This window comes from Semicossyphus pulcher, unplaced genomic scaffold, assembly GCF_022749685.1.
Source record: "Semicossyphus pulcher isolate SPU_LCO1_2020_fin unplaced genomic scaffold, fSemPul1.0.p SCAF_6, whole genome shotgun sequence".
Taxonomy (NCBI): domain Eukaryota; kingdom Metazoa; phylum Chordata; class Actinopteri; order Labriformes; family Labridae; genus Semicossyphus; species Semicossyphus pulcher.
Genome location: NW_027211737.1, coordinates 13,918,592 through 14,054,091, shown reverse-complemented (window position 1 = coordinate 14,054,091; position 135,500 = coordinate 13,918,592). Strand labels below are relative to the sequence as shown.

The following is a 135,500-nucleotide window of genomic DNA, read 5'->3' as shown; positions in this document are numbered from 1 at the left end:
GTTGTCATCTCACTGTGTCATTGTACCCGTCATCCCGATATGTCGTCTTACTGCGTCATTATACCTGTGGTCCTGGTTGTCATCTCACTGTGTCATTATACCCGTCATCCCGATATGTCGTCTTACTGCGTCATTATACCTGTGGTCCTGGTTGTCATCTCACTGTGTCATTATACCCGTCATCCCGATATGTCGTCTCACTGCTTCATTATACCTGTCATCCTGATGTGTTGTCTTACTGCGTCATTATACCTGTGGTCCTGGTTGACATCTCACTGTCTCATTATACCTGTCATCCTGATGTGTTGTCTCACTGCGTCATTATACCTGTCATCCTGATGTGTTGTCTAACTGCGTCATTATATGTGTGGTCCTGGTTGACATCTCACTGTCTCATTATACCCGTCATCCCGATATGTCGTCTCACTGCGTCATTATACCTGTCATCCTGATGTGTTGTCTAACTGCGTCATTATATGTGTGGTCCTGGTTGTCTTCTCACTGTGTCATTATACCTGTCATCCTGATGTGTCGTCTTACCGCGTCATTCTACCCGTCACCCCGATATGTCATCTTACTGTGTCATTATACCTGTCATCCTGATATGTCGTCTTACTGCGTCATTATACCTGTGGTCCTGGTTGTCATCTCACTGCGTCATTATACCTGTCATCCTGATGTGTTGTCTTACTGCGTCATTATACCTGTCATCCAGATATGTCATCTTACTGCGTCATTATACCTGTCATCCTGATGTGTCGTCTTACTGCGTTATTATACCCGTCATCCCGAAATGTCGTCTTACTGCGTCATTATACCTGTCTTCCTGATGTGTCGTCTTACTGCGTCATTATACCTGTCATCCTGATGTGTTGTCTAACTGCGTCATTATATGTGTGGTCCTGGTTGTCATTTCACTGCGTCATTATACCAGTCATCCCGATATGTCGTCTTACTGCGTCATTATACCTGTGGTCCTGGTTGTCTTCTCACTGTGTCATTATACCTGTCATCCTGATGTGTTGTCTTACTGCGTCATTATACCTGTCATCCTGATATGTCATCTTACTGCGTCATTATACCTGTTGTCCTGGTTGTCATCCTACTGCGTCATTATACCTGTCATCCTGATGTGTTGTCTTACTGCGTCATTATACCTGTCATCCTGATGTGTTGTCTTACTGCGTCATTATACCCGTCATCCCGATATTTCGTCTTACTGCGTCATTATACCTGTCGTCCTGGTTGTCATTTTATTGTGTCATTATACCTGTCATCCTGATGTGTTGTCTTACTGCGTCATCATACCTGTCATCCCGATATGTTGTCTTACTGCGTCATTATGCCTGTCATCCTGATGTGTTGTCTTACTGCGTCATTATACCAGTCTTCCTTATGTGTCGTCTTACCGCGTCATTATACCCGTCACCCCGATATGTCATCTTACTGTGTCATTATACCTGTAATCCTGATATGTCGTCTTACTGCGTCATTTTACCTGTGGTCCTTGTTGTCATCTCACTGCGTCATTATACCTGTCATCCTGATGTGTTGTCTTACTGCGTCATTATACCTGTCATCCAGATATGTCATCTTACTGCGTCATTATACCTGTCATCCTGATGTGTCGTCTAACTGCGTTATTATACCCGTCATCCCGAAATGTCGTCTTACTGCGTCATTATACCTATCATCCTGATGTGTCATCTTTCTGTGTCATTATACCTGTGGTCCTGGTTGTCATCTCACTGTGTCATTATACCTGTCATCCTGATGTGTCGTCTTACCGCGTCATTCTACCCGTCACACCGATATGTCATCTTACTGTGTCATTATAGCTGTCATCCTGATATGTCGTCTTACTGCGTCATTATACCTGTGGTCCTGGTTGTCATCTCACTGCGTCATTATACCTGTCATCCTGATGTGTTGTCTTACTGCGTCATTATACCTGTCATCCAGATATGTCATCTTACCGCGTCATTATACCTGTCATCCTGATGTGTCGTCTTACTGCGTCATTATACCTGTCATCCTGATGTGTCGTCTTACTGCGTCATTATACCTGTCATCCTGATGTGTTGTCTAACTGCGTCATTATATGTGTGGTCCTGGTTGTCTTCTCACTGCGTCATTATACCTGTCATCCTGATATGTCATCTTACTGCGTCATTATACCCGTCATCCCGAAATGTCGTCTTACTGCGTCATTATACCTGTCTTCCTGATGTGTCGTCTTACTGCGTCATTATACCTGTCATCCTGATGTGTTGTCTAACTGCGTCATTATATGTGTGGTCCTGGTTGTCTTCTCACTGCGTCATTATACCTGTCATCCTGATATGTCATCTTACTGCGTCATTATACCTGTCGTCCTGGTTGTCATCCTACTGCGTCATTATACCTGTCATCCTGATGTGTTGTCTTACTGCGTCATTATACCCGTCATCCCGATATGTCGTCTTACTGCGTCATTATACCTGTCGTCCTGGTTGTCATTTTATTGTGTCATTATACCTGTCATCCTGATGTGTCGTCTTACTGCGTCATTATACCTGTCATCCCGATATGTTGTCTTACTGCGTCATTATTCCTGTCATCCTGATGTGTTGTCTTACTGCGTCATTATACCAGTCTTCCTTATGTGTCGTCTTACCGCGTCATTATACCCGTCACCCCGATATGTCATCTTACTGTGTCATTATACCTGTAATCCTGATATGTCGTCTTACTGCGTCATTTTACCTGTGGTCCTGGTTGTCATCTCACTGCGTCATTATACCTGTCATCCTGATGTGTTGTCTTACTGCGTCATTATACCTGTCATCCAGATATGTCATCTTACTGCGTCATTATACCTGTCATCCTGATGTGTCGTCTTACTGCGTTATTATACCCGTCATCCCGAAATGTCGTCTTACTGCGTCATTATACCTGTCATCCTGATGTGTCATCTTACTGTGTCATTATACCTGTGGTCCTGGTTGTCATCTCACTGTGTCATTATACCCGTCATCCCGATATGTCGTCTCACTGCGTCATTATACCGGTCATCCTGATGTGTTGTATTACTGCGTCATTATACCTGTTGTCCTGGTTGTCATCTCACTGTGTCATTATACCAGTCATCCCGATATGTCATCTTTCTGTGTCATTGTACCAGTGGTCCTGGTTGGCATCTCACTGTGTCATTATACTTGTCGTCCTGATGTGTTGTCTTACTGCGTCATTATACCTGTCATCCCTATATGTTGTCTTACTGCGTCATTATACCTGTCATCCTGATCTGTAGTCTTACTGCGTCATTATACCTGTCATCCTGATATGTCGTCTTACTGCGTCATTATACCTGTCATCCTGATGTGTTGTCTTTCTGCGTCATTATACCTGTCATCCTGATGTGTTGTCTTTCTGCGTCATTATACCTGTCATCCTGATATGTCGTCTTACTGCGTCATTATACCTGTCATCCTGATGTGTTGTCTTTCTGCGTCATTATACCTGTCATCCTGATGTGTTGTCTTTCTGCGTCATTATACCCGTCATCCCGATATGTCGTCTTACTGCGTCATTATACCTGTCATCCTGATGTGTTGTCTTTCTGCGTCATTATACCTGTCATCCTGATGTGTTGTCTTTCTGCGTCATTATACCTGTCATCCTGATATGTCGTCTTACTGCGTCATTATACCTGTCATCCTGATGTGTCATCTTACTGCGTCATTATACCTGTGGTCCTGGTTGTCATCTCACTGTGTCATTATAACTGTCATCCTGATGTGATGTCTTACTGCGTCATTATACCTGTGGTCCTGATGTGTTGTCTTACTGCGTCATTATACCTGTCATCCTGATGTGTAGTCTTACTGCGTCATTATACCTGTCATCCTGATATGTCGTCCTACTGCGTCATTATACCTGTCATCCCAGTATGTTGTCTTACTGCGTCATTATACCTGTCATCCTGATGTGTTGTCTTACTGCGTCATTATAACTGTGGTCCTGGTTGTCATTTTATTGCGTCTTTATACCAGTCATCCTGATGTGTTGTCTTACTGCGTCATTATAACTGTCATCCTGATGTGTCATCTTACTGCGTCATTATACCTTTGGTCCTGGTTGTCATCTCACTGTGTCATTATAACTGTCATCCTGATGTGTTGTCTTACTGCGTCATTATACCTGTGGTCCTGATGTGTTGTCTTACTGCGTCATTATACCTGTGGTCCTGATGTGTTGTCTTACTGCGTCATAATACCTGTCATCCTGATGTGTTGTTTTACTGCGTCATTATGCCTGTGGTCCTGGTTGTCATTTCACTGTGTCATTATACCTGTCATCCCGATATGTTGTCTTACTGCTTCATTTTACCCATCATCCTGATGTGTCGTCTTACTGCGTCATTATACCTGTCATCCTGATGTGTTGTCTAACTGCGTCATTATATGTGTGGTCCTGGTTGTCATTTTACTGCGTCATTATACCAGTCATCCCGATATGTCGTCTTACTGCGTCATTATACCTGTGGTCCTGGTTGTCATCTCACTGTGTCATTATACCTGTCATCCTGATGTGTTGTCTTACTGCGTCATTATACCAGTGGTCCTGGTTGTCTTCTCACTGTGTCATTATACCTGTCATCCTGATGTGTTGTCTTACTGCGTCATTATACCTTTCATCCTGATATGTCATCTTACTGCGTCATTATACCTGTTGTCCTGGTTGTCATCCTACTGCGTCATTATACCTGTCATCCTGATGTGTTGTCTTACTGCGTCATTATACCCGTCATCCCGATATGTCGTCTTACTGCGTCATTATACCTGTCGTCCTGGTTGTCATTTTATTGTGTCATTATACCTGTCATCCTGATGTGTTGTCTTACTGCGTCATTATACCTGTCATCCCGATATGTTGTCTTACTGCGTCATTATGCCTGTCATCCTGATGTGTTGTCTTACTGCGTCATTATACCAGTCTTCCTTATGTGTCGTCTTACCGCGTCATTATACCCGTCACCCCGATATGTCATCTTACTGTGTCATTATACCTGTAATCCTGATATGTCGTCTTACTGCGTCATTTTACCTGTGGTCCTGGTTGTCATCTCACTGCGTCATTATACCTGTCATCCTGATGTGTTGTCTTACTGCGTCATTATACCTGTCATCCAGATATGTCATCTTACTGCGTCATTATACCTGTCATCCTGATGTGTCGTCTTACTGCGTTATTATACCCGTCATCCCGAAATGTCGTCTTACTGCGTCATTATACCTGTCATCCTGATGTGTCATCTTACTGTGTCATTATACCTGTGGTCCTGGTTGTCATCTCACTGTGTCATTATACCTGTCATTCTGATGTGTCGTCTTACCGCGTCATTCTACCCGTCACCCCGATATGTCATCTTACTGTGTCATTATACCTGTCATCCTGATATGTCGTCTTACTGCGTCATTATACCTGTGGTCCTGGTTGTCATCTCACTGCGTCATTATACCTGTCATCCTGATGTGTTGTCTTACTGCGTCATTATACCTGTCATCCAGATATGTCATCTTACTGCGTCATTATACCTGTCGTCCTGGTTGTCATCCTACTGCGTCATTATACCTGTCATCCTGATGTGTTGTCTTACTGCGTCATTATACCTGTCATCCTGATGTGTTGTCTTACTGCGTCATTATACCCGTCATCCCGATATGTCGTCTTACTGCGTCATTATACCTGTCGTCCTGGTTGTCATTTTATTGTGTCATTATACCTGTCATCCTGATGTGTTGTCTTTCTGCGTCATTATACCTGTCATCCTGATGTGTCGTCTTACTGCGTTATTATACCCGTCATCCCGAAATGTCGTCTTACTGCGTCATTATACCTATCATCCTGATGTGTCATCTTACTGTGTCATTATACCTGTGGTCCTGGTTGTCATCTCACTGTGTCATTATACCTGTCATCCTGATGTGTCGTCTTACTGCGTCATTATACCCGTCATCCCGATATGTCGTCTTACTGCGTCATTATACCTGTCGTCCTGGTTGTCATTTTATTGTGTCATTATACCTGTCATCCTGATGTGTTGTCTTTCTGCGTCATTATACCTGTCATCCTGATGTGTCGTCTTACTGCGTTATTATACCCGTCATCCCGAAATGTCGTCTTACTGCGTCATTATACCTATCATCCTGATGTGTCATCTTACTGTGTCATTATACCTGTGGTCCTGGTTGTCATCTCACTGTGTCATTATACCTGTCATCCTGATGTGTCGTCTTACTGCGTTATTATACCCGTCATCCCGAAATGTCGTCTTACTGCGTCATTATACCTGTCTTCCTGATGTGTCGTCTTACTGCGTCATTATACCTGTCATCCTGATGTGTCGTCTTACTGCGTCATTATACCTGTGGTCCTGGTTGTCATCTCACTGTGTCATTATACCTGTCATCCTGATGTGTCATCTTACTGCGTCATTATACCTGTCGTCCTGGTTGTCATCCTACTGCGTCATTATACCTGTCATCCTGATGTGTTGTCTTACTGCGTCATTATACCTGTCATCCTGATGTGTTGTCTTACTGCGTCATTATACCTGTCGTCCTGGTTGTCATTTTATTGTGTCATTATACCTGTCATCCCGATATGTTGTCTTACTGCGTCATTATGCCTGTCATCCTGATGTGTTGTCTTACTGCGTCATTATACCAGTCTTCCTTATGTGTCGTCTTACCGCGTCATTATACCCGTCACCCCGATATGTCATCTTACTGTGTCATTATACCTGTAATCCTGATATGTCGTCTTACTGCGTCATTTTACCTGTGGTCCTGGTTGTCATCTCACTGCGTCATTATACCTGTCATCCAGATATGTCATCTTACTGCGTCATTATACCTGTCATCCTGATGTGTCGTCTTACTGCGTTATTATACCCGTCATCCCGAAATGTCGTCTTACTGCGTCATTATACCTGTCATCCTGATGTGTCATTTTACTGTGTCATTATACCTGTGGTCCTGGTTGTCATCTCACTGTGTCATTATACCCGTCATCCCGATATGTCTTCTCACTGCGTCATTATACCGGTCATCCTGATGTGTTGTATTACTGCGTCATTATACCTGTTGTCCTGGTTGTCATCTCACTGTGTCATTATACCAGTGGTCCTGGTTGGCATCTCACTGTGTCATCATACCTGTCGTCCTGATGTGTTGTCTTACTGCGTCATTATACCTGTCATCCCTATATGTTGTCTTACTGCGTCATTATATCTGTCATCCTGATATGTCGTCTTACTGCGTCATTATACGCATCATCCCGATATGTCGTCTTACTGCGTCATTATACCTGTCATCCTGATGTGTTGTCTTTCTGCGTCATTATACCTGTCATCCTGATGTGTTGTCTTTCTGCGTCATTATACCTGTCATCCTGATTTGTCATCTCACTGTGTCATTATACCCGTCATCCCAATATGTCGTCTTACAGCGTTATTATACCCGTCATCCCGATATGTCGTCTTAATGCGTCATTATATCTGTCATCCTGATGTGTTGTCGTACTGCCTCATTATACCTGTGGTCCTGGTTGTCATTTTACTGCGTCATTATACCTGTCATCCTGATGTGTTGTCTTACTGCGTCATTATACCTGTCATCCCTGTATGTTGTCTTACTGCGTCATTGTACCTGTCATCCTGATGTGTTGTCTTACTGCGTCATTATACCCGTCATCCCGATACGTCGTCTTACTGTGTCATTATACCCGTCATCCCGATATGTCGTCTTACTGTGTCATTATACCTGTCATCCCGATATGTCGTCTTACTGCGTCATTATACCCGTCATCCCGATATGTCATCTTACTGTGTCATTATACCTGTCATCCCGATATGTCGTCTTACTGCGTCATTATACCTGTCATCCCGATATGTCATCTTACTGTGTCATTATACCTGTCATCTGGATGTGTTGTCTTACTGCGTCATTATACCTGTCTTCCTGGTTGTCATTTTATTGTGTCATTATACCTGTCATCCTGATGTGTTGTCTTACTGCGTCATTATACCTGTCATCCCGATATGTTGTCTTACTGCGTCATTATGCCTGTCATCCTGATGTGTTGTCTTACTGCGTCATTATACCAGTCTTCCTTATGTGTCGTCTTACCGCGTCATTATACCCGTCACCCCGATATGTCATCTTACTGTGTCATTATACCTGTAATCCTGATATGTCGTCTTACTGCGTCATTATACCTGTGGTCCTGGTTGTCATCTCACTGCGTCATTATACCTGTCATCCTGATGTGTTGTCTTACTGCGTCATTATACCTGTCATCCCGATATGTCGTCTTACTGTGTCATTATACCTGTCATCCCGATATGTCATCTTACTGTGTCATTATACCTGTGTTCCTGGTTGTCATCTCACTGTGTCATTATTACTGTCATCCTGATGTGTTGTCTTACTGCGTCATTATACCTGTGGTCCTGGTCGTCATTTTACTGCGTCATTATACCTGTCATCCTGATGTGTTGTCTTACTGCGTCATTACACCTGTGGTCCTGGTTGTCATCTCACTGTGTCATTAATCCTGTCATCGTGATGTGTTGTCTTACTGCGTCATTATACCTGTGGTCCTGGTTGTCATCTCACTGTGTCATTGTACCCGTCATCCCGATATGTCGTCTTACTGCGTCATTATACCTGTGGTCCTGGTTGTCATCTCCCTGTGTCATTATACCTGTCATCCTGATGTGTTGTCTAACTGCGTCATTATACCTGTGGTCCTGGTTGTCATTTTATTGCGTCTTTATACCAGTCATCCTGATGTGTTGTCTTACTGCGTCATTATACCTGTGGTCCTGGTTGTCATCTCACTGTGTCATTATACCCGTCATCCCGATATGTCGTCTCACTGCGTCATTATACCTTTCATCCTGATGTGTTGTCTTACTGCGTCATTATACCTGTGGTCCTGGTTGTCATTTTATTGCGTCTTTATACCAGTCATCCTGATGTGTTGTCTTACTGCGTCATTATACCTGTGGTCCTGGTTGTCATCTCACTGTGTCATTGTACCCATCATCCCGATATGTCGTCTTACTGCGTCATTATACCTGTGGTCCTGGTTGTCATCTCACTGTGTCATTATACCCGTCATCCCGATATGTCGTCTCACTGCGTCATTATACCTTTCATCCCGATATGTCATCTTTCTGTGTCATTATACCAGTGGTCCTGGTTGTCATCTCACTGTGTCATTATACCTGTTATCCTGATGTGTTGTCTTACTGCGTCATTATACCCGTCATCCCGATATGTCGTCTTACTGCGTCATTATACCAGTGGTCCTGGTTGTCATCTCACTGTGTCATTATACCTGTTATCCTGATGTGTTGTCTTACTGCGTCATTATACCTTTCATCCCGATATGTCATCTTTCTGTGTCATTATACCAGTGGTCCTGGTTGTCATCTCACTGTGTCATTATACCTGTCATCCTGATGTGTTGTCTTACTGCGTCATTACACCTGTCATCCCGATATGTCATCTTACTGTGTCATTATATCTGTCATCCCGATATGTCGTCTTACTGCATCATTATACCTGTCATCCTGATGTGTTGTCTAACTGCGTCATTATACCTGTGGTCCTGGTTGTCATCTCACTGTGTCATTAATCCTGTCATCGTGATGTGTTGTCTTACTGCGTCATTATACCTGTGGTCCTGGTTGTCATCTCACTGTGTCATTGTACCCATCATCCCGATATGTCATCTTACTGCGTCAATATACCTGTGGTCCTGGTTGTCATCTCACTGTGTCATTATACCCGTCATCCCGATATGTCGTCTTACTGCGTCATTATACCTGTCATCCTGATGGGTTGTCTTACTGCGTCATTATACCTGTAATCCTGATGTGTAGTCTCACTGCGTCATTATACCTGTCGTCCCGGTTGTCATCCTACTGCGGCATTATACCCGTCATCCCGATAGGTCGTCTTACTGCGTAATTATACCTGTCATCCTGATGTGTTGTATTACTGCGTCATTATACCTGTGGTCCTGGTTGTCATTTTACTGCGTCATTATACCTGTCATCCTGATGTGTTGTCTTACTGCGTCATTATACCTGTCATCCTGATATGTCGTCTTACTGCTTCATTATACCTGTCATGCCGATATGTCGTCTTACTGCGTCATTATACCTGTGGTCCTGGTTGTCATCTCCCTGTGTCATTATACCTGTCATCCTGATGTGTTGTCTAACTGCGTCATTATACCTGTGGTCCTGGTTGTCATTTTATTGCGTCTTTATACCAGTCATCCTGATGTGTTGTCTTACTGCGTCATTATACCTGTGGTCCTGGTTGTCATCTCACTGTGTCATTATATCCGTCATCCCGATATGTCGTCTCACTGCGTCATTATACCTTTCATCCTGATGTGTTGTCTTACTGCGTCATTATACCTGTGGTCCTGGTTGTCATTTTATTGCGTCTTTATACCAGTCATCCTGATGTGTTGTCTTACTGCGTCATTATACCTGTGGTCCTGGTTGTCATCTCACTGTTTCATTGTACCCATCATCCCGATATGTCGTCTTACTGCGTCATTATACCTGTGGTCCTGGTTGTCATCTCACTGTGTCATTATACCCGTCATCCCGATATGTCATCTTTCTGTGTCATTATACCAGTGGTCCTGGTTGTCATCTCACTGTGTCATTATACCTGTTATCCTGATGTGTTGTCTTACTGCGTCATTATACCTTTCATCCCGATATGTCATCTTTCTGTGTCATTATACCAGTGGTCCTGGTTGTCATCTCACTGTGTCATTATACCTGTCATCCTGATGTGTTGTCTTACTGCGTCATTATACCTGCCATCTCGATATGTCGTCTTTCTGCGTCATTATACCTGTCATCCCGATATGTCATCTCACTGTGTCATTATACCTGTCATCCCGATATGTCGTCTTACTGCGTCATTATACCTGTCATCCTGATGTGTTGTCTAACTGCGTCATTATACGCGTCATTATACCTGTCAGTCTGGTTGTCATCCTACTGCGTCATTATACCCGTCATCCCGATATGTCGTCTTACTGCGTCATTATACCTGTCATCCTGATGTTTTGTCTTACGGCGTCATTATACCTGTGGTCCTGGTCGTCACCTCACTGTGTCATTATACCTGTCATCCCGATGTGTTGTCTTACTGCGTCATTATACCCGTCATCCTGATGTGTTGTCTTACTGCGTCATTATACCTGTCATCCCGATTTGTTGTCTTACTGCGTCATTATACCTGTCATCCCGATATGTCGTCTTACTTTGTCATTATACCTGTCATCCCGATATGTCGTCTTACTGCGTCATTATACCTGTCATCCTGATGTGTTGTCTAACTGCGTCATTACACCTGTCGGTCTGGTTGTCATCCTACTGCGTCATTATACCCGTCATCCCGATATGTCGTCTTACTGCGTCATTATACCTGTCATCCTGATGTGTTGTCTTACTGCGTCATTATACCTGTCATCCCGATATGTCATCTTACTGTGTCATTATATTTGTCATCCCGATATGTCGTCTTACTGCGTCGTTATACCAGTCATCCTGATGTGTTGTCTTAATGCGTCATTATACCTGTCATCCGGATATGTCGTCTTACTGCGTCATTATACCTGTGGTCCTTGTTGTCATCTCACTGTGTCATCATACCCGTCATCCCGATATGTCATCTTACTGTGTCATTATACCTGTCATCCTGATGTGTTGTCTTACTGCGTCATTATACCTGTCATCCCGATATGTCATCTTACTGTGTCATTATATTTATCATCCCGATATGTCGTCTTACTGCGTCGTTATACCAGTCATCCTGATTTGTTGTCTTAATGCGTCATTATACCTGTCATCCTGATGTTTTGTCTCACGGCGTCATTATACCTGTGGTCCTGGTCGTCACCTCACTGTGTCATTATACCTGTCATCCCGATATGTTGTCTTACTGATTCATTATACCCGTCATCCCGATATGTTGTCTTACTGCGTCATTATACCCGTCATCCTGATGTGTTGTCTTACTGCGTCATTATACCTGTCATCCCGATTTGTTGTCTTACTGCGTCATTATACCTGTCATCCTGATGTGTTGTCTTACTGCGTCATTATACCTGTCATCCCGATATGTCGTCTTACTTTGTCATTATACCTGTCATCCCGATATGTCATCTTACTGCGTCATTATACCTGTCATCCCGATATGTCATCTTACTGTGTCATTATACCTGTCATCCCGATATGTTGTCTTACTGCGTCATTATACCCGTCATCCTGATGTGTTGTCTTACTGCGTCATTATACCTGTCATCCCGATTTGTTGTCTTACTGCGTCATTATACCTGTCATCCTGATGTGTTGTCTTACTGCGTCATTATACCTGTCATCCCGATATGTCGTCTTACTTTGTCATTATACCTGTCATCCCGATATGTCGTCTTACTGCGTCATTATACCTGTCATCCTGATGTGTTGTCTAACTGCGTCATTACACCTGTCGGTCTGGTTGTCATCCTACTGCGTCATTATACCCGTCATCCCGATATGTCGTCTTACTGCGTCATTATACCTGTCATCCTGATGTGTTGTCTAACTGCGTCATTATACCCGTCATCCCGATATGTCATCTTACTGCGGCATCATACTTGTTATCCCGCTATGTCATCTTACTGCGTCATTATACCTGTCATCCCTATATGTCGTCTTACTGCGTCATTATACCTGTGGACCTGGTTGACATCTCACTGTGTCATTATACCTGTCATCCTGATGTGTTGTTTTACTGCGTCATTATACCTGTCATCCTGATGTGTTGTCTTACTGCGTCATTATACCTGTCATCCCGATATGTCATCTTACTGTGTCATTATATTTGTCATCCCGATATGTCGTCTTACTGCGTCGTTATACCAGTCATCCTGATGTGTTGTCTTAATGCGTCATTATACCTGTCATCCGGATATGTCGTCTTACTGCGTCATTATACCTGTGGTCCTTGTTGTCATCTCACTGTGTCATCATACCCGTCATCCCGATATGTCATCTTACTGTGTCATTATACCTGTCATCCTGATGTGTTGTCTTACCGCATCATTATACCTGTCATCCCGATATGTCATCTTACTGTGTCATTATACCTGTCATCCTGATGTGTTGTCTTACTGCGTCATTATACCTGTCATCCCGATATGTCATCTTACTGTGTCATTATATTTGTCATCCCGATATGTCGTCTTACTGCGTCGTTATACCAGTCATCCTGATGTGTTGTCTTAATGCGTCATTATACCTGTCATCCGGATATGTCGTCTTACTGCGTCATTATACCTGTGGTCCTTGTTGTCATCTCACTGTGTCATCATACCCGTCATCCCGATATGTCATCTTACTGTGTCATTATACCTGTCATCCTGATGTGTTGTCTTACCGCGTCATTATACCTGTCATCCCGATATGTCATCTCACTGTGTCATTGTACCCGTCATCCCGATATTTCGTCTTACTGCGTCATTATACCTGTCATCCTGATGTGTTGTCTTACTGCGTCATTATACCTGTGGTCCTGGTTGTCATTTTGCTGCGTCATTATACCTGTCATCCTGATGTGTTGTCTTACTGCGTCATTATACCTGTCTTCCTGATGTGTTGTCTTACTGCCTCATTATACCTGTGGTCCTGGTTGTCATTTTACTGCGTCATTATACCTGTCATCCTGATGTGTTGTCTAACTGCGTCATTATACCTGTCATCCTAATGTGTCGTCTTACTGTGAAGAGGAGTGGACCAACATTCCACAGGCCACAATCAACAACCTGATCAACTCTATGCGAAGGAGATGTGTTGCACTGCGTGAGGCAAATGGTACTGACTGGTTTTCTGAACCCCCCCCGACCCCCCAATACAGTAAAACTGCACATTTTAGAGTGTCCTTTTATTGTGGCCAGCCTAAGGCACACCTGAGCAATAATCATGCTGTCTAATCAGCATCTTGATATGCCTCACCTGTGAGGTGGATGGATTATCTGGGCAAAGGAGAAGTGCTCACTAACACAGATTTAGAAAAAATTGTGAACATTATTTGAGAGAAATAGGCCTTTTGTGTACATAGAAAAAGTCTTACATCTTTGAGTTCAGCTCATGAAAAATGGGAGCAAAAACAAAAGTGTTGCTTTTATATTTTTGTTCGGTGTATATATATATATATATATATATGTATATATATATATGTATATATATATATGTATATATATGTATATGTATATATGTATATGTATATATATATATGTATATGTATAGTGTCAAACCATAACAAAACTTATCTCAGGACACTTTACAAAAGGAGCAGGTCTAGACTGTTGTCTTTGTTATGTTATTTAGAGAGACACCCAACATGTGTAGTGCACAAGTCACTCTGCAGTACAATAATGACCTCAAACACCTCAAGGCTCTGCAAGAACTATTTAACGACGAAGGAAGACCAAAAACCCTGACTGTCAGGGATTGTCCTCCACAGTCACCTCATCTCAACCCATCTAGTTTTTATGGGGGCACATGAAGACCGAGGAAGCCAAGCATTCTGTGACACCACAGGAAGCTCTTTGTCAAATCATGCTGGCATAAAAAGGGTCATCAGGTCTCAACAAACTTCATGGAGTTCATGTCAGCTCGAGTGGTTCTTACTATTCAGATTTTGACTGTATATAAAAACTACAAAAGCACTTTATGCTTGTGGTGAAACATTACAAGGTTCTGTTCTTATTCAACATGTTTGAAAAATGTGTGTACACTAAGAGGGATATTAAAATGCACTGGACCTACAGAGGGAAGAATGAGTCCTATCATCTGCAGGTAGTGTCGTTTCTGATTGTTTCAATTTAGTTTTCACCTGTTACTTTTTTTTCCTATGTAATCACACATATCTTTGTTTTCTCTCTTTAGGATTGATAAATCACGTTTGGGTAGATACATTTTGTACACTTTATATGAAAGGTGTTACATGACATAATACATGTTTTTATTACACACAGGAGAAGGATAGGAAACCACACAGTGAATGGCAGCCAAAACTAACCGTGAATGGAGTTGTCAAACGCTACACTTACTAAATGATTATCATTTCGTTGTTATCATTATTTTAAGTCTAAATGCAGCCCTTGGTTCTATCAGATAACAAACTTTGATGTGTGTTCAAACAGACCTTGTGACAGTTGTGATGTTACACTGTTCAGAATGAAGCAGCAGCTCAGTTCAGACTTCTCCACAGTGAAGGACACTTGAGAGAGCTCATCTGCGCTGCACAGCAGCATTTTCCCTCGAGAGAAAAACACAACTCAAACTTTGAAAACCTGAAAGCTCAGAGCGAGAAAGACAACATAAGTAAAGTAATTCTACTGAAAATGTCTACACAGAGAGAGGTAAGTAAGAGCACTGCACACAGGCTTAAGCCCTACGAGATTTTAGTTAAAACATTTTAAAAAGTGATGATAGTTTTTGTATTCTGTGAAGCTGCAGCTGTGAGTGAGTTTCAGAGTCAGGTGGAGCATCTTTTCATCTGTCAGGCTCCACGCAGAGACAAAGATAAAACCTTACAGCTGTGGTGTCTGTTGGGTTTTTGTACATCTAATGTACAAGAACAAGAGTGACGTAAAGCTGCGTGTTTTTATCACAAGGTGAACTTAATATTTTCTGCTCATTTAAAGAAAAGCACCTCAACTGTCTCAACAAAAACGTTCTTTGCAGTTAACTCTTATATTCAACTACCTAGGCCTACTTTTTATTTACATCACATTTACAGATGAATAAATTGATTACGTGAAAATGCCGTTTACTATGATAATGTGTAAAATTACATCTGTTTAACAGTTTACTGTATAACAAATTCAAGAATTTAAAACTTCTACTTATGTTTAAGTTAAGGGTTTCATCACCTCTTCTAGCACAGCTTACAGTTATCCATGTTTGTTTTTTCGCCACTAGATTCCTGTTTGTAACATGGACAAAGAGGCCGACAGCGTGGATGAAATGTCCAGCTTCTCTGAGTTCTCCTCCGAGTGTGTCTCAATGGTCTTTGACCCGACTGCTGCAGATGTAGAAGAGCTGATGAATTGTGATGACCTGTTAGAGGACAGAGACGACAACTGCATTAGCAGCTGCTCAGACACCAACAAGGACAGTGAATCTCAATGTTCCTCTTCTGCATGTGGATCTGAACGCTCCTCTTCCTGGTCTTCCTTCAGCGAAGTGAGCAGGACCACCTGCTCCTCTTTTGACTGCTGCTCTGAATCAGACGTCTCAAAGATCATATCATTTCACCAAAATGTTGATGATGTCATTTCAAGTGTCATCCAAAGCGTCTTGTTCCCAGAGAACCTGGAGACAGATGAAGAAGACTTTGAAGAGAAAGAGAAGAGTGAAAGACCTACCTCCTGTTCCTCTTCTTCCTCCACCACCACAGCCATCACTGAGGCAACTGAAGAGGCCGTCAGTACGCTGCAGTCCACTAAGGAGGTAACAGCCATCAAAGATGTGGATGCCCTTCCTCATTCAGACCTGAGCTCCAGCCCTGTGAGGCTCGTTGAGGAGGAACAGGGTGTGACACCAGAGGATACTGTGAACGCTGTTCCATCTCCGACCTCCACAGAATGCTTTCCAGAAGTTCGGGTCACTGAAGCGGTCACCTCTGTCCTCTCAGCGTCCTCACAAGCCTCTGAAGAAGTTGAGTCCTCTATCTCTGAAGCTGCCAGCTACCTGTCAGAGGTCAGAACAGCCAAGACCACCTTGGAGGATGCTTTCTTCAGAGCTGCTGTGGAAGAAGACCTAAGGTATTTAGAATATCTAAATATGGATGGCTCTGGAGTTAAACAATGTCATGATGACAGCTATTACTGCCAAACCACTCTAAAGTTCAGTGCGGCCAATATGATGTCCACTTGTATGGGGAGCATCATAAATGCAGAACAAGGTATTTTAGGGCTGAGCCGATTAAAGTTAATTTGCTTTGAATATTAGGCGCTGCTTCTAGCAGTAATGGCTTAGGCAACATTACACAAGTCAGGTAAAGTCTTTAGACCAGCTGCCCTCTGATAAAACACACCCACCCCACTATCAGAACTATACAAGCCTCAGCTAAATCCAAAAATACTATGAAAAGATTAAACATTTTATTTTATCGTGCAGCAGAGGAAACGTCAATCATCAAGATTATAGCAGTTTCAGAGACAAATGTAAAAGCCAAGATGATTATGGGTCTTTAAAGGCATCATAAGTTGCCTACTTTGTACACTTACATTCATTTTTATAAGCTATATGTCCATAACTGAGACAAATGACTAAATGACTAAAAATGATTAAATGCTTTATATTGCATTATATTATATGCTGTCACACAAATGTCTCTGCAAATTACCCTAAGTATAAGATCAATGGAAGGAGCGGGTACTTTCCATTGTTTTAGGGTCTTGGTCTTCACCAGAATATGAAACCTTATTTGCATATTTACACAGTCTTAGAAGATTATCACAGTCGCCATCAAATTGACAACTAAAAGAATCACTGGATGAGCCTCAATTGTACTAATTTGAATATGTAAGTTTATTACAGCACAGATATGATTTCAGAGAAGGTGGACAGTAAGATACCAAAAGCTTGCACATCATGAAATTTCTGCATTTTATAGGAGACAACCGGGAGGAGGCGAACATTGGGGCTGTTTTATAGTTGGCCATAAGAAGAGTCTAGAACATAAAAAGGTCCCATATTATCCTCCTGGAAACTTAAGTCTCCAACATAAAGCCATCCAAGTTTGAAAGCCTGTGAGAGGCCTCAAAGTTTAGCTCCTTTATCCCTGCAAAAATAAACATTCGTTCATGGTCATAAGTTCCTCTCAGACACATCAAAGCTGGAGAAACAGACCCTTTGATCCTCCCTGTTTGAAAGGTTTGAGGCAGTTTTTCTGTGCATCCAAGAGTTAAGGGATGAGTGCCTTAAAGTGTATTTAATTCCTGTTTCCCACAAATAGATGTTTCAGGCTGTCCGTGTTATCGTATTGTCCTGACATGATAGTGTAAACGGATGGAATTCCGGGAGAGAAATAATCCTAAAGTAAATCTGGTCTAATCCCCTGAAACGTCTGGAAAGGAATCATTGATAAGCGGTAGCCATAAAGGAAACTAGATAAGGCCTGTATCTAAAAAAGACTGCAACAGCCTCTTATCAGCTGTATTATAAAACTAAATGTCCTCTTATCGGTTATTCGCTGTTTAATGGCACTCAGAGCAAGGTGAATAAAGGGGGAAAATGACACAGGAAAGGTAAAGCTGACTTGTTCCTGGGAACAATGAACGTGAAAGCACAGAAAATCTCTGATTACAGTGTGTGCAGAGTGGATGGACTGTGCATGTGTGTTTGCATTGAAGGGCATTGATGGAAATTTAAGTCGGAGTGGCTATTAGTAAAGAGATGAATTCAAAGGAAAGGCACTTAAACTAAGAGAGCATACAGACAAGACACAGGAAGAGGATTACAATCCTGCATTTAAATGAGAGGAAGTTGTCGCAATGGGTTTAATTTCCCACGCCTCTTCTATCCGCTCTGTTCATCTCCAGTTTTTTACAACACAGGTGAAGATAGGTACAGTCAGTGTTGCAGATCTACTTTTAAAAGCATATTTTTTTTCTAACACTATAAGAAGTCGAACTACAGCAAAGCTACCCGAGGGCGAATTTTACTTTGGCTAAGTAAAACTACTTCAAAAAAAGATATTATATATAAAATATATATATAATAAAAAATTCTTTGAAAATATACAAAAATGTCCTCGGGTCAAGATTTGGAGGGCTAATCCATGGTGATGCTGTTACTGTGTCAGCTCTGTGTAAAACACCAGCCCTTTTGCACATGCACTACAAAGGTCAAGTGTTTGGTGCTGGTGTGGCCTTCGCTGCCGTCAGGATGAAAGAAAATGGGGTGGGGATAGTCAAAAGGGGTTCAAACAATGGAGAGTTTAAATTACCTTGTATTACCTACAGTAGATTAAATTGACATCGCTTTAGGTGTACGCTATATTTTTAAACATTTCACTGCTTCACCTTGTCATAAGACAGCACTCAAACAACCCTTGTATCCCTCCGCGTGCCACGCACTGTATCAGATCATCTGTCTGAGTTCTGCATTTTGGCTCCATGTTGGCTCCAGAAGACCAACATGGCGACGGCCAAAATGGCAAACTCAAGCGCTGTGTCTCAATTCAGAGGCTGCATCCTTTGGAGCACATTGTCTACAGAGGATGAGTCTTTCATAGCCTGTATGAGCCGCTAAGGCCGAACTAAAATGAGCTGCTCTGGTCTACGGAGGATTTCCTGTTCGCATCACTAGCTGTTCCTGCCTTATCCTTGCGTCACCAAATGCGGCGCCTGTTGCCTAGAAACGTTTTTTTTTACATTTGTATCGCTAGCTATTCGATAGAGTTGAAACTAAAATAGTTTACATTTAAAAGTGTATTCCTCAGAGGTTTAAGAGTCCACCATCTCATTTGAACTGACGCTCAATAAATCTCGGGATACGTGGGGCCACGAAGGATTCACCCGATGAACCCTTCGTGGCCCGGAGGAGGCATTTGTCGTCTGCATCCATGGGACAGCTTTCGGTGCACCGCTGTGACCCAATCGGTCTTCAAATTCGTCCTTCGAAGGATGCAGCCCCTAGATTGGGACATAGCTAAGGCTTCAAATGGCAGTATAGAGACCAATGGGTGATGTCCTGGTAGCTACATTATTTATGAATACAGTGTGTGTCCAAACCCCGCCCACAACAACACAAAACGTAGCTTCTGCGTCGGTACTCTGACCTGCTTCTTCACAAGGGTCTGTGTTAACTGCCATCTACTGTGGGTTTACACTCACTATAAAAAGGTACCTCATACAACCTCACTTAAGAAACTCAGAACTTTACAATGCATGAAATGTCAAAAAAGTTAGTAAACTATTTGAATCAATGCAGATTAATGTGGCTGATCTGCCAGCAAGCTTCTGCAAAATGTTATCAAATTACCAGTTCAATTTCATCGTTAACTTCTCCCTGACACTGAGCACAGCAGCAAACACACAGTACTACCACCTCTCAGTTTATGTGACAGCCCTGTTAAATGAGGATAAGATTTACAGAGCGACATAATTATCATAAACATTGTGGCAGAAATCGAAAAACTCATTTTGAACCTGTCGATGAATCATTTTGTCATCACACAAAACACATCGTCTTAGCCCACGTACCGCAACAGAAACAATGGAAACACATCTGTGCTTATGCAGTTTGACTAGAGATATCGGCAGAAGAGCATCCCGCAAGCTTTATTCCCCACCTATGTTTACAGCAAGCGGGGAATTTCCCTCAAGCATTTGGTTATCTAGAGGTCTTACAGTTGCTGGAACGCCATATGATAAAATCAAATCTTTGCAATCAAATCCCCATGAAGATGAATCAATACCTCTCAGACAATATCACCACGAGAACTGAACAATATAAGCTTTATAAACATGCATTAGTTTACGCTGCAGCGAGCGTGCAGTGTGTTGAATTATTCTACAGAGATGTTCGTGTTCACACTGTGTGGGAAAACAGCAGGTCAGCAGATTGTTAATCTACTTTTGAGTTTCATGCAGCTGCTGCAGCTGTGACTAAAACACTGAGAGCTGAGAGAGTGTTTGCACTCAAAGTACAGCGCTTTCTCTTCTTCATTATGTGTCGAACAAGTATGTGTTGGTGGTAATAAGCTGAATGCAACCCACTAAAGCCTGAGATTAAGTTGTCATTAGTTAATTTCGACATAACACCTAATTGTGTGAGAGTTGTTTGACTTCCGCGCAACAGCGTGGATGTCTGTGAGTCTTTGTTCGATATGGGCCATGATAATCACGCTGTCTGCCTCTTGACAGATGTTTGACAGTGTGGTTACAGGTTCACTGAAGTACCTGTTAGTGGAGTGTGTGATCAGAGAGCGGAGTACGTGGAGTGTAAAATCACATTTACTCACCCACACACACACACACACACACACACACACACACTCACAAACACTTGAAACGTCCTATTTTTTTCTAACTCTCCCTTCGACCTCTCTATCGTGCTCAATCTCTGTCTCTCTCTGCTGGTGGCTGATTAATATTGGACGGCAACACTTTTCCTGCCAGAGAAAGGGATTAAATGGTTGAATATTATGCATGCATTTATCTGGGAAGGCGCTTGTATGTCACGTCTCAATTGTGGTCCACTATGACACTAAAATAATTGTGGAACTCATGCATTATAATTCCTTTCTGATCGCTGCAGCTTGAAGGAGAAATGGGTTCAGTAATAAAAAGGCTCACATTTTCGCCTCTTTATAATAACAGAGGCAGCGTGGTAAGCTTCCAGTTTTCTCCGTGGTGAAGTGAACAGCAATCTAAAAGCTGTTGGCAGGGAGGAGTCCTCAACAAGAGGTTTATGGATGCCCTGTGGATGGTGGTTTAAATTTTGCATTATAGAGGATTTGCAAGTATAGGGAAGGATTTTATCAGCCACTGCTTCTTATTTGTGATTTTATGACTGGGAATGCTGCCTGTTTGATAAACATGTCACACAGTAGGGATAGGGGACGCTTGGGTGTATTTTCTCTGTGAGCATTTAAATGCAAATTATCACTTCAGTGTGTATTCTTTATCAGTGTTTCGCACACATGACGCCAGTTTATGCTTAGGATATACTGAATTGCTGTTTGTGAGCATCCTCTTCAGTCAACGTTACTGTAGGCTGACAGCTACCGCACCAGTAGCTAGCAGGATTGCAAACTCGACATGGTGAAAACAGATGGTAGGCTGTAATTTGTGTGTTTTGAATGTGTTTTAATTGAAAATATATTAAAATAATGTTGAAATAACTCGTAGACACGTTTTTATTAATAAATAGCTACAGAAAACCTCTTCCCATCTGGGATACACCAAAACAGAGTGCGTCTTATATTCCGGTGCGACTTATATTCTGGATTTAACGACACTTTAAACTGGAACAATTGCTCAAACACTTTATTCAGTTCAGTGCTGAATACCCACAACACGCACTGAGCCACACAAGGTAAACATTTCAGTGTAAAGAATCATTCACAGCTCTCGAAATGAGATGAAATACTTTAGATTGCATCTCAGCAATCAATAACAAAAATCTGTTAAAATATTTAATTACTTAAAAAAATACCTTCATTCTTATGCACGTCCGATTATGTTCTCACCAGAATCAAACCGGACCGTGGTTCATTTGGAAACAGACTGAGTCCCGTGGTCACTGTGGTGCGGCAGGTTGGTCCGCTCAAGATTTCGAATGCGTGTTCTCACCTGTCCAAACGAACTGGACTTTCGGAGTACAGTCTGACAGTGTGGACCAAAGCTGTCAGGTCTGAATTCCCCCTCCGACTTGTCTTCGGGATCATATGATGATATGAAAACATGTTTGTTCTATTTTTTGTGGATTCTTACACCCCCAAAAAATCATCCAGATGAAAGAAGAGATGCAATTGCTCTTTAACTTAACTCCACAACCTGAGATTTGGCATGCTTCATTGTTTGTAAAGGTCCACAACCTGTCTGTCTTTGGTGACTCTAAAGTAGGAAGAAACTTATAGTTCATAATTTAAAATTTGAGATACATTTCAAAGTATGTACGTTGATTTTATCTTCATTATACAGCCTGCTATCTAAAATTTTAAGTAGCAGAACAATCCTTTATTGAGTACAACAAAGTCATATAGCTGCCTGTCACGGTGCATTAGACCAGCTGAGTTTGGTTTGAGATATTCCCGTCCCGTCGTTTTTGCCGAGGCGTGGAGTCAGCTTTGTTGTAGGCTTTTTGGATTTCCCCCTCCATCGAGTGTGTTGGAGTCGTGATGGCAGGCTGTGCTGCGTGTCCAGTATGAATAGAGGGATGAGAAGTGAATTGACACCTGCAGCTGCTGACGTGAGCAGTGTGGAGGAAAATGTGGAGAGATTTAAAAATTACTCAGCAACTCCTTTCATTTTTATCATCCTGGAAATAAAACCCATACGCATCTTAGATCTACAGTTCGGACTGTCTTGGCCTAATCCTCTTAACTCTTTAGGTCTCAAATAGTCATGCTTCATCCAGAGGGAGAGGTCAGACTCGCTTTAAAAATTCATGTCTCCTTCTGCTATCAGGTACTGTAACAGATCGTGTAGGAGAGCTGTTCCCTCTCTGTTCTCTGCCACTGTTACTACTAAATCTGTCTGTTCTTGCCTCTACTTAAGCATCTGTGTGTGTGCGTGTGAATCCACGTGTTGCATACTGATATCATTATTCTTCTGTTCTTCCCCTACCTCCCTCATTCGCCCTCCTTTTCATTGTCTTCCTTCCGATCCCTCTGTGTAACTGTCTTTGGTTTCTGAAGCCTTTTGATAGCAGGAATGTTAATTCGGCACACAGCTCCTGGCCACCCACCTGCGAGAAAGATGTGCTAGACAATTTTGGAGGATTACTGCGGCGGAGTTTTCTTGCAGAGACGTGCGGGAAACTAAACGGCGCACCGAGTGACCTTTGAGCTTTTATCCTACTCAATTAGCAGCCATAAGTCCTTCCTCTGATTACATTGTCTGTGAAAGAATTCATCATCACACCTTCACCCCCCCCCCCCCCCCTCTTCCTCCCCCTCCTCCCCCTCCTCTTTTACTTGTGACAGGTGGAAAATAACTCAAAACGATTCGCCTGGTGTTGTGCAAAGCGAGGGCAGAAGGCAAAGAAAGTTGCTAGTGTGGAGTTCATTGACAGTCATCTGTGATTCTGAGGTAAGATGCAGGCGGAGGAAGAAGAAGGAGAGCCGAGATAAGAGGAGAGGCAATCTCACGAGTGAATACATTAAAACGCTGAAGCACTTTGATGAAAGTTGTCAGAAGCTATGAAATACATAACAATGAACAGCAAGGCGGGCGCAGCCCTTTGTTCTGGGGTTCATAAACTAAAGCAAGGTTATCGGTAATGGTGTTATTTATTAAGCACCTTTTTTTAGTGATATAAAACATACATTCCTGCTGAGTGATTTATTTATAAGATATATTGTTGGAGTGGTTTGTAGCTGACCTCTGCTGCAAGTTTGACTGAAATGATTCATATTTAGCTGTTTTATTGAACTGCAGGCATATGGAGGCAGGCTCAACAGTATAAAGAGGCTCTATATGTCCATGTGACGGCTGGTATTAGTCTCAGTGATGCATGAAAACTGTATGGCAACTCCACTACACACACACATCATCCTCCATCACTCCTCTCTCTCTCTCACTCTGTCTTGCACTCTTTTTGCTCAGGCACCCATAATCCCCTGCATCAATGTCCTCCTGTGATACTTACATAAACACTCATGGCACAGTGGAAGGTAAACAGCAGTTGGTCTTTCTTGGGCAACAAGGGGTCAAACCAGCTTTAGAGGATTTAAGGAACAATCGCAGCCTAAGCCTTTGAGGGAGAACATGACTTCAGTCCACAGACGGGCATGAACTGCTTTCTGTCACTCTCTTGTTTTTCTCTCTGTTTTTCTCTGTGTCTGTGTGTTTTTTTTTGGTGTTCAGTTCCACTTGTGTATCTTCCTCAGGAGCGTGTATGGCTCATGAATACGAGGATGGAAAGGAAGTAGGTGTCTAAGTTTAGTCTTCATCCCATTTCCTGTTTAAGATAGCTCCGCATACGGCTAAGCGTAGTGCTCCTTAAATGATCCTAACATTCAGACTCGATGGCCTCAGGGACTTTGTGTGTGTGTGTGTGTGTGTGTGTGTGTGTGTAGGCATTCTAAACCCGGTGTGAAATTTGATATTGATATTGAACTGGGCCTGTTCTGAGGTAGTGGGCGTCGAGGGGAAGTGAAATTTTTCATCAACATGCTTCACAGGGGTGGAAATAACCGTTTGTCATGCTTTATATTCGATAGGCAGAATCATGCAACCAGACACACACGCACACACACACATTGAACACAAGCACACCAAAACCTATACTTCTAACAGGGTGTTAAAGTGGACAAATTTGCACAGCATGTAGCTCCCAGCAGGACGCAGAAATGTGATCGGTAGCATTACTTTCAGAGCCCTCCATCTGTCATTGAGATGTGTAGGCTAGAGTAAACAACAAAGCCACGACAGGTAAATGGTACGTATTAACTTACTCGCAGCCCAATCTCGGATCCCTCTGACGACGATATAGCCTCTGGGGAGGTGAACATGCCGGTTAAGCTAACGGTTAGCGATAAACGACTTCCAGCCAATACTTCCTTTTCCGCCTTTGCTGAAATTTCAACATCATCAAGTCAAACTGAAGCTTTGTCTGGTCTGTCCTTAAGAGGAGAAGAAATTGACTTATAAAATGCTCGTTTGTTGAGCAGATGGGCGGATCGATCGTTTCTGATGCATTCGAGATAGTCGGGAAATCTGAGCGCTGAACAGCTTCCGTGACACAGCGTCAAGGGAATTTATCTCAAGTTGAATTTTTGATCTTGAACAGATTGTTAGCTGTTAGCATACAGATGTCTGTTTATAGAGATTAATAAGAAGCTTATTCATCGTCAGATAGCCGCTGATGCTCTCCACACAGACTGATTTTCCTGCATTTGCCGCGGCCTATTTCTATATTTCTATGAATAATCTGTAAATAGAGATTACTTGCAGCCAGTTAATGGTGCTACAACAAACCCTGAAGCCCTTTAATTGTATAGAATACATAACATTGTATTTTGAACATTTTACACACACACAGGCAGGACAGTCCATAACCATTTGGCCTGAAGTACAACAAAATGTATCTGACAGCAGAGATACAAATCATTCCGTATCCGTAATTACTTCCTGGTGTGAGTTTACATGTATATGTGCTGCTTTGAAATGGCACCTCAGTCTTCATCTCAATTTTCTTGCCACAGGCTTATGGACTGTATGGCGTATATGTCTATATAATAGTGTATAGTATACATATAAATGGCAATGATCACTGTACTTAAGCACAGGGTTGGGAAGAGGAATGGTACACACATCACCGAGGGATTTGAGATGAATCATTGGCTAATATTAGTTGGCTCAGTATTTGCTGCTGGCCTGTATAGATGCATTATTTCTCCCGGGGGATTTTACTGTGACAATAATCCCTTGTTCTTTGGGAGGATACAGACAAAATGACTAGAATGACAATTTCTATCCACAGATGCTGCCCGTGTTATAACTGAGATAAACAGGCACTGCTTTCAGGTAGTGATACGGGCTGTTTGGGAGAAATGCTCTGTCTCGTAATATGTTCATTTCATAAGGTGTAGTTTAATAATATATTAGTCACTAGTGTCTATTTACAGTGAAAGTAATGCTGCTCATATTTAGTTCCTTTTAAAGTATGTCTATGCGTTGGGGCTTTTTTTATATTCAGCGTTACAGCCCCATTTTGTTATGTAAAAGTACTCATGTTAACAGAGGAGGCATATTTTCTAACAAAAGAACAGTGGTGTTAGTGTATTTTGATAGAAGAGGAATCTGACGACAACAAAGGTGCTGTGGCAGGGACAATACTGAGCAGAAAAAAATCTGTTTTAATATGGAAAATACATTGTTGTTCACTCTGTTGCAGGGCACTGGAGAGTGGAGGTCCTGCATCCACAGATGAATAAGAGGTGAGTATCATGTTTCCTGAGATAGGAGGCGTCTTTGGACCTCCATCCCACCAAAGCATTGTTGTGACTACATAGGAAGGTGAACATTTCCTCCATATCAGTGTTTTTTGTCAATTTTGGAAGTTTATCATGATAACAGGATTCAGCTTGTGTCCTGTGAGCTCTTGTTCTGTGTGTGACACAGCTACACTTAAGATTTTAGCAGAGGGAAATGCTTCCACATGAACACGACTTATGGGGGACATTGGTTTATGCATTTGGACAACACTAATTGTACCCTTGTTTTTGTCGGAAATCTGACATCACCTGCTGCTGTTCATAACAATTATACCTTCAGGCTGGAAGACCGAAGAGACAGTGTCTAAGGCTCTTATCTATTAAAGTGGTAATCTCGAAGATCTCAGTTTCGTTCTCTTTGGCGGCACCTATGGCCATAAACAGAAATTGCGGGAGCTCCCAGATATCCGAACAGTGTTGCATTTGTGACGTCCACGGTTGTAACTCTTGATTTTCCTAACTGACAGTCACTTCCCTTTTTAGACTGTTTGCCTTCATCTGAGCATCGAATTTGTTTCTTCTTCTTTGGATTTTCACTTATTTTTGAAGTTGTATCTGTAGTCATCGATCTTTTCTTTGTTTGTTCAGCCATAGTAGATTACTGTTTACGCGCAACACTTGCAGAGGCCGGAAAAGCAGCCGCTTAGCTCCGCCTACCCTCTCTGGCAGACCAACCACTGCTGGGTGATGGAAAACGCGTCACTAACTGGGCGCCACTTGTGATTTTTTTCTGTGAAAGTCGCTACAGACACCCGGTCTATAATTCTGCAAATGCAAAGGCTTTCATCAGTGGGCCATAGGATCAATCACCATTGTGTTAGCTCATTCAGCGATAGATAGTGACTTAACAGACATTTATTTAAATGAAAATCTTAGACATTATCACTTTAACAGCCCTGTGAAAGCATGTACATTTTAAAGAAGATACATTGTCATGAGATTATTGCGATGGGTTTTGAGACTGCTTATTGGCCAATACGTCTCCATAAGGAAATAGTAAATGGACTGCTCTTACATGGCGCTTTTCTAGTCTTCGGACCGCTTAAAGCGCTTTTACACTACATGTCACATTCACCCATTCACACCCTGTTGGCAGAGGCTGCGACGTAAAGGGCCCAACAGTCAATCAGTCTTCACATTCACACACCACCGGGAGCAATGTGGGGTTCAGTGTCTTGCCCAAGGACACTTCAATGAGTAAACTGAGGGAGCTGGGAATCAAACTACCAACCTTCCGTTTACAAGCAGACTGACTTCATCACTAAGCCACAGCTAAAAGTGTTCATCCATGCAACCAAACCCATTCAAACATGACTACTCGTACTTCAGACTACAAAAGCTAGCCAGAATTTCTCTCAAACCAGAGCTCCCTCAATCATCTACAGAAACTGCATTCATATGCAAATACATTTTGAAGAAATTCAAGGCTGAGTGCTGTTTCCTAAGTGCTCTTAATGGAGAATCTCAATTGATATTTAAAGGTTTTTTGCCTTGAATTTCTTTCCTTATGTAATACCAGTGTATTGTATCAGTTTCCCTTGTTTAGGAACTTCCTTTACTTCTTGAACAAGCACGGACTTACCTGAATCATGGTAAGCATCCCCACACCCCCCTGGGCTGAATAACTTTGTCTAGATTCAAAGCAAACTGCAGCATCTGATGCCTTTGACAGGACTTCAAATAAGCAGATCAATATTGGTTTTGCTTTGTAATCTCTATTCTCTACCTTAAGAATGGATCGACCTCTTGCCTTAGTTAGATGGGGGATAGGTGTAGCCTTGAGTGGCAACAGGCGCGCACTGCATCATGATAGGAGGGTGTGCATAAGTGAGAGAAGGGGCCTTGAAAGTCTGGTCAGTCTGTGTTTACCGCTCAACCTCCCCCTCCAGTCTGAAGAGACCACCAGAGGCACACACGGACATCCAATAATCATCACAGTCGTCGTGACTGATGGTAATGGAAAAGCTGGTCGCGTCATTATCATTATCAACATATGAGAGGGGAGTCCGTCTGGTATCCCACGCACCATTCTCCATCTGCACCTCCTCTTGGTCACTGATAGGCTGCTGTCATTATCAAAGGAGTACAATATTTTAGACAGGAAAGCGTTCAGTTGACCTTCAGTGAGTGCACAGACATGGAGAATATTTTCTCACTGAGGGGATTGAAGAGTTTGTTCACAGTCAAACTAGCTCGATGCATTTCCAATCTGCTGTGTTGTGCCACACTCTTACCACTGCCTGATGTATGATAGCAAATTGCTATAAAGTACAGAAAATGTGTCTTTTCCTGCAGAAAGTAAATGGATTCTTGATGTTTTATGCCTATGCATGTATGCTTGTTTAAAAGCTGTTTTAGCATTGAAGGTGAACATAATGGTAATGAGAACAGTTTCCACTCCTCGTATAGCTGCATGGTAATGGACAGTTTCAAGAACTTTCCAGATAAACATGCTGACAGTGCTCATACGTCTTTTCTGGTCCAGGAACCTGCAGTCATTTATTATCCGTGATGTATGGCGCCCCTCTGATGCACTGTTCATTCTAAATGTGTTTCTATGTGTGTGTGTTTCTGTGTGTGTGTAAAACTGATGCTTTTAGATTTTAGCAGCCGGGACCTGTTCCATCTGACTCATGGAAACACACACACACACACACACACACACACACACACACACACACACACACACACACACACACACACACACACACGCACACACGCACATACCCACACCAGATATATCAGAAAAATCCCATTCAAGTGTGTGCGACTCAATATAAATCAACTGTGATGAATCTGCTTCCATCTTTTCTATATGGTGTGTGTATTATATCCCTGTATGTGTAGATAAGGGCATCTTCACATACAGCTACGCAACCGAGCTGCTTTTAAATAAATTAACAGTCTAATGGTCTTAGTGGTAGAAATAGGAACCCCGGCTCACACTCGCATCCACACAGCAATAAATGTGATTGCCTCTCACACAAACAGCGCTGCTAGGTCTATTTGTGTGTATGTGTGCCAACAATGGCCTTTAATTTCAAGACACAGGCTCTAAATCCAGCTTTAGCTAACGTTATTGCGCTCGCAGTGCCACTTTAAGTTGTGGCTGTTTGGTAATTTCCTGGCTCACACCAAACCTGCTTATGTCGATCTGAGTGAAGTGGTGCAGCTGAGGATGTGTTTATGCAGATCAGCCTGCACAGCGCAAATGGGATCTTGTTTTAGCTCAGCAAATGCAATTTTGTTTCTGCCTGGTCAGGCTGTCTCTTATGCAAACACTGGCACACGTTTTGTAGAATCAGATGGCGAAGGTGCACAAGCAGACCTCTCCAAAACGACACGGAAAAAACATGTTTTAATTTGTATCAATTACATTCTAATGTGATTTTTGAATTGGCAGCTTGCTCTAATAACATTGTCTACAAAGCATCTCCCCTCTCAGCTGACCAAATGCCCGGAGCCTTCATAGAGCAGCTGACCCCTGCTGTCCCTCCCTGGTGACCCCCCGCTGCTCTCTCTCAGCATGACTTCTTATGTGTGCCTCAACTGGTCCCAAATGCAGGAAAGGGTTTCCATAGAAATGGTTGAAGCAAAAAAAAAAGCCACAGAGGGAGAGAGCCATACAGACAGACAGAATGACAGGAAAATATGGAGTAACACAACTCTTCCATATTTCTACAGTTAGGTGTTCCACACGTTCTTAACGACTGAAACCACCTTCATTTGGCACAAACAGAGAAGGTCATTCTCAGCATAAATTATCATATTTTTTCCTTGCAGGGTTTTATTTTAGCAATAAATGCATTTCTATTTTAATGTGATTAATATATATGTACATATTTTTAAGATGCCTATGATTTGACTTTTTTTAAGCTTGGTTTAGAACTGCTGCAGTATTCAACCTACTGAAAATACATAGCCTGAGCAATACCATGACCTGTTGGAGTTGATAATACAGCACATTTCTTATTTCAGGGGGCAAGAAATAATTAAATCCTGTTTTCAATTTTTGAAGATGATTGCCATATTCCTGTATTATTTGACCATAACTGACCTTGGTGTAGCACATTGAAAAGCTGGATTTTCTAGCATTGCCTTACAATGTAAATTGAATTCAAAGTGTAGGTGAGTGAGTCAGCTACATCAGCCGCCCAAAATGTCAATGCAATTACCATTCCTCTTCCTGTTGGTAAAAACATAAGGCATACATTTGTAGGTAGAATAATACTCTCCTGTTTACGAAGCTATTTACATTTTAACATTTGCAGCCTTGAAAAATCGGACTGCACTTTCATAATTCTCTCGTTTTATTCGCATTTCCATTGTTGTCTGTGGTAAACATGACCAAGCTTGCCTCAAAAAGATAAACTTTACACAATTCAGTTATTTTATAATCCAAGCTTTTGAGGAATTCCCAAACTTTTCACTGCAATGGAACTTACCTTATCAAGGTAACATCTACGATATGTTCACTGAAGTTGATCTGATCTCACTTTCTGACACAGTAGATTGCATTAGCTGCAAAAATGGATTGGCAAGTCGGATTTTTCGTGCCAACGGTATCTCACACTCATCCTGTGCCTTTCGGTGTTGCACAGGGAACAATCCTAGGTCCTCCTTGGTTTTAAATCACATGTTGTAGCCATTTCTGTTAACAATACATTTAAACTTTAATATATTAATTTTTTGCTTGCCTTAAATCTTTATATTAATCTAATGATAAAATGTGTTTAATTTTGAATATAATTTTATATACTTACCTATTTGATTCTACAGAGGCGTAGGGTTTTGTCAGGTGACTGACTCTAATTATAGGTCACGCCCTATGGCTGCTAGTTGTCAGTCTAGCAATGTCGGACGGGTTGGACTGTGGCTCAATGCCAATTTTGACCACACACACTTGTTGTCACCAAGCTGCTTTAATTTCTCAGTATAGCACAAGTTTATTCGTTAATTTATTCTTTTCGTTATCTTTTGAGTTTATTTAGAATTTTGAGATCGTTTTTTGTCACCATTTTTTGCAAAATAAATAATTCAAAGTGGAACAAGATCCTGGGAGTGCGTCTTTAAACCCTTGGACTCTACCCGTTCAAGGCATCGATTTTACTGCCGATACATCACACATTCCCTTTAGGACATAGAAGTCATAAACATGTTTTTTTTCCTAGCTAATCATGAAGACATCCTGTATTCATAACCCCAACTGGAGTACTGCAACAACCTGCATTCAGCAAACAGTAAAAAACAACCATAACAAAATAATGTTGCCCCAGTACAGTCTTCAACCTGGGGGCTTTCTTTGGTCAGTAAAATATACAATGAACTTCTTTTGAACTTTTTTTTTTACGATATCACCTTTGCTCTTTCAAACTATTATTGAGGCTTTAAGCCAGAACTATACGAAGTTATGTAATGGTAGCAGCTCCTGTGTGAGGTAAACTTCCAAAGAGACACGTTGTTGAATCTTGTTTTAGGAATTTCATTTGTATTCAGTGAAGAGAACACCGTCTTCCAAAAACTTGCCTCAGGTACTGTTGAAACACACATAGCTTTCACACTTTACTACAATTGATCCCTATTCAGTTTTACCAAGGCCTCTCGTACTGTTAGATCCTCTTTTCCAGACAGATTTCATGTCGGAGTTGTTTTTATGTGTCTGAGGTAGGGTGGATAAAATTTGGATAGGAGCCCCTGTGGAGCTTTGTGAGCAATGCGTGAAATGATTTGCCGTGTGGGTCAGTAAGAGAACCAAACCTGTCAGTCACTACCTACCTTCTGTTTCTCCGATTGGATGATTGTCTGTGCTTCACATGCGGAGCTCGGCTCATCTGTTGGATGTTTGTGGGTGTCCTCTGTGTGTGTGTGTGAGTGTGTACTTGAATGTGTTTCTAAGCGCATGAACGGTTAGCTGTCTCTTTTATGTGTTTGTGCAGTGCTGTGGGTTGGAATCAGTTCAATTCAGGTGCATTGATGAACCCAGAGGCCTTTCCTGACAGACTGACAGACAGAAATGATGTGATGAAAATTGCCCATGACCACCTTTTGTTTCTCGCCCACCTCCATCACCAAATGACAGACCATGATAGACAATCAGCTGTCAGCGGCTGCCGGATGCTGCTGACTTTTGAAGGTCCTCTGTGGTATGAGCACACAGTCGGTCTTTATTTTGTTGCATTAAATAGTTGATTTTGTCTGCAGATAATACATAAATGTATACAATTTGTACTGTCTGGAAGTGTAGTTTTCAATTTTAGAATAAAAATCCATGTTGTTTGTCTTCTGTACATGAAGAAAAAAACTAGATCTAAAAGCTTCCAGTCTGACATCACTGTCATTACCTCACATTACGTAGATTATTACACATGACCCCTCAAACATGAAGGGCATTAATCTAAAGGCGCAATTAATCTCATCGCTGTCGATTCTGACATATCTCCCAGCCAAGACATTAAATCTTAAACTGAGACATCATTTCAAGCCCATATGCTTGAGCACTGGTGCCATGACTAATGTGTTACATGACTCGGCCAGCTCTAAATTACAGACCATCAGCGACTGGCAAATCTAACACTAACACAACATGGTGTGATTTTTACTGCTCTCTTCTCCTCGCAGATTTACAACCTGTCTCTAGAGTATAATTCAAAATGATTAAGGCTGTTTATTAGTCCCAGCCCCCTGACTGTCCAATAATCAATCAGATGCTTTATAAGTCCAGCACACTCTGACAAGCTCTTCATAAGTCTCATCATAAACACACAATATTGAACACAAACACAAGTAATCTGAAAACATACACGTCTTAAAATATACTGTTTTGTGTTTGTGAATGCTTGTTTGGTTTAATCCTTTAACTATGCCACACTCGAGTGTAAATCTAGTCTGACGACGATATAGCTTTTGGAGACAACAGTGAACATGCCAGACGTGTTCGGTTTAGCCGATAAACGACTTCCAGTCAAGACTTCCTTTTTCACATGCTGCATTGTTTACAGAAAATAAACAGTTTTTCTCGTGATTTACTTTAATTAACAGGTCTTATCTTTGCCGAAATTCCAACTTCATAATGCAGATTAGTAATAAGTAAAAATGAGGCTTTGTCAGGTCTGTCCTTAAGAGGAGAAGAAAGCTACTTTTAAAATGCTTGTTTGTTGAACGAAGGTTCGAGGATCGATCATTTCTGATGCATTCGAGGAAGTCGGGAAATCTGAACACTGAGCGGCTTTCGTGACACAGCGTCAAGGGAATTTATCTCAAGTTGAATTTTAGATTTAGAACAGATTGTTAGCTGTTAGCATGCAGATGATTAATAAGAAGCTAAATCATCATCAGATGACGCCGATGGGAGCCAGGATGTCACTATGGCAGATAACGTTCCGCCTGCTTTTGCTCTCCACACTGACTGTTTTTACTTTATACCCCGCAGCCTGCTGAAACGTTATTGGTAAATATTACACGGACTACAAGCATAGTACAAACAGAAACCAGAACACTTGCCGTCCCTACAATCCACGTCCCTGCCTAGAGATTACTGATACGCCAATGTCCTTTTTACTGTGCTTTGCTTATATGCAATACATACAAAAGAGAATAGAACAAAGAATCAAGCCATTATGGCTTACAGTGATCAGAGTTAAGTGCAAATCCAGATTACCCCCTTAATTCATTCTCTCTCTCGGTGTAAACATGTCATCCGATTTGATAAAAATGCATATTTTGCTTGTAGACAAAGCAACTGGGGAAAAATAACAACAACACAACTTTTTTAGATGCATAAAGCTCCACATTTATTGTTTTATTTTAGTGAGCAGCATCCCTCAAATGAGTGTTTTGTCATTTTAAATGCGCCTTAAGATGTGCTTTAAAATGTAATGTTGTTGGGAATAGAGAAATGGCCATGGATAAACTGTTTATTTCACATCAAATAGAGGAGTTTTTTTGCATTAATACTGAATATGCTTGCTTTTAGAAAGAAATAAGTGGGTAAAAAGGAAAACATGCTGTGCATACATTAAAGGGATAGTTGGGCTTTCAGACACAAAGTTTCGGTGTTGTCGTCCCTGGAGTAAAAGGCAAAGAAATCACAGTTTCCTGCTTTCTGTAGGGTTCATTTTCCTCTTACATCTCTTAATTTGTTTAAACAGTATTGTATGGTTTTTAATGATGTGGTAGTTTATTACTGATCACCGGGGCTCACACACCTTGCCACCTGCCTCTCTCACAGTTGGTGTGATATGCAGATGGGCCCCGGTGTGCTCATTAGCCACAGTGAGGTGAACCACATGGGGTGCCCTCAGCGATATTTTCTTTGCATCATACAACAAAGGCTAATTGTGGTTATTCTTATAATCATAGAGGAAATCTGCTCAACCGCCCAGTCCCTGCTTTATGAGGCTGTAAAGCGGTGGGTTTTACTCCAACCTCAGCCATCCCTTTGTGTCCATCCTTATCTCTTACATCCCTGATCACAGATTAGCCAATGACTCATCCTGTTCTCTCAGCCTTTTCGGTTCAACACATCCAGGTACTCTTAATTTTTCTGCCTCAGGCAAATATGCAAATTGGAACATTTCTAATTGCGCAGCATAAAATGTAATTGTGTGCTTTAAAAACGCTCAATCTGAAGCTTTTTTTCTTGCAGTCTCTTCATTTTATCTCTCTTAATAGGGGCAGGAGGCAGATTGGAAACTCTTAAGGCCCTGATAGAAGTATTTCCATGAAAAGATATGGATCAAAGAGCAGGTCCCGCTGTTTGAAGCTCGATGCAGTCACTCGTTCTGTTTTAGAAAATTATAGCACACTCACTAAAAGCATTGGCTGAGGGAGGCAGCAGCAGTGCCCCCTCCTCGTCTCTGTCCCTTTCAACATGTCTGAGTCTGAATCTCTTCACAGCCAAGACGCAGCTCTCACATCTCACACTCACGCGTGCAAGAAATAGAGTGGTATTTGTGGGTGACGTAGTTTGAAGTCAATAGTCCTCAAAAATAGCAGTATTTTTAATTTCTTTGATTTGTTCTTTTTCGGTTTGAATCTCTTGATCAAGTGGAGTGCCGTCAGTCTGCTTGGAGATAAATGGAAAGTGGATGGAAGCACCGAGCGGAGTGAGAGCTCTTGAGTCATAGAGAGACTTTTCATGAAAAGCTTCCAGTGCAAACACTAAGGCACAGAACAAAGAGCAGACCCTGTCGTTTGAAGCTTGGCACAGTCCTTCTTTCGCTTTTTGGGAAAATTGCAGACACCCACACACGCCATCCATCTCTCTGATGCTCACATTGCCCCTTCCTCTCTGTTATAAAAGAAGCTTCACTTAGATAAAGGACGTCTTGATGTTTTACAGTTTTGCCACAACAGACATTTTACAAAAAAATGAGGAAGCGGCTGAGGATGAGGAAACGGCCTCGTCCTTTCTACGTGTCACACGTGCCCTTACAAAAAAGCAGCCTTGAACGCCTCACCCTTCTATTTTGGGGGTGGAAGAAGAGGACAATTTTGGGAATATTTGATCATATTTGGAGGTCTCAATGAGTAAACTTTTGGAATTGCTCCAGTGTATCGCCTCAGCTGGTGGCTGCAAAATGGGATTCAACGGCTGAGTACATCCACTTACGGTGCCTGTTTTTGCAGATGAAAGGCTCCGCTTGTTTTTCCCTCTTACCTCCCGACTAAAGTTTTCACCGCTCTCTTCCTGCACATCTCACCTTTAACCGCAAACTTGTTTGTTTCTGTTAGACGAAAGGGATCTAACCCTAATACTAAATGGTTTATCTATATCGGGATCCTTAGCATAATGCTATCAGACACACGCGATAACAATCTGAGCCTGTCAGGGAAAAAACAAGCCTCACGAGACTTTGATCGGGTGCAGATGGATTACGTTGCATCCTTGCAGCTTGTTTCAAGGCTGCTGGATGTTCCGGCTCATAGATGTTTTGTACCCGGTAGTCATTAAGTCTATAAAATATGTAAAACTAGGTTTAAAAATATGAAAAACTGTCACTGTCAGTACACAAAGAACGAGTTCGATCACAAAGTGCAGTGGCATACGCCTAACTTTCTCTTCTCCTGATTTGGGCGAAGGAACAGAAAGTTTCTGAGAGAGTTTGTGTCCCACCCACAAGACCGCTGAGTCCCTCTCACGGAACCACACGTTCGGAGGAGACTAATGTAAAATGAAAGCTGCAGAAAAACAGCAATTTTGAGAGATACATTTGCTCCAATTTGTTGATAATTTGAGGCAATTTGAATATCATCTTCTCCTGTGCTGTGCAGACATCCTGAGGGACGTAATTGCTCAGATTACTTTCAGAATTAAATCACACACTGTGAGATTTATGTTCGGAAGATGTGCAGTAATTAGTGGAATGTTTCAGCATTTTAGAGGAAATCAGCAGCATGTTTTTGGGAAAATAAGACGGACAAATTGAGCTGCACAGCCTGAGCCGCGAGGCCTAAAATCAATCTGTGTTTATCTATTTCTAATAACCCTTTTTAAAACATATTGCATCACTTAAAATGTATGACTGAACAGTTATTTGGATTTGCATGTTGCACTGATGTTGTCGGCCATTACCATGATCTAATACATGGAGAAGATGTAATTTCCTACTATTTTAAATCATATATAGAAATATAAACTCAAATCTAATTTAACGTTTACCCCATAGAACATATTTTTAAAGTCAGCTTGTTGTTCGCTCTTTAAATGTTATATACAGTAAATAATAGATCAAAGCATCAGTTTCCAATCGTACTCAATAATAAATAAAACATGGTGTGTGTGTGTGTGTGGGGAGGTCTTTTAACAGTGATGATGTTAAAGTACTGTGTTGTCGACTGAGGCATGTATGCTGTAAATATGGATGAAGAGAGGTCGTTATAAAAAGCGCACATACAGCATTTGTTTAGATCTTGATACCAATTGCCATGAAGGGATGACTCATAGCTGCTTGGTGTGTTGCTTATCACACACCAGCTGCTGCTTTGTGTACAGATGAAGGTATATTTAGTACGGTAAAACCTCCAATGTAAGAAAAGAGCCACCGCAGCCAACAGATGTTCTGTTATTATGCATGCAAAATCAATTATGGAAAGTAAAACAGGTCGCCAGAGAAAACAATTAGGAATTACATGGTACGCTCCGCTATAATTACTCCCTATACGTCATCATAGCTCCTGAATATGATAAATGTGTGATGTGATACCTAAAGTTTGACTTCAGCAACTCCGTGTTGAGCTTGCTGAGACTTCACTTTTCTCGTCAATACAGTCAGCATATCGAATGAGCAAAAGTTTTGACCTTATGGTTGAAGTATTTGGTTGGATGTTTAATTAAGGCCCCAGAGAGAGAGAGAGAGAGAGAGAGAGAGAGACAGAGAGAGAGAGAGAGAGAGAGAGAGAGAGAGAGAGAGAGAGAGATAGTATACAATTTGGTTGTTATTCTGTGTTTGAGTAAATTCTCCCCCTGTAGATATTGGCTACAACCTCCTGAAGCTAACCAGCACAGCAAAGTTATTTATGCAAAGTCCAAAGGTTAAAAAAAATGGGTATATCACTGGAGAGCTGTTGATCTAACGTTCCAGAAATGACTCAGATACGACTCCAGCGTCAGTAGAGCTGCTCTTGATCAATACATGAAGCTGTGGAGAAAGAGGATCCTTAATCAAAGGCAGCAGTGCCATGACCTGAAACACTCAATTACAAGTATATGTCCTGTTTTTAAACTCTCATTTTAGCACTTTAGACATGTTATTTAAAGGGGGGCTATTATGCTAATTTCAAGCTTCAAGTAGCTTAGCATAATTTACAGTTAAAAAAAACTCCTCATTTTTCTCACACTGGTGCTCTGTGCAGGCCCTCACACAGCCTCTGCCTGAAACGACCATACAGCTCTGTCCCTTTAAGAAACCCCGCCCCTACAAGCCAGCTTTCTTCTGATTGGCCAGCTCAAGAAACCTGCTGAGGCTGCTCTTTGTAGACGAGCTGAGAAGCCTGGTGATTACCCCTACATACTTTTACCTACAGATTTGAAACTTCACCCACGTTTAGTCTGGACATCCAACACTGTAACATTATATATATGTCTTAACATGAAACACCCCTTTTTAAGAAAAACTCACAGTGATGCTGGCCCCTTTCCATGCGTGAAATTATTGATGAGTTAATATGCAAGTAGAATATTAACATCACTGGTAAACCATGGAGTGCTGCTAAGATGTATACAATTGTATACACATATTGTATGTCCTGTCCACAGTAAAGGCTCTGTCAATGGACTTAAAATTAAAAGTAGAAGATGATTGTTGTTGTTTAGTGTATTATACAGTATAACCTAAAGTTATGGCAACCCACATGCAGTACCATACAGTATAGTGAGTTTCTCTTTATGCTTTGCTATATCAAGGCCATAATCTATTATTGTGAGTTTGATTGAACTGCTAAAAGTACATTAATGTTGGCACTCTTCCATTACTATCACCCTTAATAGCAATGGCAGTGCTAGTCGTCACCAGTTATTGGTATTACCGTGACGTTTCAGTAATTTAACGAGTTAAACCAGCAGCCAAACTGTCAAATTAAACTGTTTTATGAGTTGCTAACTGTCACCTCACAGTATCTGTTTTCTTGAAGATTGACAAAGCATCTTTCAAAAGTAACACCAGACCAAAAGCAATCTTTTTCTGCTCTCTGTAATTATACTTTTCCTAGTGTTGCCTCTTCGGCCACACCCCACACCTTCCTCCTCTGGGAAGTGGTCTTCCGTGTGAACGATTGCACCTAGAAAACACACCTAATGATGACACCTCTATTATTTCAGGGTGTGTGAACACTCCCTGAAGATCACTGCTACATCACTGCGGCCAGGTCAGAGGTCAGACCAATGGAAGTCAGCAATGAGAAGATTTAAAGCTATTGTTAAATTTCACTGTAAGAGTTCAGTTGATTTGTTTGATGGGCAGTGGGAGTAGCGGTTGTTGTAGTGCCATTGTCAATGTTTTTTAATGTGCACCAGCCAACAAAATTATCCACACCAGAGATAAGATACGCTCATATGTTACAAGTGACCATGTTCGTCTACATCAATATAACTGCTCTGGTGCTCTGATACAAAGGTCTGCTCCATTTCTTTTACTTTATGTTTTGATCCTCTTCATCTCTTCAGCTCCCCAACACCTTTTCTCATTTGCTCACCCGTGACCCCTCTTGACCCTTCCCTTCTCCATCCCATCCCCTCCATCCTCCTCACTGTCAAAAAACATCTTTTCTCCACCTCTTCCTCTCTCCTCCCTGCTCCTCCTTTTTCTTCCCCCCTTACCATTTGCTATCAAGTGTGAAATGAGAGCGCAATGAGTTGACTTTGAGAGCGGAGAGGATGAGAGCGAGTGGTCTGTCACAGGAGAATGATCTTAACAGGCCTGTCCACCCCCAAATCCCCAACCCCATCCACCACACACACACACACACACACACACACACGCACACACACACACACACACACACACACACACACACACACACGCAGCCACAAGCGCACCCTCACACCTCGGTTCATCAGTCAGAGAAGAGTCTGCAGTGACAGGGGCCATGGATTGGTTGGTTATTGATCACAATCAAACCAACCATCCAGGCCGGTGGGGGAATCACCGGTACAGTAGGTCAAGCATCTCTCTGAGAATCCCTGATAAAGTCTGCAGTGAACAAAGCACACACACACTTATACAAACTCGGCATTGAATTATCCATGCATGCAAACACCGCACACACATCAACAATTCCATCAAGGCCTCTCTCTATTTTTAAATTGGTTTACCCTCCTGACTAAAACTCCTATACGCTCGCACAAAATGATAACTAGAAGAAGTAATTGGATTTTAAGGAGAAACACTTTCCTTCAGGCTGTCTCTGCAAAGCAATTTATGAATCTAAAGCAGTAATAAATATTGATATAAAGTGCTGACATAATATGTAAAGTCATAAGATGTGAATAATGAGGGTTGGCAGCGAACTTCAGAGGAAAGCAAGTGTAAACAGGCCCGGCTTTAGTTTCAGGCTCGCCACCTGTTGTGTCTGCGAAGCTAATCAATACACCTGCTTGAGGTCTCAAACCGCATTAATCAACTGCACATGAGCAGTTTATAGACTGTGGCAGATTCTATGCTCGGCTGGTAACAACATATGTGTGTTTGTGTCGGGCGCACGCACACATGCACACAGAAGTGACATATCAAGGAGGACAGCGTCATTCCTCAAACCTGACAGCAACATGGGGTAAGTGTCAAAAGCCTTAATGGCTTTTAGAGGAAAAAATAAAGGAAGGAAGGAAGAAAAAAAAGGTCTCAGTCCCTGTTAATAAAACAACTTTTGCCCTTTTATATTAGATTTTGATCTTATAGGACTCACACTAAGCCTGCTTTTGTCTCCTATTTTCTTTTAAATGTCATACTCCTTTTTCTTGTTTAACTTATGAATAAAAACTTTCAAGACCCTATTTAAACGATCTAAAACACACGGTCTAAAACACATGCCGCAAAGCCAGACTAGCTTTTGCTTGTTCAGCGGTGCACAGTCTCGACATCGCTAAGTGAGGAGCAGGGCGCAAGAGTGTTGGATTAAGTTTCTTGATTATACACCAGTGTGTTTTAGGTGTAACATGAATCAAACCAATCAAAGAGTTATCTCTTAATCCCTTTAAAAGTCAGGTGTGCCTGCAGGCTGGTGTGCAGTTATTTACACAGTGGAATACAGCCTTCCCATCTTCACTACACTGGGCTCTGGCCTGTTCATGTGACTTCTCTCCTTCCATTGTGCTCCCAACACAAAACAAACATAGGTATACTCAGATCTTATGTTAACTAACGTTCTGTGTGCTTAACATCAAAGAAAGACAGGCCCTAAACATATATTTACTTATTTTTGCTGCTGGATCCATATGGCTAAATGCTCTACTGCGTGCTAACTGACACTGTTACAGTCTGTATTAATATCTGTGGGCACGATTGTCGGTGGCACTGGAAGTGATGTTTGAGAATTATATGTTGCGTACAGTATGAGTCCCATTCTGCATCCTCAAGATAGCAACACGACACCTGTGTGCCTGAACACACCTCATTTTAAGACCATTAGCCCATGGGCGCTAAGGCAGGCGTAAGTCATTTGCTATTTACACAACGTGGGCACTGGGTGGGAAAATGACAAGTCCATGAGGTGGAAAATAGCAGTGAAGATAGGGCTGTCAGTCTCTACTCAGAACTAGATTCTGGATTCAAACATTAAGACTTGGTTTATTGACTCGACAAAAATCGATGGTGTGTTTCTGTTACAGCCTTTTTCACACATGGCTGCTGAGGAATGTAAATAGACTCATGATTGGCAGGTCAAGATTACACTATCCAGTCCATACATCCCATTGCGATGGTAAGATTACATACTGCAGTATTGCGGTTTTTATGGGATATTTTTACAGTCTTGGTGTAGCACAGACATTAAGAGAAAGCAGTAACATCCCCAAACTAACACTACCTTCCCAATTCTCCCTCTCGCTTTTGCAGTTCGTCCTCAAAAGGATGAACTTCACAATGCTAAGCTTCACAATGACACTGGAGAACCAATGACAGCAGTCACAGAAAAAAGACAAGAGGTGAGAAATCAAAGCTAATATTAGGCATTATTATTGCAAAAGATCATCAGTTTAAAATAACACCTACAATTTTAGACCAAAGGATCTATTTTTGATGGAACTTCAATATTTCCTCAAACCTGTCCACCTCTGGAGTCTATATCTGGGGAGTTGGTTAAAAATACCTTACATCTCTTTTCGCTTCTTTCCAGTCTGTCTCTGCTCACTCTCCCTCGACTCAGTCCCCTCAGATTTTTGCAGGACTTTTATAATCTGAATAATCAGATGAGCTGGGCCTGTGAGCCAGCTTTGAAATAGAGCTATGCCAATCCAGCCAGTAAATCTATTAGATGCAGCTTTGACGAGGGACGACAGTAAAGTCTGCCTATATCACACACCCGAACACTGTGTGTGTGGAAGAAATGAAAGCACAGATACAATTGTGTTTTGAGTTTGCAATAAGAAAGAAGTCAAACCTGATTTTTACTTTATAAGAGAGATTCTTAAATACAGTGTGACATGATGTGGTTTTCCCAAAGTCCCTGAAGTCATCAGGTCAGTCGATGCCCGGGTAAATATCAAGTCCGTGCACATGTGACGAAGAGGACCCTCCTTGAACCAGGACAATCTTCTGTCCATGTAGGATCACATTTGATCTAATGACACAGGTCACATGACAACTCCTGAATCTTGATATGAGAAAAATATGGGACCATTAAGTTGACATTACTTCATCAGACGTTTATGATGATGATGTGCTATATGTTATCAGATTGATAGAGCTAGTCAACTAGTATCAAGTATAAGGCCTGCACGACATGAGAAAAAAAATGTGATAAAGATATGAAGTGCAATAAATAAACTCATATTAAAGAGTGCATATTAGCTGTAACTCACAGTTTTTATGTCTATCTGCTGTTCTGTATGCTTTACAGAATACCTGTGTTGGCAACATGCCCGTTTGTTTTTTTTCACCAGTAAATTGACACCAATTACTGAGCTGATAGCTAGCTTGGGCTTCATCTGATTGCATAAAAATGGTGTGAAAGCATGGTGATTATACTCAGGGCTCCATCCAATTAAAAATGTATGCATGCTTAGTGAGAAAGCACTGGCGGCTGAGGCTGAGGCTTGGGCTTGTAGGCCAGCTGCTGGATCTGAGGCTTGGGCTGATAGACCGGCTGCTGGGGCCGAGGCTTGGGTTAGTAGACCGGCTACTGGGGCTGAGGCTTGGGCTGGTAGAACGGCTACTGGGGCTGAGGCTTGGGCTAGTGGACCGGCTGCTGGAGCTGAGGCTTGGGCTAGTAGACCGGCTGCTGGAGCTGAGGCTTGGGCTGGTAGACCGGCTACTGGGGCTGAGGCTTGGGCTGGTCGACCGGCTGCTGGAGCTGAGGCTTGGGCTGGTCGACCGGCTGCTGGAGCTGAGGCTTGGGCTGGTAGACCGGCTGCTGTAGCTGAGGCTTGGGCTGGTTGACTGGCTGGTGGGGCTGGTAGTAAGTTGCTAGAGACCTTGGATGAAAAGAATTCAATTAAGGATTGGGCTGGTAACTAGGAACCTTGTTGTTATAAATTCAGACTTCTGCATTGTGTTCATTGCAAATGCTCGTATTGCAATAACGATAAAAGTGTGATGTATTGCGCTGCCCTAATAAGAATGAACTGATAATCCCTGGTAAAGAATTTGGGAAAACTCATTCCCAAATTGTTCCATCTCCCAATTTGTCTCTCATCATATCTTCTTTATTGCATGAAAGCTGCAAAGGATTAGGTACAGGAAGTTGCTCATCTGGCTAGCCCGCTACAGTATCATGGGACAAAATCTGTGTGCTGTTTAAGCTGCATTCACCCACTGCTATTTACATACACCGATCAGCCATAACATTCTGTGCACTGACAGGTCTTGGGGCCAGATACCTCAACACACCTTCAGGGCTCTAGTGGAGTCAATGCCTCGATGGGTCAGGGGTCCTACACAATATTAGGCAGGTGGTCATTATGTTATGGCTGATGGGCGTATATCCCATTGGAAAAACACACACACCACAGTTCCTTTTGACAATAGGTGACAATGATTGATATGCACGGTTTTGTTGATGAGCCTGTGTGAACTGTTGAAGGTATTTCAAGCACTAGTCTCAGTAAGATGAATTGACAGTGAGGACACATTAATATTCTGATAATTTTAAGCTGAAAAAATAATGCATTAAACTTTACCGGTTATCAAGTGGCCAAGGGCATTTGAAAGACTACTTTTAAATGTCACCTGTTTTAAGTTCTAATGTATGCTCTGACTTTGTTTAATGAATTTAGATGAGTTTGCAGATTTAACACATCTCACAGGAATAACACAGTAAATGGGAGCACTCTTTATGTCTCTGTTTCTGGAACACGTTTATTCACCCGCTTTAACATCCGGCCCTGTTTGTGAGAGAAATGCAACGTGAGCATGTGATCTCCTCTTTTTCTCGTCCTGAGCCGCTGACGGAGAGAAGAGAAGACACAATGTGACAAGCAATTGGAGCCAAGAATATAAGAGTAATCCAAGATTACAGATGAGAGAAAAGGGAGAAGATGACTGAGTCATGGATAAGATGAAAGAAGCGTTCTTAGGGGGGAGGTGCAGGGAGAGGAAGAGGGAGAATGATGGTGGATGGGAGTTGAGGGAGAAACAAGAGAATTGAGTAATGAATGAGGACTTCCTGCTTGTGTGTTTCGTAATTGTTTTTATATTGCACACAGATAATGTACCTCTAGATTTCAGTGTGTGTGTGTGTGTGTGTGTGTGTGTGTATTAATACTGTAGATTAAATACATACTGAACAGTGTGTGTATGTACCACACAAACCCAACCAAGCCTAACTACAGTTTAGGAAATTGTCTCAACATGTCATCTGTAGGATTCATGTATATGTCTAGTGTGGGTCTGACTGTGTGTGGTTTATGTCAAAGGTTCACACACACTTCTACGGATTGTCTTTGAGTCATTTATTCTCCAACCACCAGAAACAGCAAGTGTACTTGTAAAGGAGAAAAAAACCCTTCACGTCATAGCTTGTCTTGCATACATTCTTTCAGTGCTTTCATTTGGAAAATCCCAGAGGAAAAGGGAGAGTATGCCAAATTGCTGTGATAAATATAAATGCTGAAAGAAATGAACATACTCTGCCTTTTATAAGACAAATAATAATGAATGTATATCCATTCATTAACCCACATACCTACTTGTGAAGACAGAAAACAGTCACAGAGTACAAGCTTTTAGAGCCTGCGTAACATCAAGAGCAGAGTCACCAAATGCCACGTGATAGCTAATCTTTCTGAATAAAAATCTGGGGCGCTGGTTTAACTCAGTTGGTAGAGCAGACGCCCCATGTACAGAGGCAAAGTCCTCGACGCATCAGCTGCGAGTTTAACTCTGACTCGCAGCCCTTTGATTTAAACCCACTCTCTCCTCCCCAGATTTTTGTTCCAGCTTCACTGTCCTATCTAATAAAGGCACTAGGCCAAAAAAACAAAAAAAGTAGAATCAATAGGTGCGCGCCCTTTGTAGTAAGCTGTAGTCTTGACCAATCACGTATCAGCAGGAAAAGCAGTCCATGTGTAAAGCAAACTGGTATGAGGCAATCCGCCATAACGCCGTCCCTACTCATCATGACATCATGCATCCTAAGAATACGCTCTTACTCGTATGTAATGCAACGCATAGAAAAGATCATGGCCGGAAGTCCTTAAAAAGTTGCCCAGCACTTTCAGAAGCTGTATCTTCGTCAGACCAATGTGTTCCGAGATTGCGTGCTAGCAAACATAGTCACAACCGTGCACTCTATTGTAGCAAGCTGCATGGCCGAAGCACATTTCTCAGCTCACTCCTCCTGTAATGAGTTGATGTATGTCTGACTCGAAATAAACTGCCACTCTAAAACGTGAAAATGATATTCAACTGACTTTATACAAGTTTTAAGCGATACTTCCTCCCATTTACCTCTTAGCTAAGATGTCTAACCTTCAAATGAAATGCAATAAAGTTCTTTACAGAAAATCATAAATCATATTTACATGTCAACAAAGTTTAAAGAACATAGAAAACCATGCTTACCCTTCAAAATAAAAGTCTGTGCTTCAATCTATACATACCACTCCTCTCGCCAAATATACCAAGCTGTGTTCATAATATAGCGCAACAAACCCCACATTGCTAAAATTGGAAACAATTTTGCCATTTTTCTTTGTCACAGCATGACCTGTAAACACCAAATTGTATGGTGGTTGCACATAACAGCTACAGTAACGTGCCCGCAGCCTTCAGGGCTTTCTCTTTCACCCAGGGTACTGTAGTTTTATCCCCCTGTGACACCAAAAGTCAATGCTGATGTTTTATTTAAACCCCAACCATGATCCCACATATGTACTCAGTGTACAGTAATGCATGGCTATATGAGTGTATGCGTCTCAGCACACATTCTCCTCCACATCCAATAACCCAGGTGGAGAACACAGCCATCATTTTCCTGCTGATTTATTCTCTTATGGCCGCCCCCTTATACCCTCCTTATGAAAACAGATCACAGCTGATTGCACTTTCAAGTTTGTTTTCTTGTGCAAACTAAGGCATGCATGTAAGGAGAGGCAGCCATAAGGAAGATATATTCATAGTGTGAAGGACCGGGATGGAGAATATTTACTGAATAATGCTTATGAGGCAGTGTAGTGTGAAGTAGTTAGAAAACGGAGCAGAGTGACTTGTTTTTTATTAACCCCCCAGTGTTCTCTTTTTTTATCACATCTACAGAGTATGAATTATGAATGCAGTGGCGTGCTTGGAAGTGGAGAGATGCTATCTGGAGAACAACTGTATGTACTTGAAATGTATGGAGCGCTCAGTGAAAAATCCCTAAGGGCTCTCCGAAGGTCTGAGCTTCCTGCTTTTTGCTTCTTATCAGAGAAAGGTTGAGAGTTATGTAAGCCTCAGACACAGATCATTTCCCTCCACAGTTATTTAAAAAATGATTCTGTATACACAATTATCTGCAGGTGTATTCCTCTGTGAATATGTTAGTGGGCAGAATTCCCAACGTAGGTAACTTTCAGATATGTGGTGCGGAGACTAGAAGGATACAGAACAGTATACTGTTTCAAATGTGCCTTTGCATGTTCAGACTTTACTTTTTTTTTTATAAAGAATATTTTTTTGGCGTTTTATGCCTTTATTGACAGAGAGCAGTGTGACAGAGGTAGTATCAGAAACAGGAGAGGAGAGAGTGGGGGATGACACACGGGAAAGGGCCGAGGGCGGGAGTTGAGCCCGGGGCCGCCGCATCGAGGACTACAGCCTCTATATATGGTCGCCGATGTAACCGCTGAGCTAAATCAGCACCCAAGACTATACTTTTACCCAGAAGTTAAGCGTTAACTGCAAAAATACCCAAAAATCCAGAATATAAGTCGCACCAGAATATAAGACGCAGTCTGTTTTGGGGGGTAACGCAGAGGGTACAAGGTTTTTTATAGCTATTTATGAATAAAAACATATATACAAGTTATTTCAACTCTATTTCAATTTATTTTCATTTAAAACAAATTACAACCTACCATCTGTCGAGTTTGCAATCCTGCTAGCTAGCGGTGCTGTAGCTAGCGGTAGCTGGCAGCCTACGGTAACGTTGATTGTTGTGAGGGTGGCGGCTGCAAGGGCGATCATGATGGTGCATGTACGTGACGAAGCGTTAGCAACAATCAAGTTAGTTTTCCTCACTTAAAAAATGTGCACTGCGGCATATTGTAAATAGGAGACGTTGTAGTGGCTTGGACCTGGAAACAGTTTAATGCAGAGATGTGAAGCCACCACTTAACAACCAGATAGCGCCATCGTCTGGGTTAAATACCATATAACACACCTCTCTGCATTTTATACTGGTATATCAGTCGCACCGGTATCTAGGACGCAGCCCAGTTTTTAGATGAAACATTTTTTTATCAAAAGTGTGTCTTATACGGCAATCACTTTTTTGTTCAAAGACTAACCACAATAAAAAAATCTTCACATGTAAAATACAGAAAAGTCAGATCACAGATGGCGCCAAACTAATCCCTCATCTCCGTCCTAAGGAAGGCGCATAAAGACGGTGGGATGGTATTTTCCTCAATGTGGAGGTTAACACACAGCAGGGGGTCTGGATGAAGATGCAGTGCTTTAGCAGATGATTAGTAGCATGTGTGTGTGTGTATATAGTACATGTATGGCACAAAATTGTGTATCACATGAACAAGCCAAGGATTAAACATCAAAGAGTGCAAGGATTAGCACCCAGCACCCGGTCCACTTGCAGCGCAATCAGTGCTTCATTACAAATATAGCATGTAAAATTTCTGCTTCCTATAGGAGAGCGCAGGAGATCATATGTATTAATCATTCATCAGACATGGCCTCCAACCAGGAGGAAGCTAGCGTGCAGGAAGCATTTTGGAGTTTTGTGCATCTCATAATAATTTATGTAGTGCTCATCTTTTCAAAATCTTAAAGCAGATTAATACTTTATATACCTTAGATTACATTAACTATTATTCACCAGTCAGCTTTTCTAATTTCAGTAACTGTTGTTGTTTTTTTCCATCCCATGGAGCTGTGCCTATAAAACTTGACTCTCTTCCCCTTGGACCTTTTCATATTTTATGTGTTATGAGTTGAAACAGCAGATTAATTAAGCAGCAGAAGAAAAACAAAAACACAATTACGAGTAAGAGGATGGAAAAGAAGTGGACAGGAAAAGATGGAGAAGAAGAGGATATAGAAGTAGAAGGAAGAAGAGGAATCAGAAGGAGAGATACAGGAAGAAACAAAAGGAGATGTACCTTAAAGTAATAATCTCAAAGATTTTCATTTAAATAAATGTCTGTTAAGTCACTACCTATCGCCAAATGAGGTAACACAATGGTGATTGAGCCTATGGTCCACTGATGAAAGCCTTTTCATTTGCAGTATTACAGACTGGGTGGCGACTTTCGCCGACAAAGTCGCAAGCAGCGCCCAGTTAGTGACGTGTTTTCCATCACCCAGCAGTGGTTGGTCTGCCAGAGAGGGTAGGCGGAGCTAAGCGGCTGCTTTTCTGCTCTCTGCAAGTTTTGCAAGTAAACAGTAATCTACTATGGCTGTATAAACAAAGAACAGATCAACTTCAAAAATAAGTGAAAATCCAAAGAAAAAGAAACAAATCTGACGCTCAGATGAAGGCAAACAGTCTAAAAAGGAAAGCGACCGTCAGCGAGGAAAATCAAAAGTTACAACTGGAGCCAACCGTGGACGTCACACATGCAACACTGTCTGGATATCTGGGAAGTGTGCTCCCGCAATTACCGTTTATCACCACAGGTGCCGCCAAAGAGAACAAAAATGAGATCTTGAGATCACAACTTTAAAATTGTGTTAAACTTTTTCTTGACAGCTTGTCCAGAAGAAAATATAGATCCAGGTTTGAATATTGGTCGTGATGGTGATGATGGTGAGAGCAATCATAGATAAAAACCAAAAGAGTAAGAGAGCTACAGTTGATGCTGAAGGGCAAATCATCTGTCAGGCTGACAACACTTTTTACTCCGCCCAGCCTGAACCTGCCACCAGCCTTTTCAAATACTCCACCACTGATCTGTAGCATCATCTGTTTTCTGTCCATCTACTGTCCTTTCTTCAGTCAGAGCTCTGCCAGCCTGCAAATCACCACAGGCAGCTCATGTGTGTCGTGTCAGATCTAGAGCTCAAAGAGACATCGGACATTTTGAGCAGAATTCAAGCCTGTCAGTCCTCTACCTGAGGCCAACCGAGCTCAAAGTACATCCTCACATGTATAATGCTTCGCCTTTGTGCTCACACTGCGACAATAGAAACGTTCTCCATGTGACTCTTTTACATTTGATATTCCCAGGCTTCCATAACTGAATATTTAGAAATGCATTTGCCAGCAAGCCAACAGCAAGACGACACACACACACAAAAAAAAAACCATCACAGATGAATAACAAACAATTTGTGAGCAGCACTAAATAGGCTGGTTTGCTTGAATATCAAACACAGCAGCCCTTTGAGAGCGGATGTAAATCAGAGCTGTGCAATGAAGCAAAATGCTTCATTTTGAAGCCTTTTGAACTATAAAGATGAATAACTCTGAGCATAATTTGTTCTCGAGTTGTGTTTTATTAGTTCAGTTTTGCATAAATAAAAATGGCCGCCGCTGTCTGCCTTCTCAATGGATTTATTGTGTCTTGAGCTGTAATCGTTCTTATTGAGGTTTTAGATCAAACAGGTTTTTGTATACAACTTACAAACACGAGTGTCTTGTGCACATGCTAACAGAAGCTAACATACACCACAGGTGTTGTTATAGTGTCTGGACATCATTACACCAGCTCAACATCCTTTTAGACCCTGTTCTCTTCGATCCACACCCTGCAAACCTCCACCATCTCTGTGCTCCTCCTTGTTATCCAGTAATAAACCTTACTTCTGTCACTATTTATTACCATGCCATTTGTCACGACCGGGGGCAATTATTGGTCATACTTGAAAATCTACAGTGTCTGCACAGCCCTGTGAACTCCAGACCTTGCGTTATATGACTCCAGAAATACGACATACCCAACCCTTCTAATTTATCCCACAAGTCTCATTCCACTCAGCAAGGTGTCCTCACAGTTCACCGGGCCGTTACACTCCACACACTTATTTACAGCTCGAAATATAAAGCATGCCTTCCTTCTTTAACCCAGCTGTAAAAATTTGAATGTAAATATTCAACATTCGCCGAATACGTTGCTCTTTACTGCTCCACAAGGCTAAAGCTCCTTCCACTCAATCTGCCATCTGCAACATCTGTTGACTCAAATCGTGATTTATATTTTATTGATTTAACCGTCTCGCAGCTGCAAGTTTTTATCAATTACAGGTTGGCCGACTGTAACTGCTCCTTTGCCGGCGACCTTGGATGGACTCCGCTCACAAATGTTTACGATACGCTCTACTGCACAGGCAGTCATTTGAATGCGGAGCAGACTCTAAACTGTTGGGCTGAAACGCTGCTGTACACAAGTTCTGATTGAGCTTTAAATTTTACATTAGTCCATGACTCCCTGCACCTCTCTGCACTCATTTTACTGCTCTCTGTTAGCCTACAAATCCAACAAGGCCACAGCATTAATATACCTACCTGAGGCAATGATTCAACAAACGTGTCCTCATTTGACCCGAATAAAAATTACAAAATCGATTTAATTTGAGTATTTTTTTATGTGACATCGCTGGTTAGATTTATGGGTAAAATTTGGTAGGGTTTAAGCCAATTAAACTCTTTGGTTAGGGGGGTTAGGGAAAGATCATTGTCATGGTTAATCCTCCTGTCGTGTTCGGGTCAAATCTGACTGATTTACAACTTTCATCAATCATAAATATTGTGTTTGACATTTGATTGCCTCAAGGTCTTATGATAATCTCCACAGTAGGCGTTTGAACACATAAAATTGCTTATCACAATTTTCATTGATATTTCAGTGGTTTAGTCAGATTATGTTCATCCATCAGATGAAAAACATCCCCATTCACACCCACACATCCCCCCACATGAACCACACATTTCAGACTGAACAACTGGACCGAGTTTTTGAACCAGATGAAGAGATTGAAGTTGAACCAGAGACAGAGGAGGATGTCTCAGAAGCGTGAGTCAACATCGATGGATTTTGGAAAACATTATCAGTGTCTATTCTTTGTATATTCACTGCAATTTTTCATGTTAACCACTAGTCTGAGACATTGTTTACAGAGGTATTAAATAAAATGTAGTGGTGATTAATGGTTTTTATGTTAATGTAAGAGCAGATAAAACAGTCCGGGCAAATTTGACTGGGAACACCAAAGTAAGGGGGGGGAAATGAACATGACAGGAGGGTTAAAATTAACCTATGCCAACGATTATCAGCTTTTATGGCCTCAAAATGCTTCACACAAAATTGTATGTAAGAGGTTACAATGTTACAAGTTAATTTAGCAGACGCTTTAGCAACGTACATCTGAGAGTTAGAACAACACAAGTGTTACAGGTCTCAGAATGAGAACCCATACACAGATAAGAGTTCCTGTAAAACAGGAAAAGGATGAGACAGGCGACAAGTGCTTCTTTTCAGTGCAGCTTCACTCATAAGAATGAGGAAGCTACGAGAGTCCGCTAGCAAGAAGGTCCCACCGGAGAAGCAAAGCACCACACTGCCTCCTGCTGGCAATACTGAAATACTCCATGTAAACGGAAGGCAATAATTGACCATACGGCTTATATTGGAATATTCCCCTTAATGAAAATAAACTGGACAAGACCAAAATAAATACATAAACAAAATTACATCAAATGTGACCATACATTTGTGTGTGTCACACAAGCAAGGATCTAGACAGCAGGGAACAAAGTCAGCAAGTGCCAACAAACAGCTTCAAGTGCGATCGGACACTGGTGCCAACAGGCAGTGCACAGGGTTATCATAATCAACAATATTCCTAATATCATCAATATCATTAAGTGCGGTGTTCATGAAAGAGCAGGGTCTTTAACTTCTTCCTAAAGGGGAAAGGGTCTCTGCGGACCGAATGGAGTTTGGTAGCTTGTTCCACCACCGGGGGACTACTGAGGAGAAGAGGCTAGCGACTTCGGGCCCTGTTGTGATGGGAGTACCAAGCGCCTCTCATTGGCAGAGCGTAGTGGGCGGGAGGGAGTGTAGACCTAGATGAGGGTGTTCAGGTAGGCAGGAGCCGTTTTTGTTGATGTTTTTTAAGCAAGCAACAGGGTTTTGAATTTGATGCGAGCGGCGACTGGGAGCCAGGGGAGGGATATGAGCAGTGGAGTAACGTGTGATGTTTTGGATTGGTTGAAGACCAGGCACACTGCTGCGTTCTGGATCATCTGCAGAGGTTTGAATGTGCATGCAGGAAGGCCTGCTAGTAGGGAGTTGCAGTAGTCAATGCGTGATAACCAGAGAGCCAGTTGTGTTGCATGCTCTGACAGGTAGGGTGTGATCTTCCTGATGTTCTACAGGGCAAATCGACATGAGCAGTGTTTTAGGAGACCACTTTTCTCTCCTTGAAAACATTTATGAGGTTGCACCAAGTTACACTCACAAAAAGTCACCCAAGTAAATCAGAGAATAGAAAGAAAAACTTGAAGAGAACTTATAAAGTTGGCATGACTGTCTTAATCATTCAACTGAGGCCATTAGTAGGCTTACTGCCAACCATCCACCCTGACTTTATCGTGAAAGGTTTTACACTGCCAAAATGACATTGCATGATGTCGGCCATTGTTTCTGGTCGAGGAAAATCCTTATCCTCCGTACCAGGAGAGGACACTTGACAAGAGAGTGAATGTTGTAGCTGAAGCATGGGGACAAACTTTCAATGCAGTAGATTTTCTGGTGAGAACGGTGTAAATTCAATACTCCCCTCTCCTTACAACAGCTGTATTCATCTCTCCCCTCACATTTCAGAGTGAGAATCTTTTGCACTTTATTCAGTCGTAGGATCTCTCTCAGCTATCTGACCCTCTTCTGACTCCACTAGAGCTCGGATCTCCTTCACTTTCCACAGTGCATCATGCTTTGTCCCTTCATACTATCTGTCCGTCTTCCTCTGTGTCCTGAATCCACTAATCATATTGGTTATCAATACTTCTCTCCACCAGTGTCACCGAGTCACTCTCCAATGCATTTGTCACACATGTAAAATGTTTCTGAGTGTGGAAAAGTCTGCAGGGAGCCGGATTGCAATCCATTTTTCATGCTGAACTTTGCCGAAGATCAACACCTCTTGGTTATAATGAGTTTGCATCTCAGCGGACTATAAATTATTTCTGAGAGTTTTCAGCTCCCGTGATATGAAAATGCCAGACGAGCTCTTAAGGGAGCAACATTGCAATCAATTTCCTAATGCTAAAGCGAAAATGTCAAGAACATTGAATGTTGATTTGCCCAAAGGCCCTCGTGGTTCAGTCGAAGCTCGTTATAATGTCTATATTGTGAAAGTGTACTGTATGTAACCCTGTCGGCTGAACTTCTTCAAAGGACTTTCAATCCAAAAATAATAACGCTGTACCTCGACAAACTCTTGTTTTACATGACAGCATTACAGAGAGGTGATGACCCAGCAGGCTTTCTGCTGATTTATCTCTTATTTTGTTCTCCCAGAGGAACCATTTAACAAAGGGAGTAAGAGGATTGTCACTCCTGTCAATAGAAGAACAGATGAGTGTGACTGCATTGCAAATTGATTGCATTGTTGAGACAGAGAGAAGCATCAGATGAAATGGTTTAAACAGGAGGGTCATGTTAAGCATTAATCCTTAAGTTCGGAGCCTATGGGCGGGATTTATATATATATTTCAATATAAATGATTTTACATACAAACCTTAAATTACTTCAAAATATATTTTAATGCAGTTATTTTTGTTTTGTTTTGGGTTTTTTTAATCTGGAAAGAAATTATTGTTGCAGTTCCAATAAGTAGCCACACCTGGACTGATCACCAGACACACAACCTTTCACGCTCATGCTCTTACCTACGGCAATTTAGAGTCACCATTTAACCTAACGATCATGTCTTTGGACTGTGTGAGGTAGGCAGAGTGCCCAGAGAGAACCATGCATTCACGGGGAAAGGCCCTCTTCATCCAAACCCTGCACTCAAACTAGGAACCTTCTGGCTGTGAGGCAACAGAACTAACCAGCGCACCACCGTGCAGCCCACATCCAAATTTACCATCCCTCCATTACCCATACCCCTTATACTGTTCATGGTCGCAGGGGGGCTGGAGCTTATCCCAGCTGTAATTTGGCAAGAGGTGGGGTTACACCCTGGACTGATCACCAGACAATCACAGGGCTGACACACTGAGACAGACAACCTGTCACATACTGACCATTTTAGAGTCACCAATGAACCTAATAAGCATGTCTTTGGACTGTGGGAGGAAGCCGGAGTACCCGGAGGGAACCCAGAGTTGTGTCACTGAAAACATCTGGCTGCCACATTTGGAAACAAGGTTTCTGAGACTGACCAGAACAAAACATTTCTATTTCCAGTATCAACAGGTCACGAGTGCAGCTTTAAAAACACAGTGCTTTGAGATGAAAGGGATGTCTACAAAGATGTATTGTCTACTTGGGTTTACTGAGTACATCTACAGAACATAATATATTCTCCCTCTGTTGTGCATGTAAACGATTTTTGTGCTTGTGTTATTGTTAGTACTGTAGTAATATAAAGCTGCAGCAGTGTGGTCCTGTTGATGCTTTTAGCGGGATAAACAGAAGCAACATTAAACCGTCCCCTCCTGGCCTACATTTATAGAATACACCGTCGCTGCAGGTCTTACTTATTGTCTTTCATATAATCCAGGTCATTTCAGGCAGAATGACTGTGTTTATATAACCGCCTCAGGCCTCTTTAGGTGAACGTCGTTGCCTGAGGCCAGTCATCCCAGCTGAACAACACACCGGACCCCCTCTCCACCTGTCTGATAAACGGCTCGGGCCCAATTCCCTCGCTTTGCTTTTTTATTCCGTCGCCTGTCTTTGATGTCATCAGATAATTGCTCCTTTTAGAACTCGGAAAGGGCCACTCAGCGCTCATGGGATAGAAGGGTATCCATGGCGACAATCTTTGTTATTCCACGCCGCAAACAACTGTTTATTGTACCCAGGGAGAAGAAAAGGGCTTTTGAGAGGAGATACTGCACATCTGGGGGCTGAGGAGAGAGGGAGACAGAGAGAGAGACAGAGAAAGAGAGAGACAGAAAAAGGAAGGGAGCAATGTAAAGGAAGAGTGACAGAGTGAAAGAAAGACAGGTTTCTTATGGATTGCGTCTGTTCAGGGAGGGAAAGGAAAGTGAGGGCTCAATGGTGCTGCTGAAAGGAAAAATAAATCCAAGGGATTTTCTTTCCCTGTGTTTACAAAGGATCTGACGAGCATTGATCCAACGAGGCAGGAGGGATATTGATACTCACACATTGATACTGGATAGATGTGTCTCTTGAAGTACACATAGGCCATTTTCCCCTCCTACAGTACCTCCACCTCAGCTCTCCTGCTTCAGCCCCCCTTTCCTCATGTATGATTATTAATGAATGCACACACCCACGACGTGAACCATTTCAGCGCAGACATCTGTCATTCTGCCATGTCCCTGGGCTTCATCAGTCGCCCTCTCTTCTCCTGCATTAGACTTGATGACTGAGCTAAACTCCAATATACGTCAGAGCACTTTAAATTACAATCCTCTTCACACTCCAGCGCAACAATGAAATTGGCCATCGTTATTACCATTGGATATTACCAAATGCAATTATGTCAGAAAATGCATGGCTTCCGGCTACACTTTGACTTTGACGAGCTTTTGTATTAACTTTATTATATCTGTACAAGGTGATGATAGTCAGGCATAATAATGTACTTAAATTAGAAAGGAAGAACAGCTCCCAGTGGAACAAGTGATCCCAGTGCTTTCTACAGGACTCTTCTGAGGCTCTTTCTTCACCTGCACAGTCACTCGTGATAATACACCTTCTCCTCAAAGCCTGCATTCTACTATGTAGAATCTGTAAATAGAGATTACCTTGAAGGTAACTGTTAGTTTGAAGGTTCCTAGTTCGAACCCCGGTTCGGACAGAGTGGGCGATTCTGTGTGGAGTTTGCATGTTCTCCCCGTGCATGCGTGGGTTCCCTTTCGGGTTCCTCCCACAGTCCAAAGACTGGTGACTCTCAATTGCCCGTAGTTGTGGGTGTAGCCATGAAAGGTTGTCTGTCTCTGTTTGTCAGCCCTGTGATTAACTTTCGACTGTCCAGGGTCACCCAATGACAGCTGGGAAAGGCCCCCCCCCGCGACCCTGAACACAATAACAGTAAAGATAATGGATGGATGTTTGCTTTGATTTCTAATCATTGTTCTCTCCAAGGTCCTGGTTGAGGATGGTGCTCTCACGAACACACGTACCTGAATGCCCCTTGCTCCACCAGGTGTTGGCAATGTGGACCGTACCAGGTGGGACTTTTGGATGGGGAAGGATGCTAAGGTTTCTGTTTGTAAAATTTTTAGCTCAGCTTATTAGCCTTAATAGCCCTTTAAACTTTACCCTCGCTAGGAGGACAGCAGAGCTCTGAACCAAGTAGAATGTTGGCTCTTCAATCCCCCCAAAACCGCTGGTTTACATCACGATTACAGGGTTTGAAATCTGTACCTGGACATGGATGGATTGCTGATCAACTGACAGAGTTGACAGCTGTTCAAAGTCGGGAGAGCTAGATGTGGATGGATTTTGTTAAAAGAAATAAGAACTTCACATTCCACGGATGAGGATGGATTACGCATTTCTGTAAACAAGTTGGAAGCCGCATCGTGTGAAATTGCCCCTTGTCTACAACCATCTGTGAGCGGATCTGCCCACATCATGTTTCTTGTTGTGTATGCTGAACCATTACCAGCACCAGCCTCTTATTTCAGTGGATCCTCAAAGATATCTCTGGGGTCTAGAGCAGCAATCACTTCCCTGCACTGCATCTTAATGACAGAGGAGCGGAGAGGAGAGATTGTGGCTCTCTGAGGAGTCTGTAAGGGGGAAGGAAGAGAGGATTTGGGTAAAATAGAGTGCAGCGGAGAGAGGAGACAAAGTTGGAAGAAGGATGGAGGAGAGCGGACAGGCAAGGAAAGTGTCGAGAGGAGGTGGAAAGTAAAGAAGTCAGGGGGAAGTTATAATAACAGAAAAATAGGAAGGGTAGACATTATTATAGTGGCTGTCAGTGCCTTATTCCAGACATGTCGACCTATTTAAGAAGACTCAGCCTTACTTTTACTCTCCCTCCCTCTGTACGAATAGTATGCTTGAATCTAGCCTCTTGCTTGTCCTTTTGCTTGACTTTATGTACGTGTGTTTCAGGTGGACTGGCAGGACAAGAAACATGATAGAAGAAATTTCAACCCAAACCAACCACCTTTATGTGACCTTAACTAAAGACAGGAGGTCAGTCCCAGTTGGGGGAATGAAACATGACATTGATGGTTTTTGCTTTAATGTTAAGGGAACAACAAATATTTTACAAACGGCCTACAAGTGTCACTGTACAGCCGCTGTTATTGCAGTTACCTTAAAGGGATAATCTTGAGGATCTCAGTTACCTTCTCTTTGGTGACACCTATGGCAATAAGCAGTATTTGCGGGTGCACGCTTCCCAGATACCCAGACAGTGTTGCATGTGTGACGTCCTCAGTTGGCCCCGGTTGTAATTCACTGACGGCCGCTTTCCTTTTTAGACTGTTTGCCTTCATCTGAGTGTCCAATTTGTTTCTTTTTCTTTGGATTTTTACAACTTTTTGAAGTTGTATCTGTAGTCATTAATCTTTTCTTTGTTTGTTCAGCCATAGTAGATCACTGTTTACTCGCAACACTTGCAGAGACCGGAAAAGCAGCCGTTTAGCTCCACCTACCCCCTCTGGCAGACCAACCACTGCTGGGTGATGGAAAACATGTCACTTGAATTTTTTTCCACGAATGCCGCACCAGACACCCAGTTTCTGCACATGCAAAGGCTTTCATCAGTGGGCAATAGGCTTAATCACCATTGTGTTACCTCATTCGTTGATAGATAGTGACTTAACAGACATTTATTTAATATGAAAATCTGCAAGATTATCAGCTGATAGGAATAAATTCTCTCCAGGGGCCTTTCTGACAGAAAGATATGGGCCCTGACTTCTCTGGTTACTGAGTTTAGGAGTCCACATTGCAAGGAATCCTCTTTCCCTCTGCAAATACTTCTGTCCTACAAACATCGCCTATATCTCAGAAGTTTAACCTTTATTAACTGTTAACCGCTTATAATGGGAGAAACCGCTTACAGCGCAGGCACAGGCAAATCATGTTATCCTGCTGAAAGCGGTGTCAGATCGGAAACTCTTGTTTGTGTCATTTCCCAAGAGAAGATACACACAATGTTTTGTTTTTATATTTTATTTTGAACGACTTGAAGGCTCTGAGATAGATGATTTCATATGCTGTACATATTTTAAAGTCCTTTGGGGCAAGTTTGTAATTTTTGGATGATACAGTAAAAAAAACAAGTCTTCAAAAGCAAAGGGAGGAGGAAAGAGAGGGGAGAAGAGTAAAATAGGATAGATTTAAGGAAAGGATAAATAATATAAAAGTGCTGGGACATGAATCTTGCATCACAAGCTGTGGCCATGGTGTGAAAGAGAATTTAGTAGAAAGGAGAAAGACAGGAAGTGAAAGATAACGATGGGAGGGACGGGGAGCTTGAGGACCAAAAGGCAGGAGTGATAAAAAAGGAGAGGGACGCCAGCATACACTCTCCGGTGTTGTGTGTGCGCATGTGTGTGAGCTTTGTCCATGCATGCTTGCATTAAGTTAAAAGCCTGCGGGCATTTTAAGAGCCAAACCTCTGTGGTATCCAATTTGCAGAGGCCTCTCTCCATTTTTGCAAGGCTGAGTTTGGCAATCAGTGGCCTGTATTGTTCACATATCTGTGATAATCCTGGTCGGGTCCTGGTGGATTAGAGCCGTAGGTTCCGCCGGGGTCTTCAGGCTCGACTTTATTGATACGCAGTGTTGTTTCAGAGGAGAGAAAATGTTCTGGATTAGCTGGAGGAGAAAGAATCTGATATAAGCCATTTATTATTTCACTGTCTGCTGCCTCCATCAATTTTTCCAATAACGTGTCACGATAGCTCATCCCAGCTGACATGTTTCATTTTTTTGTCTCAAACTTAACATTAATTCAGCTGCGTGATGACACGACAAATGTCAGATTTTGAAACGGGACAATGTGTAAGAGCGGGCGACTGCAGCTTTACATCAAAGAGAACCAATCAAAGAAGTGGTGTGCATAATCATATTCATAACAGATTACAAGTCAGAAATACTTGTCTGCATAATTCATATTATGCCAAACAGCATACTTTTCCCACTATATAGTTTCTCCTTCTCCCTGTGTCTTAAAGCGCGGGGACCTTTGCATGCAGCACTTGATTACTCTCTGTGTCAGGAATAAAGATTCATCCTTTTGCTGAGGGGACAGATGCCCTCCAAATATAAAGGTGCCACTGTTTGGATTAATGACATGTCGTGTCTGAGCAAGTTTGACTTTAAATTATTCATTCATCAGATCCAAGCTTCTGTGGATAAATGAAGGGTTTCGGTGATATTAACCAGATGCTGCATGTGCAACCTCTTTACGTGTCAGATTATGTAAGTGTGTGGCTCAAATGCTTTTCATGTATAGTTATGTGAATGTGGCCCTGCCAGCTTAGTGTCAAAGGATAAACACTTTAGCCATGGCACTACAAATGACCCTCCTCGTCCTCTCTGCCTTTAAACCAGAGTTCACCAACATGTCAAGTGCATCATTTGATTATGTTGTTGCATTACATGGAATCACTGCTAATCTCTCTGTCTTTCCCTTTATTGCTCATTTTATCTGTCTTGTACCCTGTTGTAACCGCTTTGGATGATGTTAGACTAACTAATGACTCATTATCAGGATTTATCAATAAAAATAAAATGGCCCACTGCACCTACTAGTAAGCCAGAAGGTGCTTTATCATCTATTAACATTAACGGGCCCTCGTCTTCATGCTAACAACGCTAAACATGTGGACAATGTTCTGAAATGATCACAGTTTGGTCAGGTTTAGTGACCGAAAGTACTCTCTAAGGTTTAGGGAAAACGTACTGGTTTTGGTTAAAATGTGTTACTTCAAAGAAACTTTAAATTAAGTCTTATAGGTGATAATCTCAAAGATTTCCGTTTAAATAAATCTCTGTTAAGTCACTATCTATCGCCGAATGAGGTAACGCAATGGTGACTGAGCCTGTGGCCCACTGATGAAAGCCTTTGCATTTGCAATTTTACGGACTGGGTGTCTGTGGCGACTTACAGAAAGACTTGTGGGAAGGCGGAGCAAAGCGGCTGCTTTTCCGGTCTCTGCAAGCGAGTAAACAGTAATCTACTATGGCTGAACAAACAAAGAAAAGATTGATGACTACAGATACAACTTCAACAATAAGTGAAAATCCAAAGAAAAAGAAACAAATTGGACACTCGGATGAAGGAAAACAGTCGAAAAGGAAAGCGACCATCAGCGAAGAAAATCAAGAGTTACAACCGGAGCCAACCGTGGACGTCACACATGCAACATCTGGGAAGTGTGCTCCCGCAATTACCGTTTATCACCACAGGTGCCGCCAAAGAGAACGAAACTGAGATCTTTGAGATTACCTTCAAGTGAAGATAAGTTTGAGTGTTAAATACATCTATCCTATCTATCTGTCAAGAAAAAGGAAAAAACATGAGCAGAATGTTTGAGTGTAACTCTGCAGTGTAAAGTACACTCTGAATGAGCTCCTTGTCGCTACAGAAGCAGTAGGAGAAAGTTTTTCCTCTGTTGAAATTTCTCGGTCTAGCCAAAAGCGTTTTGTTGTTTTTCCTCTTCAAACGTTAACCAGCTGTGACGCTTTTGCCATTTCTCATTAAATGTGGTCATGACCCTTTTCTCCACGCTTCTTTCACCCCCTTCTCGTGGTAATTGACAGCTTCAGTTGTGTCTCCCTTCTTCTTCTTACACACTGCTGGGTTTTTTTTCCTTGAGGCTTTTTGCATCAAAAATACAGCAACACATCCTCTGTGTTCTGGAGCTTTCCTCTTTTTTCTGTAACTCAATACTGTAGCAGTTTGAAGGGTGTAATACAGTCAGTGCAGGTGAGAGGCCATGTAGCACCATGTTATCGTTTTATCTAAACTGGAATCAGATCAAAGGACCTCTGACACCAGCTCATATGCGTGACAGAGTTACAGTATGTTCTGCCGCCTGCTAATTTCAACACTGTGGAGATGAAAGAAGTAACGAACGTATTAGCACGCCAGCTGTCAGACAAGCTGACGGCATGAAATGTAAATCATAATTGAAATTCGGATCTGATCAGTGTGTATATGTGTGCGTGTCTCACCATGCATTTATACAAACACCCATGCACATGCACAAAGTGCTGTCTCTGCAGAACAGAATCCTCTCGGGGTGGGAGGAGTGGGAAATGTTTTGGGGCACTTTAAGAGTGGGATCACTATAATGGCATACAGAATTTGTACTGACTCTGCAAACTTTGGCCCTATATTTCTCCCCAGTCTGCATAATTAATAGGAGCCAAGGCAGTGATACCTTATTGATATACAGTACACTGTACACTATACAATATCTGTCCTTTTTTAATATAATTACCCCTCATCTTTCCCGTAGGCTATATTCTGCGCTTCTCATGCTTGTTGCTGACTTTCACAGAGTATTATACGATTTAATGATGGCAAAATTTCCACATCATCAGGTTCTTTTGTAGAAAGCCAACGTGACTCAGTTTTTACCTTTACGCAAGTATTGTTGTCGCTACCAACAAAAAGCGGGACACTAAAGAACACGCTCACTCCTCGGGATATAAGTACGGAAAGAAGAAGTTTCTTTACTTTTGACTAGATGATTATTGAAGTGAGCAGCAAAATAGCATAATTGTTGATATAATGACCATCATTACAATACATTTATTTATTTACAGTGCCTGTTTTAGAAGTGTATGCCTGCTATAAATGGGCCCATTGCCCGGCTCTGGGTTTTGCTGCTTTCAGTGTCGTCTGGGGCCAAGCGTGTTCTGGGATTGCATGCCCATTCAGAGTGCGTGCCGGTCGGAAGGTGGCTTATTGATTGACTCCTGAAGGCGATGCTTACATCATCCTTGAGAACTGCTAGTCTGATTGACTTCACCCTCTCTCTCTGCACACTGCACTCCCTCGCGCCCTCAGCAATACACCCGAAATGTGCGAAGTCAATTGGATGAACACTTCTCGAGACACGTGAAGGACATCCACATACATACAAACAGATAGAGATTCCTTTCGTTGTAGTTACATGATACTGCTGCAGAGTTAGGGCAAATGGCTCCAAATTTATCATGGTCACTGAGGCATCATATCTGCACATTTCCACCAAATGTTGCTCCAATAACACACAGCATTCAGGAGATATGACATTTTGTGTAATAAAAGGCTTAGTTCAGAGAAGTTCTACAACATATCGAGTGAAAGTAGCTCAAAATGTTTAAGAGGAGTGGCACATTATGGCCAAAAGGTAAAGATTTTGCTGCACCAAACCTTTGGTTCTCAGCAACACACTCACCAAGTGTAAAGTCAGTCAGATAAACAGCTGGCAAGAAGACTTAATAATGCACTTATTTATTGACAGACAGACTGTAGATTCCATCATTTATGTGTGAAGGTTCTCTTAATGCAATGCTGTGTAAATCCAAACAGAAATCTGCAGTGAATCTGCAAGTTACACATTTATACTCGTTTAGCTTCTTGTGTTATCTTTGAGGAAATGACTGTGATACATTTTAAATTGGGAAATTGTTACTGTTTGGCTGAAACATTTAGACATTTTTTAATTTTCAAAATGACAACTAATTAAAATTCAGTGATGAAATTCTGATAAACATGATGTATTTCTTAATTAGCCACTGAGAATTTGTGAGAATTTGAGCCAATAGCTTTTTTTTTGGTCGAGTTTGTCACATTGGAACTGCTAAGTTGAACTGAAGCAGTCCTGAAATGACTTCTCTCTCTCTCTCTCTCTCTGTCTCTCTCTCTCTCTCTCTCTCTCTCTCTGTCTATCTCCATCTCTGTCTCCCTCGACAACATTTAAAGGGTCTCTCAACATTCAACACGAGAGGTCATCTGACAGGCTCCGCTGCTCAGAAAAACGCAACAAGAGCAAAAGGTCAAGGATTTCTGCCAGCCAGACAGCAAGTGGGTGCTGCTCTTCTCTGACCTGTTTTTTTTTTTTTTTTCTGTTGATGCTAAGTGGAAAGTCTATGAGACACGACAGCAGAGAGGGGAGAGGAGAGTAACTCGGGGGAATGATGGAGAAGAGGAGCAAACAGGTGGAAATTGAAGAGAGGGAGGAAGAGGGTAAGGGGTTGTAAGTAGGGTTGTGCATGGTCTTTAATCCGTTTTGAATTCTTAATTATTTGTTCTCTGATGCTCAATGAAAAATCAGCAATCATTTTAATCGACAGCAGCCCGCTGTGGTTTGGGACTCTGAGGAAAAGTAGATATGGATTCGTATGCCTCCAGGACTCTTCCCTGTGGAGGTTTTCTGGGATTCCTTCTACTTGGAAGACTCCTCGGGGCGGACCCGGAACACACTGGGGGTATAACACATCCCAACTGGGATCCCCGTAGGATCACATGCCAGATTTAATCACATCACAGTGTCTTCATGAATAGCCCAGCCCAGTAATAATGTGTCTATTAATGTTCCTTATATATGTATGTTCCATATGTCCCCTATGTGACGAAGCATGTGTTTCTGTTTGCACAAAATACCACGCATGACTACCCAAACAGCTCCGTGCATGCACTATTTCTCTGTTAAACGGCGTGGTCAGAGGATCATAAGATAAGCCCCCTGGCTGCTGTTAGCGCCGCATGTATCTAATTGGCCTCCTTTAGAGGCTCTCTTTGCGAATGATGAAGTGTCAGCGAGCGTTTATCCTTTAGATATGTGGAGCTGCAGCTGTGGGCTGTGACAGAGACTAATGGATAGGCTCAGCCAAGGGGACCGCTGCTGCTGTCCACTAACACATGTACACAAAACACACATACACGAATCAATACAAAATACAAATGAGAGCGTGCTGTGCTCAACTAAACACACCCCGACTCAAGGTTAGTTTTCCAGGCTCTTGCATTCCCGTATAGGCGTATAAACACCCTCAGGGTCCACATATTCATCCGACGTCCAAGATGCTGTTTATTAAAACACACAAATACAGGCACAAGTACTGCACGTGTTTCATGCTTGAAAGGGAATTGCCCATACATACACATGTGCAAACAGCAGCAACTTCCGCATGTGAAGCCCTACAGCTTAGCTTTGAGCCTGGACTCTGATCATCCCTACACACGCTCCCTTTGGAAACATATACGCTCTCCGAGTGAGGCAATGCGGCCAGAGACAGTATTTTAACATCAAAACTAACTCCTCCTCCTCTTCCCCCCTTCATGCCTCATGCCTCCTTCCTCTGTGCACAGATGTGGCTGCATGTAGACCACTTCACGTTGCATGTTCCTGCTTAATATATGGGCCTATCCATCACAAGCCATGAAGTGAGTGAAGTCGTTGTGTTAGCTAAGACAAACAGTGTTGATGGTTAATGTAGCTCTCACCACACATTTATCAAGCAACAATCTCAGCCACTCACATCTGTAGTCCTCTCCCTGCTGATAAAGTAGATCTTAAAACCACCTTATCAATAAACCAGTGAGCACTTGTGCGATAAATCAGGATGAGTGGGGAATATTCTGAGATGTAAGGTATGGCCCTCTTTAAGGTTGAATTGTTTGAACCAATTTATTGCTCCTCTGTGAGAGCAGGAGGAAGTGCAGTTGATTGTATTTTTGCAATATCAGCTCTTTTGCCGTTTATCTGGAGTGCTTTATACAACTTGATATATTTATTTATAGACTGATCCAGCGATTGATTTCTGCGCGCTATTTAGATTTTACATACGCGACATTGGTTACAACAGCAGCCTGATTACATCATGGAGAAACAGAGAAAGAATTTCACCATCCGCCACATATATGTGATGAAGATTGCACATATAGTAACAGTAAATGTAGAAAACTGTTCACTTCTGAGGACGGCTTGCATTCAAACAGTGGCAGGGAGACACCACCGCAGTCATGGCGGCTTGTCAGCTTCCGGTAATTCCCTGTATTAGCGTTTAGGGCGCATTAAACACAGATTATAATCAATAAAACGCTCTTGAAACGCCGTCACGTTTAGCCAGAAGGGATTTGTATCCTCATTTCCTTTGCAGGTTAATGTAACACATTAAATGACACAAACAGTAGCAGCAACAGTTGTCATTCTGTAAAATCCTCCGCTATCAGTATCAGCAGTGACAATAACAGGAAAAGATTTTTGGAAAGTAGAACCAATTAGGTGGGAAAATGACTATCAACGAAGCTTAGGGGAATAACTGTGTTTGTTTATGTCTGGCATCATTATGTGTTTGTGCATGTGTGTTTGTAAGTGCCCAATTAATGTGCACGTCCTCTGCCAGTGTCAGTATCTTGTTGGCAATTAATACAACACAAGTGAAAGTAAAGACGTTGTCTCTGTGGACATGGAACAGCCAGCACAGGGATGATGTTGTTTTTAAGGATCTATGAAGCAGCAATAAAGTCATTGTTACTGAGGGCACAAACCACTTAACTGCCAGGAAAGCATGCAAACTGATCATTTCTGTTTGCAGACACACACTGAGGAAATGTACAATAAAAAAATCAAATTAGATGTTGTCCCTGAGCGATATAAAAAAAGTTGACACGTGAAGTTATTTATCTGTAAAACCGTGAACACATTTACAGGACACACGCTGAGGAGCATCGCGGGAGCTGGCAGCAGATGAAGTGCAGACAGTGAGGGCTTTTTTTTTGTCGTTGTTAAAGAGTTCATTTCAAGGCAACAGATCTTACTCTTGGCAACCTTTTTTTCTCCCCTGGCTGACAGGCTGTGGAAATGATGCAACAAGCCAAGTGATGTTTCCTCTCCAAGATCTCACTCACTCACTCACTCCCTCTCTCGCTTCACTCTGTCTCTGGCTGTGTCACGGCGCCAGCAACAAGCTACCAGAGGCAGGAAGGTCCAAATTAAAACTTGTGTTGGCTTCTTGTTTTAGAAAGACCACTACAGCCTGCCATTGCGAGGCACACACACACACACACACACACACACACACACACACACACACCAGGCCCATTTTGTTACATCTGAGTAAGAACTGTGAGATAATGAGGTAAATATTGGAGGTGTAGAACCAAATTGCATTTTTTAGATCTCTAACAAGCCTGATTGAATCCAGAGTTTGTGCTGTAAATATTCATAATCTTTCACTTTGATGTATGGGGCTGCTGAAATCCAGTTGCTGAAGAAGTATTAAGATCTATAAGTTGCATAGAAGGAGCAAAACCACACTGCAAGAATGTTCCACACAAGAAGAGGTCCTGCATTCATAATTTTACTACAGCAATGTTTCAGCTGCAAAATGCATCAGAATGGCCTGCTCCATGGAGTTATATTATACGACTGGACTGCATTAATATATCGCCTCTCCATTCTCCATTGACTTATTAGGACAGCTGAAGAGAGACAGGAAATGCAGGGGGATGACATGCGCCAAATGATCGGCAGCCCGGGAATCGAGCCTGCGATCAGTGCGCCAAACCAGCGCCCAAAAAAAGTTGTATTTAATGCTCTTATAATCCAATTAAGTGGAGTTTTAATGTGGCTTAACTTAGCACATATCCCTTGAACAATGTGTGAGTTTTATGTCTTTTTATGGAATTACTTTCACTATTCAAAATGAGTAAATGACAAAACATTTTGCAAATACAGCAGCGGACAGAATGTTGATGGAAGATTGCACTTGCCGTGCCCAGCTCATACACAGCTCCTGAAAAAACATGAGAGACCACTGCAAATCTGTTTTTCTCTGCTTCTACTGTTTATAGGTTTGTGTTTGAGTAAAAGTAGTCTCCCTCCTTCCCAATAAAATATTCTCATTTAGGTCTTTAATTAGCAGGAAATGATAACTGGTCAACACAAGAAAAAAGGCGCATAAAAGATGTTTTTTAGACCTCAGATAATGCAAAGAAAACAAGTTCATTTTTAAGCAACAGAATGTTTTAACTCAGGAAGAGTTCACAAATCTATATTTGGTGGAATAACCTGGTTTTTAATTACAGCTTTCATGCATCTCTGCATGCTCTCCACCAGTCTGTCACAGTGCTGTTGGGTGACGTTTGGCCGCTCTTGTCATCCATCCTCCTCTTGATCACATTCAGGAGGTTTTCGATGGGCTGCAGATCTGGATTGGGCTGGCCGTGACATGTAGAGAGAGATACTGATTTAACATTTAGACATGTCTCTTGTGTTTTTCTGGAGCTGTACTGTATTTTAAGTTTTACAGAATTCAATAAGGAACCATTTTTAATTTAACCTTTAAGCTATTACAAGAAACAATCTGAGAAATTTAGAAGTCAACTGTCTCTGAAAAGCAGCTTTTAACTATAACTCACATGAATGCAGTGGAGTTAAAAGTACAATACGTCCCTCTGAGGATCAGTGAAGAATGCCTAAAGTGGCTTTAAGTCTTCAAAAGTGAACCAAAGTCTGGTACATTGGATTAAATATAATTTAGAGTTACTTTCCATCACTGCTCTGTCCAGACAGCTAAATGATATCTAAAATGACATTAAACTGTTGAATGTTCAGACTGAGTCAGAAGCTCGTGAGTCCTCTATATAACATGTTTAACATTTAAAGCACTGTTGATTAGGTTGGACGATGATGGATGTATCGATGGATGCACTCCAGGTTTTATGATATTTATCCTTTGTGTCAGCCTGTGTGTTTTTCGTGTTTTACCTGGCCTACACACAGATTTCCACTTTCCCTTCATTCCCCGAGTTAAGTTAAAGTAGATTGTTGAACTGACATTTGGCCTACTTAATATCGACAAAGTTTTTAATTCAAGCTAAACTTAAATAGCATCTCCAACTTTGTCTGCATTCAGCCCACGTCTCCCCCGACTTCCGCCTGCCCTTCTTCACACACTCACACACACACACACACACACACACACACACACACACAGACAGGCAACTGCGAAGTATTCACCGCCTCCAGGCAAACCGAGTGGGGCTTGTTTTGTTTGGAGAGGCCTTTGTTTAGACACTGTGTCACACAGTCAGTGTTCAGCACTCCATCTCATCCACTCTGTGTTTACCCACATATTTTATCCCATCAAAGTTTGAGCTAAATGCTACGTTTTTTAAGAAGAAGCACCGAGTGATCCTTCGAGCAGCTGTGAATGTGTCTTGTTAAAGGAGACGCAGAATCTGAGGTGAAGTGTTTGTCACCGGCTGTAAAGCTAACAGCGCCGGGCACTGGAGCACGACTCTTCATCTCTCTCGAGCCTTTTGATTGTTTGCGAAAGCGGCAGAAAGCACTAGACATTGTTTACTCTTACCTTTTGTCTGTTTGCTGTTGTCCTTGAACGCATGATGCTCGGCCTCCATCAAAGTGGCGACTATGGTTGTGTTTGTGTGAGAGACAGACGCTCTGTACACATTTCCTTATTACCTTATAAATGTTTGGTTTCACCGCTAAACAGAAATGATGCATCTCTTTCTAAATAAGGTCAAAGAATGGCTGTATATTAAAAATACCAAAACCCTCATTTCTCCCCATCAGAAGGAGTTTATGGTGCTTTTCCTTACTCGCGTTTCAGTCAGGCTTGGATGGAGAAAGAGAGAGAGAGAGAGGGAGGGAGGGATGGGGGAGAAAGAGAGAGAGCCTCCGGCGTGTGACAGGCTGTGGGCTGTGAGATCCTTGAAAAAACTCTGACTGATCAAAAAGACCCTGAAGTAGGAGGGGGCGAAGCAGAAGCATGTGTTGTGCTGAGCGTTCTGTCATATCTGTTTCTCTTTCACTTCCTCCTCTTCCCATTGTCTCTCTCTCTTTCTCTTTCTATATATTGCAAACTTCTTTCCATTAACTTCCATGTTTCTTTTGTTGCTAACTTCATAAACTCAACATGCTCTTCCCCCTCACACACACACACACACACACACACACACACACACACACACACACACACACTTGTGCGCTCGGTGGTTACAAAAGAAAAGACATGTTTTTCCCCACTCTCTGTATTGTATAACATTATTCTGAATGCTCTTAGTCACATAGGAGGAGATTCTATCAGATTGATTGGTTATACATTACACATATTGAAGGATGAATATGATGTAACCAGACTGAGCAGTTTTAAAACCTACATCTACTTTAAATTCCCACAAATCGTAATTACAAATGAATGTAAGTGCTGATCATCTGCACGGCCTCATCTCTTATGCAACAAATATTTTTAGACGTCTCAGTTTGTGAAAAAACACCACCAAAGAACCCAGCTAGCAGGGAATGTCCCATAACACTGGCTGACACTACCTACAAGTTCTGTGAAAGAAAACAATTTAATGTAATATTCAAAGAACGTTTTAAGGATGTTTATCACTTTAAATAAAGTTCTTGTAACGTTAAAACTTCATGCACATATTCTCAGGATGTTATTGAGGCGTGGGATGTCAGAACGCCTTGGCTCAATGTTACATAAAAACAAAGGTAGAACATGCTGACTGCAGCATTCTGAGGATCTTTTCAGGATGTTAGTACGGCCTCAACTATCTGAACGTGATTTATAAAAAGTTCCTGAAATGTGATTTAAACATTCTCACTGCAACTTTCTGACAATGTTTTCAGAGAACGTTCGACTAAAGGAACATTCTGGGAACCAAATAAAAACTTCCAGCTCAAAACATCACCAGAACATCGCACGTAACATTCGCAGAACGTTCCTTCTAGCTGGGCGCTCCTTCTTTCACTGAATGCATCATAAATGTGTAGGGGTTTTCTTTTCAGATTGTCCTTCGATTAAGTCCATCCATTCCCAACCTGTGGGCCGCCAAATGATTTGCAAAAAATGTTGTTATTTAATAAAATGATATTTAAAAAGATCTCAATGCAAAACATTTAAAAACTCTTATTAGGCCTATCACTGTGATTAGCTGATGATAGGAACTTACCAATGTTGCCGCCGGACCACAATCATCATGCACCTGTATACTTATTGGCTAGTTTGATTCCTTGCTTAAAGATCCATGGCTAACACTGCGGTATCAAAATGGATAGCTGGTTAGCATCAGGAAGAAGTACAAGCAAAGACAAAGATGATGAATCGTTAAGCGGTCGGTTCGTGTTGTGTTCTGAAGCGTTGAAGCCACCTCGAGACAAAGCACGGACAGAACGTGACCGAGCCACTTGAATTTGTTGAGAACAGGCACAGGGAATATCAGAGCAAGAAGAGAGTCATCAAATCGTCTGCTTAGGCCTACATGCTGGATTTACAGCATCGGTACACTGGTTTTGTGTTTGTAGGCCTATCGATTTAGTGCACTTGTTTTGGCTTGTTCTGATATTTGGGTTTTGGTTGCGACATTGAATGTCAAATTGTTATGAGAATGCAATTCTCTATTGTTGAATGATACCGTTATTTAACAGCCCCTCACTTTTAGTTTCAGATTTCTGTGTGGTGATGATGGACAGCTCCTTTTATAAAAGTGCTCTGAGAACACATTATTTGGCCTTCGTATTGTTTGTGGTCGGATGTGGGCTGCGAACATTTTCACAATTTTGACTGATTTGAAAAGGTTAGGAACTGCTGATTTAGTCCTTTTAATTTAATGCAGTTTACTTTGAAAGTTGAAGTTTTTTCAAAGCTGTAGGATCAGAATGCTTTAGATTATTTGATTGCTTTCCCAATCTCAACAAGAAAATGGTAACAGTATTAGAAAGTAGATTTAAGTCTTTTATGCAGCACCTGCGCGTCTCTCTTTAAAGAACCAACATATAAATGAAGGCCATAATGCCAGAAGTGAAAACAGGTGCAAATGTTGTCTCATATCGATCGGTAGAATCAATTTCAATGTAGCGCTGTGAAAATATAACCATCATGTAGCCAAATTAAATGTCACTTTTAAATTGAAATTGTTTACTGTGGAATAAGACTTGTTATGTCCTGTCTTACTTTTACATTCAGAATCCGTAAATGCCTCGGGTTGTTAGAGAAGTTCATTTTTAGTGTTGGAAAAAGTGTTAAAACAAAAGCTCTATATTTGCACTTGCCCGTTCTTTAACCTGCAGCTCATCCTCACTAAAATGCTCCTACAGGACCAATAACAGCCGTCTGTGTATCAGCACAATCTGATGCTCCTTCCCCTGTTTTAGGCCACAGGGCAGTGGAACACATGTAGTATAATCCATAATCTCCCAGTCTGTGCTACAATTTCACGTAATCCTCCTCTCCTTTCCTATTCTTTCCTTTTCTCGCTTTCCCCTCCTCTTTTTTCTTTTCCTTTCTTTCCACTCCTCTCTCTTCCTCTCTTTTCTTTCTTTCCTCTCCTCTCCTTTCCTTTCTTTCCCCTCCTCTTTTTTCCTTTCCTTTCCTTGCTTTCCTCTCCTCTCCTTTCCTTTCTTTCCACTCCTCTTTTTTCATTTCCTTTCTTTCCATTCCTCTCTCTTCCCTTTCTTTCCAATCCTTTCTCTTCCTCTCTTTCCTTTCCTTTCTTTTTCAATCCTTTCTCTTTCTCTCTTTCCTTTCCTTTCTTTCCAATCCTCTCTCTTCCTTTCTTTCCTTTCCTTTTTTCCCCATCCTCTCATTTCCTCTCTTTCCTTTCATTTCTTTCCACTCCTCATTCTTCTTCTCTTTTCCTTTCCTTTCCTTTCTTTCCTCTCCTTCCTTCCTTCCCTTTCCTTCCCTTTCTCCATCTCTCCTCTCCTCTCCTCCCTTCTCCTCTCCTCTCCTCCTGTATATTTAAGGGAAATGCTCTCCTGCGTCATCACACTGCATCCACCTACCCACATTTCACGGCAGAGTCCCACAGTGGGTGAGATTAATGCAGTCCTAGAAACGCAACCTTTGATATTACAGCATAGTTCAAAGGAGGTCAGCAGCTTTGTAATCCCATATATCACAACCCAAATGTAATGATTTTAATGGACTTACACACAGTCTGAGTCACAACTGAAAAATATGCTCTTCTCTGCTCGGCGGCTCACACCACATCCTCTAAGGGCCTCTCTGAGCCCGTCATAAGCCCAGAAGTTTGACCTGAGGGTCACAGGTTTGAGATTCATTTTCCCAAAAGCATTTTGAGCACATTGATGTCGCACTCAGGAACCACGGAGAAGAGATCAGATGTGTGTTGGAGGCTTTTTATGACTTCTTTCTTCCAGCTCTATTGTCTCAAGTAACTTTTATAACTTTTTATGCTTTTTGCCTCTTTTTCCATTTGTTTTTTTGCTCTATCAAAGCTTTAATGATCTGTTCATTCATGAATATAGGACGAGGTTATTGCAACTTAAATTAGTACTGGTTGTGCTTTTGTTTGAAGGCCTGATATAGGGGCAAAGATTTTATAGGTGATTGCAGATTTTTTTTCTTGACATATCATTACATAATATAAAATTGCTTCCCCCAACACTAACTGTAGGAGCAAAATCAAACATGTTGACATGTGTGATTCCTGTAACCTCCCTGCACCCTGCTGAGAATCACACCACTCCACCGGAGGATGTTTGTAAGCAACAGGTGTCACCTAGAAATCATCCCGCTGTACCTCACTCATGTCCTCCCTACTCTGACCAGTAATGCTATAGGCTTGAGGTGTTTCCATGACAACGGGCCATATAGCCACCCATCTTGCAAAGGGATAGGGGCTTCTTCCTGAAAGTTGTTTTCCTCCTATACTGCCTTTTATCTTTGCATCTACTGTAAGTGGATTTTGTGTGATGGATGAGGGCAGTCCTGCAGCGAGGAGGTTTCCTGCAACTCTTTTTTTTTTCTCTCTGAGAAAACCTTTTACAGTCCATTATGTGCTATGATGAGCGTTAAATTTTGCACAGATTTTCGTAATGTTAATGATGCAACCAGCTGTCTTCCCCAACATTAATGCACAGTAGGCCCTAATGGGAAAACGACGCTGAAGAATAATGTAGAACATTTTTTTTTGATGCTCTCCTGCAATCTTTCTTTCTGTGTCTCTTGTTTCTTTTCTTTTTTTTTCCCCCACACACATGCGGGGGACAATCTGGGAGTCAGGATGGAGCGAGGGAGAGCTCAGGAGTGAAAAGAGATAGATAGAAGGAGGAGACTGAGAACTATTATATCTTAAATGTCGTACCACCAGCCTCCATTTTAGAACAAAATTGCCCATCTCCTTTCGCTTTCGACTTTGATGTGGATTTGATGGAGAGGCAGCAGCTGTGTTCGATACCCATTTGCTGAAAGACCTCACACACACACACACACCACGCACTGATAACCTGATCGCCCCCCCATCATCATCAGCAGCGAGGCCTGTCAAAGCCAAATTGATGAGTTCCTTACTGCTGTGTTTTCACTGTAAATGATTAATTCCTCCTGATCTATATGAAGATTTATGATGACACAAGGTCCCAAGTGGAGCTGTGATTTCTCACAACAGGCCCTGATCTGTTCTTGGCTCATTACTCTCTAAGCAAAAATCCACTCATTGTTTTTTCTTAATGACAAACTTTGATTGCTTTTATTGTTTCAGTGCTACAAAGCTCATGACGTATTGGACGTAAACCCCAGCGTGCCTCATGGTAAAATGCATGGAATCAGCACATGACACGTCTTGCATGGCAATACAACGATGGCTGCCGTCGCATATAGGCTATATACTGTAGCTACAACACTGAATAAACATGAGCTTGTACATTAAGAGCAAAAGTTTTTGTCTCATTTCATCAGTGACCCCGGGTTTTCTTCTTTTTTTTTTACACGGTCCATGAACACACCCCGAAAAGAGACTGTCCCTGAATGAAAGTCTGGATTATAATTTTTGCTTTTCCAGTCAGTGAACATTTCCTGCTGTCCTTTAATAACAACTCCACGTTTTCTCTCCCACTGTTTGGTTACGGTCTGTGGAATTTGCATCTTATAATCTTCTTGAAAGCACTTTGGAAGTCTTTGTTGAAGTAGGCATATATGATGGGGTTGAGGAGGGAGTTAGAGTAGCCCAGCCAGTTAATGACTGCGCCCAGCCAGTCGGGCATGTAGCAGCTCTCCGCACAGAAAGGCAGCACCAGCGCGACGATGAAAAAGGGCAGCCAGCAGAAAATGAAAGTCCCCATGATGATCCCGAGTGTTTTCACCGTTTTACGCTCCCTGGCCAGCGCGATCTTCCTCTTCGCACCCGAGTTCTTCTCATTCATGTTCTCGTATCCCTGCGAGGAGGACTGGGGTGTGTTGGGCAGAGGCAGGTGCGTCTTTGAGTTGCTGATAACTTCTATGATCTCCAGTGACTCCCCTTCCTCCCCGTGCTTCACCGCGCCGTTTACGCACGGAGAGCTGGGTTTGGAGTCGTCGCTGCGCTTCCAGCCTTTGCCCCCGGCCTCGCCGTTGGTTTTCTTGTGGAAGATGGCCGGAGACACACTCAAGCACTTGTCTGACACTTTTGACTTCTCTGTTTTTTTCACCGTCTTTCGAATCCGGAAGCGAGCTGCCTTGAATATTCTCCCGTAGAGGACCAACATGAGGATGAGAGGGATGTAAAAAGCTCCAAATGTGGAGTAGATGGTGTAGCCCGGGTCCTGGCTGATCATGCAGGCGTCCGGGTTCGCTCTGTCTTCGGCGCTCCTCCAGCCTAACATAGGCGGAATAGAGATGGAGAACCCAATTAGCCAGGTGACGCTTATCAAGATCGCAGCTCGCCTCGGTGTCCGTTTATTTACATAGTCTATGGGGTCTGTTATGGCCCAGTACCTGTCCAAGGCTATTGCGCACAGATGCAGGATGGATGAGGTGCAGCACAGTACATCCAGAGAGATGAATACATCACAGATCTCCTGCCCCAGTGTCCACTTGTTTAAAACTTGGTAGAGGGCCGCCATTGGCAAAACCAGCACCGATACCATGAGGTCTGTGACGGCCAGGGATCCAATCAGATAGTTGGCCACGTTCTGGAGAGATCTCTCCAGGGCGATGGCTGCCACGACGCACGCGTTGCCAAATATGGAGCAGAGGATGAGGGCCCCCAGGAGCAGAGAGGTGATAATCTGGTAACTGAGCTCCAGCTCTGGCAGGGACCGAGACCCCGTGCCATTCTCACCCGCGCCCCAGTCGGCTACCACGTCCGCCCCGTCAGGGTAACCGCCGGTCGCGTTGCTGTCGTTGCTGCTTGTGGTTATGAAATCCATATTGCGACCACGCTTGGAGCGCAACTTTGCCGGATAAGCAGGGCACAGTCAGCCCCTCAGACTGCTGCTGCTGCTGTGCGTTTTACCGGCATCCATCGGAGTACCGCGTTCGTGCCGTCGCTCTCAGGACGCATGACGCAGACGTGTGTGTGAGTGTGTGTATGAGGGGGGTTGTGAGTGTTGACAGCCGGGTGCGCTCACTGGTACTGCGAATCATCTGAGCTTGGTGACGCCGTGAATTCATTTATACGAGCAGCTTCGGGTACGTCAGACCGTGTGGAGGTCGCCCTGGAGTTTTGTGCCTCTGCTCTCCTCGTTGCTCCGTTTTTCACTGCAGACAGCTGAGGAGGGCGCACAGCTCCTCTTCCCTTTTCTCTCTCTCCTATATTTTATTTCTTGGACACATTGAATGTCACTTTTTGTGGATTGCTTTTAGTTTACATCCTAAAAGGGTAGGTGTCAGTCAGGATCAGAACTTTAACTCAATTGAAAAAAGCAAAACAAAACAAAAAAGATATCTGTCGACAGACTGCTCGAGTTGGAAATGTTCAGATCTTTTATGGCTTCTTATGAACTTTTCGTTTAAGCAGCTGTATTTAAAAGAATAGTTTTTCGGCAATTAAAAACATCTTGAGAAATGTACAAACAAGTTCAGAAAATGTAATCGCGCAATCAGGCTCGAGCCGGACGGAGAGAAAGGCAACATGCCCAGACACCGCTAAGCGCGCAAGTAGTTTCAGGACCAGGGACAGCACCACCTCAGTCCAGAGAGGAGAGCTGCTGCCATCTGCTGTTCGCTGCGGCTACTGCATCAAACGATAGATACAGTTATCTCAGTATTTTGGGTTCAAATACAAGCCAGAAAGGAAGAAGGATGAGACAGGGAGGATTTGGGCTGCAGAGGGAGATAGTTGAAGAGAAGAGGAGAAAGCTGCGTGTCTGTGTAGGAGGGCAGAATTCCCTGGAAAATAATGATGTTTGAGAATGTTTCAGCCAACCTATAATGCCAGCAGTGAGTCTGAAAATACCCTCAAATAAACAGCTGGTGAGGTGAAAGAAATAGTCCCTTACAGGATGCAGGTTTCCATGATCCTAGATTCGAGTTTGAAGGATAAGTTAAAAGGGAAAATTTAACTTTTAAGATATACAATTATCATTTTTGTCATGCACAGTTGGAGAGAAGTTGATACTGGGCAGTGACTACATATACAGTATGACACATATATGTCAATGATACACTATTGACCAGATGTATTTATGTCAGTGACACTGTAGTTTATATAAAGAGATGGACAGTGCTGGTTTTACTTAGCCTACTGCTCCACATTGACTGACCTTGACTGACCTTGCTGAGGCTGTCTCTAACACAGCATTACAGTTTTACTTGGATGATTTGAATGATATTTTTTTAATGGTTTTGTTTGTAAAAGTTGAGAGATATATTTTTCTGAATGTGATATAGCTGTGTTTACCTTTACCTCCTGCAAGCGTCTCTTAATATTCATATCCTCTTATACAATTTAAGTACATTGCTCAGCCCTATACTAATTACTTCCTCTGTCTGTATGATGCTCCTCATACACGTGGACATCAAGTGATTAGCCACAGACACTGTGTGTTGAACTGTTTGGCTGAAACAACCGTTATCATGTCAGTGTTTGCCAACCATAGCCGTCAATATTCAAGTATATTTTTAAAGCAGCAGACAGAAAAGATACTGAAAAACACAGTTTTTATCAGGCAGCTGTTTAAGCCGGTCCTGATCCTGGTTCTGGGTGGACGATTAAATGGTCACATCGACTGCCACAAATCAGATGCACCCAGAAAGAAGGCTGCCTGGTCTGCTTCTTTTCCTTCTCCTCCTCTTTCAACTTCTTCTCTTTCTGTTGGTGAAAGTGATAAAAGACCTCAGTACAGACATACAAATATGTCTACAGTTGAAATCTGGAGACGTCTTCAGGTCAAAGCAACTATCCTTGTGTACATCTAAATAGGTTTTTCCTAAACAGATGTCACTTTCTAGAAATCCCATGCATGTAAATGTGTCCTTACCTTTGAGAAGATGTTGTTGAGGGCCTCATCTGAATGATGGAGAGGAGCTGGGTGAACCCTTCTCCTTCTCATCCCTCTGAAACACCTCTTCCTCTTCTTGCTCTTACATCCTCCATTGTGCGTCTGAATTCTCTTGTTTGCTGCACCTTGACTTGTGAGGAAGGATTTTAAGGTGGTGATAGCTCCCTCCATGGTCGCCTTGGCTGCTCTGTCCTCTGACAGGCAGCTGGCAGCTTCAGATACACGTGAGGATTCAACTTCTACAGAGGCTTATGAGGCCACTGAGAGGACAGAGGTGACCTCTTCAGTGACCTGAGCTTCTGGAAAGCATTCGGTGGAGGTCGGAGATGGAACAGTGTTCACAGTCTCCTCTGGTGTCACACCCTGTTCCTCCTCAACGAGCCTCACAGGGCTGGAGCTCAGGTCTGAATGAGGAAGGGCATCCACATCTTTGATGGCTTTGACCTCCTTAGTGGACTGCAGCGTACTGACGGCCTCTTCAGTCGCCTCAGTGATGGCTGTGTTGGTGGAGGAAGGAGAGGAACAGGAGGCAGGTCTCTCGCTTTCCTCTTTCTCTTCAAAGTCTTCTTCATCTGTCTCCAGGTTCTCTGGGAACAAGACGCTTTGGATGACACTTGTAATGACATCATCAACATTTTGGTGAAATGATATGATGATCTCTGAGATGTCTGATTTAGAGCAGCAGTCAAAAAAGGAGTAGGTGGTCCTGCTGTCTTCGCTGAAGGAGCAGCAGGAAGAGGAGCGTTCAGATCCACATGCAGAAGAGGAACATTGAGATTCACTCTCCTCGTTGGTGTCTGAGCGGCTGTGAATGCAGGTGACGTCTCTGTCCTCTAACAGGTCATCACAATTCATCAGCTCTTCTACATCTGCAGCAGTCGGGTCAAAGACCACTGAGACACACTCAGAGGAGACCTCGTCGTTTTGTCTGCCTCTCTGTCCATGTTACAAACAGAAATCTAGTGGAGGAAAAGAAACATTGGAAAACTGTGAACTGTGCTAGAAGAGGTGATGAAACAGTATTGAAATAACTGTAGAATTTGAGTGTGAATAACAGCCATGAAGTCAAAATAAGTCTAAAACTAAATTTACTTATTTAGACTTTCTCCTACATTTCATGTGACCACATACATTTTAATACACGTGTGCATGTATTCATGTTATCGCACAAACTTTAGTAACAAAATCTGAGACGCTGGATTTAAACTACCAAACTCCAAAAACATTTGATTCCTCTACAGTGCACTTCTTTACTTACCTCTCTGTGTTCAGACATGTTCAGCACAGTTGCTTTACTTGCTTTGTCTTTGTTTTCTCGCTCTGAGCTTTCAGGCTTCAAGTTTTCAAAGTTTCAGTGGTGTTTATCTCTCTAGGGAAAATGCTGCTGTGCGGTTCAGATGAGCTCTCTCAAGTGTCCTTCACTGTGGAGAAGTCTGAACTGAGCTGCTGCTTCATTCTGAACAGTGTAACATCCCAGTGGTGACAGGAGTTCTGTTAGAACATCATAGTTATAATACAACTCACCTCTAAGTGAGTGAGTCATGGCCAGATTAACCTGTAGTGTTACAAATTCCAATACAAATGTTTTATTATTGAAATTACAAAAGAAAACACTGTGTGAAACACTGATCAGGGGCCTTTGGGGGCCCTATAGGGTCCACGGCACCTGTGTAGCTGCCTGCTTTGGCTAGGTTGGCTTCCAGCCTTGGCTGTCTGTATTATGCCCCTATACAAACAAGTTATTTTTATTAGCAGACGGCAATCAACCACAAGTAAATAATTCAACGTCACTAACCCACCCCGCACCCCCTCCTCCTCCCAAGAACAAGTGGACAGAGAGCCAAAAGCTGCTTCCTCAGCCTCGAATTACAACTAACCACTGAGGCATTTTCCACATGTTCTCATGTTTTAAGGAGCTGTATGCTAAAGTCACTGTCAGCAATACGAAAAAGTCTGTATAGCCTTTCTGTAGATAAAGCTGCATGATCATAGTTCACCAAAGACCAAGACCCAAAACATACAAAGTCCCACCCCTGCCATCCTCTGTAGTTAGGCATGTCAGCAACATTGTGTGTATTCTCATGATAAAATATATATAATGCAAAACAAAACTTTCAATTGTTATTGTTCTTTATCCAACTTTAAAGATATATTTTATTTAGATTTTTTATGCCTTTATTAAAGTAACAATCTCAAAGATTTTAATTTTGTGCTCTTGAGCGCCTCCCACTGGCAATAATCAGTAATGATGAGAACACTCTGGCTGGCTCTCTTCGTCATGGTTCCAAGTCTTGATTTTCCTCGCTTTCATTTGAAGACTTTTTGCCTTCATCTGAGCGTCGAATTTGTTTCTTTTTCTTTGGTTTTCTTTGGAATTTTCATTTATTTTTGAAGTTGTATCTGTAGTCATCGATCTTTTCTTTGTCATAAGAAGTCATAACAAGTCATAACAGCCGGAAAAGCAGCCGCCTAGCCCCGCCTACCCTCTCTGGCAGACCAACCACTGCTGGGTGACAGCAGATGTTGCCACAGACAGCCAGTCCGTATAAATAAGATATACTGCAAACGCAAAGGCTGTCATCAATGGGCCATAGGCTCAATCACCATTGTGTTCGAGATTGTTTCTTTAAGTGAGAGGACAGTGAATAGTGTTGGAAACAGGCAAAGAGAGTGGGGATGACGAGGGTGGGATTTGAGTCCAGGGCCGCCGCATCCAGCACTGTAGCCTCTATGCACTCGACTGAGCTAAACTGGCACCCCCTTATTCAACTTTAAACCAAAAAAAAGTATTTCATGTGGTTCACTTTCAGTCCTATAATGACGACTAAATTGGTCTTAGTTACAGACAGTTACCAGCTGCTGATTCGGACATTTTCATTCACACCCGCAACCCACCCGGGTAATTTCAGGACATTTTCAGGTGTGCGGTGCATGTGTGAAAGGAGCGTAGGTCATAAAAATAGTTAAAAAATGTGCTAAGAAGGTGACTAATGATGTCTTTAAACATTCATCATGATCATAACTTTTCTCTCCTGATAAAGAACCTCCTGGTCATTCTTGCAGCTCGCTGGTTACTTTGACATTTTTTATCAAATACATTTAGATTTTCTTTGGGCCTACAAGTTTCTTAGGTGCAAGAACACTGGTAGTCCTGTAATCTAAGAGAGTGTGTTTCCATAACAACTACACACTCACGCACACACACACACACACACACACACACACACACACACACACACACTAACTCTGTGCTTATAAAATGCAGAGTAAAAAAAAGCTGACTCCATGGTAGTGGACATGGAAAAAAAAGGCCACTCTGGTTTTTTCACCTTATTTTTGTGCACACAGTGGTTGCACAGCAGTGTGTTTTCTATAGGTCACACAGGACAATAGTGAGGCCACGAACAGTGCACCTATTGTAATGGGGCTCGGCAGGGGGACTTTGTCTTTGTCAACAGTGTGGAATGTCCCAGGGGGCTGAAATGGGTTCGATAGGCCGGGCCAGAGGGCTGCACTGCTCACCTCCCCTACACTGGAACAGTCGCTCTACCGCTTAGATACAGCTTAAACCTCTTCATCGAGAAGAAGTGGGAGTTAGAGAGAAGACTGAGGGGAAGATGACGGGGGTAAGACCGGGGTAGTTGGTTGAAGTTTCATCAGATGTCTGCTGAAGGCTGAGGGGCGCCAAAGTGCCGTCATGAGCTCCAGTGTTGGAGCCTCTGGTTCAAATGGCTCAAGCAGAGTTGGAGTTCATGGATCTGAAGATGCCGGTGAAGGAAACAGTAACAATGAGGCTTTCACGCCGGGTTTAAAGGCATTAAGACCTGGGCTGCGGAGCGCTGATCCAGCCGGGGATGGAAGGTTGAGCAGTGTGGAGCAGCTGGTGAGACCTGCCCTGCCAGGAAGGAAAGCTCACAGAAAAACCTGCTGCAAGGACAACAGAGGAAGATGGAGAGAGGGAAACCAAGACAGGGATGAGGAGCAACAAAGTGTCGGACACGTAGGAGAAGGGGAAAGAGGAAAGCAAAGGCAGAGGAAGAGTGAAAGAGCTGAGGCACGTGGAGATGGATCCCGGGAAAGGGAGGGAAGAGGAAGCACTGACAGTTTGTCGAGCAGTAATTCTGACATCCAGTTAAACAGAACTATGGAAGTCGGAGAAGGATCAACCAGCTTTCAGAGAGGACACACAAGTGCAGGCAGAACCCAGACCATCAGCCAACAATCCCCCTGTCCAGCAATGAGGTTCAGGTCTTCTGCTCCATCTCAGCCCCCCATCCAAACCAGATCCACCCCTCAGTCACATCACAGACTTTCATCCAGGATAGCAGCAGGAGAACCTCAACGCTACTCCTTTACTACATCTAGAGAGCCAGATCCTTTCTGGGTGGACGTGAGAACGGGGGCAGCGACAGCACGATCCCGGCAAAGCCATCATACCCAGATGCACGTCACATCTCTAACCAGCTCAGAGTTAGGAGAAGAAGAGGAGGAGGAAGAGGAGGAATTAGGAGATGGCGAGGAAGGCGGCAGCGGTGTGATAGAGGTGATGAGTCAAAGCGTGACCTCGGCAGCGGTGCTGCCCTGCGTTCCCTTTGGGGAGAGGAGGATGAGTAAGAGAGAGAAGAACAGGATAAAGTGTCTGAGGAGGAGGCAGAGGAGACGGGAGAGGTGGAGGCAGAGTCAACTGCAGGAGAGCAGACAGGTGAATGACACAGCTTTCAACACCACTATGGGTAGTGACTGGAGTAACTGAACTTTTACAAATCATTTAATTATGTGATATTTATCGTGGCCACGAGGGTTGTAGTAGATTGGTCTTGGTCTTGAGACCGGTCACAAGACGACATTTTGAAAGTCTTTGTCTCCTCTCGGAATCAACCGCTTTACTTTATCATCTTGTCGCCTGACAAAGAGGACTTTGGATTTAAGGTCAAGACCTGTAAAGACTAAAACTGAGGATATATCACTTAGTAGCCTGAATATTATCTGATTCATAGCAGCATTACATTAATTGGATGCAAACCATCCTGATTAAAATGCAACCAATAACAAACGTCGAGGCAACATAAAGCTTTTTAGCTAAGTGACGTTACATCAACATCAGCTAATGTTACTCTGTACGCCGTGCTGCTGTCCCTCACTGGTGAGAGGGACAGACATGTGACAGCAGAGAGTGGAGAAGAAATAGGCCCTAATATGCCTCCACTTCTTTGTAAAATATTGATGAGGCTGTTTAGCCTGGCCATTGGCACATCAACTCCCAACTGCATGAAGGTTTAAACACCTTAAAGGTTATTGTTTTACCAGGGTTATTTTAAAAACATAAATGATGATGAAACATGGAAAAGGATTGTTACAACTTGTATTCCTCCTGGCCTTGATGCGGCATTGGAACTGATCCTCTGTCTCCCCCTGTCCTGGTTTTGTCTCGGTCTCCACACACTCTGATCTTGGCCATGACTTGTCCTCAGTAAAGTTAGTCTTCACTATAACAGTATGGGACGCCGTAAACTAGGAAAAGTGTCGGCAATCTTCTTCCACTGAATGCTGCACTTTTTTTTAATCACTTGCTAAAATCAAACTTGTCGTCTTCATGTTTGGTCTTTTAACAGTTTACATGAAATACTTCTAATGCCATGACTTTTAGGGAATATGTGGACACAGGTCATTCTGCCATTTATAGACATGCAGGTGCTAAGGCCTTAAACTGCCTCATTCATCCACTTGATGTCCTATTTATATCTATGGACATGTGACGGAGTGCGTGTGTTTGGCACAAGGCACCAAAATCAGCATAACATTGCTTGATTGTGTCCACTTTCTAGTGCCAATTTGTGTGACTGTGTGCTGGTACGCGTGTGTATGTTTATGTGCACGTGTGTGTGTTCGTTTCATCTAGACTCTGACTCTCGACAGCCCTATCAACACCCAGCTCATCTCAATAGCCATTGTCTATGCAGCTTAAAGTGGGGTTACATCTGAATTAGTTGCATGATGAGGCTTAAGCAGAGGGCCCTTCAAACCAGCCAGACAAAAGAGCAGATTGTGGTTTGATTGGCTGCTGTAGATCTGCAGTAGATTGAATTGTTCTTACAGCTGTATTAGAGACGGGTGAATAGAATGAGCTGCTTTTAAACAGAGAATATCCATTGTGTAATCCCATGCCCCCCCCCTGTTGATTGTATTGTTTTTGGTTAAGATAGTGTTCTCGTCCTCTCTCTGGGGTTGGTGCGTTAATCTTCAAATGTGATGTAGATTGCTGATTGACAGGAAACACTAACAGTGCACCGTAATGACATCATAGACAATAGATTTCAACTTTAGTATACTGTGCAACATAGAAATATTTACCTCAAGACAAAGGATTGTCCTGCACTAGAGCTCTATTAGCTTCGCTTAGCTTAGCTTAGCATAAAGGCTGGGAGATAGATTTGCAAAAGCGTAAAGTAACAATCTCGAACATTTTCATTTAAATAAATGTCTGTTAAGTCTCTATCTATCACCGAATTAGTTAACACAGTGGTGACTGAGTCTATGGCCCACTGATGAAAGCCTTTGCATTTGCAGTATATAGTATTATTACAGACTGGGTGTCTGTGGTGACTTTCCCGGTAAGAATCACAAGTGGCGCCCAGTTAGTGACACATTTTCCATCACCCAGCAGTGGTTGGTCTGCCAGAGAGGGTAGGCAGAGCTAAGTGGCTACACTTCCAGTTTCTGTAAGCATTGCAAGGAAACAGTAATCTACTATGGCTGAACAAACAGAGAAAAGATCGATGACTACAGATACAACTTCAAAAATAAGTGAAAATCCAAAGAAAAAGAAACAAATTTGACGCTCAGATGAAGACAAACAGTCTAAAAAGGAAAGCGAAAAAATTCAAGAGTTAGAACCACGACAAAGGGAGCCAGCCGCAGACGTCTAGGTAAATAGGGAAGTGTGCTGTCTTATTTGCTTATTATCACTAGTGTAAGGTGCTCAAGGGCACTAAATTTGAAATCTTCAAGATTGTATCTTTAAGATCACACAGTCATTAAAAACATTTGAGTCATCAACTTGTTCAATTGTTGTTGATGAAACGTTTCTGTTAGTGAATGAGGTAAAAACAAATTTCCAGGTTTTATTGCTGCTGGTGTCCTTTTTATTTGCTTCTTCTTGCGCACAGTGTCTATGCTAAGCTAATCTCCATACTTAAAGCCCATTCATCACAGTTTAATTGATCCTCTGACCTAACTCTAAGAGAAGTGAATAAGCCTGTTAACTTATCGAGAGGACATTGATTGAACTTGTCTGCTCGTTTGTCAGTATTAAGGCCTGTTGAGTATGCATGCTCTTTTCCCGGCTCTGTTCAACTCTACGCTCACACAGTTTCACTGTGTCACTTGGGAGCTGCTCGCTACAACCACAGCACTTCTGCTATTAGCTGTAACACGTGGGACTTAAGGATACTTGGCATTAGATTTCCTGCAATTTCTTCTGTTGTTGAGGTCGCACAGTCTGGTTTATTTTCATGTTACAATATGTGTACAGTAAATTAAATTGTACTTAGTTTGTATTACTTATATTTTTACTGCCCACAGTTGTGTAACTCGCAGTGCTTTCTCTATACAGCTCAGTGTAGGCCAAAGGTCAGAGCGAGTGTTGTTGACATCCAGCTTCCCACAGGAAGTGATGCATCCTGTCTGATGGAGAGGCAATTAGAGCTGGATTGTTACTTTATCCAGCTTCTCTAATTGCTGCTGCACAGAGGCTGAAATGTGGCTTGAGTTGATGCTTGTAGTTCTTCAGAAATTCTCTTCAGGCTAGCACTACAGCTTCACTTAGCCAAATCAAGCTAATGGAGTTTCTGACGGTTAAGAGAAGATGTTAACTCCATGTCATGATTCATTTCTTTAAATATCTTGCCTCCCTGTGATAAAGAAAAATTGCTATATTTTATTTATGTGCATATATGTCAGTGTAACCAAGACAAAGCTGCCGTGTTACCGTGCACGTTGCCAGGGGAGAGGCTCATGCCCATGATGACTTGGAAGCTGCGTGCTCTCTGTTCTGTGTTAATGACACACCTTGGGAGGCCTGGCTGGTGCAACAGGAAGTCCCTAGAGCTCCCCCTGGGTGAGAAAGTGGTAATTACTCTGGAAGCACCCCAGAGCTTTTAAGAGAGTGGAGCTTCAGACACAAATCCTAGAGGGTCTGCCCACACAGGTGGGGGACTTCAGCGTCCTTGAAACAAGTGCATTCCCTCATATGAGTTAAAGTTTGTAAATTGAAAGCTGAGTAGATATCAGTTCAGAGGCACTTGGAAGGAGGGCAAGAGACTGTTCAGGAGTCATAAGGAAATGGGCGTAGGAGAGGAGGGCATCTGCAGCTTAAACGTTATGTTTTGTCTTATAGAATTGTGTATGAGTCACACGATGCCTTATGGGAAAGCTACAATAGACAGCTTAAAAATAGCACCACTCTTCCCCGTGAGATACAACTCTTCCTGTCTCCTGTAGAGTGAATGCAGCTTGAATACGGGCCAGCGTCAGGGTCACATTGCTCTTTCTTACAAACAATGTTCATGCTTTATGATGAGAGGCGAGAACATGTAGGCAGGTTAGACGTTTCACTCTGCCGCAGTCACACCTGACACCCTCATGTACTCACACATATTATTACTCTGTGCAGATGGCCGTCAAAGACATTTACACTCTTCAAATCGGGTGCATGAACGTATCTCAAAGTAAATCTCAAGAGGGCAGCGAAAGAAGACATTTTCACTTATATTTAATGCTGGCCGGTGCGTTGACGTCGTGTAGCGATAATGTATGTTATGTTGGTTTTAATGTGGCTATCTGAGAAGCTAGACACGACCCTGCGGAAATGGGTTTGTCATCAAGATTTTAGAGAGAGATAGAGGCATATAAGTCGTGTTAATGCTAGCCTATGAGCAGCTCGAGAAAGATAGCAATTAACATACAAAAAACTTGTGTTTGCAATGCATCTTTGTGATCCATGTGCCCTTCACTGTTTTAAAGCGTCTTTCCTCCACTATCAGAGCTCTACAGGGAACCCATCCAGCAGCAGCAGCGAGGATGACGAGGACGTGAGCGCCGGGGACAGAGAAGGCTACATCTGCGCCGTGTGTTTGGACGTGTACTTCAGCCCTTACATGTGTCACCCATGCAACCACATCTTCTGTGAACCCTGTCTGAGGACACTGGCTAAGAACAGCCCCACCAACACGCCCTGCCCCCTCTGCAGAACAATCATCACACACGTCTTCTTCCAGAAGGGTGAGCTAATGGGCACAAAGCACTCACTGTACGACTGACATGATTTGAAATGCTTATCGCTTCCACTTCTGACTCCACTCAGCAGTCTGGATTGAATAATGTGAGAAGGATGAAAAAATACAGATGAAACATGGCAGAAAAATGTGCGGCTGGGAGTAGAATAATCCATGACAGTGTGACGGTAAATGTTTGCAGCTGTGCGCGTATTGTTTTGTCTGTTTGCTGCTGCACAGATGACATCTAAGCTGCAGATTGTTCAGAGGGCCCAGCTGCAGATGTCCCAAAGGGAGACGAGCAGACCTTTAGTTCAGCTCTGACCAGATGAGTCACCCAGACAGAAAAGACAGAATCAAACGCAACCTGAACACTTTTATTTAGTGCTTTCTGATGGACATAAAAGAAGTCCTCCGTATGGGTGAAAATGCATTGTTGATATGAGGAAAAACAGATGGGAAAGAAACACCAATCTTATATGTGAAGTCTTTATCCAACCATGCTTCACAGTGTATTGTCATGATAATATTTTTGCACACATGCTCTATAGCTACATACGTGTTTTATGTAACCTCATGATCGCTGCACACTGATTGCATGGGACGTGGTCTGATTTGGACAAAGCTATGAATAAGTAATGAAACTCTGTGATTCACTTTGGCCTACTTCTGGCTGCATGTAGGAGAAAGTGAGCGGCAGCAGGGACACTGCTGTGGCCATAAAAAGGCAGAGTGGCCGTGGTTATGAGTACCGCAGACACACTGAGAGCTCTTGTGAGTGATTAGGTGACAAGGATTGTAGATTAGATTCTTGTGTTGATTACCGAAGCCAAGGTCACACGGAAACAGAACAAGGAGGGGAGAAAAAAAGAGGTGATTCTGCATCTGCTGCTTTTGTTTGAACGTGTTGAATAAATCAAACCTAATCTATCCAGGCCATCAAGAAGTGGAGGTGTGAATGAGATGTTCACTTCTTGATAACATTCTGTTTGCCTTTCTTGCAGAGCTAAACCAAACAGCGAGGACGTTCTTCCCAAAGGAATACCTTTCCCGGAAACAGAATTTCCAGAAAGCGAGTTGCGCAAAGTGGCCTCTGCCGAGCTGCCGAAAACTCTTCCGCATCTTTGGAGGCGAGTTTTTAATTTCCCCAAACATGCAGATTCTCTCCGTTCAGGATCAATTAGTCAGAAGTGTTGCGGCCTCACTGCTGTTCTCTTTGTGAGTAAGACTGAGAGAATGACTTTGAGTAACACAAGTACACCTGCTACCTCTTTGTCCCGAAAGTACCCCAAGGCTTTAATGGTATGTTGAACACAATGTTTCAACGCTGCAGCATACAGAATACAAACTCTCTGCCTCTCCCTTGCACACAGAATATCCTGCGGAGAGGCAGTGATGTACCGTTTCTCCAGAATTAGTTTCTAATTTGTGCGAGCCATATGTTGTTGACTTCTCGTGTTATTTAACCCTCTAAATTCCTAGAAAATAGGGATGCAAGATATTATCGGCTCGTTATCAGTATCTGCAGATAATGGCTTAAAAATGACATATCGGCATCAGCTGACATGACATTTTTCTGCCGATATTTTCCGCAGATAAAGCGCTTTAATTCTGCCTAAATGCTCGATGATTCCCTAAAAAAGCTTGACGTAATGCTGCGACATTAGCTCGGCGTGAGTATGCGCGCACACTTCCTTGCACCACGCCTCTTCCGTCTGCGGTGTGGCAGTTTTTCAAAGTTTTCGATACAGACAGAAAGGTTGATTTCATTTTATTAATTTGTTCTGTGCAATTGTCAGGATTGTCTCAGGCAGAGCATCATCCAAACCCGTCTAAGTTGTATGAATATAACAGTTTTATTTGAAAGAAAATGTTACACACAAGTAAGTATGGCATTTTGTACATGACCTAAGTTTAAGTACTTTTCTCATATTGCGAATTTTAAAAAACACTGTATTATGTTATTTCTGTATCTGCCAGTGCCACTGCCACTACTGTAAGAGTAGGCATGATATCACTTCCACTACAGGGGAGACTTGACATTCTCTGCAATTAGGTGGAAAAAACCTGCAAAATATATCGGTATCAAAATTGGCAATCCAGGCAAAAAGGGTTGGAAAATATCGGCATATCGGATATCGGCAAAAAATCCAATATCGTGCATCCCTACTAGTAATATTTCTGAGGCATCACCCACGCATCCTCCGTAGTATTTCTGAAATGTTGAAGCTTTTTTTCCTAAATGAAAACTTTTGTTGTGGGACCAAGCTTTCATAATTTCATAATCAAAGGCATACCAAGGTAGAGGTGGGAAAAAGCCCCCTTGTGTTTTAACATCCATATGAATATAGCATTTTTCTAGTTGTACACTAAGCTGGGCGTGTACCTCCTCATCCTCTTCCTTCAACGTATCAAAATATTTATCTATTATAATTTACATAAACGATATCAGCAGGTCAACAGGTATTTAAATGACCTCTTATGCTTCTCCTTTAGCATGCTTTATAGATAGATAAAATTATAACAGGTGGGGAATACAATTTGCCACATTAGACTCCCTACATTCTGGGTGTCCCATTATGAAAGCCACCGATTAAACGTCTCATTTGTCACCCAAACCAGGCTTCCAGAGGCAGTCCAGTCCCATCGCTCGGCGCCAGTTCCCCCACGGAGGAGGCTACCGCCTGGATGCTCTGGACTTCGAGGACGACTCTCGAGGCTGGCGCTTCGACATGGACATGGTCATCATCTACATCTACTCCGTCAACTGGGTTATTGGCTTCTTCATATTCTGCTTCCTCTGCTACCTCTTCTTCCCTTCTTTTTGACAGTCCAGGCAGCACTTATGGAGCTACATAACAACAGGTTGAAGATGCTGGAGGACGAGGGTAAAGTAAGGAATTAAAGATGAAGCAGGGGGCCAGCCCCGGTACGTATATATAGGGGGGAAACTGAGCTGTAATGAAAGACGATGAGTGAAATTCAAGCAGGTGGGGATGGTGTGGTGCAGGGGAAAAAACAGTGTGCCAGCTTGTTGTCTCTCATTAATAAATGATTGAAATGGTGTAGGGGGATGTTTGGGAATCCAATGTTCTCTGTTTTCTGTCTCCACATGATGCACATGTAATGCTGGTTGCACAACATGTTCTCCCGCTGTATGGAGAGCAGTTAATCTCACAACAACAGTCCAACATTTCAGCACCACAACAGGTACGAGTTACCCCCACGGACATACTGTAAAGTGCACAATGATCTAATAACTATAATATAACTAATTTCACTAATATCACAACAAAAAAAGGAATAACGTGAGTGAGCACTTTTTGGGATGATTTTTTCCTCTTTGTGCATGCTGGGAAACTTAACTGCATTATAGATTTCCTCTTTGCTCTGGGTTTAAGACTGTGTACCTCTCTGTTCGTATGGCATATACTTGCTACTAGAACCTTTTCAGCTGGCAGTTGCATTATACTGGAGAGCATGTTTTGCTGGATGTCTTCATTTATTTTTTCAATGACAAGGGATTTGGGTTTTTTGTTTTTTCTTATTCACCCCCTGGAGGGAGTAAATGTTTGGTTGTATAAAGTCGCTGTACATACAAGTTTGTAGCTGTGGCTTTAAATTCGAATTGTACATTTTAAGTGATTTCAACATGAAATCGTGTTTTAAAGGCGAATAAATGACTTAATTCCCGTCAAATTTCAAGTGTATTATGTTAATAATAATATGTTATGTTAATGAATATCAAATGCTCTCTTTCAAGTTTACACTTGCATTACCTGAAAGTACACACTGCCCTTGATGCACATATTGTTATTAAGTGCAAGTTGTTGATTTCATGATGAAGTTGCAGGTCATCCATAAAATGTCTTTAGGTAAGTGGGTTTTTTTTTTCAAGTTAGGTGGGGTGGTCTGGTGTTGCCAGTTACACAGCGAGCAAAAAATCTGGTGCCTTGCTGGAATGACCTCTGGTCACAACGACCTCGGATATAAGGTGTCACCTCTGTGGTTGGGAGGTGAGGTAGTCCCAAAAGGGGGGTTACTCTTTGGAAAACACGGGCTCTGGTTTCTCCAGGATAGAAAACTAGAGTCTGTCTTTTGGGGAGAGATGCCCCAAGAGTTCAGGTAGATCATGAAGAAAGATGACAATTGAGGCAATAGTCACTTGTAGTTTGCACGTTTTGGATTAAAATCATTTAAGAAGCGTTACCGCTTAAGAAACCAGGAGATCTGCATCTTTTTTAGAGGTAAACACCCAAATCGATCACATGATCCCTGCTGCTTCTTAGTGGCATGAAATTACACTGTATGTCCCTGTGCACTTAATGTGCGCCTCTTTATGTGTGTGTGTCCAAAACACTTACATAGACGGAAGTCTCTCTCTGCATTCACAATGAAATAGTAATGCAGATTTAGAAAGAGCACTCTCCATACGCTGAAATGGACTCCTTAATTTATTTCGAATATCTACCACACACTTTCCTCTTTGTGGCTGTGAAAAGCAAGGAAGGCAAGTAGTAACTGCTGCACATGATCGGATGCAAAGGAAGCAAATAGGTGTAGTTGTTTTTCTGTTGGGTGTAACCATACACAACACACTCCCACAGTTACTGATAAATTATACATTTATCTAACTCATATGTACTGTATGTATATTTGATGCCATGGTGCACGGTGTGTGAGTGCATTAAAGCAGGTTACTCTTTATGCTTCCTCCACCTATCATGTTTTACATGACATGAAGGGTAAACGTACACTTTTAGAGAAGAAAAGACGAACAATTCAGGATTTTGAAGCCTCAGCCAGGTTCCCCCCAAACAGCAAGATACTTAAATTATCTTTAGGTCGCTTTGAAATCACCCAACACAGCATCACCTTGCATGTCTCTAAGAATAGTATAAAGCCCAGCTGAAGAGATAAAGAGAGAGTAAAACAAAACCCACTTTATGTCCCAGTAAAAGGGGTCTCCATGTAAATACTGAAAATGTTTCACAAGTAGATTTGTGGGGGAAAAAATATTCTTAGTTTGGTATTCAAAGTTTAAACTGACCCTTTATTTTTTTTACTGTATGCAGGAAAAGTGGCCAGTAATCTACATTTCACACGTTTATAGGAGCTCATATGTTCCAGCTCAGGGCGGGGGTCTGACATGATGGGCCCTATTAGTATTCCCGTCCTTTGGGTGCGCAGTGTTGCCAGCCACAGAGCCACGTCAGGCCTGTAGCAACTGCTCGTCTTCTGCTGCCTCTCCAAGGTTAGAGACAGGCCCGCCCGACGAGCTGGAAACACTCGAAGAAGAAGACACCGGGGGCCGAGCTGAGACCCTGATACCAGGATTTAGTTTGTTTTTTTGAACGTGGAGATTTTTCCGGCACAGAGGCTCAACGTGTCGGCTGCGCGCTGCGGAATAGTCAGCGGGGACGTTTGCAGCGTTATTTGCTCTCTATTAGGAGGTTGTGCGCTGAGGAAAGATCGTTATCGCCCGTCTTATTGGTGCTTAATGGAAACGCGCAATCATAAAAAATGGTTGCATTTGGAGAATATCCGCGAATGTGATCGTCTCCTTCCGACATCGGTGCGTCAGAGGAGACACCTCAGCTAGCTGGACTCCGAGTGTGGTGTGAAGTGTTCACTGTGCACCGTGTGCTGCTGGAGTGAAGGTGACTTGTCGAGGCAATGCGGAGAGGAGTCGCAGGCGCTCATCCGGTACTTCTCCTGCGCTCTGAGGCTCGTCTGGGAACATATTTGCTCCGTCTCCCACACTAGAGGGGAGGAACGCGAGAGATAGACAGAGCAATAACAATAATCGAGCGTCAGCCCAGCCAGTAGTTGGCGAAGGTGAATTGAGAGCAAGCGGAGGAGAGAATAAGGTGAACAGTGAGGTGCAGGGTGGTGAGGCAGGAAGACAGAAAGTGGTGGAGTTTGGAGGGGAGGAAATAAGACGAAAGCGTTCTGTATTAGGGCTGTTTTATTAGTGGATGTGTATGCATGAGTTCTGCATCGAATGGGCGCAAAAACCGCCCCAGATCCGCCGGGAACATCTTCCAGATCGGCAAACCTCCTTATCGAGACCCACAGAGGAGGGAGAGCACCGAGAGTACCCGCAAAGCCCAGCGCGCCGTGGCCGACTGCAGAATGGTAGGTTTGCGGCACGTCAATGCCTGCATGGTGCCTCTAATAAACACCGCTGTGTTATTATACCAACCTTTCTTTGTTCTAGGACGATCGACTATCCCATGCCTGCAGGATGCACAGGCGACAGCTGTTAATAGCTGCAAAAAAAGAGACTGTAGCCCGGTCTGGGAGCCTAAAAATAGCTGAATGCATTTGCATTGCTTTGTCGGCAGTGAAGCCAAACAGATCATCCCCGCGTGGAGATTGACTGTGTGATTTGCATTTTGAGAGTGGAAAGCTTCTGGGGATTTGGGCTGATTTCAAAACCGCCTAAATTACAAGATTATATATTGTGAGGTGTTTTGTGATCATTGCACACACACACACACGTCCTGTGTTCTGACAGATGCTGGCAGGATGATCATAGTCTGCTTTACGTGATGGAGCCTTGCTGCTCGTATACAGGAGTGCAGCAGGATGCTATGCAGGAGTTGCAAAAAGAATACGAAATATATTGACGTACAATTTAAGCCCGTGTGTGCAAACAACCAAATTTAGCATAATTGGACTCCTGTCAATAAGAAAATCAGTCATTCTTAATGCATTCGGACTCTTTTGACGGCATCACTTTTTGCTTAATCACATGTTTTCTTCACAGAAGACTGGCCTTTGTGACCGCATATGTGCAAGGTTGCATTTTTTTCCTATTAACCCCCGTGCACCTGCACTGGCAAATTATTTCTCCCCACTTTAGCGAAAAAAGAAGCACGGCTGGATTTAGTGCTGCTCAGCATTCCCGTCCTGGCTGACACGTTTTCATGTTTCAAAGTCAGAGTTAAGGCCGGGGATAAAGGATATATTCAAGCAAAAGTTGTCTGTTATATCTGTGTGGTGCATTCAGGGACTAACTTTTCCCCCCCTCATTATCTCATTGTAACATAGATCGTCCAGGAATTCAATACACTCGTGGCTCTGTACCGTGAACTGGTCATCTCCATTGGCGAAATCACTGTGGACTGTCCTTCTTTACGGGCCGAAATGCTGAAGACCAGAACCAAAGGCTGCGAAATGGCGCGAGCGGCACACCACAGCCTGTCCTTGATATCGGGGTGAGTTGGCACAGACGCTGTCCATGGTGCTGAAAATTTAAACCGGTCACTCTGCAGAACCGCTGCGCCTGAAGTTGTAAAGAATCTAATTTTACCAGAGTACATCTCTAATTTGCATAAGCATCGCTATTTTAAGCTACATGTATACTTAAGCCTGCTCCTCCACACTTCAAAGAAATCACCCAAGTGTCTGTTCCATTAGTGTGAGACTGCTGAGGTTGGAGTGGGGAGAGAGTTTGGGTTGGAAACAAAACGTAAGACCAGCTTTTAAAAACCATGGTGTCTGTAATTGCTGGAAGGACAGCTTTACCAGGAAACAAACCCAAGAACACACTGTAATCGTCCACTTCCCATTAGCTGGGTCTGAAACGTTAATGTTTAAAGTGGAATGCTTCCCAGGACAAATATCTGAGATAATAGCACCAGAGATGTGCAGCCAATGACTTTTGCAGTGTGGGTGCGTTGTGGGATTGGTTGCGTTTCTGTGTGTATTTAAAGGGTTGCGCATTGCTTTCTGGTCATCTGAACATTTAGATACCAGCATGGAACAATGGAAACATAATAGTTTGAGCAGGATTTAAGATATGTGACACACATCTTTATGATGGGAATTTTGGTTGAATATAAGTGCAACCCGGGACAACTGAAGCCTGATATGCCTGTTAGCTTGGCCTGCACCCTCCATTGTGCATCTACTCCACACTGTGGCCAGTGGAAGAAGGGCAAAGCGAGGCTTGGGATTTGAAGGTCCTCAGTGAGGCAGTAAGATGCCAGCTGACCTGGCACCATCGGACTTACTTAAATAACAATCGGACTGACTGAAGCCAGTGGTAAGGGAGCTTTGGAGGCTGTCCGCAGTGCTATAGCTGTCTGCCAAAGTCTATAGAACAATAACGGCATCGAGTTTACTCTAGCTGTAGCCAATATTCCTCCTTATAGGAAGTATATGTTTAAAATCACTGGATGCTGCCCCTTTAAATATTAGTCTACTGTGAGGACGGATGTAAAATGTGCCTGCTCTGTAACCTATTTCCTTGCTTCATTATTAATCAGCTACATCTTACAGTGATTTAAGAATGCATATCCTTCACTGTGTGTTACATGCATGACAAAATCTGTGTAGAACCTTTATTCTCTGCACTATTCTTTTACAAACATACAGTATGTCTCAAATTATAGAGCGAGATACAGTTCTGCTTGTCTCTCCAAGACAACAAGTACCCTCCATTATAGTCCTGTGCTTGAATTCCCTGCTATAGAAATAGAGACGGTGCAGCAGCTTTAGAGAGAACTCACTGATAACAGCATCAGCATCGTTGTCACAGTCATCACCAGCACATACTCTAAAACCTCCTTCTCTAAAAGCTCTCCAACATCCGTCTCCACTTCTAGAGACACAGAGCTCGAATTAGACAGCGCAGGTCATTCCCCTTTAATCAAATAAAGCCCAGTGTGTCTGAATGGTCTGAGTGATGCGGGGCCTCTGCGACGTGCTAGAGGAAAGCTGATAAGCGGGATAGCAGAGATGACAGCTGTGCTTTAGCGACGGAAGACTGAAGAAGGCAGCGCTAGGACAAAAGGAAAGATGGGAAGGAGAAAGATTTGCTGTTAAAAGAGAGGGAAAACGCTACAGCAGGATTAGTGTGAGAAGTGTTTGTAGCAGGTGCAGGTTTCACGCCTTTCATCGCTGTCACTTTCACATGTGATATCACACCTGCTGAATATCACCTGCTGTAGTTTCCCCCCTTCTACACCAGATTTGTATGCTTGTGAGGCTACGGAGTAAATAGAAAAAATGCTCAGGTGGGGCTTGTTTGAACTAATTCATTCAATTTTATATTAATATTCTACTCTACGTTCACAATAATGTGATCAAGGAAACGCCAGTTGTAGTTTGTGTTTAACTGTTGACATCAAATAACAGACACAAATCTAAAGTTGATATATATCTGACTGTATAACCCCTTCTGTCATCAGGTGGTTCAGGTCATTTAAACATTCAGAGCTGTTATTATTATGAGGGCTAATTCTTAAGATATTTCAAAATAAAAGCATGTTAGTAATATGTATAGTTAGTTGTGACATAAAAGATGTGCATGCTGGAAATTTTAAAATATTCTACAAAAGGTGAATGTCAGATAATTTAATCATCTGCACATGGAGTGTCATGTTCCTCCAACACATACACTCACCGGCCACTACATTAGGCACACCTGAAAAATCTAATGCAATCCAATACAGCAGCTCAGCCATAAGATTTGCATTGTTCATTCAATGATATTTCAGCATCAAGGTCATAATTGGGCTGCATTATATTCAGAAGTGTTCCTAATACTCTGGCCTCCTCGTGTATGTAAATAGGGAGGACAAAAATGTAGAGACACATCTCAATATAATTTAGTTCAGCTCAACACCACCTTTAAATACGGCCTCAGTAATAAACATAACGGAATTTACACACTTCTGACTCTCAACAAAACAAAAGTCAACAACTTCATAAAAGCAGAGCCCATGGCCGTGCTGTTGTATTGAACTGCATTAGATTGTACAGGTGTACCTAATTCAGTGGCCGGTGAGCGTAATGCACTCACTCTTTGGCAACTTAAACTACAATAACTTTTCTTAACAAGAAAACTTGTCAATAAAGCAGTTTATCAACACATGACATGTATCAGTCTGTGGCATAATAATTAAACACAGTATCAGTTTGCTGAATAAGACTTTTTGTCTTCATGGTTTAATATACAACTTTTTCCTTGCTACCTAGTTTAGAATTTATTTGCATTTTGTATGTCACTGTTAGAAGTTTAGAAGCTATATGCTTAATGTTGATGATAGTCTTCTGAGTGGATCTGCAACTGTTTAGCAATAGCATACACACGTCAAGAAAGTAAGCTCAACAAGTGTACACTGAGACACAGAAGATATCTATGCATTTTCTCCTTTCTGGCTAACAAAGCGCTAAACAGACGTGTATTTGTGTATCCATGAAATTGGTTGTTGTATCCAGAGTTATTTAAGTCCCCCGTTTGTCAGTGACCTTGCTCGTGTCATTCCAGGCCAGAGGACGGGGAGATCCACCCTGAGATCTGCAGGCTCTTCATCCAGCTGCAGTGCTGTCTGGAGATGTACATCACTGAGATGCTCAAATCTGTCTGCCTGCTGGGCTCCCTGCAGCTCCACAGGAAAGGTGAATGTGTGAACAAGCCTAATGGCATCACTGAATTCACTTTATAGTTTGTGTCTAGGTGTAAGTATGAGTGCTACTTTATATGCACATTTTTTTTCTCCTCTTTCAAGTTTTAATTATTTTAAAAGAAACAGCAGAAACTTCAAAATAAATGCATAGATTCATTCCCATAAAAGCATCAGTCCGTGTCTGAGTTAATCAGCGTACACTGACTGTGTGATGCGATGGGTCAGCTCCTTTTCTTCTCGTTTTAATGCACGTGTTGTTGTTTAAGGCTGTCTGCTCTCTGTGTGTCTCAGGTAAGGAATCCTGCTGCCCTCCTGGAGTGGACAATAAGACGGAGGAGAGCTCAGACATCCCAATCCTGGAGGACACCTCGTCCTCCCCCACTGACTGTCCTCAGCTCTGCTGGCTGGTGGCCACTGACATAGAAAACATAGAAAAGTAGGTGGACAAAATGTTGTTGTACACTTTTAAATGTTTCTTTTAAAGTGCATCTAACAACCTTTCTAATGATGTCGTAATTTACAGCTGGATTTGACAAATATTTTTTTTTAGAAAGATCAAATCACATGACAATGAATGAAATGTTAACTTTACGTTCTTTCTCTTATGATATTCAATACAAATTAACTTAAATGTCTCTGAAAAAAGAAGATATTTCCGTTTTGCCAACTAACATTCTTTACAGTGTATGTGATTACTGTGTGCGTCAGCGCGGGGGGAAATGTAACTTAGTGTTTGCAGTTGTTTTGATAATTGGAGCAATTTATAGAAATATCTAACAGAATAACAGTCGTGTATTGCGAGCCTCTGTGTTGCATGTTTTAAATTAATTTTGATGACTTTATAATTTAAATTTTATATTTTTATATATTTTTATATAATTTTAGGTTTTTAGGGTGACTCAAAACATCTGTCTAGGAGCTACAGATGAAAAGTAGCCTCTTGGCTAACTCTGGCACATTTATGTTCCTTAATGTGCACTGTTCCTGTTATTTAAAATAAAATAAATAAATAGAATATTAAAATTCAAAGTTTGCATGCTGTTTTTTTTTTGTTTTTTTTTTTAAGGTTGCATCGAAGTATACTGTTTGCACATCAACTTATAAGTTAACATCAAACTAACTTATGTTTAGGTATTCTTAATTCTTAATTGATGTGTTCTTCTTGCAGGGATATGAGGGAGATGAAGAACCTTCTCAGTAAACTCAGGGAGACAATGCCTTTACCATTGAAGAACCAAGGTAAGATGAAACACTTTCTTCACTGTACACACTTTATCCTCACAGAACAGTGAAACTTTCACAGACTTTGACAGTCAAAAAGTGCATACGATTTGTCGGGATAAAGAGTGTTTGCTTCATATGTGAAAAGTGTCTGATTTGCGTGTGTTCTTGTGCCCAGATGACAGCAGCTTGCTGAACCTGACTCCCTACCCACTGGTCCGACAGAGGAAGAGGCGGTTCTTTGGGCTCTGTTGCCTGGTAACCAGCTAAGGGCCCCGCCTTCGTGGGTAGGAGGCGGCAACAAAGACACCATTACCCACTGTCCTTCACCACTTGTGTCTCCCACCAATCTATTACTGCCATTTTCAAATGAATCGTCTCTTTCTCTTTTTTTTTTCTTTTTAAAGCTGCCCATTTTATAATTTTATTTTGATATACAAATAAGAATTGTAACTGCAATGTATTTAAAACAAAAGTCATGAACGTATATTTTAAGATATTTTGCGACAAATTTTCCCTTTTTTGGTAAATGAAGTCAGATATCTGCTTGTAAAAGAGAATGAGAGGTCATTTGAAACAATGTCAATGTTCAATTACTTCCACAAACCTGGGTGAATGAAACGAGGATTCATGTTTTAAAAAAGGGAATATTACTGTATGTTTTTGTCAGAAATAATGTCATAACTTACAAATAGACGCCGTCTGGATATTTGCGGATGGCACTTGCAAAGACAAAGTTATACATTCGTCCGTCTACGCTGAGATGCAGACAGGTTTGTGCAGAGTAAGTCTCTTGTGTATTACAGTCTCTGTTTTCCGTTTCTTGCTGTTTTCTCTTCTTAATGTACTTAATTTAGTCTTCCATAAACCAAGAACCTGTACCCAACTTTAACTTTCCAGCTTCAAAGTGGAATATATGATACAATACTCAAAAAGAAATCTTCTTTGCACACAATATCTATCTATAAATTGAGACATTAGACTTGTATATACACATACTCTTTACGCAATGCTCTGTGAGTTCTTTTCAAAGTTGGAGCTGGTTTGCAGAGAATCTGTCGGTGGGTGTAAGCAGGGAGGGCCTCTCTCTGTCTGAGCCGGTCTGTGCAGACAGAGGGGGGCAGCATGGGTCTTGCTTATTAATGATAGTGATCAATGTTTAGGGCACGGAGGAGGAACAGTAGTCAAAGCTGATATAGGTCATTTTACATTGTTAATAAAACTTTTGTTATTGAAACTTATCTACTAGACTGTGTAATTTTTTTCATGTAGTGCACTGAACTGTCCACTGGGGGGAGACAAACTATCACAAAAGTCACATCTTTGAGCATAAATCAAACTGGGAGAGAATTTTTTTGATTACACTTAAAGCCCTCAGCTCATGTGACTGATTGCAAGTTAGGTGGCTGTCAAACATCACAAAATATACAGTGTGATATTTTCACGCTCCTTTCCTCTGTTTGTGGAGAAAACATTTTCATCAGCGAGAGTTATTGGGAGACAAAGACAGACAGAGACACAGAGGCGGGTGAGAGAAAAAAGCCGCATAATCTTTTATTAAGTGCATAACGCTGCTTTTCTTTCTATTGACTCAGGGTTTGAGGAATAGAGGGAGAAAGAAAGAGAGAAAGAGAGAGAGAGAGAGATTTCTCCTGCCAGACCTCTGACATGATCCAGCTGCTCACTCACTTTTAGGATGAAGGTTATTTTACTCAGCAAACGAGAGTCTTCAAAGTTAACTCAGCTTACAGTGATTAGTGGTTCTTTCACACATCCTCATCATTAAAAAGGCACATCCTTCAGATGTGCAAGTGAGCAATAATGTGTGCCCTTTGACAAAGTAGTGACGTGCCCAAAGCATGCAGGGATATGCTGAAGTCCCACACTCATCCACAAATATGAAAAGATCCTTTATAAGACACCATTACAGTTTTGAAAACACTTTTATAACATCAAACTATAAATAATGTATATCTTAACTGTCCGTTGGAAACCATAAATCTTGTGGTGTCCTCTACGGATGGAGAAAAAGTCTGTTATAGCCTTTCACTAATTTAAGAAACATGTTTTGCTTTGCTCATGAAAAGTTAACTTTCTGAAGATGTCATTTTCACAGAACAGCGAAACACAAGAGAGTGAACTACAGTAGCACCATACAATGTCATAGCAGGACACTCTTGTACTGTAGAGTAGACTCACCCACCTCTTCACACCGACTGACCAGAAAAGCTTTGCAGCACTACAAAGGGGCTACTACAAAAAAGAAACTAATAAATGAGTGTAGGAATAAATGCAGATGCTTCCACAGGTGTCACATGGTTTATTGACAATGGAAATGATGTGAGTCGTGTGCCATGGCCTTTGCTGTTTGGATTTCATCTCTATTAAATAGCTATTATAGATTTGGAAAGTATGTGTCAGACAAGAGTGTGAACATCTTTTTAAATAAACATGACCAACCCTCCAGTAGAGTTTTACACTTAAATAATCTATGCTAATGTACATTGAAGCTGTTTTGTGGCTTTAAACATCACTAGTTATTCTTCACTCTCTGCCAATCTATATTTATTAACTCCTCTCATTCAAAAACTCTAGATGTCTTCTATCTGCATGTCAGTTTGTGTCTAACACCCCTTTAAAATAATAATGTCGAACCTTTTCATTTAAATAAATTTATTTTAAGTCACTATCTATCATTTACTATGGCTGACCACACAAAGAAAAGATCGTTGACTACAGATACAAGTTCAAAAATAAGTGAAAATCCAAAGAAAAAGAAACTAATTCGACGCTCAGATGAAGGCAAACAGTCTGTAAACGAAGGCGAGGAAAATCAAGTTAGATCCATGACAAAGGGAGCCAGCCGTAGACGTCTGGTTAAATAGGGGAGTGTGCTCCCGCACCCGTTATTTATTGCCAGTGGGTGGCGCGCAAGCGCAAAACTGAAATATTCGAGATCGTAGTGCAACATGTAAGCTAGCTCTGGTGCATTTCTCGCACCTTCGTCTCACCCACCACCTGAGGAACACACAATAACCTTTTTGGCGTGATGAGGAGACAGTATTTAGCTGGTGTCTTTACACACTCTTACAGGCGCGTTCAGATACACACATGCGCTCACACGGCGAGAGGGCAGCGAGCCAGAAGCAGGAATAGACCGCCAGCAGGGGGTTTGCTTGGCAGGCTGAGCGCTGTCTGGTTGAGGAGGCACAGGGAGTCTTTGGAAATAGACCATATCAGTCCAGAACACAGAGCTTCAGACGATATCTCGAGGGACATTCAGGAAACAATTTTTCTTCCAGACTCGTACACACTGTATTGTGTATGCTACCCAAACAAAAAGTTAAATATTGAGAACGCCTTCATGTAATCATGTACTTGAGACATACCACTGCCTCTTACTTAAACCATCTGAAAAAGTACAAACCTGAAAAGAAACTGACGGGTGTTTTACTTTGTATTCCTTCATACAGTTTTATATAATAGTTATATACATGCAACAGTGTACTTTTACAATGTGTTTAAGTGGTGAAATTACTACTACACTGTTAAAATATAAGGAAAGTGTTATAATGGATTAATGTGTAAAGGAAAGTAGTGATAGAAGGTCATAAGGTCACATCCTCCATCCTCAGGCAGCACAAGGCAGGACACTGACGACTGACACCTTTTCTCCTTTACATCTCTTCAGTCCTGCTTCACACTCACTCATGGTCTGAGCCGCTGCAGTTTCATCCTCCCCAGCACGGATACACACATCTAATCCTGGGCTCAAGCAGTCTGCCGAGTCCTTACAGCGACACTCGTTGGTTTGATCTACGGGATGGCGTAGACACAATTGAGATGAATGCCTACAAACAAAATGCTGTGCTTTATTATTGATTATTATTGAGGATGTCCCTACCGTCACAGGTCTCCCACATGTGACAGTTGGTGCAGCCTGTTGTGTTACGCTCCGGCCACATGCAGGCGCTGTCCTCTGCTATCACATGCTTCTTCCCCATACACTGCAGCGCTTGCATTTTGCACACGTTCAGAAGGACAGATCTCCCTGTCGCAGTTGTAGTAGCACAGATCTCCAAAGATGAACTGGTGACATGAACACATCAATCCAATCACTTCAATGTGCAAAAAGTCACACGACCAATTTTATGATAAGTAGAGGAGACATACCTGCACTCAAAAGGCATTTTGCAAACACATTTTCCTCTGGTAGACCTCTCCCACGGGTTACATTGCATCACGGGAGAGATGCTTCGTTGTTGCATACTCACTGTGGGATACATAGAAATCACTCGCCTACATTGCTAATACATTTCAGGAATTCATATATGAAAGTTAAAGTAAATTTACCTGGAATGCATTTGATGTCTGCTGGGTCTGGGGAAAAATTCTGACTGGAGTCACATGAAATCGCTGCTTCTCCTATGAGCTGTTTCCCTGCAGGACAGGACAAGGTGACAACCTCCCCAATGTGATAGGCCCGTTTTAAAGGAGACGCTATTACATCTTCAGCGAGGGACTGAAGCGTGCACCTTGAGACTGGGAGGAGGAAAAAAAGGTAGACTTAAAAAAAACACAACACTGCAGATTACTGCAAATTAACTGTTAATCAGTTATAGGTGCTTACCTGTGCACAGTCCAGGCCTGGAAGACCAGGTTTGATCAGCAGTGCACTCTAGTATGCTTTCACCATTGAGATATAAACCGTCAGTGCAGGTGTACTCAACCCTACTGCCCACAAGGTAAAGGTCCTTGGGATCCTGTGGAGTTGACAAAAAGGTGACTGAGACACATTTTTCAGTCCTGACTTTTGTGCAGAATCCTCTTTAAAAAGAACTGAAATTAAGAGACTAAAATATAAATGACAAACATGAGTCTCATATGTGATTTAGAGGCTAAGTATTAGGTTTTATCAAATGATCTACATGTTAACGTAAGCAACGTATTTTTTAGAAATTGTTATAGGAGGAGTAACAGAATACTGCAGACTTCTGGGTAATGCTGAAACAATACTGGAAGTTGCAATTTTTGTGATTGTAAAAATGTTTGCAATAATTTGTTCCACCGTGTTCTTTAAGTTTGGTCTCATCTTTACCTGGATGTAGCCATTGATCAGCGCAGGCGGGCTTCCACATTTCTGACTTGCTGGAAGAGTTAGGTCAAAGCACTGAGGCTCCATATTTCTGCAAAAAAGGAGTAAGAAATAGGATGTTGCTTCACTGCACATTGATACAAATCAGTGTGATAGTTCCTCTTAATGAAATTCTTATTGATTAGTAGCCTGTTGTAAAAATGTTTCAAAATTCTTCCCGCAAACTGAAACCGAAACTCAGTCTGACTTTAAGTATTGCAGATCTTGGTCTTCACAGTCAGACGTCTCAGTGGTCTCTCCGATGCAGTGTTGTCCCCCGTTCTGGGGAGTGGGATTAGAGCATGAACGACTTCTTGAACTTCGACCCCCAGAGCATGACGACCAGGCGGACCAGCAGGCCCAACTGCCATGGATGACTCCTTTGTGAGCAGAAGTACAAAGGAAGGAACCGGTGAGAACGTTCATAAACATTCAAATACATTTCCCTCTACACTTTGAATTCATTTAAAGGAGGAAGTTTGAAATAATGGAAAAACGGCATATTTGAATTTATGATCTAAATTATATGTGAACATTGATACCTCTTTCTTATCTATCTGTTCTATGTAATCTTGTAGGGAGCAGTTGGTTAGCTTAGCTTAGCATAAAGACTTGGCATGAAACGGGGAAAACGCTAGCCTCCTTCGGTCCAAAGTAAATCCCCCTTCCAGCATTTCTAAAGCTCAGAAATAGTCATATTTCTGGTTCACTTAAAGTGATAATCTTGAAGATTTTCATTTAAATAAATGTCTGTTACTATCTATCGCCGAATGAGGTAGCACAATGGTCATGGAGCCTATGGACCACTGATAAAAGCCCTTGGGTGTCGGTGGTGACGTTGGTGGAAAAAATCACAAGCGGCGCCCAGTTAGTGACGCGTTTTCCATCACCCAGCAGTGGTTGGTCTGCCAGAGAGGGTAGGCAGAGCCAAGTGGATGCTTTTCCGGTCTCTCTGCAAGTGTTGCGAGTAAACAGTAATCGACTATGGCTGAACAAACAAGAACAACAAAAGAAACAAATCTGACGCTCAGATGAAAACAAACAGTCTAAAAGGAAAGTGACCGTCAGCGAGGAAAATCAAGAGTTACAACCGGAGCCAACCGTGGACGTCACACATGCAACACTGTTTGGATATCTGGGAAATATGCTCCTGCAATCGCCCTTTATCACCATAGGTGCCGCCAAAGAGAACGAAACTGATGTCTTCAAGATTACCACTTTAATTTGAGCAAACTGAACTGTACAGTTGTAGTCAGTACATTTCTTGGTTGGCTGGCACCCTCCCGTTATGACAAAACTCAAGGAAGCTGAATGTATATAAGTGGGCTGCATTTATTTTACCTTGTGACACAAGCTAGCTGTTTCTCCCTGTATCCAGTCTGTAGGCTAAGCTAAGCTAACCAGCTGCAGGTGGAAGCTATACATTAAGACTACTGTATGTCACAAATCTAACTATAAGCAACAAAGTGATTACTTCCCAAATGATTTTTTCAAACATACCAAACCACCTTCAGCAGGACCAGTAGTGAAGAACTGGTCTGAAATCAAACACTCACCCTGCTGACCCTCTGCTTCTGTTCCCTGCTCACAGGCCGGTCCTGAAGTGCCCGGCTTACAGATGCATTTGCATTCAGCTCCATTCATGACAACCATGCCATTGTTGCTGCAGGGCCGGCAGTGACAGGGGTCACTCTCAGAGAGGTACTGCTCAATGGCTCTGCGAAGGTAGAGCTTCTTCACACCGGCACACTGAACCTCCTTCACCAGCTCTGACAGAGGCCGCAGCTGCGGAAACAAGAGGTGGAATAAGAAGTTAGTGATAAAATGACACTTTTCAATGCATATACAGATCATATTTAGTGTTTGCTCACCTTTTTTTTTATGACCTGTGGAAACGATCGAATAGAGTCCGCCCAGTTTGAATACATTTCCCAGTTCCTGTTGGGATCATTGAGCTGCAGTCTCTTCAGTGCTGCGATATGGCTGACGCCTCCTCCCTCCACATTCACTTCATTCACTTGACTTGTGCTACGATCTGTTTTAAAAAAAAATTGCAGCGATGATGGATGACACAAATAGATTCAGACATTTTAAATGCTTTTATAGGCTCTGGTAGGTTTGTAGAAGTAAAATCCAAAAAGTACCAAAGGATGAAGATGAGCCTTGACTTTGACCCTTTTTGCATTTCACCGATGTGATGGGGAAAATAAAAACCCAACGTTTAGTCCTCTCACATTCATTGTACTCACGGCTTTCACTGACTGGAAAACAGAAAGTTTAATGGAAAAGAAAGTCAAAGATAAGTGTGAGAGATAACAACGCAGTTGGCACTTCTGTCACAGTTGTATTTCAATTTGTACTTAAAAAATACTCGCACTAACATATTAATTACAATTTCTGATCATTTTTAAGTCCTCACCCATGTGTCTTTCAGTTTCTTCATCAAAGCTGGCGATGACTTTGAAGGAGCCTCCAAGGCTTCCCTCAGACAGATAATGTGTCCCATACGTCTCCAGAACCTTCCTGTAGGCGGCGTAGTCATACACCGATGGGAGTTTGGCCAGTGCTTTCCAAAACTCCTCAGATATGGGGATGTACTGAGGCGAGTTGCTCTGGAACTGAGCTACCTCTATGTCGTTCTTCAAAACCAAAAGCTTGTGGGTCTGGAAGGACAGAAGTAAAGTAAAAGTGATTTTCATTTTATGGTTTGATTTTCCTTTTAAAATGATGTGTGTTGTTTGGCTGTGCAAGCTAGAGTGTCATTGTTCCTACACACCTGAGTCTTGTCCTCTGTCTGATGAAAGTCATAGTTGTCATATCCTGTCGTGGTCCCGGATGCCGTTTCTCTGTTGACAACGTCCTTAGCGTAGTGCCATTTACTGGTGTACATCTCATCGCTGAAGTCATTCTGAGCTGTAACCTGAGAAAGGCACAGGTTAACTGAACTGTCTTTGCCAAAGAGTTATGAGTCGGTGATTGAGTCTGTTATTGAACAGAAATGAAATGGAAAAAAATGTTTGTGTAATTAACCCTATGTTCGTTCTGTTTTGTTTTGTCAATACATTATTTTTACTAAACTGTGTATGCTTGGTTTTCTTCTTTCTGTTTGTTGTTCCATGTACAAGGTGTGTGGGTAAATCCTATTGCAAAAAGGATGCACAGATCCATCTGTATCTGTATATCCAGCAGCTGGTTATTGTACCCCCGAGGTGTTTGAACCTTTTTGCTATCCGATTTGCCGATATTTTCCAACCCTTGTTGCCGTTTTCGTGCCAATATATTAGTGACATGTTTTTTTCCATCTAATAGCAGAGAACATCAAGTCTCTCCTGTAGTGGAATAGATATCATGTCTACTCTTATTGTAGTGGCCAAAAACTGCAGACATCTTGCACCCTTCTTCACGCTTTACAGAAGAGGCGTTGTACAAACGGTCTCATGTTTGATCACTCACGTTTCTGAGCGCACCTGAATGCAGCATCCCACCCAGGAGACATGCCCGGACTTGTATACTGCACCTACTACGGAGACATCAGTGATCGCTGACAGACTCTTTTATCGTGTGTGTGTCCATGAATATGTAAGTTAGTTTTGCAGTGATGTTTATGTTACTCTCTGTTAGCGTCGGCTTTGGCTGCGAGTGTATTTCTGGCATGTTTAATGTTGTTAAATCCAGTAAAATGATGAGAATGTGAGCTAACTGTTAGCTAGTAAGAGTTGTGAGTTGTTTCACTTCTATTCATTGGCTAGGAACTCTGCGCAGAGTTAATGTCGTAGCATTATGTCATGCTTTTTTAGAGAGCCATCGAGCATTTAGGCAGAATTAAAGCGTTTTTTTATCGGCGGAAAATATTGGCAGAAAAATGACATATCAGCTGATGCCAGTATGTCATTTTCAAGCCATAATCTGCAGATACAGATGATGCGCTGATAATATCGTGCATCCCTATAAAAAAGCAAAAGAAGAATTGTGGGATCACATAGACTAAAGAAAGCTTTGCAAATCTTCATACATTTTAGAGGAGAATATGTTTTATAACAACAAGGACCCACCATAAAGCTGTATCTGATGATACTGAGGGGTACTCTGTAGATAGAATTGTGGACCCCGCTGTACATTGTACGACACTGGCCCCCGAAGCTGTTTGTGTTGATGACACTGGCTCTCGACTTCCTTGTCACCACATCAAACCTGCAGAAGCAGTAAATGTGTCCCTTTGGTAAGCACATAGTATCTACTTATGTGATCTTGTTCTGCCTGCACTAATGAATCTACGCCCTTTTCAAGATTTGTCACTTACCCAAGTCCGAGGAGGTCAGTGTTAGGTGGGAGATTTGAGTTGGTACATACAATGTATTTTTGAAGTCCACAGACACGTTCGTCGAGGCCGTCTCCCTCACAGTCCTGATCTCCGTTACACACCAGAGACCGGCTGACACACTTCCCTGAAGGTCATCAAACAGACAGCTAAGTGATAGTAGTTGAATATATTGTGAATATGGGAGTGAACTGAATTTAAGTTCTAACCTGAACCGCAGCGGAACCTTTCTCCACATCCATCGTCTAAGGGGCAGCCTTTTGTGGTTTCACAGGACCTGGTCTCAGTCCGTTCTCCATCGCAGGGGTTCCCACCAAACTGAGCGAAGACGGCCATGGCTCGGCTTCTGGTCTGTAACATATCAAGTGAAAAAAACAATCACTAAAAAGCAATGTTAATGTTATGCTCACCCAAGCAGAGAAATGAATCAATGAATTTTCATGACCTGTAATTTGGTGCAGCCATCACACTCTGACCAATCACCAAAAGACCCCCACTGGCAATGAACTCTCTGTGCACAAAACCTGGGAAATCAAATTTAAATGAGATAATTTGATAAAAAAGAGTGCAACGAATCCTCAACCAATCATTTACAGTATGTTGTGCTGAAAACACATTTACCCTCTGGAAGTGAACAGGAGTAGCAGCCATGGCAAGACTGCTGAAAAGAGTTGTGAAATATTCTGAAGAAGTGCAGAGGAAAAATAAGAGAAAAGAAAAGAAAAGAAGAGAAGGGAAGAGAAGATAGAGGGGAGAAACAAAGTAAATGTAAAAATAGTGATCTGAAATGTGAAAAATCTTGGTGTAATTCCTTGTTATTAAGTGTGGGATCTACTTACCTTCATGGTGAGTTAAGAGCAGCACACAGAAGAGTCTTGAAGCTGGCTATTTATACTGAGTTTTGTTCTGGTTCGGGTGTTTATAGTCTTCAGGGTTCATTCCATGGAACTCGTGTGGGTCTTTGGACTGCAGAGAATAACATATTTTTATTCCTGCCAAGCTCCTCCTGAGGGTCATTCTGAAACCAAAAGCAGACATTTCTCTCTCTCCTCTAAGAGAGCTAATAAATCTTGATTAAAGACGACATTTTCACCCATAATCCTAGTGTGAGGGAAATTCTCCTTGTTGACGACAATTTGTTGAGGAACTGACAAACTCAATGTTATGAATCAAGTCGAGTTTAGTCAGGATTAGTTACTTTTACATGCAGAATGGAGAGAAGTACGAAAGTCTCTGACTATCACTCAGAATGTTCTGACGCATATACAGTTTCAGCCCCCTGACCCCACGACCTCCAAAACACCCACACAAATGGTACTCTACACAAGAGTTTGGCCCTCATAAAACAGATGTCCTCATATAAATTGCCCCCATATAAGTTATAAATTTAAGCAAGTTACCCCGCTTAAAGATCCCTGGAAAATTCCCACACTAGTTAGCACCTACTAACTAGTGCTGTGTAACTAATCCCCTAATGCACATGTAAAAAATAATCACTTCTTGATGGCTGAGTTCCATTTAGCTGCTTCAGCTCTGGGGTCCTGCTAACACGTTGCGCAACAATAGCATCCTGCCAGATGCTGTTGTTGCGCAACTTTTAAGTTCTGTACCAAAAGCTTTGTACCATATAAACTAATTTCCTTCAAAAACACAGCAAACTATTTGTTTTGTCCACATTTTCTCTTCTTACCGTGTTCAAAGCAGGCTGCACAGTGGTGCAGCGGTTAGCGCTTTCACCTCACAGTAAGAAGGTCCCTAGTTCAAATCCCAATTTGGACAAAGTGGGCCTTTGTATGGAGTTTGCATATTTTCCCCTTGCGTGTGTGGGTTCCCTCCAGGTACTCCAGCTTCCCCCCACAGTCCATACACATGCTTGTTTGGTTAATAGGTGAATCTAAATTGCCTGTAGGTGTGAATGTGAGCGTTAAAGGCAATTATGATACGAAAGTTTGCAGAGAAACTCACTGAAAACAGACATGTTGTAACAATGTTTTATGATGTCATACAGTCTTGCAGACACTGGAGGGCAACAGAGATTCGAGAAGTGTTTCCTCTTAAAGGCTGAAATGTGAATCAAGCCTGAGCAAAGTCATGGATATCTTATGAGTAAGAAGATGAGATTTTATAAAGCTTTCGAGGAAAATTGCAACAGTGTCCTATTTCATCACAAAGAACCTTTTACGCTACTGCTAAAGCTAACTGTAACCCTTGTGTTTAATGTTGTTAATATCAATTTAAGAATTGCTCTTAATGATTAGACCTCAGACAATCAGTAGACCTGAAAGAACACATTTCTTGCAACCAAAAGTGTTCCCATACTTGTATGCGGATTCAACATCTCTGTGTAATTATGGACATATGCCCGCTGCCACCCAACAGGTGGCCACATTGTGCAGATCCCTCACATTCTGGCAGGTCAGGACCACTGAGTTTGAAAGTACAGATGAAATGTTTTTCTCAGCAGTCAAGGAGAAGGCGAGCTTGTGTGAGTGCACATTTATTTCTGGTGCCTATCATTTCTAGAAACATGCGGTGCAGAATTTTGTCCTGCCTCCAAATTTAGGATGTAAAATAAATAGCTCAATTTAAACGAGATTTGAAACAAGATTGACAATGTTCCTTTAACGACGGTGGTAATGAGTATTGGAAATGAGAATACATTTCCTGGTTTTGAAACAATATCAAAGGCAAATTAGGAAACGCAATCTTAAAACACATACTTTGTGCCAACTACGTCAGCTCTTCTTTCTATGCAAAATGAAGCTCCCTCAAAAGGAGCATTTTATACAAGAGTAATTTTCCAGGTACAGAAATGTAAGAGTAGCTACATTCTTCTAGCTACTTATAACTTTTAAGCTAAATCAATCTTTGCAAATAGCTTCTATAAGAGCAAAATGTCGCCTCAAATCTGAGAATATCAAAGGATTCATCTCAACAAATACCCAACTGATGCTAAATGACTCAGCTACTGTACAGCAGCAAGCCAAGTCGCAGCACTGCAGGCTGGAATAACAGTTGGCTCAGACAATAGGCCACCAGACCGTGCCCTCCATTAGTGCTGCTTCTGTGGGTCTCATGATGTTCAGAGGGCATCTTTGATCACCATCTGCTCCTGAAGTTTGGTCTGCCAGAGAGTGACAGTCTGTCGGGCTCGGACAGAGAAAGATTTATTCAATGAACATGCAGCATATGTGTTTACTTGTCCCCAGAGTAAAGCGACAACAATATTTCAACGAGGTTGCTGATGTTGTTAAAGTGATTTGTGTGTCCTGAGAGTCTAATAGTTAATATGAGTCCTGTATGTAACTGTAACATCTCTGGTTGGATTCAGCCAGGGATCTTTGCTGAATGTCATCCCCGTTTTTGTCTGCGCCTACTATTTGTCAATAATGGTCAGGAATTACATAAAAAATGATATTTAATATGGTTTATAGTTAACAGGGACTGTCTGTGAGACAGTATTCTACAGGCCAATGTTTTCCAGACAAGGAGTCTAGAACGTGTATCTTGTTTTCTTTCTTTCTGACTTTTATCAGGGTTTTTTTTGTGTGTTTTCTTGTGAAATACTGGGTAATTTAACGCTTTTTTCTCATTTAAAAACGTTTCAATTTTTGGAAAGAAATTACTCTTTTTACTAAAGTACAATTTACCACCATAGTTAGAGATGTTGAAATTGAAACTGAGGATGTTCAAGTTGGAAACAGAAACTCTGAAATTTGTATTTGGAAAATGTAACCATCTAAAAACCCTAAAGACTGATCGACAATCTGTATTGTACTGAAGCTTAAATCTACGTTGATTCTTTCATTAAAAAATTGCATTAAAGAGATACACGGTTTTCACTGAATATCAACAATTACATTCAAATACTGATGACAACAGGAGTCATAAGCTGCCTTAGTGATATGTTCAGTTGAATCATAACTAATAAAAAGGATGGTTAAGACGCTACTCTAATATATTTAGATGTAACACAAAGTGTTGATGATCTGTGATTATCATGTTTATACACCTCCAGTGGTTCACCCAGATTTTAACCTGAACCCTAACACTAAATCCTAACCTTAACCCCCAAACACTAGCCCTAGCTCTAGCTCTGGGCCTAACCATAACACCCTAACACCAGGTATTTAGATTTAACCCACAGATTCTGTAACTGTTTGAATTGTGTGTTTGTTTGAGCCTTGTCAGAAAGTTCTTATTTAGCACTTATTGCCATCTTTTATTGCACCTTACAATGTTTTTATTTACCATTCATTATGATGCGTGTATTTTTACTTTTACACACATTTATATAAATTATTTTTCTATCATAGTTTATTCAAACAAATCACACACAGCCCTCTTCTGATGGAGCCACGGCTAGAATCCAATGATTGCACTGCTCTCTGCCCAGGGTTGGTCCATTGGATGTTGGCCTGGGCCAAGAGTTGAGCTCGGGGCTCCTGGTCGAAGGGGCGGCACTCAGGCACTCTGGGGCCACCAGATAAGTTGGAAACATGAAACCAAAATTGAACCTTAATGACTTTATAGTTGTTAATCAATTAAATTAAAAGATCCCAAATAGACCTGGACTCCAAGAGAAAAAGGTTGGGAACCACTGCTCTGACCATAACCCTGAATCCTAACCCTTTCTCACCATGTATCTGAGTTTTGTTACAGTTCCCACATTCTCTCCTGTTCTCTGATAAGGACTCAATCTGTAATTACTTTTTGTGAATCAGCCTCATTTTGTTCATTTTAATATGAGAGCAAAATATTTTTGCTTTTCATGTCTATTTAAATATAAAACTGTAGTGTGTTTTATAGTGCCGTCTACTGGCAGACAAATTGCCCCCCTGTGTCATGTACCCCCATGAGTAGCTGGTGAAATGCCTCTCTCCTCCTCCTCCTCACACTCCAAACTTTTGTGAAACGGCGCATTTTGCTGCTGCCCCTCTTTAAGCTGTCTGAATTCCGTCATCCATCTCTGCGTCCTACACCTCTTCCTCCTCCTCATCTCTGCGTCCGCCTGCGTGATCGTGACAGAGAGAGAGACAGACTAACACACACATGCATAACACCACAATAATAACACTGTGCATTTGCATTTTCTCACTTCTCCAGTAAATGACTGCTTCAAGAGAATCCAAGGACATAAATTACTGCTTTTCCCGCCGCTGTAATTCTGTGATGTTCAATCAAAGCAGTCGAAGCACTTAATGTCCATCTGGTCAGCTGTGGTTACCAACACAGCACTGCTGTTGTACTGAGCAGCTTTTAGATAAGCATGTGTGAATTTCTATGACATGTTTCTAATAACAGTGAATGTATGATCACTTCTCATGCTTACATGGCATGAGTCACTAATCAAAAGGTCAGAATAACTCAACATAATGCTGTTTTTCTGCTGTAAGATGCACATAAAAGCACACGAAGCAAGCCACTCAGTATCTCTGTCATCTCTGTGACCTCTTAGTGAGTAACACCTGGCTGCAGGATGGCAGATGCTGAGTTAAAACACCGTCTAAGAAAGTCACCCTGAGAGCAGCTGCCCACCCACCTCTATCCTCATCACCCTGGAAACTGGATGGTGTTAAGATGCTGCTCTTAAAAGATAGGGAATGAATTACTGCTATGTAAGCTAAAATGCTGCAAAGCTAGTTGATATTTAGAGCAATGCCATTTAGGGATTTAATCAAATTATAGTTTTTTATTGTTCTCTGTCAGGGGCTGCACAGTGGTGAGGTGGTTAGCGCTGACGCCTCAAAGTAAGGAGGTTCTTAGTTCAAATCCCAGTTTGGACGTTTGGGGGCCTTCTGTGTGGAGTTTGCATGTTCTCTACGTGCATGCATGGGTTCTCTCCGGGTTCTCCAGCTTCCTCCCACAGTCCAAAGACATGTTTGTTTGGTTAATTGGTGACTCTAGGTGTGAGCATGAAAGGTTGTCCGTCTGTATGTGTCGGCCCCGTGATTGACTGGCGATCAGTCCGGGGTGTACCCCACCTTTCACCCTATGACAGCTGGGATAAGCTCCAGCCCCCCCGCGACCCTGAACAGGAAAAGCTTTTACTGCTGAGAAACTAACCAACCAATCAAGACAGAAAGTGGTCATGAAATAATACTTCATTAGGTCACTCATGAGGCATAGAAGCTTTATTTGATTGCTGTTTTTTTTTCCACTAAGAACAGAGTCACTTTCATTTGAACAAAATGTTTGGAGTTTTACAACAGCAAAGGACTCTTTTCACACCAGAACGTAAAAGCAGTGAGAACAGTTTGGAGCAGGGAAGACACAAAAGTCCTTACAACACAATGTGAACACCTTGTCAAGTCTGCTCATTTGTGTGGTTTCAGTCTTAATCTGTGCGGGATAGTAGCAGTGTAACCTTTTAAAAAGAAATAATTTGTCTTAAAGGGTAAAAACATTTCCAGCTGAGATGAACTTCTGCTCTTAAGAACAATATGCAGATTAACTTGTAAGAAATGAAAAGATGCACAAACCTTTTGTACATATAGTTGGGTTTCAACAAAAGATCCATGCAAAAAAACGAAAACAAGAAGCAGTTTGACATCTCAGTTAAGGTTTAAATTAAGAAGAAGTTATTAATGACTCTGCAATAATTTAAATAATTTACAATTCATCGGCGATATGCTATTTGCAATTACAGTATGTACAAACTCTCCACGATATAAAACATTTGAACATTAAACCACACTGAAGTGAAAGAAGTACAGTTTGAACTTTCACGTTGAAGCATACAATACAAAAATCACTTTCCAGCTGGTGTCACTGGACTGTTCCATCGCTCTATCTCATGAGACTTTTAGAAATGGCACAATTACTCACAAGACGCATACATTCATGAATTAAACGTTTTCTGGTTTTATGTTAACAGACAACAATGTCCTTACAGAATACATTCTGAAGGTGTGTTTGACTTGTATGCGTTTTTTTTCGTGTAAATCTTCCAGTGACATATTTCCATTATCTTCCCGGGGGGCCATTTCAATGTTATGCATTTTCTAATCTTACAGAACACATTGCATTAAACACAAACGAAAGAAGGAAAATGCACTAAATGTATTGCACTAGTACTGACAGAGCAGAAATCTGGAACATTCAGAAACATGAAACACTTATAGAGTAGACACCAAAGAGCGATGACTTAATATTCTCCAGGTGTTAAAGCACTGCTGTTACATCAACACCTCCTGACTCAGAACCATCTACCCTTTCTGAATAAGAAGGGTCTCTGAATGACTGTTAAGCAACTTTATCACCTCTTATTATGAAATACAAAACACCGTGATGCATCTCATGATGACTCATATTATACTACACTACAACAGTAAGTATAGACGCACATAAAGGGAGAGAGCATTCAGCGGAGGAGACACAGACAGTGGAGAGACTCTCGCACCCAGCTGCACTGTATTTTTATACTTGGATATCACGACTCGGCACCCACCACGCAATCTGATACATTTGTCACGCTGGATTCTAAACTGATTAGAAATGACCGGTAGAACTGATTGCAAATCTATCCGTACTAATCAAATGAATGTGGAAATTGTTAACATGACCCCGGGGGTTTACCAATAAACAAAGGTGTCTTATTGATGTCTCAGCAGCCTAGATGACTTCATGGAGAGATTGTGGCTGAAGGAGAACATAGACATAAAAAGTAATTACACTTTTAACACTGCAGTCAATCTGTTTGCTCTTCAGAAAAAAAACCCCTACAGTGATCTGACCAGGGATGCATATTGCTAGAACAAGAAAAAGACAAACGAATGCCAGCTACCTACACCAGCCTACATTATGATTTACTGAAGTAACACGGACGGTCAAAGTCACTTGAATACAAAGAGTGATGTACCGATACATTAAGCAGAAATTGGATATGCTCTGAGGAGTCTACCCTTTGTGAAGTGCATGTGATCGTGAGAAGAAGCAGTTATTTTTACAGCACAGGAAGCAAGGGAAATAAACATCACACTTAAAAAACAAACCTTTTTTCTCCCCAAAATCGGAAACAAACAAAACCTCATTCTCTTCGTGCTCCAACCAAACACTGCGTTTCTCCTAATCCACACCCCTCTTACCTAAATCCTCTTTCTCCATTTGATCTCTCAATTCACTCTAGCCCTAAACAAGGTGATAGGAGCAGTGCCGCTCCCTTCATGAAATAAATGCCAAAGAGAAAAGAGTGAGAGCGAGCCACCAGTGGCGACCGCGCTCCCCGACGCCTCCCTGTGGCCTCTCAGGGGGCATCGTCTTCATCATCATCCAGGTGATAGTTGAGGGTGATGACTGCGCTGATGAATTCTCCGAGCTCGACAAAGTCAGCTGTGATAATGTTAATGCCGCTCTCTCCGGGCCTCTGCGACCTGATCCACTGCATCATGCCGGGCAAGGCCCTGGGAGGGATGCACAGAAACACACACACATCAGGATAAGAGAGCAGGAGGTAGGAAATAAAGTCATGAAAGATATAGATGGGGTTGGAAAAAGGGAAGATTTATGGTTGGCTGGTTTAACACAGAGGAGACAAGCTGTGATAAAAGATCTCTGTGGCACAGCTTGGGATATCTGAAATCCAGACACCAGCTGTGAGGATGACACTCTGAACAGATGCTGGTCATGTTCATATGAGCTGTGCACCGGGGCAGGGTGTTACTACTGCAGAAGCCTCGCCCAGCTTTCCACAAGGCAAAATGTCCCCTCCTCATGCCTGCATTGTTTCCAGTCCTACGTGTGCAGTCTGTGTGGCAAAGCGAATGGATGATAATGAAGGACGCCTACATCAAAGTAACCAAACGCCTGGTGAGAATAGCTGACAGAGGAGCTATCAAATGAATTATTCATGGAGGCAGAATTGATTGTTTTGCTGCTGAGGCTTTTACCAAACTGGTGACATTAAGAGGGGGGTGAAATACAAAGCTGAGGGTAAACCAGGGAATAAAAATCATCAACGAGAGTTGAGACGGAGGCGATATTGGTGCCTCGGGTTTGTGGCAGCCGTTGGAATAGAAAGAAACAACTCAGAAAATCAGTGTCAAACACCTGGGGATACCTGTGGAAGCTAACATGCCTCTGGATTAAATCACAAAATGCCATGATGACTCACATACAATGCTCCTGCTCGGGAATGTTAGTTGTGAGGTATTATGGGTAAGTCATGTCATTTCTGTTGCCTCAGGTGTTGCAATCATTTTGGTCCAATGTGCCTGTTTATATGATCGGTATGGTATGTGCTAGCTCTACATCAGGGGTCTCGCGAGCGACCAGCAGCTGGATTTTAGTAGCTCGCCAAGAGGTTCACAGACTCTGTCCAAAAAATCAGACGACACTAAACGCACCCTGAAAGCGTCTTCCTACTTCAATTCAATCAAACACAGATATGTCCCACCCCCTCTAATACAAAATAATAGGATAGGCCGATCAGCTGTCAATAAAAAACGATGTTGCTCCTTGAGAGTTTGTCAATGTCTGAACCTAACCAGTCACAGCAATGTTGCAGCAACCTTCATCCACAGGTCGGGTCAGTTATGCTGTACGCGAGTTGAGCTAAAGTGAGGAGTTCGGTGCTGTTAGCCTGTTTAGCCAGATTTATGATGGACAATTAAGGTGGTCACGCAAAGAAAAAGCAGGAAACATAGCGACAAGCGTGTGTGCCTCATGTGTGGTACCAACGTTTCAGTCAAAAGAATCAACACGGGGCGAAGTCATCACTTTAATTTTGTCAAAGTAGCTCTCAGGTGAAAAAAGGTTGGAGACGCCTGCTCTAAATCTTATCCAATCTTGGTGTTAAGAACGTTAGCACGAACGTTAAACATCTTGCTTATTTTGCGTGTCTCTCTGTCGCGTCAAAACGATGCACACACCTTTCTGTGATGGTCTCTCTCAGTCCGCTGGCCACGCCCTTCATCACCGTGCTGGCCTTCGGTGTCAGAACCACCTGGGAGACAAAGAAGGTCCCCTTCCTCCTGCAGGAAACACGACACACATTCATACCGTTTATTTCTGCTGGATTTTTCGTGCAATTTGCTGTTTGCATTCTATCTTTTGCATTAATGCAAATTACATTTTGACATCTGCTGCAGAGTTTTTCCTACATACACTGATCAACCTTGTTCGACTTTAGAATTAATTTGGCCCACACAAAAACAGAATAATGTTTTAGACAGACGTATAAATGCAGACACAAAAATAAATGTCAAATGCAAATTTATGTTGGGTTTTTTGTTTTCATTACCGTCACTTTAAAAGTTTGAATGGCAGATTTTTATAAAGAAAAATGAAGTTATTTTATACCTGTTAGCAGTCACACAGCCTCTGAGATTTTGAGAACTTTGCATTTAACCCATCTTCCCGTGCTAAGTTAAATTGCTACTTTGAACTTAATACAACAAAATAAATTGTCATTACATTTTGAACTGTGAGCAAAGTGTGTAACTGTAAAAATAACTCAAATTCATGCTAGAATACTCCATCATGAGTGGACATTTGCAATGCTCTAATACAGGAAACACAGGTGATGATACTGTTACAGATTACTAAGGCTAAAAAACATAATTGTCACTAGACTTTGTACCATTTAAACACATGACAGAGAGTGGCCACTGTGTAATAAGTGTAGAGGATGACCTGCGGTCGGTGACAGACGCCTGTAGAAACTGCACCAGCTTCTCGGGGTCGGTGGTGTTCGCCCAGGGAGAGGGCATCATCTGGCCCGGCCACAGGAAGGGCACCTCCAGGGCCATGGGGTGGTGGTAGAACACAAGCACCTGATACTCCTTCTCCCACAGGTACTGTAGAGTCACCTGGGGAGGGAGGGAGGGAGGCATGTACTTAAGGTAGCAGGAGGTTATAAGGGGAGAGCACACCTTCCCACCTAAATTTAGCGTGTTGGGTTTTGTGTTCCCATCAGTGCCGATCGAGCCGAGGCATTAATTACCCAGGTCTACTGCAGAGTCATTTGACCCAGGTCTGAATGCCGATTGTAACCTTTCCCATTAAGCAAAAAAGCCGGATGTTAGCGGGTGTTAGTGGGTTTTTTGACCAGTGGGAAAGCGGCTTCAGAGAGCTTTATGTTTATTTGAATGGAAGCAAACAGGAAGTGAATACTCAAGTATTTCATTCCATCAAAAAATGAAAGTAAACTCCCGCACACTGTCTATGTTTACTTGCATTTTTTGATGGATATTTTCCCTCTCCTACGCACTAAGTATGTTATTTTGAAAGACAGACAGCTGTGTCACATTAACAACCACTGTTTTATATGCAATCAAAATGTATTGCTTGGAGCAACAACAAAAAAATCAATATTCCCTGTCAGTCGACTGCGAGGTAATTACCTTGATGGGATATAGGGAGGTAGTTAGACTTTTGATTAATTGATGAATTGATTTGTGAAGAGGAGTTCCCATCTGTACATTATTATCACTTAAAATAAGGCAAACAACTGCTGAAGGAGAAGTTGTGCAGGATGTAAATTTAGTTTAGCAACTGTGAGGTTCCATCAGTGACGAGGGAATAGTAAAGCAGATGTGGTTGAAGCAATGTGGAAATGTAAGAGGGGAGTGAATATAATACCTGTGGAGGAAAGAACACCCATTCGACATTTGTCTACTCTAAATTTAAACATCACCCTGGATGCCCTCTACAGCACTGCAAAGAAGTTCATTATTTTTCCCAGAATCCACTAGTCACTACTGGCCTTTTCCTCTCCTCTACACTTCATGCTCGCTGAGCAGCAGCACCTGACAGGAAGCTATGATCTGAGAGTGCTGATGCTGCCGTGGGAGGTGGTGAAGGGCTGATGAATTTTAAACCTGAGTGGTATTTCTTCTTTATTTCTGCACCCTCACCTCAAGGTGGAGGGTGGGATGGTCGAAATCGATAATAATAATAATTTGTAAAGCATTTTTCCAACTAGGAGCACAAAGTGCTTTCACCATTAAAAAAAACCCAATCACAAATAACATAAAAGAGAGACGATTCTGAGCATGGGAGGACTTTTCTACTTGACTTTTATGCAAAAGAGCAAAATCTGAATGGATGTAATAACCATCATTCTGAATCTCAAGTGATCAAAACACAGACTGAGAAAACAATAATTATAAAAAGCCTTTTGAACATCATAATAAAAGTGTGTTCTCTGATTTTCCTCTCAATCAAGGGCCTTTAAGATAATAGAAGCGTTCGGCATGAGTGTTCGAGGCCAGCTTGTAGGTCGGTTCATTACACTTAATCCTGCACCCTGTTAAGTGTTAGGTGTCTCTGATTCAGATATTACCTCTTGAGCAAACACGACCGGGCACAGTTTATCTCCAAACACCTCTTTCAACATGGCCACCAGTTTTTCATGGTGCAGGTTCTGCACGCCGTAAAAGTGGTTGAAGTCCAGGAAGACGACCTCCCTGGCATGAGCGGACAGGAAACTGCTGATCTGCTCCAGGCCTTCTCTGACCTAAAAAGGTAAATATGAAACTCACATCAATATTTATTTTAATCACATACAGATATGAAATGTAGGCACCCAAACAACTGTGGTGTACTTTAAATCTCTGAAGGACCTTGTGTGATTAAGCTCTCAGTCTGCTCTTGCACATAAATTACAACAAACAAAAAAAACATGCTAAAATATTCATCACTTCAGAAACAACCAAACTCAGCGCGCGAGCTGACCGTGGCACTGAAGAGGCCGTGGGCGAAGAACAGCTCGTTGTCGGGGTCGCGGGGTTTGGTGGAGATGCGCAGGTCAAAGAAGCGGATCCCAGCCTCCAGCTGGCTGTTGAAGTTCATCGTCTGCGTCGCTAACCACTTCCTCATTAGCTTCTTAGCCACCGTGCCGAAAACAGAAACAAAGTTCTGCACCGTCTCCGGCTGTTCGGGCCCCACTGGAGACGCCTCATCGATGTAGAAGCTGAAGGAATCATGGGAACCTGGAGGAAAGCGCAACAACAAACATGAGTGTGAATGCAGGTATTGACCGCTGCCTGTTTTATTTCTGTGGTGGGACGCAGCTGGAAGAGTGGGGTCAGTGCTGGAAACAGCCTGGCGCCATGGCAACAACACTGACAAAGTAAAAAAAACAGCATACAGGGTTGAAAGTTATGAACTCTGGCAACTTGAAAAGATGATATTTTTCATCCGTCATGTTTCTGAGGAAGAACAGAGCTCCCAGGGAACAGCTATGCTGTGCTCAATATTTTAGGTTTTCTTTTACACCTTCAGCATACATCTTTTATACTGAAGCTCCAAATGCTATTGTCTGTTGATAGTGCCTACAATTCCTATTTGTACACCACTAGCTACTGTTTGTTTGGACTTTCATGGTCCTCCCAACAGTAGCTCTTAAATCTCTTATTTATTTGAGCTTGAAAGTTGTTTCATAAACTTGGGAACAGGCATTTCACAGGAACACAAGGTCCAACTTACTTGTTGTTACCCAAGCTTTCACCGTGCTCCGTAATGCAGTGTAGCTGTTATCAAGTGACTTAAGGTTGAAACAGCTAAGCAACTCCATCTGCTAAAGAAGGCCACAAGTTTCTCCTTTGACATAAGGTTTAATAACCAAGTTAAATGTGGTAGTTTCAGTTGTAAAGAATAAAGGGATATGAAAGGAGCATGTCCAAGGCATCTTCTTCTGGAGTCAACTGTTTGTTTGTTCTCGTGCTCTGGAAATTGTAAGTTGCAGATCCACTCCACATCTCTGCTGTTGGTCAACAAACATCATATTTTCCGAAAAGAGATTATGTTACTTTGGAAGATTTTGAAAACTTTGTTAAACCTCCGCCTCTGTATGTCTTCAATATCAGCTAAATTAAGTCTTTTCCTCAGAGACTCAGTTTGCATTTCCAGACCCGATGTGATTTCCTTTTCAGAAAGGCATTGATTTTTTACACTTGCATTTGTATAGCACATTTTTTGTTAAATAACAGAGTCCTTTATTCTGTTTTCTCCAACTCATATAAGGTAATTGTTAGATGCAACCATGTACTCCTGTTTCATGGATCCTAACAGAACATGACCGCCTTGGTTCTTCAATTCCTGGTGGGAATTTGGTGAATCTCATCATCGAGTTTATCAGATTATAATTTTTAAGGTGTTTTCAACATGTCAGATGTCTTGCAGAGCTCTGACAGTACATTAAATACAGATAAAGAAAAAGTACTGGCTTTGACCCGACACAAGTAGTCGATAGCTATTACATTTATACATAAATACATTTACAAGTACAAGTACATATAGGGTTGCTGAACTACAGAAAAGATGTACTGTTCTGTATGTATGCTATGAACATTAGATTTCTAACACGCCAACAATCATAAAGCTGATTCTTCTGCAAAAAGTAGTCCTGATTAAAAAAACCTGTTGATACTGGATTAAACTGAGTAACTGGAACTGTTTTTTGAAAGCTTTTGTTTTTGAATTTTTAGCATCACAAACACATTTCCATTCATTGTCATTGATTAGGAGTGGCAGCAGAAATATCAGATAATAAGACATCCGTAGATAAAACATCTGCACAGATTAGAAACACTATTTGAAACAAAAAAGCATGTTTGATCCAGCCCTTTAAACAAACGTTCATTCTAGTTTAATTATGCAGCTCATTTGACTGTTATTCTCTAAGCTAACAAAAAAAGTACAATATAATTATCCAATTAGAGGCAGTATAAAAACATTGTAGCGAGTGCGAATGTGTGTCAATAAATTGATGCAGAGGTGACACAGGTAATGTGACCTCCAATGAGAGCGGGGAAAGGGTAAACATCTGCGTGTGTGTGTGCACATGTTAAGCAAATTAGTGTGACCATAATTCTGCTTTCCTCCTGCTCTCATCAATGCAATCAATCCCTCTCCCTTTTTTCTCCTCTCTTCATCACGCTCCCTCAATCTTTCATGCAAACAAACGCACGCCCTCTTCTTCAAACACACACATAGAGGCGGACGCAGGGCCTGGATTGACCTTCAGCTAACAGTCCAGTGCCAGGTCTCAGCAGTGGGCCCAGAGAATGACCATAAGCAGGGTAGACAGCTGCGTCCTGGGGCAAAGCAGCAAACAGCATCTCTACAGGCTGAGCTGTACCACCGGGGTCACTGCGTTACACAGCTTGACCTTAACCAGTCGCAACAGCTGCCTCTGCTGTTGTTGAGAGAGACTTCTCTTTGGCTCTTAAGGCAACAAAACATCATAATTATCATGCAGAAATTATTTTATTCTGTCGCTCAAGTTGCATTTTCTGTTGATGTTCTCTCAATAAATTACAGCCAAGTGTTTTTATCTGCACAATTCATTCACAATCAATTCATAATCATTGTCTGGTATGTAAGAGAAGAACAGCAGCTCATTCAGCAGTCACCTATTGAATGATGCAACTGACTACATTCTTAAAGGATTAGTGAATGCTGAGTACCTATCGAAAAATTATAATGTTCGCATGCATCACTAACAAGCACTGCCTTTAATATGTATAACAGGAAGTCTGTGCGTTATGGCATACTGCAGAGAGAAACGATCTCACAGGAAATCCGACTTTTTCCCACGTGTGCAGAACGTCTCTGAGAAAGTCGTGCATGGAGGCAGTATTCCAGAAAAATCATGAGCTCTGAGCATGATCAATTATTGTTTACGATTGGAATTATTTGCTCAAACTGTGCCTGTGATGGATTTTCTTCCCCATGCAAATTTTAACAAATGATTGTGTCTCAGAAGTGAGTCATCTCCCTTTTATTCGTGTGTACAAGAAACAAAACCCCTAATGTCATTAGACATTGTACAATCTCGGATCCCATCGGCTATAGTCTGACGATACAGCTTCTGGGCACACCTGTGGACATGCTGGGGCACATAGCCAGCTGTTAGTGATAAATGACTTCCTTTTCCGCGTGCTCACAGAAAAATAAACTGTTTTTCTTGTGATTTACTTGTCATAAACGGGTCTTACCTTTGCTGAAATTTTAACATCATGATGCAGATTTGTAAAGAATAAAAATGAAGTTTTGTCAGGTCTGTCCTCAAGAGGAGAGAAAACTACTTTTAAAATGCTTGTTTGTTGAACGGAGGTCGGATCGATCATTTCTGATGCACTCAAGGAAGTCGGAAAATCTAAACACTGAACGGCTTTTGTGACACAGCTTCAAGGGAATTTATCTCAAGTTGAATTTTTGATCTAGAACGGATTGTTTGCTGAAGTTGCTGCAGATGTCTGTTTATAGAGATTAATAAGAAGCAAAATCATCAATCATCGTCATTACGGCGGATTATGTTCCGCCTGCTTTTGCTCTCCACACGGACTGTTTTTCCTTCAAATGCCGCAGCCTGCTGGTACGTGATTGGTCAATATTACTCGGACTACAAGCGTACTGAAACCAGAACAGTTGACGTCCCGGAAATCCATGCTGCTCTGTAAATAGAGACTAGACAGTGTATGATTCTACTGATTCACTTAACTATTTAACGACCACAAATCAGAGCAGTATCTCATTAATGACAACAGCTTCGATGTGCAGTGGTAGGTGTGTGCATACAATCAAACAGTAATCACTGCTGCCTTTGACTTGCATGCAAACTAAAGGAAATTTAAATTTTGAAGGAACCAAACTTTCCCTCTCCATCAGAAGAGACTTTCATAGTAATTGTGCTTTGGATCTATCAGATAAAACTGAATAAAACGGCCATGGCCTGTTGGAATGACCTGTTTTCTGTGTCCACCTTCCTGCCCTCATGCTGTTTGATGGCTTTTTGCTTTGACAGAAAGTCTGAACGATTGTCACAGTGGCCGAACAGAGCGGGACTTTTAAGGATGTGAACTTTTTCTGCAACATAATCACATCTCAGATAGGAGTTCATGTCCTTCAGGGGAGAAGACGATGTAGGAAGAGAGAGAATATGCTAGAGTGAAAAAGAGCAACAGATAAATACTGAAACAAGCCGAGACAATGATAACACAGTGATTCACTTACTGGTGACGATGACGACGAGGGGGAAGTGGATGACGGTGGTGGTGGGTGATGACTGCTACTTTAGAGACTGACCTGTGTTAACTGAGTCACTCCTGCTGAATGAGAGCAGACCATTCAAAGAGAACGACTGGTGGTTTAAGCCTTTTTTTTTTCATGAAAAATCGTTACTGCTCACCAGGGACTATTTTAAAATCTATCTGAGGATGCTGAGAGAAGAGGAGAGAGGAGAGGAGAAGAGAAGGACATGGAAAGTAACAGTGTGGCGATGAGCTAAATGACACTACAAGGCAGATATGATCTCCACATGCCCCATACACTCCACCCTACGCTCTCCCTGTATGGATCTTATATATTATTTTAAAGTTATTCTTGAAGGGTTCCTCTTTCTATCCACTTTACAAAACCCCCTCTATTCTTCAATCACGCTTTGACTCCTACCTCGCTACTCCTTTCTTGTTCAAGTGGCGGTGTGCACAAAGCACATACATTTTCAACAGGGTTCAAATTATTTAACTTTAATAATCAAGATAAATAGCCTCCTTCTGGAAACTTATTTAACTGTCAGCAGTGAGCAATGGCAGCCTGGATATAATCCATACTGAGCCATGTCTTTCCGTTTTAGATAAAAGATTTTCTTCAATTAAAGTTTGCATTTAATTTTGCAACACAATTTGTCCAGTTTGCTGTAAGTTTTAATATGTTCGTAACAATAAAAGTAGATAGGTGTCATCGTCTAAAATCATGAGATCTAAAATCAAATTTAAGCCGCAAGCGGCGATGAACGGGCCCTGGCACCCAAGGCCATGTTGGGCTGTGTTGCAGCCGCGGCTTGTGCATGAAAACAGCATGTGCTGCAGCAAGGGGCTGTGCACCAGTCGGCAGTGCTATCAGCAAGATCCAAGTTTATATGTAGATCTGTTCAGGCAGAGACGGTCATGAAACATGTGAAATTTGAAGCTGATTGAACATTGTATATTGGAGTTAGTACTGGGTCCTAGCAGTAGGTGGCGCTAAGAGTATGAGAGAAAATTATTATGCAGATCTGTTCAGGGCAGTACCCTCATGAAACCTGTGAAATTTGGAGGAGATTGGACAATGTATATGAGAGGTTATACAGGCTCTTACCAGTGGGTGGCGCTACAGCATTGACAGAAAAAGGAGTGTGTTAATCTGTTTGGGGCAGGACTCTTATTAAGCATGTGGAATTTGGTGCAGATATGATGAAGTTCAGCCAAGTTATCACAGCCTAAATGTCATGGCGAGGCATCATTGCAAAGGTTATATTTGCCGCCCCACCAGGTCACGCCCTCTGCTAAAACCCCTGCAAGGTTTTTCACAAACCTTAATCAAGGTCTTAAGAGTTTCCTGACATAAATTTGAGGTTACTATGTTTTAGCACCTTGCAGGAGGGGCTTGTAGAGTAAAACATGTCATTTCCTGTTTCCAATAGGGGGTGAAATGCCTGATGGGAAATTTTTTCATGTGGTCGTGTTAAGGCTGGGACTCTTGTCATACAAGTGAAATATAAAGAAGATAGAACATTATGTATGGGAGTTTTCTGTTTTTGGCATTTTGGTGAAAAAACATCAGACTTTGAGCCCCAGCCCAGGCCACAGAACACTAAATGGCTGACTTCCCGTTGGGTTTAGGGTATGTCCATTATAGACTTTTTTGTAGGTGCTGACCTGATACATATGTGTACCAAATTTGGTGCACGTAGGTAAAACCTGTTGGAGGGGCTGAACTTTAGGGGGTGCTAATGGGCAATTTTGCGACGCCCATTAACAAAAGCACTATGACACTTAATGTTTTCCTACTTGTGATGCGCACGCCAACCTTCATCAGTTTTGGGGCATGTTAAAGCCGCCAAATATGCGATTACTTTCGGTGAAATAATAATTCCTTGCATTCCAAGAGGTCCTCGCACCGCCTTCAGTGCTCGTGCCCGAATAAGAAGAATGAGCAACAAGTCAAACAGACTAACTGATCAAACCAAAGCAGGGCTAAATGGAGATACAGAATGGGTAATGACTCAACAATGGTGATTGAGCCTATGAACACAGATGAAAGCCGTTGCATTTACAGTAGATGGTATTTTTATGGACCGTGTGTCTGTGGCGACATTTGCAGAAAAAATCTGGTTACATTGGGAAGAGTGCTTGTGTAATTGCTGATTATTGCCAGTGGTAGGCGCTCAAGAGCATGGAATTCGAAATCTTCGAGATTGCTACTTTAATGAAAAATTGCGACCTAAATTTCTGAACTTTTTTAACATCTCAAATGTCTTCAATGAAAAATGGTGCAGTTTGGACCTGAGACAAACCTAACAGTATACACAGTATGTCAACATCACAAAACACAACAGTATCATAGTCGAACAAAATGACCAGCAGGTGGCAGTGCATAAGAGGAAAATATTCCCTCTACAGAAAAAAACTAAAAAAGTGCAACATCAGTCCATGTACTGTAGGAGGCTTTAAGTTACAAGAATGTTCATGTAACTGTATTTGGGATTAACCAATCAGTGGATACATGGAATGTGAATAAACTACACTACTACTGCACGCACGTCATAGGAAACCCATGTCCTTCAAAATAAAAGCGCAGCATAGACTTTATGCCAAATCTTTTTTTTTTCCAAGCACACATCTGCAACCCACCGAAAACAGCTCCACGAACCCCCACTTTTGGGTCCCGACCCACCAGTTGAGAACCACCGCTTTAAAGAACATAGCTGTACCAGTTCCATCTCTTTACAACCTGCTTGCTTCATTTTCCTTAAAAGGAATATAGTTCCTGCTTTCACTACCAACCAATTCTCTCCTGTTTTTCAATGGCTTCTACCTTACTGATTTCCTGCCTTGATACATCTAACTACACTACCAGTGTTAATCTCTGCATCTAAGACCATTCATCCTTTGTGTTCAGTGGTTTAAATGGCATCAGATGGAACTAGTCAAGGGACTGATTGACAGATTTATAGCTGTAAGTCCTTGGCTGGTCATTTCCTCTAACCTGAGGGAGCCCAGAAGAATGAATACGCCTCTTCTGCAGAAGGATTTGTTTTTATTGCCTGCAAGGGCGTCTTACCTTAATACAATTTCAGCCTCCCTTTTTCCCTGGCCTAAAGTATGCTATTCATTTCTTACCTCCGGTAAAGCCTTAAGCTATTACAGTCAGCCATTGGAGAGGGTAAGTAGGGCTCTCGTGAGCCATCTCATGCAAATCTAACTCTGGCTCTGTGTGGGCACTGTAGTGTATTTAAGGTAGTCACATATCCCATCCAACAGTTTGCCTGGTTTGAATGAAGTCAAATGAAATGTTACTTTCCTTAATAGCAAATTAATTATTTTTTGCAACAACCTACTTTGTAATGCTTTTTTGTTCATTATTGACTGCCTTAGGAATCCAATTTGTCCTTTCAAACTTGTTTTTATACCAACCATTTGTAAAAAGTTGCCAAGCATGCTTTGGTTCCCTCCTGGTACTCAGTCTTCCTCCCACAGTCCAAAGACATGCTCGTTAGGTTAATTGGTGACTCTAAAACTTGCCCAAAAGGATGTCTGTCTCTAAGGCTGCATTCATACTGCAGGCCTTCATGCACAGTTCCGATTTGGGGCTCATATCTGATTCTTTGGGGTCACTTAGAGTGACTCAGGTAAGAAATCAATGTGAAAAGAAAATGATTTTTAAAAGACACACCTGCGCAGAAAACAAAAGATGTCACATCATGGTTGGCATAAATGACACATCATAGTTGGCATAAATTACATTTACATTTATTTTTCCTCCACACCTGTAGGACAAAGATATATGCTCCAGCAAGTCAGCACATAATCCGACTGATGTCACCCATACCGAAATGACTGAAAATCGAATTACTCCAGCAGAGTTTCTGACAGCCGTTCCCTTCCCTCCACTAAAGCCTGTTTCATGGTGACAGAACCACAGAGAAACAGAATCTAAATACCTCTGGCAGCACAGCTTTGCTGACCACCTCAGCCAGAAGAACATGCAGCCAGGCAGTCTGCAGCGCTCACCTAGCAGATCTAACAATAGCCACAGAAAAACAGCCCACCATGTCCCCCACTGATCAGCTCTGGGGAAGGGAACTGGTAACCACTTCTCCTTCCCGTCTTCCCTTCCTTAAATTATCTCCATCTTAAATCTGCTACCACTGCCTTTTCCATTCCTCTCCTGCTAATTCATTCCCCTATTAGCTTCAGAGAGTACCTGTGGCAGGTAATCTGACTTGTAGACTCGATAGGTTGACATGGTGTAAGTCCAAATAGGCATGTTAGGCCAACACGGAGAGCTGAGTCATGTCTGAGAGCTACCATGTTCATATCTTACAAACAAGGTGGATCTGACGGGCAGAGGACTGGCAGGATTATGCTCATGGAAATATGTATTATCTTTATGTAATATTCAGCTTGGCTACTGTGCAATGTCATGAGTCACAGCATAATAAACAACTCTGTTAAAACTCACTGGTCACTAGCTACGTTCCATGCTGCCTTCTAATAAAGAAACCTAAATGTGACCATCTAATAACCTCTTCCCTCTAAAGTGTTGTGTTTTTTTTAGTTTTTTTTTTTTACCTATGCTGTCTTTTCACAGCTCTTCTTCTTTGTCTGGACAAATGTCTTTTATGTTTCACAGCAGCTCTGAGTCAGCTCTCCACAGGGTGACAAATAATTTATTGGTTTCTTTAGACTCTGAAAATCATGCAATTTTAATACAGTTGGACCTCTCTGCTGCTTTTGACAAAATCGATCTCTCAGATCGATCAGTGCCTCAAAAATGTTGTTTCAGTCAGGATCAGGCTATGCAGTGGTTTGCCTCTTACCTACAATATTGATCAGTTAAGGATGGAAATCATAACTTTTATTGTACTCTGTACCCATCTCTCTGGAGGCCCTTCACATATGAAATGCACTCCTGAATTACCCAGAGAAGAACGAAAATGTCCTAATCAGTTGAAACTATATGGCCAGCACTCTTGTACAAAGTCTGTGTACTGTCCGATTGAGCGGCTGTGAGAACAGGTTGAGTAAATGTCTGGGGCATTGACTGCAATTAAGTGGGCGTGCCGATGATGCCATTGATATCCCATGGAATGTACGTGCTTTATATTCTTTCCGCCTTCTCTATATCTCTTGCAACTCTTTCGTTGATATTGCAGATGCACGTTCAACCAAAGTCAGGTCTTTGTTAAACTGAACAGAGTATATACAATTGTTGAGAGACAATCAGACACTAAGTACCTCCAGCAGGGTGCTGCATGTGTGAAAGAGCAACTCAGGACAAAGTACTGACCTGTTCATGTTTGGAAACAGCCTTGGTGTACCACAGGGTTCTATTTTAGAGCACATTTTGTTCTCACGAAATATGCTTCATTTGTACCAATTCTTATGCCGGTAACACTTATAATATGCAGCTGTATGTAAATGCACTTTCTGATGTTTTAGAACTGCTTTTGTCTGTACTGGGGAATTCAGATGTTGTATTGACAAAAACTTTCTTTGGCTTTGCGATAGCTAAATTCATCACTTCCTCACCCTTCAAATTCCAACCTTGTCCTTAGAGGTAGGTTTTTCTATCTAAGAAATGTAAACATTTTTTCTCAAGCTCTTGAGACATGCCTTTATCTCTTTGCCTATTGATTGTTGTAACTCTTTGTCTGTGGGACCAGCCAGTTGACCTTGTTTCGCCTGAAGCTTGTGAAACATAGCAGCAAGGCTCCTCAGGATGGGAGACCGTCCTCCCCCTGTGCTGGCTTCCCTTCATTGGCTTCCAAAATCAAAAATTGATTTTAAGAGTCTTTCGTTTGTTTTTTTTAAAGGGCTGCATGAAATTCAGAAGTGTAAATCTCAAATTCAGGGCCCCTTAGAAATTAGATATGGACTGACATTTTCAATCCGTTCTGATATCCCATTGGAAACCCAGGATGAATGAGCATTTCCAAACAATTACTCACTGGCTCATTCAACTGTAAACATATCTTTACTGTTCTGGTTATTTTAAACAAGTACTTATTCTTCAATTAATTTCCTGTATTTCTAACTTCTCTGTGTTTCTCTGTTTTGTTCTGTAGCTAAAATGTCTTCACTTAAATTTATAGTTAAATGCAGTCCCTGCAATGGAAATTGATTTCAGAATCTCCCTGTAGATAGAGTTACTTTTATGTATCTTACATAGTAAATGGAGGTAGGTACCTTTGCTTAGAGACTCTGAATCTCCTCACTGTTTGTACCACCACCTCCACATGATGTACAGAAGCAATATCCTTCGGTCTATTAACCACTTTGTGTAATGTAATATGTTTAAATTGCCTTCCTTCATTAAAGTAACAGATCAGATCAAAATCATTTAATCATTCTGTCCAAGACATTTACATCAGAACTGATCAGCATATACATTATGTGTGCTGTGCTTTTAAAACTGTTTTCACATAGACATTGGTAAGGTACGTCGAAGTCAAAGGTAACAGTGACAGCACATATGGTAAGTAGATACTATGTGTCGTACAGTGGCTGTTGTATCTGTCAAACACAGATGCTATCTTAAGAATCTATAAGGTGTTATATGCTTGGGTGTGTATGCCGTTTCCCCCTTTCCTTCTAAAGTCATCTGGCTACACTAGCTTCTGTACAAACTACCTAAAACACGAAAAACATGTGCTACTAAAACAAAAAAATCAGATTTAGTCTTCTCTGTCATCATAAACCTAAAAAAAAGTAATTTAATATGCAACATTATGTGTACTAATGAGTACAGCTGTGCGATGTTGGCAGCACAGACACAGCGGGGACTGTTTAGCTTTCTGGCAACAACAGAGCTCCGTACCATCACATCAACCCCACATGGTAGAGTACTCCAACTGTCAAAACACTTTGGCCTGGATCAATGACACTGTCGGCAGGTGTTTTTTATTGTCTCCTGGAAAACAAAAAGCATCACTGAATCACAGCGGGTGGATGCTGAAGGATTTTAGGAATCTAACATTTAGAATATAATGAGGATGTGTGAAACCTGTGGAGGATATAATGCCGTTATTTTTCCTTCTAGCATGAACAATGGCTTTTAATGCTGCATTCCAAAGTAATACAAATAGATTTGATATGGGACACGCTTTTGAGATAAAATCATACGTACACTTCAAGAACAACACATGGTTTGTGCTGAATAAATTCTCCCAAAATCCTGTGGATTATGAAATGTATCTCTCCAAATGTGTGCGACACAAACACAAGAACGTGCGGAGAATTGGAAGATGTTTATAGAATCTGTAACCAAATGGAGGATATAGTTAGAGCAGCTTGGATGGAGGCTGCAGGGCCAATAATAAGTAATGATACCTAATTAAATGGAACGGAGCATGGTGCCCTGGCATGGATGAACACTGGGTGTAACACTGCCCATGTCATGTGATTCAGCAAAATTACAAGCATGAGGTAATGCATGCCATGCTGTTCCTGTCTTCCAGTTAGTATTTGATTAAACCTTTTATAAATGGCACGTGTCTTGGCATCCTTAAGAGCAGTGGTCAGTATGCTTTGTTGGACATAAACTCAAAGCCATCTGCATCTGAAATGCCATCATAGCACATGCCAACCCTCAACACACAAGGTATCACCAACAAGAGAGAGGGATGGAGAGAGAGAGAGTGAGGCTGAGGATGACAAAGAGGGAAAAGAGAGGGAGGAGCACAAAGGATTAGAAACGCAAAAAAGAAGAAGAAGGGGGCTTTGTGAGGAGGTGTGATAATCACTAGGCAGCAGATATGGAATTAACCGGCTGCTAATTAGCCATTCCATCAGTCAGATCACTGGTGTGCTTTACAACCAGAGTTTCCAATTTGAATGGAGTTGAAGGAGACCTGCGCACTGATTGGCTACAGGTCCAACAGCTCATTTTCTACAGGAAGCGGAGCGATCCTTTGATTGAACAGAGTGAATCCATCACTGCCTGTCTCTTGTTCTCCGTGGCCACCACCCCAGAACGCACACGCCACGAGTCCTACACTAAACAGAGCAGCGTGGTACATCTGCCGACTCTGAGTCTGTTGAGTGGCACTGAAAGGATTTTTAACCTCTTTTTTCTGATTGTTTGAAAAATTAGACGGGGAAGCCATAAATCATCTGGGTAACAATGTATGAACTTAAGATAGCTAACTATAATAAGAGGGAGTAAAAGTGTTGCTCACGTTGCGCAACAGGTCTTACCCTTTGTTCTAATGAGGTATAATGAAGCTAAGTCTGAGGTTGCAAAGATGTACACGACAGAGTATAACACATAAGTTTGAAAAGCAATAGAACATTTACTGTATGAAAACTCGTAGCTTATTTGTACATTTCTCGTCTGCTTCATGCAATACGCGTGGAGAAGGAGAGAGATGGACGCACTCCTCACTCAGTTATACAGGAATAACGCAGAGAAACACCTACCGGGAATAGCCAAGTTGGTGAGCGGGATGGTGTGCATGCTCTGTGGTAAACTTGCCATCCAGTCTGCAAACCGCAGGTCACTTCTCCCGTGAGACGAAGCCATGCTGCTGCCGCGCACAACGCTCCGTTCTCCCGGACCGGTGCCTGCGCCAACCTGGAGTGCGCTCTCTCTCTCTCTCTCACTCTCTCTCTCCACACACACACACACACAGACACACACTCTGTTTCCCTGCCTCTCCTTCTTTCTCTCTCTCTCAAACACACACCAGTAGGATGAGAGCCGGTCCACACCCCCCTGAGCAGCACATCGGCGCGTAACACAATTATGAAAATGCAGTTTATTGGAGCGATGCTAATATGGCAAGACTCTGTGGTTAGGTTTCCAATAACACTCAGTAATAACAACTCAATGACGGAATGTTTCAATTCTACAGTCGCCAAATTCGATAAAAATAATATAATTGTAGCCTCATTAATAATGATTTTAAGCATTACTAAAAATGAGGAAAAACGACCCTAAATCCAGGCTTGCATGAAGGTTTCTAGCATAGCATGGACCATCCACCTGCTGCATGTTTAACAACATATTTTCGGACAATTTAGTTATAAGGGGGAATATCAGGTGGTCAACTAAAGATTGCAAACACGCATACAATCAGGCAACGAAAAAAATAGAAGAAATAAAGGCATAAACCCCCTAAAATATGATCTTAGCAGCCTGTAGTTTTAGCCAAACTTGCTTGTCAGATGGCAGGGGGTTTGAATCATTAGATTTGCAATGATTCATGTCATTATATACCTATTGTAGAGTAATTCAGTTCTATATGAAAAGCCTGTTCACTATAAATGGCTAGATTCAATCTGTTTCCCTATTGACCTATGCAGCATGTCTGAGGTCAGGCGCTTGAATGACTGTGAGCCTGATTCATTTTCCCTGCAATTAATACGACAGTGACAATGAATAACTGACACATTTACTGCAGTGATTATCAGCTGGCAGGCCACTTCAAAATGAGCCATTCAACAAACTAGGTCAGCGTGGTATAAATATGGAAATTACACCTTAAACTGCATGTTATCCATGTATGCATCATCATGTTTGGCTGAACATTAAGTACCTTTTGCCCGTGGGAGTCATGTCAAAGCTGAGTCTACTGCAACAAGATGATTTTTTTTTTTGTCCATCTCCTGTTGTCTGTAATCATGTTTGAGGAGAAGTGACATAGAAGCAGGGGA

At 42.1% G+C, this 135,500-nt stretch overlaps 5 protein-coding genes across 5 annotated transcripts; 2 read left to right on the top strand and 3 right to left on the bottom strand.

Annotated features, from left to right (window-relative positions):
• Positions 1–74,794: 74,794 nt before the first annotated feature.
• htr1aa (5-hydroxytryptamine (serotonin) receptor 1A a) lies at positions 74,795–76,416 on the bottom strand. Its single transcript, XM_069683099.1, has one exon. The coding sequence runs from the start codon at positions 76,414–76,416 to the stop codon at positions 75,133–75,135; it is 1,284 nt and encodes a 427-aa protein (XP_069539200.1). The 3' UTR covers positions 74,795–75,132.
• Positions 76,417–82,930: 6,514 nt separating this feature from the next.
• Positions 82,931–90,589, top strand: rnf180a (ring finger protein 180a). The gene is made up of 4 exons (XM_069682426.1): positions 82,931–83,191; positions 87,531–87,768; positions 88,766–88,891; positions 90,384–90,589. The coding sequence occupies exons 1-4, from the start codon at positions 82,931–82,933 to the stop codon at positions 90,587–90,589; spliced, it is 831 nt and encodes a 276-aa protein (XP_069538527.1).
• Positions 90,590–93,004: 2,415 nt separating this feature from the next.
• On the top strand, positions 93,005–100,607 carry rgs7bpa (regulator of G protein signaling 7 binding protein a). Its single transcript, XM_069683230.1, has 6 exons — positions 93,005–93,899; positions 94,818–94,984; positions 98,044–98,174; positions 98,474–98,618; positions 99,351–99,421; positions 99,582–100,607. Exons 1-6 carry the CDS (start codon positions 93,750–93,752, stop codon positions 99,671–99,673), a joined length of 756 nt encoding a protein of 251 aa, XP_069539331.1. The 5' UTR covers positions 93,005–93,749; the 3' UTR covers positions 99,674–100,607.
• A 398-nt stretch (positions 100,608–101,005) lies between these two features.
• On the bottom strand, positions 101,006–109,350 carry c7a (complement component 7a). The gene is made up of 16 exons (XM_069682797.1): positions 109,301–109,350; positions 109,065–109,206; positions 108,838–108,982; positions 108,590–108,728; positions 107,314–107,457; positions 106,957–107,200; positions 106,682–106,798; positions 106,409–106,572; positions 106,094–106,322; positions 104,746–104,917; positions 104,502–104,589; positions 104,034–104,166; positions 103,757–103,945; positions 103,577–103,676; positions 103,308–103,492; positions 101,006–103,219 (listed from the first exon to the last, which is right to left on the bottom strand). Exons 2-16 carry the CDS (start codon positions 109,189–109,191, stop codon positions 103,035–103,037), a joined length of 2,361 nt encoding a protein of 786 aa, XP_069538898.1. The 5' UTR covers positions 109,192–109,206; positions 109,301–109,350; the 3' UTR covers positions 101,006–103,034.
• A 5,617-nt stretch (positions 109,351–114,967) lies between these two features.
• Positions 114,968–134,542, bottom strand: plcxd3 (phosphatidylinositol-specific phospholipase C, X domain containing 3). Its single transcript, XM_069683878.1, has 6 exons — positions 134,265–134,542; positions 121,531–121,787; positions 121,139–121,312; positions 119,488–119,663; positions 118,725–118,826; positions 114,968–117,257 (listed from the first exon to the last, which is right to left on the bottom strand). Exons 1-6 carry the CDS (start codon positions 134,365–134,367, stop codon positions 117,101–117,103), a joined length of 969 nt encoding a protein of 322 aa, XP_069539979.1. The 5' UTR covers positions 134,368–134,542; the 3' UTR covers positions 114,968–117,100.
• Between the last annotated feature and the right edge of the window lie 958 nt (positions 134,543–135,500).

Excerpts from the sequence above, each read along its gene's own strand:
- htr1aa (XM_069683099.1), bottom strand. The coding sequence starts at position 76,416 with ATGGATTTCATAACCACAAGCAGCAACGACAGCAACGCGACCGGCGGT.
- plcxd3 (XM_069683878.1), bottom strand. The coding sequence starts at position 134,367 with ATGGCTTCGTCTCACGGGAGAAGTGACCTGCGGTTTGCAGACTGGATG. Across the intron at positions 121,788-134,264 it reads CACCAACTTGGCTATTCCCG|GTTCCCATGATTCCTTCAGC; the intron begins GTAGGTGTTTCT and ends GCTTTCCTCCAG. Across the intron at positions 117,258-118,724 it reads AGAGAGACCATCACAGAAAG|GGCCTTGCCCGGCATGATGC; the intron begins GTGTGTGCATCG and ends CATCCCTCCCAG.
- rgs7bpa (XM_069683230.1), top strand. The coding sequence starts at position 93,750 with ATGAGTTCTGCATCGAATGGGCGCAAAAACCGCCCCAGATCCGCCGGG. Across the intron at positions 98,619-99,350 it reads GACATAGAAAACATAGAAAA|GGATATGAGGGAGATGAAGA; the intron begins GTAGGTGGACAA and ends TTCTTCTTGCAG. Across the intron at positions 99,422-99,581 it reads TTTACCATTGAAGAACCAAG|ATGACAGCAGCTTGCTGAAC; the intron begins GTAAGATGAAAC and ends TCTTGTGCCCAG.
- c7a (XM_069682797.1), bottom strand. The coding sequence starts at position 109,191 with ATGGCCGTCTTCGCTCAGTTTGGTGGGAACCCCTGCGATGGAGAACGG. Across the intron at positions 104,590-104,745 it reads CAAGATCTGCAATACTTAAA|AAATATGGAGCCTCAGTGCT; the intron begins GTCAGACTGAGT and ends CCTTTTTTGCAG. Across the intron at positions 103,220-103,307 it reads CATGTGGGAGACCTGTGACG|ATCAAACCAACGAGTGTCGC; the intron begins GTAGGGACATCC and ends GCCATCCCGTAG.
- rnf180a (XM_069682426.1), top strand. The coding sequence starts at position 82,931 with ATGCACGTCACATCTCTAACCAGCTCAGAGTTAGGAGAAGAAGAGGAG. Across the intron at positions 87,769-88,765 it reads ACACGTCTTCTTCCAGAAGG|AGCTAAACCAAACAGCGAGG; the intron begins GTGAGCTAATGG and ends CCTTTCTTGCAG. Across the intron at positions 88,892-90,383 it reads ACTCTTCCGCATCTTTGGAG|GCTTCCAGAGGCAGTCCAGT; the intron begins GCGAGTTTTTAA and ends CACCCAAACCAG.